Source organism: Callionymus lyra, chromosome 19 (assembly GCF_982586985.1).
Source record: "Callionymus lyra chromosome 19, fCalLyr1.hap1.1, whole genome shotgun sequence".
Lineage (NCBI taxonomy): Eukaryota > Metazoa > Chordata > Actinopteri > Syngnathiformes > Callionymidae > Callionymus > Callionymus lyra.
The window spans coordinates 18,239,765-18,383,943 of record NC_141836.1 but is presented as its reverse complement, the minus strand read 5'-3'; the positions used below and the strand labels follow the sequence as shown (position 1 = coordinate 18,383,943).

At 38.3% G+C, this 144,179-nt stretch overlaps 3 protein-coding genes and 1 pseudogene across 3 annotated transcripts; 2 read left to right on the top strand and 2 right to left on the bottom strand.

Moving 5' to 3' along the window:
• Positions 1-5,933: 5,933 nt before the first annotated feature.
• On the bottom strand, positions 5,934-8,442 carry LOC148059810 (uncharacterized; annotated as a pseudogene).
• A 25,336-nt stretch (positions 8,443-33,778) lies between these two features.
• Positions 33,779-35,071, top strand: LOC148059809 (neuropeptides B/W receptor type 1-like). The gene has a single exon (XM_087781424.1). It carries the CDS (start codon positions 34,034-34,036, stop codon positions 35,063-35,065), a length of 1,032 nt encoding a protein of 343 aa, XP_087637550.1. The 5' UTR covers positions 33,779-34,033; the 3' UTR covers positions 35,066-35,071.
• A 16,494-nt stretch (positions 35,072-51,565) lies between these two features.
• On the top strand, positions 51,566-140,700 carry cacna2d3a (calcium channel, voltage-dependent, alpha 2/delta subunit 3a). The gene is made up of 38 exons (XM_087780737.1): positions 51,566-52,020; positions 52,706-52,787; positions 67,296-67,412; positions 77,664-77,723; positions 88,145-88,307; positions 89,788-89,919; positions 91,047-91,258; positions 92,200-92,274; positions 94,860-94,949; positions 95,069-95,182; positions 99,688-99,766; positions 101,730-101,863; positions 102,889-102,903; positions 103,133-103,150; positions 105,231-105,302; positions 105,429-105,509; positions 105,732-105,806; positions 106,275-106,358; positions 106,431-106,502; positions 106,953-107,014; positions 107,085-107,152; positions 108,966-109,011; positions 109,213-109,310; positions 109,378-109,471; positions 110,704-110,799; positions 110,910-111,031; positions 111,328-111,405; positions 125,072-125,133; positions 125,792-125,836; positions 125,903-125,965; positions 126,737-126,807; positions 130,765-130,840; positions 131,754-131,806; positions 131,900-131,955; positions 133,428-133,542; positions 138,135-138,250; positions 139,750-139,829; positions 139,964-140,700. The coding sequence occupies exons 1-38, from the start codon at positions 51,821-51,823 to the stop codon at positions 140,054-140,056; spliced, it is 3,369 nt and encodes a 1,122-aa protein (XP_087636863.1). The 5' UTR covers positions 51,566-51,820; the 3' UTR covers positions 140,057-140,700.
• lrtm1 (leucine rich repeat transmembrane protein 1) lies at positions 115,170-121,805 on the bottom strand. Its single transcript, XM_087780738.1, has 4 exons — positions 121,590-121,805; positions 118,142-118,526; positions 117,867-118,072; positions 115,170-116,133 (listed from the first exon to the last, which is right to left on the bottom strand). Exons 1-4 carry the CDS (start codon positions 121,618-121,620, stop codon positions 115,625-115,627), a joined length of 1,131 nt encoding a protein of 376 aa, XP_087636864.1. The 5' UTR covers positions 121,621-121,805; the 3' UTR covers positions 115,170-115,624.
• Positions 140,701-144,179: the final 3,479 nt, after the last annotated feature.

Genomic DNA, 144,179 nt, shown 5'->3' with positions numbered 1-144,179 from the left:
TTGCCAGAGTTAGGAAAGTAATTAACCTCATGTATCAGTTGTTTTTTTTTTAGAATCAATTTCCATTCCTAATCATTTCCCAGCAATATGTGTAACAATTTTTTTTGCTATAAAAGCTACATTTTATCGTTCCAAAATGGTCAAACCTCAGTTGATTTGGTCTCACATGCTTATTTTGCTGGTTCATGAGCAGTTGGTTGGAATACTAGAAACCCCATTAGGAAATTAGAGATGAGATTGAAATGACAGGAAATACAGAGAGACAGTGATTATGAACATGAAAATCTGATTAGCTGTATCTCCGCTTTTATAATTAGTCTGCATTCACTCTCTGTTCTCTGGATCTTTTCACTGATCAGCTGCGGGAAGTCTAAAAGATGGAAAAAGGGAAAATCAGCTCAGACGCAGAATGTGCAGCAGATGACAAACACACCAGGTAACTGAGGATTATAATTTTATTATACAGCACAAATAGACTTCAGGCTTCTTTGGGGTTGATCATTTTTAGGGGATCATAGGGCGGACAGCAAATATGGCTCCTCAACAGATGTATACACAAAATGTAATTAAAAAAAAAAAAAGAGTGGCAGACCAGAGATAAGTCAATAAAATCTTCAAGTCAGACACAATCTCCACAGTTGGTCACCAATGAAATGTATTAAAAGCCCACTACAGAAGGTTACCCTAGCAAATGATTTACATGACTATCTGTGGCACCTACATTTTCATATTTTCTCCATTATTAAAAAAACTATTGCCCAGTACATGAATATCAAGTTTAGCAATATCATATTTTCCGTTTACACATAAAATGTCGACTGCTGTCAAAATTTATATTTTTTCATTTGAAGTTTTTCCTTGCCAACGCCACACTGTGATTTGCCCATTATTGAGTTGCTGGGATCTGTTTTTCCTTCCTCCACTATAGTCTTACATAAACTGTAAAGTGTCTTGAGATAACTTTGTTATGATAAGACATTTTAAATAAAATCGAATTGAATTGAATTGAATTAACTGATACATGATCCGCTGTGTAACCCCATCATTGCTAAATGAAAAGGTCAGGAAGGATCGCAGGCTCATCATGTTCCTTTAAGGTTAGATTTCAAAAGTCCTGGCAGTGAAAATGAAAAGATTTGGAAAACATGTAATGAAAGGAAGAAGATATGATGATATAAGATGGAAAAACGCAGGATGGTTATGCATTTTATATTCATAAAACTTATACCAACTTCACTCAAATAAAAAAAATATAACAAAAGCTTTTTAAGGTAATAAAAGAAAATTATCGCACTTGACAATGACTGTTCAAAAAAAAATTGTATTTCTATCAAGCCTTTTTTACTGCTACGTGTTTCCTTTTTCCAAGCAGTGCTTTCTAAGTGCCCACAGTAAACCAATGCAAATTATTGTATCTATGTTTTAGCATTTAAGAAATACTTTTAATTGCGAAGGGGAAATTGCTTTTTAGTTTCAGTTCTTTCAATCTAAGCGTTTTAGCCACTGTATTCTAAGAAAATGTGTTCAAGTAAATGAGACAGTAAAGCTATAAACAATGACACAACCTCCTTGGCTAAGTAGTTTAAAGCCGTTTGTGTGCTCGAAAGCCTTCTTGACGTTTGACTTGGTGCAACTAAACTTCACAGCAGAACCAAGGAATTAAAAAATAACATTTTCCCATCTCATTTACTTGCTCCTTATTGCCAACTTGTGTTTGAAGAGACTTCAAAACAGACATGATTGGCAGGAACTGAGTTGGGACCAAAGCAGGATCTTGGCTTTTTTTGTACCAATGGGAAAAAGTATATCTGACATTTCTGTGATCAAAAGTGGAAACAGAAATGCATGTCGGTGAATATTAAAAAGTCCACTATACATCTTTGCCTGCATTTTAATATTTGGTAATGATCCTGGTAATTGTAGAATAAATGTGTTATACATACATACATATAAGGGAAATTGTGAGAGTGGGCTGTGAACTTTGACCCTTGAAGAAAAAACTATGAAAGCTACAAAGAAGTAAAATCTCACGTTGATAATTTGGACTTTTATCTACATTATAAAGTGAATGCTGTTTCTACATTAACTTATGCAAGAGCAGGAGACGTTTAAAAACCATTGCATATTTGAAACTTTTTTGATCATGTTTCCCTGGTCATAATGCTTCAGTCTCTGGACATAATGTTTTAGTCTCCGGTCATAATGTGTCAGTCTCTGGACCTAATGTGTCAGTCTTTGTTCGAATGATTAAGTAACTGGTCATAATGTTTCAGTCTCTGGTCATAATGTTTCAGTCTCTGGTTAGAATGTGTCAGTCTTCGGTCATAATGTGTCAGTATTTTGTCATAATGTGACAGTCTCTAGTTAGAATGTGTCAGTCTCAGGTCATAATGTCTAATTCTCTGGTCATAATGTGTCATTCTCTGGTCATAATGTTTTAATCTCTGGTCATAATGATTTAGTCTCTGGTCATAATGTTTTACTCTCTGGTCATTATGTTTTAGTCTCTGGTCATAATGTGTCAATTCAATTCCAATTCAATTTTATTGAAGTATCTTTTCATAACAAATTTATCTCAAGACACTTTACAGTTGATTTAAGACTATAGTGGAGAAAAAAAAACAGATTCCAGCAGTAGTAGTAGCAGAGTAAAGCACATTGTGGTGTAAGCGAGGAAAAACTTCCTTTAAGAAGGCAGAAACCTCGAGCAGAACCAGACTTATTGTTGACAGCCTTCTGCTGTGATCAGCTGGGAGGAAGGATAGGGGGTAAGACAGATGGTTGTAGAGAATGAGAGTGAGGGAGGATACACTGATGGAAAAGAGGAAAGTATAGAAGAGTCCATGGAGGTGCTGGAGAAAACTCTGGGTCCGATGATATGGTGGAGGTCTTGGATCAGCAGCAGCTCTGGAGGTGGAACCCTGTGGCTCTGGGAGAGAAATAAAAGTGTGGGTTTAAACTGCTCAGGTGATTAATGCAATGGAGAAAAGGAAGGATATACAGAGCCTGGTGTCTAAAACTCCTCCAGCATTCTAAGCCTATAGCAGATAAGATAAACAAAAAGATTCAAGCAGAGCCCGAGTCCTAATAATAGGCTTTATCGAAATGTAAGGTTTTAAGATTTTTTTTAAACAAAGACAGGGTGTCTTGCCCTCCGGACTGAAGCCGGTAGCTGGTTGCATATTAAAAGGGCTAAAAACTGAAGGCCCTGGCCCCAAATCTACATTTGGAGATTTGTAGTATAACTAATAGATCTGAGTTTAAGGATCGTAAGGTCCTAGAGGGTTGATACGTTTTGATTAGATCTTGAATGTATGTTGGTGCTAGACCATTTAAAGCTTCTTAGGTTAAGAGAAGGTTTTTAAATTGTATTCTAAATTCTAATGGAAGCCTATGTAAAGAAGACAGCACAGGGGAAATGTGTTCGTGCCTCTTAGTCTTAGTCAGGACACGAGCTGCAGAGTTCTGAATGAGCTGAAGAGTTCTGAGAGACTTCTTAGAATATCCTGACAGAAGATAGTTACAACAGTCCAGCCTGGAGGTAACAAAAGCATGGATGAGTTTCTCAGCATGATACAAAGGAATGAAGTGCCTGATTTTTTAAATGTTACGAAGGTGGAAGTAGGCAGTCTGTGAGATTTGTTTTATGTGTGAGTTAAATGATAAGTCCAGGTCAAAGCATACACCCAAATTCTTTACAGTGGTGCTAGCAGCAGGAGCAAGTCCATTTTGGGAAACTAGATCATTAGCTAATGATTGTCTGAGATGTTGACGACCAACTAGTAGAACCTCAGTTTTGTCCGAGTTCAAAAGAAGGAAGTTTTTGGTCATCCAGGACTTGATATCTGTAAAACAGGACTGTAGTTGTGTTAGCTTATTTCTTTCATCTGGCTTCATGGACAAGTAGAGTTGAGTTTCATCAGCATAACAGTGAAAGTTTATAGAGTGTCTTCCATCAAGTCCCCTAGTGGGAGCATATAGATTGTGAATAGGATCGGACCAAGAACACAACCTTGTGGGACACCATAGCTGACCTTGTTGTGTGTCGATGAGAGGTGGTTGACATGTACATAGTGCGTTCTATCCAACAGGTATGATTTAAACCAGTTTAGAGCAGTTCCACGTATGCCTATATGGTTTTCTAGCCTCTGTAGAAGGATTTGGTGTCAACAGTGTCAAATGCAGCACTGAGATCTAGAAGAACAAGAACTGAAACACAGCCCTGATCAGAGGCGATAAGCAGGTCGTTACTAACTTTTACCAGAGCAGTCTCCGTGTTGTGGTGTTCCCTAAAATCAGACTGAAACACTTCAAATTGATCATTGTCATGGAGATATCACAGAGCTGACTTGTTACCACTTTCTCCGGAATCTTTGTGATGAAGACAAGATTAGAGATAGGCCTATAGTTAGTGAGAAACTCTGGATCAAGAGTGGGCAGAGGTTTAATTACTGCAACTTTAAAAATCTGTGGCACATAACGTGATGTCAAGCTGCACCAGTTGTATTAGAAGAATCTAGGAGGTCTTGAATCTTTCCTCTAATAGTTACGATTTTTTCATTAAAAAAGTTCATGAAATCACTGCTACTGAGATGAGGAGGGATGGACTGCTCAATGGACTGATGGCTCTGTGTCAGCCTGGCTACAGTGCTGAATAAGAACTTTGGGTTATTCTTATTTGCTTCTATAACTAATGAGTAATAGTTGACTCTGGCTTTCCGAAGAGCTTGTATATTTTTAACTTATCTTGCCAGACCTGGTAGAATTCATCATTTTTTGATGAACGCCATTTCTTCTCTAGACGTCTAGAATCCTGTTTTAATTGACGTGTTTCCTGAGTATACCAGGGAGCAAGACTACTTCTGTTAACAGTCTTTTGAGTTTTTGGTTCAAGTCAAGCGTGTTATGTAGCGAGTCTGTGAAGCTTTCCACAATATTATCAATGTCATGGTAATAATGGGTAGAGTTTCCTGACACACTGAGGCTAGACATTTTAATGAGCACAGAGGGAATTGTTTCCTTATTTGGTTATGGCACTTTCAGACAGACATCTTATGAGAGTGCTCCTGCTCAGTAGACTTGGGTCATTTAAGATCAAATAAAAATATATTAATCGATGGTCAGAAAGAAGTGAATTCTGAGGAGAGACAATAACATTTTTAATTTCAAGTCCGTATGCTAGGACAAGATCTAATGTGTGCTTAAAACAGTGAGTCAGTTCATGTACATACTGAGAGAAACCAAATGACTCCAGGATAGAATTGAACGTGTTAGCTAAGCTATCATGGACCATATCAACATGGATGTTCATGTCACCAACAATAATCACTTTATCTGATTCAAGCACCAGGCTGGTCAGGAGCTCTGGGAACTCACAAGAATTAAATAATTGAGAATATGGTCCAGGAGGACGATAGAGTACAGCAAAGAGAGGTGACTGACCTGATCTCAAGGTTGTATTAGATATGCTAAGTATAATACTTTCAAAAGAGTTGAAATGAGATTGTTGTCTAGTAAAGGTTGACAGATGAGTTGATGATGGCTGCGACTCCACCTCCTCGACCAGAGCGTCGAGGGGCATTAGAGTTAATGTGGCTGGGTGGTGTTGATTCATTTAAGGATACGTAATCATCTATAGACAGCCAATTTCGGTCAAGCAGAATAAGTCAATGGTTTAATCTGATATGAGTTCATTAATTATTTCAGCTTTTGAGGACAGGGATCAGATATTCAACATTCCACACTTAATTATCCTGTCATGTACAATAGTAGTGGAAGTATTTATTTGAATTAGATTTTCTTTAACAACTCTTCTACTGCTAACAGTTGTTCTTGGTTTTGTTAAAAGGTGCTGATTCAACCTCTCTATGTGGTTATAGTGCAGAAGAGTGTGTGATACTGCATTTCTGCCTCCTGGTCTGTGCTCTGAGTTGTCACGTTAAACTAATTAAACTGTCAACACTGCTGGACAAAAGAGACGCTCCTTCCAACGTGGGATGAATGCAATCTCTCAATATCAGACCACGTTTTCCCCAGAAAGTCTTCCATTTGTTTACAAAGCCAACACCTTTTGCGGGGCACCACGTTGACAGCCAGCGAATGAATGATGAATAGCGACTAAACATATCATCATTGACCTTTTGAGCAGGGGTCCAGAGAACACTACGGAGTCCGACATTGTTTGTGCGTATGAACACACCGACTGAACTTTAACCTTGGTAACCGCCGACCGGCGTACACGTATGTCATTGCTGTTGACATGAATAATTATCTTAATTGATTTATGTTTAGCTTCAGCCAGCAGCTTTAAATTGATTCAATGTCGCCCGCTCTGGCCCCAGGAATACAGACTACTGTGGCTGGCTTCACTAGTTTAACATTCCCAAGTATCGACTCGCCTATGAACAGAGCTGGTTCCTCGACCGGTGACTTGTCGACTCGGGAAATCTGTCCGAAACGCTACGGGGTGGGTGATGTTTCGTTGGCTTTGGTCTGGAACTATTCCTCCCACGAACAGTCACCCACCGACCCCGGTTTCACGATTGCTCGGGAATTGATGGAATACTGTCTGTTAAGCTATGTGGCTGCGCACTGTCTACCTGAAACTGTCTAGCTAGCGATACAAGCTTCGATAGTGCACAACCGGCTCTCTAGTTCAGTGAACTTCACCTCCAATCTAGCTAACAAGCTACACTTTACACAACTGCCGTTATCACCAAAGGAGGTCAAAGTGTAACTCAACATCTGACACACCAAGCAGGAAAGAACAGAGGACGTCTGTGCTGTGTCTCCCCCAGTTTGGAGTTGGCGTCCTAGTCGGTCCTAGTCGGACGACTAAAGAGGCAGGTTAATGCGTTGAGTCTTTTCCTCGCAGCCGGGCTTATTGGTCTAGCTTTAGCTAGCGAATCAGAGCAGGACATTGAAACGGAAGTGACTATTGTAAACACTAGATAAGCAGCGATGGATGAAACCACACTTTTATCAAAAACTTCACACCAATATAATCATGTGCCTGAAGCAGCTCAATGCCACTCAGTCGATCTGCCCAGGCCTTAACCCGCCTTAAGCTTGAAGCCAAGTAAAAGAAGGAAGCTCATGATCGACAACTGGAAATAAGAAAGCTTGAGATTGAAGCTGACAGGGCCATACGTTTGCATCAGCTTGAGTTACAATCTCAGGCTCAGGTGGCACCTCCACCTTATCCTCGATCACCCAGTGACAGCAACTTGACATCAACTTCAGAGCTTTCGTGCACAATTTCTTTGAATGACAGTGATGTCAGCTTTTTCAGGATGCATCAGGCGACCAGATGACTGAACGGGTAGCTGTTGACGCACCTCATGCACTGCAGGAGGAAGCGTTAAAGGCCCTCTGATATGGCCATGCTATGGCCATGCTATGGCCATGCTATAGCTATGCTATGTCTATGCTATTGCTATGATAATAGTTGGGTACCAGTGCTCGTGTGCGATTGGCTCCTGTTGTTCCTGGCTTCCCCAAAACCGATCCGCCAGCCTGAACAGTGATTGGGGGATCCTGTCAATCATCACTTGCACCAATCCTGGATCACCTTAGCTGTCATAAATTGCTAAAGATTATCATGGATGCTACTTTTAGGTGTGAGGTTATCTTTGGTTATTTTGGTCGAGTGTTTTTGAAAGTTAACTTTTTTGTTGCAACATTTGTAATGTTTTGCTTGGCCTGGTGCCTTTGATAAGCATTTTCCTTTTGTTGCACTATTTGACGACTGGGAGCCAGTATTTAAGTTTATTATTCCAAAGTTTTTCAAAAATAAGGGTTTATTGTTATTTGTATTGGGCTTTTTATTTTTATTTTGGGAATAAAATCCTTTTCCTCCAGTTGTTTCTTATTGTTTAATCCGGAATTGACCCTCCTTATGAAACAACATAAATAACCAGATGATGGTGGTTTTAAAGAAAATCAATTATTTCCCCTTAACCTTAACAGCTGGGGTCTTAACACAGAGGTACTAAAATATTGATGAATGCCACAATCCTGTTATATTCCGCTCCCAAACCTTCTATTTAAACAGTGGAGCAAAGAAATTGATGTGAAGGTGTCTGTAGGGCAATAAACATTTCATTTTATCTGCAATTTTTCAGTTTCAGTGTTCATTTTTTAAAAGTATTCCTCATTCAAATTACATTGTTTTTTTCATGTTTTGCCTTTGAACTTGTTTACATAAGTAACACCTATCTCTGTTCTCTACCTGGCTCTTCAATGTCACTTTGTCTGTGTCGTTAGTGATTTTTTTTTTATATATATCAATTCATCTTTCAGTTAAGGTTATGAAAGTGTTCAAAGTACTCCCAAAATGTGGTTTAGCTTCTTTTTTTTTGGAGAGACAACAGGCATGTCACTAATACCTTCCCTGTGCCGATTACTTCCTTTTGACGCATTGGGGTCATTTCCTGTCCGCATCAAGCGTTTAACATTTTTTATTTTATTTATATCAGTCCATCTTTGACAAAACTTTTGTATATGAAGGATGTTTATGAGCAAACTTTTGTGATCAGAGGGACCTGCGAGTAAATGTTGATTGTATTGTAGATGATAGTGAGTAAATGTATGGTCTGTCTTTTCAACTGTTGGGGCATTTGTAAATACATGTGTGGAACTGTTTTGTAAATTAAATGTATTGTTTCCTCAGTTGTGAATCTGAATTTTTAATTGCAAAAAAAAAATAAGGCAGTCACCGTAATTTCAAAAATAATTTTTTGTTACCAAAAAAGTTCAGTTATTACCAAAAAAAGAAAAAATAAGAGAACAGAAGCCATAAAAAAAATCTCTTTTAGTCCACAATATTTCCTGTTGACTTGTTTCTTGTGTTTAGTCAACTTAAGAAGAAGACATGGAAGTGCGTCCTCTTATAGTGACTGGAAACTGCGACCAAAGTGCTAAAGGTTCCACCTGCCGCACTTAATACCTTTACAAGATCGCGTTTACTTAACGCGAAAATATTAATATTAACAGGTTTTGGATTCACTGTTGCACCACAACAATATATAACAAGTATTGAAAATAGATTTTTTTTTGCATTTCTTTTTTTTAAAGAGAGTTCAAATAATAAACAGCAGTCAGTGTAGCTAAACTGATCTGTAAATTGATGACGTACTGCGTTCAGATATTAACCACAAATACTTGTACAACATGGCGATGAAATAAGTTTAGAATCTTGTGACCTAAAACTATGAAAAAAATAATTATTTTTTTTACACACACCTATCCGGATCAGAAAACATGATGCTAAAAGGCATTGAAACTCAGATTTTCCAGTGTCATTTGTACGGGCATCAGGAAAAAGATGCCTCGGATTACTGGCATTTCTTAAAGTGGTGTTGAAGTGAGGGTGCTGGTTTACTATTCTTTTATTTTCAGAGTCACTAATACATTTCTATCTCCTGCTAAGCAACCGTGTTGATGTTGAGTAGATATAACTTTCTCTGGTGAAGGCTAGATAAATGACTACTATAAGAGGTCATTTCAGGTGATCTGAGTGCTTGCCTGCTTTGTTTTATCTCCTCCAATAAACAATATGCTGCTTGATAGTACATAAGCTGGTGCAATGTCATTTGGTGGGTTTGGCAGCAGCACTGACCAGAAGCTCTATTTGTTTATTTTTTAAACATAAAAACGACACATATAGCATTCTAGCATATTCTTTCACTGGTCTGTACCAACACAACAACACATATTTGACATGTGAGCTAGAGCTGGCTTAGAAAGACAATAGAATAGAAAAGAATAGAATAGAAAAGCTTTATTCATCCCCAGAGGGGAAACACACTTTTACAACAGCGCAGTTTAAAAAAATAAAGTGCAAGGAAAAAAATAAAAATAAAAGAGATAATACAAAATAAAATAAAAAAGATCTTAAAAATATACAATTATTTACAAAATTAGAAATTTAACACTATTAACAAAATACAATAGAATCAAATAAAATAAAAATAAAAACAAAAAAAGTAAAAAATAAAATAAAACACACAAGAAGAAAAACACACTACGGATTAACATCAGGATATTTAAAGTAGAGAGTTAAATATCCTGATACCAGTTGGGATGAAGGACCTTCTATAACGCTCCGTCCTACACTGGGGGTGCCTGAGCCTGCCACTGAAGGAGCTGGCCAGCTCCTCCACGGTCAGGTGCAGTGGGTGGAGAGCGTTGTCCCTGATGGAGGATAGTCTGGAGAGTGTCCTCCTCTCTCCCACCTCCTCCACCGAGTCCAGCGAGCGGCCCAGGACAGAGCCGGCCCTCGTGACCAGCCTGTTCAGTCTCTTCCTGTCCCGGTCCGTGCTGCCTGCTCCCCAGCAGACCACAGTGTAGTGGATAGCAGAGGCTACCACGGAGTCATAAAAGGTCCTTAAAAGTGGTCTCCACACTCCGAAGGACCTCAGTCTCCCCAGGAGGTGGAGGCGACTTCGGCCCTTCTTGTTTCATAAACACACAGAAACTTGGAAGAGAAGATCGGATTAAAGAAATCACTGTGTATAGCAAGTGAATGATGAAAGCCATTCTTAATGAAAATGTAAACCTAAAATAATACATTTCATATTTTTTAGCTTATATATATTGTATCCGGAAACTTTGTAGCCACAGCCAAGCTGTGATAATAATAAGGAAATTAGTATCAAAACAGTCTTTTCATCCAGATGCCTGCTGCTTATATGGATTTGTATTAACAGCCGAAAGCAGTTTCTTTTTTCGCCCATCAGGTGGTATCAGCGGAAATAGTATCTATTCATTGTGTTCTTCAACTGCATAAATATATTTCAACTAGGAGAGACTTAGAGGGATGTTTAGAATTTATAATAAATATTTTAAGTTTGCTGCGTATTGGTAATCATTATGAGGTAACAAGAGTTTTAACATCACTAAAATAAGGAAAACATGTCCCAGCAAATCACAAGAACAGCAGTGGCGAGGAAACCTCAAACCGAACCGGATTCTTTGCCTACTGGGACAGAAGGAGAGCAAGGGGAAGGGGAAGGAGAGTAAAGGGAGACAAGGATATTTTGAGAACAGTGGGAGGAGAGTAGCAGTCTAGACGGTTAGAGGAGAGATCTTGCATATGGTGATCCTGTCAAGGTCCTTGAAGCTGACTGCAGAGATGAGGAACAGAGCTTGAACCGTGATGGCTGGAGGATGCAATGTAAGTCAGGGAGCAGGTGACACAGATTTCAACTTGACAGTCAGTGATGATTGGTCTATGGTGGAGCTGCTATCGTCCGTCCATTCGTCCATCTGAACGTCCTTCCGTCTGTCTGTCTGTGGCTTAATACGGCTAAACCTTTTTTAAATTTAAAGAATAGTTCCATCGAGGGGAATAAATTATATCTTAGCACCTAGTTTGATGCCACAGTCCGCAACACTGATAATACTTGTAAAATTCTACTTTTATTTAACTAATTCAAGCCAAATAGTACTTTAGATAAAGCAAAACAGTGTTCATTGTGGACAATATTTATATTTGAAACTAAAAATTTTGCCCCTTGGGTACTGCAAGGGTCTGTACTTAGTACATTATTATTCTGTCAGAGTCTGTTGGATTTGTCAACATCGAATAAACTGTTATTCAAAAGTATCTCATCATTGAATAGAAATTGTGAAAAAATAAATCAATTAGTGAAATCTGAACCACAATGGAAAGTGTCCATACCAAAAGCACATATTTAGAGAGAGCCACATGGCAGAGTGAGACAAAAAAATGTACAACCCCTCACTGTTGGATCTATTGGTAGCAGGACAGAGGCTGGAAAAGGTTTGACGAGGAAATTGGTTGTGAGGGAAAGGTCTGCAGGACAGCTGGAAACAGATAAGAGCAAAAGCAGACAAATGATGTTTGGTTTGAGCAAGCATATAAAGTGACGTAAAGTTCTTTGACTTGACAAGATTGATTAGATCGTGATCTATTGTATTGATCATTCGGTACAATGGTACAATGTTCTGGACAAGGAGGTGTTAAAATTACTGAATCAAATTTCGTTGTGATTAAAATACAAATTTTGTGGGAAAAAAAAAAAAAAAATCTTTGAGTGGCCCTAATATTGATCATACTATATAACATAATAAAATTATTAAAAACTTTATCTTAATCATTATAACACAACAGTTTAATGTTCCTGGATAATATACCACATTCAAATATTCATTTTATTTTCAGTTTTTCAGTAAAAAAAATTTGCAGCCATGTGAGGAAACTCAGAATTTTATTAAAATATAAAAAGGTTAAATTTAAATAAGTTTAGGCGAAAATGCTTGAGAAATAATGGTTAATCTAGATCAATATAAAGTGTATCCATAAAGCCGACATGGAAGACAGTAAATCATTGTTGGACCAAGAAAAGGAGAACTAAAATATAATTAATGAGTCATATATCAGACTGGTCTCAACAGCTCAAACAGTGAAGCTGCGTCATAAAGATAAAACCTGTGGGAAAGCAAATTCTAAAAAAAAAATACTATGCAAATCATTTAATTGTAGAGAGGTGTAGCGGTGACGCACATGCATGCAAACACACTGACACAAGGAAGATGGTGGCCCGAAGGAAGAAGCAAGTGAAAGAGATATTGCAATGTTTTTTCTTTTTTATTGCTTTCCTTTTTCCCGGGCTGTTTAGTGATACAACAACCTCAGGGCTTTTTCTCTCTCATGTATGCCCTAAGAAAAGAACTGACCATAGATAAAATAAAATGATAGGTCCCTGCAGGCCTATAATTTGATAAAGGCTGCCTTGTTCAGCCTTTATTTAAAAAATATATATCATATGGCTTTTTTTGTTTCTCAATGCCATGAATTATATATCTATAAAGCCTACATCTTCATTGATAACAGAGCCTTTCCTTTCAAGCTATAGTGCCTTGTAATCCAAATACAAAGCTGAGGATCTGCTCCTTCTCTCCTTCTGTGAAATGTTAGTTAAGTTATTTTTAGCTATCACTTGTTCAAGTGATCTTCTTTTACTTTGATCAAAGTTAAGCTCCAAGTCAGGAAATAAGAAGATTTCAATGGAAGTGGTAATGACACTACAATTGGGTCTGAGAGAGAAGAATCTAACCGTCAGTAGTCGTGACATTCAAAGAGATGGAAGAAGTTTTCACACGACACTTTTTAAGGGGAAATGAAATATGCACTCAGGTTCTAAATATTCAAAAAATGCTTTCCGGCCTTCTTTCATCATCTCAGATATTTCCTTTGCAGAATTCCAGATGTAAAATGAACATGTTCAAAAAAACTGTTGAAATGTTAATGCATCTCAAACTCAGCTTTTAAAAACAATTGAATTCTAGGTGTACATTAAACTGGAAACTACACCACCTATGATGTATATTCATTTTAGGGCCCATTCAACAAACTGCCATGTCTTGAGTCAGAACAAATTCATTTTTAATACATATTCTCATTTCTATGGCTAAGACATTTAATGATTGGATGAGAAGCCTTGTTTTGAGTTAAAACATCTTGGCCCCTTGCTTTATGAAGTTATACAACCAGGATCTGCCGCTTGAATAAATATCCTTGCTCACAAAGACTATACATTTAGCTATTTATTAGCAAGTGGAAAGTCAAATTAAAAAGTCCAAACACCATCAACAACAACCCTGACATGGATGATGACACACTGAATGTTTTGTCAATGAAGGCTGTAAAATATACATATAAGAGGAAACAAAGTTGCATCGTGAAAAAAATCATTGTGCAGCTTTTGAATTTTTGAGCGCTAGAATAAAAGTGTGTGACAATATTGTAGAGAAATATTCTGTTTATGTTTATGACTACATGAACAACTTAGGTGAGTTCAAGCTTAAAAAGAATATGGTTCAGTCCATGGAAAAGAAATTCAAGATATATCTCGGAAATTAAGATCTTCAATCTTTAATCTAAATCGTTGAAAAATACACATATTAAGGTATTAATTATATGTGGAATAAATAGCCTTTGAATCCATAATTTTTTATCACAACATATTCTTTTATCTGATCATAACTGGCACTATTGTCTGGTATTAAAAGTGAGACTTTAAATTTCGAATTTGGAAGCTGATTTTTTTCAAAAAGTAAAAAACTTGTCTGTTTACGGCAACGTTGTGCAGTAGAGGTTTAAAAGACTCTCTAATCCAACTCTCATTTAGATCTGACGGTTTAGAATGACCTTTGAAAAATATTTATTTGACAAAATGTGTGTTTATCTGAAGATAAAGTTATTTGCAACAATCCTTGCAGGTAGTTACAGGGACTCCTCAACAAGCAAGTGTTGTTTCATAATGTTATGAAGTCTGAGATGACTCAAGAGCACGGTGCTCGGTAAAGGTCATGCAAAATTGTAGTTGGCAACCACAAGCAGAGAGTATGTTTCCAACTGTCAGTCAATGGATGTCACACTGTGCGGGCGTCGGCGTGAGTCTACGAGAGCACCGTCGCCCTTTAACACCACAGCCTTGCAGGGACACAATAACTGGAAATAAATGTTTTTGTTGTTAAATCCGTCCGTGCACCAAAACAACAACTTAATTTTTTTTTTTCGGCCTGTGACATCAGCTGCTAGAATGCATTTCGACACACTGCAAACTCACTGTCATTTTTTTTGTTCAAATCTGAATTTGATACTTAATGAGCATCTACGTTTATTTGTTGGTGTCCTTACCAACATTCCAGACTTAAGAGCTTCCTTTAATAAGTGAATTTTTTGTACTTGCCCTTTGATATTCACAAGGCCAAAGGGCCTACCGGGTAGGCTGCAAGCAAGTCATTTTTATATGTAAAATGCAACATTGTGAAGGACGCCACATCCCATCACAAACAGTAAAAGAGTAACCCTCCAGGCCCCTTCAGCTGACCATGGTCCTTTCGAAGACTGACCAACCAGACTGGCATTGTTCGTCTCAGGGTGGACTGAGACAGTCCTTTTGCCAGGAAAGCCAGTGTGGTCAGTACCTGTACCCTCGGGAACCTGAAGCGACTGAGAAGCTAGGCATTGTTGTTTTCCAACAAATTCTTCTCCGACCCTGAAATTGCGCTCCCTGCGAATAACACAGTTAATATAGTCTTCTAACAAAGCTAATGCAGCCAATTTCTATAATATATCTTCACAACACTTTGCTGTGCTTTTATTGATTAACGTGGGAGTTTTAATTACTGATTAATGTTGACAGTTATTGTCTCTGCATTCTCAACATGCAATATGTTGGAATGAATTTTTCATTCTTGATACACATTAACTTTGCGGTGGAAAAGTGCGTGGTAAGATTTTTGTGTGCATGCACTGTTAGTACATGAACTTTGCAAAGAATAACTGACATTAATTAAAACTTCGATCTATAATCATCGTACATGAAACATCCAGGTGGTCATGTGTGCTCTTTCCCACTTCTGGTGGATCATCTTACAAGATCTTGACATTATCTTTTAATAGAAAAATCCATTACAGGTAAAATGATGAAAACTGAAATCTTTACTTTCTTAATCTTAATTTAATTTCCTTCTCTCCAGTATCTGGGTGTATTTAAAACACATCAACTAAAATTACATCTGGCAGACAATGTCGCTAAGGGCCCCGGAGATATAAAAAGGATGATCCACAGATGCATCACTCTCCCAAGAGGCAGACATTCACTCCAGCATCCAATGAGATTCTGAACATTGCTTCCTTTGTATTAAGTAAAACGAATCAGTGTCAGTGAAAAAATGTCAATGGTTTTCTGTGCAGACATTTAGTGATTTAATCATTATAAAAAGAAAAAGAAAAAGCGCCTTAAACACCATCCATCCCACTCTGCTGCAGACGATAGATTCATAAAACAAGAACAAAAATGTCAACTTAATCTAAATGTAAATTTAAATATTTAATGACGGGCAGTTAAAGCTCACATGGTTGAATGTGTATGGGTTACTACAAAAAATAATAGCAATAAAAATGTCTTGTTTGAGGATACACAAACACAAGATGACAAAAATCTTAGGCTGTTTTTTTCAGGTGTGCATGGAGCATTTTGACCTTTTTATCTCCACAGGGTCTGTCATGAAGCATCTACAAAGGTCATGTTGAAGAGTGAGTGTTGCCCATTTTCCCCTCAAAGTGAAAGAGTATAAAAGTGTAAAAGTATCAAACTCAATTGTTCGAGGGACCGTTCAAGTCTTAGTAAAATACATCCTTTGTGACATCCTTCGCTCTTTAGAATGTTAAATAGTTTTTTAACATTATATTACTACTACTCATTCGGTTCAGTAGAAGGTTGGATTTATATTCATTTGATAGTTTAGATATTTAAAGGTTTCATTTTCTTTTTTTTTGCATTTAAATACATAATGCTTTTTTCCTAACCATTAAAAAATAAGGTTCCAAATGTAAAGCCTTTTAAATTAAATATAATAATCTTGTATAATAGTGCAACCAGATACAGCCAAAAGAGCTACTTGATTGAAGTTACACATAAACCCATGATCAAGCCCCTTAATGCTCTTTTGCTATTGTCTGGTGAAACTTAGTACTTATTTGGTATAGTCTGTTAGCGTTATTATAGCGGCATTATTATATTGAATTATTATTGGAATTAGAATAACGCACATACAGAAAATAAATTCTAACTTTTAATACAGCAGTTTAATACAGCATTTTTTCAAAAATAATAATTACATCCTTAAAATATGAATATAGTATTTTCAGATTTGAAATGTAAAATTAATTTATTATTCTCATGTCACTTCCATATTCAATTATACTTTTAGGTTCTTGCTGTATGCATGTGATGACAATGGAAGTTAGATTTGGCCCGGGTCTTGCTTTAAAAACTTCTTCAATCAATCCTACTTGGTGTCAGATTTTCTATAAATATAATATAACAATGACTTATCAGTTCAGGTGGTTACTTTTTTGTATACTATATACTTTAAAATGTTCTTGGAAAAACTCCTGCTCTTCATTTCTCCCAACAGAGTTTTCAATTTTCTTCTTAAAAGAACTTAGATGCAGTCAGTCAAAGCTAAGAAACCAGTTGTTATGAATGAGATACAACACCACAGAGTAGCTTTAGTACTTGCTGCTTTCCACAAGAGTCCAACAGTTGAGCAGTATGCCCTCTGGCTCGCAGGCTTCCACATAAACACAAGTAATATCACAAATGCAATAGTGGAGAACAACAGAAAAAAAAATACCTTGACAAAGTTATCTTAAGACACTTTACAGTCAAAAGTCAGACTATATTGGAGAAAAGAAAAACAGATCCCAGCGAATCGACAGTGAGTGAATAACAGCATAACAGTGGCGAGTGGTAGTTGGTTCCACAGCAGAGGGGCTTGAAAACTGAAGGCCCTGGCTCCATAACGACATTTAGAGATTAGTGGTTTAACCAATAGATCCGAGTTGTCAATCTGTAACTGCTTCATACAAAGCACTTGCTTAGCAATGTGTCAATTTTCTGTGTCAATAGTTAATGAGAAGTCAGTTTAAAGTTGAATCATGTTGATAACTAGAAACACCAGAAACACAGAGGTTTTAAAGATGTGTCTTTTTGATAGAAGATAATTAGAAGTGAAAAATCAACTAATAGAGACGCATCATGGTTCATATGACACATGATGAGTGTTCTCTGTGATTTCCCAGCATGCCTAGGGCAAGCCAGGTGAAATGATTCCTCAACAAACTTATGCTAATGTGAGTCAAATTCTAATTATATAATTCAGCTCAAGGATTTTAATGCAGTTGTGAATTGTCAGACAGCTGCTGGAGGCAAGTTGAATAACTCAGTGGTGCTGAGAAGGTGTATCGTGTTCATTGGTTTCTGTTTTTGGTGAAATAAACTTCATTTTAACAACTTCACACACGCCTCTTAAGCCTTTTTCAGGGTTGTATGTGTGTTCCAAGTCGCTTAGTCACTGTTTATCATTTTGCAAATCAAAACTTACACTAATCTGACAGAAGACGTAGCATGTATGACACTCAGAGTTATGGAAAAAATTGGTGTTTGTGGTATCCTTTGTGTTGTCTCAATTTCAACGACCTACCTGGCCTCCATAAATATATGCATTGTTGGAGGTCGTTCTTGACCATGAGACAACACAAGGGTTAAAGAAAAACACCCTGTATTTTTAAGTACAGAATTATATTAAATATTATAAATGATAACATTTCTCAATGAATGTGCAAATAAATAACAGAACCAACAAATGCCATATAATAAAACTGGTAATGAGCAGCCTGCAAGTTAAATCAAACACCTTCCAACTCAGTGATGGAAAAAACTGTAACGCAACTCACTTGGCCCTTGTTCCATTTGGAAGTGATGATGGATACTCTCAATCCCTACAACACTCACAGACCCCTGCACGCAGTTCACGCTTTTCTATTCAAGGTGTTACAGGTTGATACAATTAAACTGGCTGTAACGGATATTACAGTAGACTAGGATTTGTGCAATTGATTTCTAGTATTTATGAATCACCTCTGTTGTAATTGTCTCCCTAGTAGGGATCAGACGTACTTCTTTTATTTGAATACTGAATCCAGAGTATGGTTTTACAGGGAGAGAAGATGTTGTGTTCTGTAATGTTGTTACACGCTAGGAGGCACTACTGAATAATACAGAACTCCATATGTATGTACGTGTGAAGAAGAGAAGCTGTGATCTTCAACTCCCTGTTGACAACTTTGAAATAGTAAAAGGTCCTGTGAGCTACAAAGTTGTTTCATTCTTCAATACACCAAAGACTGCAACCTACAAAGGCGCAGACCCAATTTGGCCAAATGGTGGGGTCTATTAGGTCTACCAGCCCATATCAGAAACTGTGACATCTCAGCATTGAAATTGTAATACACACCTTTTTTTTCTCCTTTTCTCTTGGGTTCCAAAGTTTTCAAAATCTTAACCTACATGTAACTTGTCTATGGTCTGTGTCAATGGTTTACCTGTAATGTATTATGTCCTTTCTTCATGTACTCTTCTGTATCATTTAACCTGCCTCAGCAATATTTTGCTATTGTGATAACTACTTACGTTGTTGCTCTATGCTGTAATGTTGATGAATATACATTCAAATAAATAGGTGTTGGTTCTTGTAAAAACATGAGCCTAGTCTGGGAAAAGTGGCTTGAATTTATAAAATGCTGATGGAAACCATAGAACAGAAACGACGCGATGGAGATTTTTCTACTGTCCCGACGATTATATGTCTTTATATCGCCCAACTCAGAGTCTCTGCGTAAATAGTCCTGAAGATCTGCATCGACGTTAACCAGCACACCATAAAATGAGAGTTAATGTTCCCCATTTATCCCGTATATTTTCTAAATGAGAGGGGGAAAGCCATAACACTATAATCTCTTTGTTTAGGCCTCAGGTCTGGAGCCATTATTGCTTGGTTAAGTCACCCAATTTATCGCACTGCCGATGTTTTCTTTCTCGTGTGAGGGTGTTATCATTTGTTGGATATTTTATTTCATCTTAGCAAGTTCCATAAAGTCTAAGGTATAATGTTTTTCTTTTCTTTTAGGGCTGTAAAATTGTGTTCCAAAGAGAAAAACAAATAATATACAGAATAATACATGTTGCTCATACATGAATTTAGGAGGTTTCGTAATCCTTTCTCACCAAGATAACACTTTAACTTTGAGAAATCCCAAATAAATGTTTTTTTTAATATTTGTAATGCATTGTTTTGTCAGATCCAATTGTTTAACATTTGTTTTGACAAAAATGCACTGAAATGTGTTGGTGTCACAGTTGGTTAGTAACAATGACAATGGGAAGATATCCAAGCGTATTTGAGGGATTTATGGATGGACGTTTATAAGGATTTTGAATTAATGATGGAGTGAGTGGCAATAAACCACATTTCTACATTGTCAGTTAAACTTCAGACTTGTACTGTGCTCCTGGTTTCACACTCTAAATAAGCAATCATCTACTTCGAGAATGATTAAAATCTACTTCATCAGTGAGTATCATTTTATTTATATTATTTAATTCAATATGTTCTCTTTAATTAGCAAGACTGCATTGATATAAAAAATGAAGTGTCTCTTCTTAAAATGGGTAATAAAGATTTTCGAAACTGAGAAGTTGATTGTGAAATGTACAATCTAATCTTGTTGCAAAAACAAGATGCTTGCAGCTCTAAAAATGCTGAATCAGAAAACATCTTCTGTTAGAGCATTACTTCACGTCAAAGTGTACACCCGACCTAAAAGAAGCATTTATCTATTTTATTTTGAAACAAACAAACTTAAGTGATGTGTACAGGAGGTCAGTTGATTCTGGACCATTGAGCATCAAGTGCATCGATATACTGACTAGATTTTCTGTTTTTAAATATCACCGATCTGTCCCAAGTAAGCTTAAATGGTACTTTTATTCCTGGGTAAGTAAGCACTAATTTACCTACAAAGCTTTACATAACGTTGGAATTACGAAGTTAAGGATCAGTGAAATATCACATGTGAATAATAAAGTTTTTAATATTTGTAGTGCATTATTTTCGGAGTCTGTTGATGTTTCAGAGGGGGGAAAATAGGCAGAGTGGGTGATATTGTTTATGTGGGATTGAAATAAAAGTGTACTGTCGAGCATGACACCCAGACTCTTGATTTCGTGTAGACATGAAGTGAGGCGAGGGGGTGTAAGTGACGAGTTGGGTTTGCATGAAAGGTGGAAAGAAGAGCTGATTGCTATTGGGCACACCTGCAGTGACTGAGGAGAGGGTGGATCTGAAGGATTTGTAGGAACTGGGTGCGGTCAGTGAGGTAGGAGTGGAACCATTTGAGGGGAGTTTGGGAGATGCCGAGGGAGACGAGTCTACTGAGGAATATGGAGTGTGAGAAGGTGTCAAAGGCAGCGGTGAGATAGAGGGGGATGAGGATGGAGAGTGAATCAGAATCAGCGGAAGTGAGGAGGTCATTGTTCATTTCTATCAAGGCTGTTTCTTACCGGACTGAATGGGCTCATACAGGGATGTAATTTTTGGGGTCTAGACCAGGTTTTTTCAAAATTGGGGTGACAGCTGCAGTTTTGAATGGTGAGGAGACATAACCGGAAAAGAGAGAGGAGTGAATGATGGTGGTTATGAGTGGAAGGAAAGAGGGGAGGCAGGATTTGATCAGGGTTGACCAGGGTTGTAGATTGAAATTATGAATTCATTGAGACCCATTTCATTTCATCATATTAACTTGTTAACCTTGCCTGTCTTGTTCTGGTGTGTTATTGGATACTATATAATACTATTATTCGTATAGGAAGTGATGTCATTTCTGATTGTGGTTCTCTTGTAAATACTTGGAAAATAGCATTTCTAAAAATGTTAAATTAGCTGGAGGTACAGGAGTCGTTTCTTTGAGAAACTCATCTCAAAAAAGAAACGAAAGCAAAATAAGGTCGGATATATATTTTCAATATGTTTCAAACTCATACTTGTCTCTCCTTTGATGCCGTGTCTGTTGGAATATTTCCATGATGCTTTGCAGTCAGATGTTCTCATCACATATGAGAGTGTTAATAAAATCGGCACAACACATTTGATGTGTCCCTCTTCAGCCTTTACGCCTTCTTCTTCAATATGCTTTCTCATCTCTGACTCCAGCAACCGTCAGAGAGGACACACTCGCGCTCCTCAGCAATATTCTCAAATAATGACCCTGGTTTCGGGAACGTCTTGAACCTTGCCCACACAAATGATTGTCTAAAACAATGATTGTATTCTAAGAGTCTTCAAAGTAATGACACAATTAATTGTAATTTGACAGCAACAAACAGTCAGGCTGATACTTTTCTCAATGATAGCAATTGTCAGAAGAAAAGCACATCTCTGAATGACAAGTTGGCACAAGCACAGTATTATTACGAAACGTATGCAGTAAATTGCTGCCTCTGAAAAATTCCGGTTTTGTTCTGACAATACTGGCACTAAAGATTAATCTGATTCTGATCACTGGGACATTAAAAGGTGAAATACATCTAATATATACAAGTTTATTTGTATATATATATATATATATATATATATATATATATATACAGTATATATATATATATATATATATATATATAATATATATATAATTTAATAATTTATTTGATCGCTGTCCCAGTGATCAGAATCTGAAAAATCTTTGCCAGTATTGTCATGTTATATATTTTTACATTTTTATCATTTGTTTTTGTTTTATAATTATCCTTTTTATTTTTATTTTTATTTTTGTTTCTATGTCTACTGTTTGTCCTAATATGTTTGTACTACTATGAAACAAAGTACCATTTCTAAGGTAAGGTAAGGTAAGGTAAGGTAAAACTTTATTGATCCCTCAGGAGGTTTTTAGCTGATTTAAAGAACACTCTTGAGTAATTACACCAGATTAAACATGGCTGTGATGTTGAAATATATCAGATCCCCTTGACTTTGAATTAGAAAGATGGAACAGGTTGTTACTTCTGCATCAAACAGTGTGTTCTTGTACACAGAGGTGTCTGTGCTGTTCGCAGCAACAGTGAGCTCCTCATTCCTTTCATCCCAGTTGCCGGAAGAGTGTGTCAAGCTCAAGGCAGATAAGACTTTGATCTAACACACAATACACCCAGATAAGATCTAATATATATTATAGTATGATTAATACGGATTAAAAGGAAATGATTCATTTTCATTTCTAAGCTCTTAATGAAACGTGCATGGATTTTTGACTCCACAGCAGATAGATGGATGAACGGCCAGAGGAAATCATACAATATATATATACTTTACACTAGCAGCTCTGTTTAAATATATATATCGTTCCTTATATAAAGTCATGGTTCAACTATAGAAGTATTGAAGTGGGAGAATCTGTCAAAATGCAATTTCATATTAAATGGAAAGTAAAGGAAATTAATTGTAAAACAATTTCCGTATGGTTTGGTCACAAGACATTATTTTGCACAACAAGATAAATGTGTTGCTGTGATGCAGCTTCTAGAGTTATTGCAAGAAGTTGCTGCTTGCTGCCTTATTCTAGATTTGAATCTTTGACACAGTTTCAGCCCACATCATGTGGAGAACTTAAAATAGCCGTCATGATTACTCTCAACTCTTGCTGCCTGTGATGCCAATTTACAGTCTGAAGTGTGAGCCTCCCATTGCGAGAGGTCAGTACAGCATGAAACTGAAAGACAGGGATCGAATTAGAGCAAGACAATGACTGGGAAACCAGCAAGCCTGGCACAGCCTGGGGCCAGGAGATTCGAGAAAGTCTAGGACGTGATTTATTTTGAGTGAGCCTCTGAAACAGATGAGCCCAGTCCAGACCTGGTGGAAATGTCCCCAATGTTTTCACATTAAAATTTACTTGTGAGTCATTTTGATTTAACTCTGGATTTCAGAAGGTGTTGAAAGATTATTGTCATTGATTTTTGCATTTATTTATATCATTAATATATTTAAAACTTTGAGGAAGACTGCAGAGAAATGGTCGATTATTATGAATGCAATTCTTTTGTTTGCGACTATTTCACTTTGATAAGGGACACTTTTTATACTTCTTAGTCCGAAAAGTTTGGATTGTCAAGGTTTGAGGAGATTTCATCAACAAGAAAGTCTCTGAGAAACTTATTGTGATTTGAACCCTGAATGTATCTAGAATGGATTTACCTACACATTATTCGAATTTGCATAATCTGGAGAAGGTTGTTGGAACTTTCTTCTTTCACTAAACAGTCCTAATCTTCAACTTTAACTACATTCTCTCTATAACTTACAATTTCTTTCACCCTTAACTTTATTTTCCCTGTGACTGACGGAGACAAAGGACAATGTGTAGATGTGTTCTTACAGAGTTTATCTGTGTATAAGAGTTTATAGTAATAACAAAACACAATAGTTATGATTTAAAGAGATAGCTGTCCGTGGTGCTGAATCAGCTGGTAGTTTAAACTTTACACTCCGATTAACAAGTTATAGTATTAAACATTTAGTTTCACTGGTATGCATTTGGCAACAAATTTGGGAGCAAAGCCTTTTCTGTTGCCGCCCCTACAATACGGAACTCACTCCCTCAACTTATGAGGAAGAAACCCACCGGTTTAAAATGTTAACTAAGGATTATCTTCTTTCTGCTGTAATCCTGTCTTCTTCCTTTGTTGTCAATCAGTTTGCGTGTCCCAAAAAGCGCTAAATAATTTGGATGTATTATTATTATTATTATTATTAGAAGCCCAATACTTTCTAGAGACTTATATATTTGAGTTTGTTTCCATTAAATAAAATACAAAAATAATCTTGGGCCAAAAAACTTTAAAAACTTTACTTTTACAGCAAGTGGTGGAATATCTATCATTATTCGACCAAAAGTTGGGTCGCTCCAACCTAGAATCATGAGGATATGAAGGGTTGTTTGAGGGCGAGAAGCAAGCCATGATTTTCCTTTTCTGGTACACCCAGCTACAGACGTCTGGTTGTGTAACCTAAATAAAGATAGCTCTTCATTTCCAGGAAATCATGTAACCTCTCAGAGGAAACACCATTTAGAGACAGTCCACTGTAAATGTCTTTAAAATATGACTGATGATTTGGTAGAGATGATGTTTGTCGGCATTGCTTATCAAACTTTGTGTGTTTAGAGAACTGTGACTTCTTCAATAAAAGACAAGTCATCCCGTTGACTCTGTGATCTCCTGTTCCTTTTGGCCAACCCTTCTTCAAAAACAACTAAAATAGATAAATCGTTCACCAGTGTGATTAAAAGAGGTCTCATGTTGACGCTCACTCTGTAAATCATAATTAACCTTCTGAGACTTATAAGATTTATACAATGTTCCTCGCCGGAGAGCTGGACTAGAGTGTTCAGCTGAATTAGTGAACCGTCATTAGCTTGGTCACCAGGCAACTGGATGAGATGAAGCTAATCGAGCTGACGGGAAGAAAGAAAATGAGGGGGAAAACCTGTCACAGAAAGCAGTCAATTTTAAGAGAAAGATGGGAAACAAGATGTTGTTAACAATAGTTCACGTTTTTTGTTAGAGATACATTCGAGTGAAATTTAAGTGAGAAATTGCATTAAATTATCTTATTTAAACAGGCGGGTACTTGGACACAGTTTAGCATTTTAATGTTGTGAGGCAGCAAAGTAAATTTAGTCAGACCTCAACATCAGGGTTTGATGAACGATAGTTAGAGATGTGAGAATGTTATATTCCCCCCTGATGGGGTCTTGAAACTGGTTCTGGTAAGTTTGCTGTCTTGGTTTTTCTATCATTATGAGTTAACAATTAATATATTAAATAAAAACTAATATAAGGTGAAGAATACACAAGTAACAGTTACAAAAACTTCTGAGGCAGTTACCTCTAACAGAAGTAAACTCTTTGAATGGTCTTCAGCTGTAACTACCTGAAACAGAGGGAGAGCAAGGGGAGGGAGAGGGAGAAAATTAGATTTCGAGAACAATAACGGCTCGCGGGGAATAATAGAAAATATGACATGTATAAACAGTAAACATTTTAATCTCAAACTTGTTTCATTTTCCATTCCCTCAAGGAACAGGTGACTTTACCACACTGATGCACTATATTTGCATTTAGTCACATCCTGTTTCTAATCTTGGTGTGTGTCGCCATTTGTCAGATCCTGTCTAGCTGGTAGCTAGGTTAGAACTCCAGATGCTGGAAAGAATGTCCTGTTCCTTCTGTCAATCCTCTGAAAGTTGTCTGTCCTTCCACCTGCCGGTGCGCAAGTGACGAATTTCGCTCCTTCTTCACATCCTCCTTATCTACAGTCGGGAATAAAGGGCCTCATGTCAACCACATTCACCCTTTTTCCGGTTGCGCACCACCAAAATTAATCTCTACCTTCACAGGCCCAGCCCATTTGAAAAATTTACAGAGGCTCTCGACAGCAGATGGGCCAGGACCCAGACCAAGTCTCCAACTACAAAGTGTACATCTTTGCGCCGTTTGTCACAATACTTGTCTGGCACGAGCCTTACCCACATGCCGGTTTACCTCATTTATAAAGTGTGTGTGTGCCTGCAACCTGTGATAAGAGAATGTGCCTGGCAAAGGAACTTTGTGCACAAGATGTTCAAGAGGAACTTTAAGATCTACCGCTACCCCTTCGTTGGAAACCACATGACATTCAAAGTTAAGTGAGCTTGGTGAAGCTTTTCAAACACTGTGTCCAAGTAGCGCACGTGGTCTTCCTTGGTCTTGGAAAAAATAATAATGTCATCGAAACAAACCATATTTTTCCTCTGAGCTCGGCTAATACGATCTTCATCAACCGGTGGAAGGTGGCGTTGCATGAGGCTTGACTTTGAACTGAAATAGGCCGAGGTGTGTCTGCATGGCTGGTTTGCCCCTTGCACTGATCATCTATCACCAACTGCAAATAGCCACCCTGGAGATCTAGCGAGCTGAAATATTGGGCTCCTTTAAGGTATTTCGGAAGGATTTCTCTCCTCTGGTTCGGAAGTGTGTACGGAAAAAACAGTACCTTTTGATCCGCAGACCTAAGAGCTTGTGATTGTAATCTCTGGTGTGTGGGGGTAGACTTTATGTTAGTCCAAGTGTGTGTGTTGAGTGGCATTTACATTTGTCACAGGGGAGTGGGGTATTTTTGATCTTGTTTTCTGCTGTATATGGAAGAGAGTTTACAATGAGCTCACATTTATTTGGAAAGAAAAAAACTAAAGAGAAGCCAATCACAGAGCTAACAAAAAATCCACAATTACAGGATTCTTGCTGCATCCACTGTGAAGGATAAGTCACCATCCAACCTTCAAGACCCCCCCTATATCTGAAGGCATTTCTGCAAGATATTGCTTTGAATAATAGCAAATGCATATAAAAGGTTTATGAGATGAATATCTTATGTTCCCTGAAAGTAATAGTTGGTCAATTATGTTACAAATACAAAATTATGGACAATTAAAAAGTATGGAAAGTGTCTCGACTAGAGCAGCTTTTATTGAGCCTGCATTCTAAATTAAAATGAGAGCGCTCTACACATGCTCATTTGAGCCTTGGACACGTGAACCAGGTTGAACAACATTGAAATACAGGTTGAACAATACTGAATACAAAGGTTATGTTAAATTTTAATGGGATTTTCAAGGAATGTCATATTGGGACAAGGATCAATTTGTTGGAGTTTCAAATGACTGTCTCTATAATTAACGAACCGTTTGAATTTGGAATTTGAGATGACTCGCTCTTATCTCCGCCTGCTATCTTGACAGTAAAAGCTTTGGATGCATAATGGATGATCTGATTTTTGGGCCACACTATATATGTGACAGTTGCAGAGAGAAGATCACTGTCACTGAACACTGTCATCAGTGAACAGAGAAGCAGAGGGAGTGTATGAATGCTCCTTCCAGATGCAACACTAATAGACTTAGGGCAGTGGTGTCCAAACTGGTCGTTTATTTTTCTTTTATCTATGTTCTTTATCTTTAGATTTGGATTGTGTCATCTTGCACTTTCTTTTTATTGAACTTTGTTCTTGTTCTTGTTTAATGAATCTATCTTTTGTATTGCTGTGTGCTGGAAAAACAATTTCCCAAAGGAGACCTCTAGAGGGATCAATAAAGTTTATCCATCTATCTCTATCTATCTATAAGCAGGCCGGGTTTGGACCTCTGACCTTGAGTTTGACTATATTTTACAAGATAGTGATTTGTAATGAATTCATGGGAGCTGAAATACAACCCCTGCAGTTATATGATACAATGGTTGGGCAGTACATTTTAAGATGTTTCACAGAGTGGTTGAATTATTTTTTAGAATTTAAACCATTGAAATTTGGATCAACTATGACTCAACCGTTGAGGGAAAACTGTTTTTTGGTAGCTAAAGGGGAAATTTTTCTACCAAGAAGTCAGGCCTTAACCAAGTACTGAATGAAAGCTTTAACTGTCAGGTAAAATGAATGACAGGCAGTCAGAGAAATCCTTTTTGCAGATCCCACCTGACAGCTTGGACGTGTACAGAAAACGATGAAGAATCCAGGTATTTTCACAAAGGTCTATGTGTTCTTTTTACATTCCACGTAACAGGTGTGACATTGAAAATTCTCCTCTTCAAAAGAAGACATTAAGGTAGCTTGCCCATTACTCTTCTTGTCAATGGTACTAAAAGTATGTGAAGTGGGGGATGGAAATAATCATGGAAGCTCATATCCAAGAGCAATTATGTTTAAGTGTAAAGCAGTTAAGTAATTGTATAACCTCATGTTATTCTGGAATTTAAGTAAGAAATCTGTGAATTATAGATGATCTTCAAATTGTTTTAAGTATAAAAGATAACCCCCTTCTGTTTAAAATGTAACCAGACGTTAGCTTCAAAAGCTGAGGCTCTTTCTCAGAGCACCAGGGTGAGTGCGGAGTGTGGGAAGAATGGCAATTGGGTATAATTTATACAAACATCCAATTATAAGGATGTTGGGCAATGTTTTATAGTACAGTACGTAACTGCAACAGAGGTGTGACGGAGATGTTAAGCAATATCAGAAAGAGTGAGAGGTCGACCGGCTTTAATGCTGCATTTATCATGTTCGAACTGTCAGAAATCCTGGGCCTAATCCATTCCTGATATTCCCTCAGAATATGTAGGTTTCAGTTTACAACACAATAAACACTTTCATGTGAACATTTAAATAAATGCATTTTACACTAATGAACTTCAGAAGAGACACTTTTTATTGACTTTTGGATTAGTTGTTTCTACATGATCAATTTTAGTCTTGTACCTTATGAGGACAGGAAAAGGTCTGCATGGGAAATGTGAGAAAGACTTTCCCCTAGTCTGCTCTCGATAGGTTGGGATGTACAAATATTTGAAGGAGCCCTACTAAATAAGATGGGTAACAGCTACAGAAAATGAAAAAAAAGATTTAAAAGGATTGTTTATTTAACTCAGTACAAACAGGGACAAATAATCAGAGGCCAAAGAAAATACACTCCATGGTAGCAACTTGGAATACAATACAAGCCTTTAGTCGTTAGGGTTACACCTCATATGTAATTATTTTTGCTTTTCATACATCATGAGTGAAACTGAGAACGATCTGTAGAGCTCTATAGAGTGAACTGTTGCAGTAATTCCGTCGATAAAGAACCTTGACATGTGTGACAGTGCTCACTATCAACAAATAATTAGAACCTTGAAATTTCGAGCAGAGCTGGGTTCGAGTAGGATTGTCAACAATGGAAAGATTAACAGAATCTCCTAAAACCTGACGATATAGTTTATGTTGTTTATGGAGGTGTATAACATTAAAATTAGCTTTAAATGAAAATAATTATCACTTAATTCTAATAATAATAATAATATTGTATTCTTAATATTTTACCAGCATCAGAGCGATAATGATCTTCTATGTTCCAGGTTCTATTAGTAGAGCTGACGGGAATGGACCAGGAAGAACAGAAAATAACACAAATACAAAAAAAAAAAAAAGTAAGATTGTGGAAGAAGAGGTAGGTATCAGCGTCGGGCACACAGCTTCCGTTTCATGTCGACATGGTAAAATGATCTCCAAACTCAACTACAATGACAGTTAAAACAAAATGGCCATCATCATAATGGGTTGAATCATACATTTGAACTGCTTGGATAATAAACATTACTAAAACCCATCTTGAAAACATTCTGTCCATTATTATACACAAAAGAATACAACCAATCCAAGAAAACAAAACCTATAAATACCTTTTAAATGTCCTCACAATTAATCATTGGTGGTGTGTAGGTAACCAGGAAAATAGATTTGACATTAAGACACAATATAGTCATTTTAAAATCTCTTTTAATGCATTATAATTATTGTGGAAGAATAATTATGCTTTCACGTTTCAATAGGTAGCGTAATATAACAAAACTAGGTCAAGCTTATAAGACACAAAATGACGAAAAATGATTTAAATTAAAAAGTACATGTATTTAATATAAATATTATTTTAATACTATAGGGAGTAGTTAGCACCTGACTGTTTTAAGCCTTTTTTTCTTTTTTTTTTACTTTTATGGACTAATAATGCCAAAAACAATATAGCTCTATAGGTCTCTTTTATAGATAGATGACGGTAGAAGACGGTAAATAGAAGAAAAATCATCTCTCATGCCAAGGACTATTGGTTTAAAATGACTTTATGAGTGCCAGACAGTTACTGTCATAGGGCTAAATGTGGACCCCAGGCCGTACTTTCTCCACTTCTAGCAGATTTTGTTGTGCCTTTTGATGTTATGGACTGCTACTGTAAAGAAATCCGACTTAACTGTTGGTTGCTTTTGATGTTTGCATCCAGGTCAGGATCAAACACAGTTCTGACCCAATTATGACACTTTTCCGTTTGACAAAGTTATCTTCAAGTGTAACTCTCTGCCCGGAGAAATTAATGTTGCCCACATGCATCGGCAAGCCTTACAAAAGGACTTTTTTGATCATTGTGCTGATAAGAGTATTTTTCAAAGCAGTGTTTGCTTTAATGTTTTCCACACTTGAGAGAATCGATTATTTAGAGGATCATGGAAGCAGATGGCGAGGGGAAAAAGAGAAGATGAACAAAAAAAGAACATGTTCAAAACCACTGGAACAAGAGAACCAAACCACAAGTCAATAATTTTCAAGCGCATCTGTTTGGAAATGTTTCAGTAATGTCCATCAATAAGTTTTGTGAAAGAAATGCTCAAACAGCCTTGATAACTTCTCTGCACATAGCATGAACCATTCAATGGGTGACTTTTGGCATGGTTGCTTCAAAGACACCTTGTTTTGAATGTCTTTTCCACAGAAAATTATATAAAACTCTTTGAAAGTCACATGCTAACAGGCAGAGTGGAGGCCATGTAGTTGTATATAAAAACACCATCATACAGATACATACAGTCAATTTATGTTGAAATATTTAAGTGCATCATTGGAGTCCACGGTCATCAATGGGTCCAGGTAGATATGGATCACAAAGAAGGTTGTAGATTATATCTACTATTTTATATTCATCTGTGTTAGGTAAGAAGGGATTTTTTTTAAAACATTATCCTAACTTAGAAACAGAAGAACAAAACCACGGTTTCCACCTGACATGCTCCTCATGTAGCTCCAGTTCCTCTTTGCACGGTATACATTTTTTATTCTATATTTTTTATCCGATTTTTGATGATGTAAATATATTTCAAAGGTGCTTATATTTCATGTGCCGATCATTCCTGGCCACAGAAAATATCCTTGCTGTAGGGGGCGAGGTTTGAGTACACCTGCCATTCAGGTACTGCCTGGCCCCGAAGACCTTCTCCAAGTGCTAGGAGACAGCCCTGGAGCCAATAAGGTTGACAATTTTGTAATCCTTACGTCCTTCAGGAGGAGTGGCTGGTCTTCCCAACTATAACGTCACAGATCTAGTGCGGTCTTGCAGACCAGTCTCAGACCTGTTTGCATCCAGGTTGAACACAAAGTACCTCCTGTGGTTTCCATGGAAGGCCATGGAACTGACACCATCTTCATGTCCAGTCTCTCTAGATCCTGCTTTTTTATGCAGGAGTTACTGGTAATGGGTCATGCTGCTTCTTCACTGGCTGATTTTTCTTCAGCCATGACAGTAGGATGACAGATTTGCTCGTTTAAGACCAGGTGTCACCCTTTGGTAAAGCACTTTCTTCTGAGTGCTCGTTGGATTAGACTACCCACTCTTCAGGTGTGACCTTCAAAAGGTTCTGTATTTTTTTTGATTGTTAAAGTGCTTTTTAACTCTGGTCTAGAAAGGAGCTTTACAAATAACTATTACTTGCTTACTTACTTACTTATTTACTTCAGGGCTTAGCTGGAGGTCCCTTCAAACCAATGGACAAATTGGCTTTAGAGTTATTTTGACTGAAGACTGCCTTCCTTTTGTCAATACTATTAGCAATAACGGTCAGTGACCCTTGTGCCCTTTATGTGGACCCCCCTGCCTCTCCTTGGCATAGATTCTGTAAGATTAAACCCTAATTCTTCCTTCTGTCCGAATGCTATCAGGTCAAGAATACATTTGTTTAAGGGCTTTTTAACCGCCGCCTCCTCAAGATGAGGTAAACGTAAATTCAATTAGCTCTTTGTCTTTAATGGGGCAAAGAATGCTGGAGTTGGAGTATCCTCTCAGCCTTTTTGCTCATTGGATTTGTAGTGCCATTCTCAAATCTTATGAGGCAGTGGGTCACCCTGCCCCTGTTGGTCTGAGAGCCCATTCAACCAGGGGCTTAGTGTCTTTGGCACTAGTGTCTCGACTCACAAAAAAAAGAAAAAAATCAAGGGACCTTATCAAAACTTTTTTTCATTACTATTTATGCTGAGGTGTCTATTTAAATACTGGGCAAGATGAAATACAATGCATTATTCTTTAAGTTATTCAATGATTTCCTGTCGCAGAAATGTCTAGCAGCTAGCACTGATAAGGTCCTGATAAGGTGTCTGCTCGGCTGCTAAAGACCTGCGCTACTGAACTAGCTGAGCCACTCCAGCATGTCTTCAACCTCAGTCCACAGCTGGGGAAAGTGTCAACCCTGTGGAAGACTTCCTGTGTCGTTCCAGACTCGAAAAAGATCCGGAAAGGTGAGCTGAATTATTACAGACCGGTTACACTGACTTCACAGCTGATGAAGACACTGGATCGGCTGGTCCTCGAACATCTCAGGCCACAAGTCTAGCACACACAAGACCCCCCGCAGTTTGCCTACCGGCCAGCGGTGTGGAAGATGCCATCCTTCACCTCCTGCATCAGACTTACTCCCACCTGGATAAAGGAAGTGGCTCAGTGAGGATCCTGTTCCTGGACTTTTCTAGTGCCTTTAACACCATCCAGTCTACTCTGCTGCAGGACAAACTGACACGGATGCATGTGGACCCTGGTCTGGTCTCCTGGATCTCGAACCATCTCCCTGATCGACCACAGTATGTCAGGCTGAAGGACATCTCGTCTGAGACTGTGGTGGGCAGGAGGGCCTCAGGAGACAGTACTGGCCCCTCTCCTCTTCACCATATATACTTCCTGACTTTGTGGACTGGAATGGACTGTAGTGAGAGGAACCACTTGCAGCTGAACACCTCAAAGACCAAGGAGGAATATCTATCTATCTATGGTATTAGTGGCATCATTTGGTTATTAAACAAATATAACATTTTAAGTAAAAAATAAATAAATACTAAATAAAACTAAAATAAAATTAAAAATATGAATGAATGAACGAAAATGTGTAACATCGATTATATATAGACAGCTTAGACAACTGGACCAGAAAATGGTTTTGTGGAATGACCCATATTCATTAGAATATAGTATTTAAATAACATATACTGGTGTACAGGCAAATCGTCATTTTTATGTGTGTAATAATTTGTTTGGGTAAAAGTATGGTGAATTAATATTTGATACTGCGGAATTGCCTTCTTCCTCACTAACTAAAAATGACATTGAAACAAGAATTTGGAAGAGCTCATGTAAATACGCATTTTGCAAGAGCTCATTAATATGCAACGAGCTGCAACAACGCGTCGTGGATGTAGATTTATTGGAGGCTTGGGTGACGTCAGCGATGAAGGGAGGGAGTGGAGAAGAGGCTCTGGACGCAGAGAGACATCATTGTACAGATGAAGATCGCGAGGGAAGAGGAATGGCTGAGACAGCAGACGGGTAAATCAATATTGTTTTGTTTTTTTAATATTATAAAGTAGCACGTACACTGATGATAGGTCCTTCGTTTATTAGTCAGGCATCGAGTGTGTAATATTCTCTCGTTTCTCTCTTGTTTAGATCTCCGCTGAAGCGCGTAAAAGTCTGGCAGCGTCTCCAATGCGCACGGGAAATATCCGCGTAAAGCCAGAAACTGACTCATTTGATCCCTTTTTTTTCAACTGATCAAACCTGTGAGGAGGATGAGCGGGATTTGACCACAGTATTTCCCCCGTGGATATAATTTAAGGAATGTATAATTGGAAATAGCACGGTGGAAGTTAGTTAAATTGTAAAAACTTTTAGTTAGTTTCATTCATATGTATACAAATTCGAATTGTTTGTCTTAAAGTGTACATGAGCCTCGACAAAATCATGGAGAACGTGTCCTTCACTGTCGGTGCTCTGCCTCCCTGCAATGACTCAGTGGAGTATTACGCTCTGGATCAAGGTAATCGTACTGACTTGAACTGCACTCCACCAAAGTACCGCTTCTACGCTGACCTCTACGTCCTCATCCCCATCATCTACTCCGTGATCTGCGCGGTGGGACTGACGGGCAACACGGCCGTCATCTACGTCATCCTCAAAGCCTCCAAGATGAAAACGGTCACCAACATGTTCATCCTGAACTTGGCCATCGCCGATGACCTGTTCACTTTGGTGTTGCCCATCAACATCGCCGAACACTTGCTTCACTACTGGCCGTTCGGTGAGGTACTGTGCAAGGTGATCCTGAGCATTGACCACTACAACATCTTCTCGAGCATCTACTTCCTGACGGTGATGAGCATTGACCGTTACCTGGTGGTCCTGGCAACCGTAAGCTCCAAACGGATGCCATACCGCACCTACAGAGCAGCCAAGATCATCTCGCTGTGCGTCTGGCTTCTGGTCTTTCTGATTGTGATGCCTTTCACCGTGTTCGCCAGCGTCTATGTGGACCCCAACGACGGGAAGAAAAGGTGTGTGCTCAGCTTCCCTGTGCCAGAGAGTTTATGGTTCAAAGCTAGTCGCATTTACACACTCATCTTGGGCTTCGCTATCCCAGTCTCCACCATATGCATCCTATACACCATGATGCTCTATAAACTCAGAAACATGCGACTCAACAGTAACGCCAAAGCTCTGGACAAGGCGAAGAAGAAGGTCACCATCATGGTTTTTATCGTCCTGGCCGTGTGCCTGTTCTGCTGGACCCCGTTTCACCTCAGCACCATCGTTGCCCTGACCACCGACCTCACCACAACACCTCTGCTCATCGGGATCTCCTACTTCATCACGAGCCTGAGCTACGCCAACTCCTGCCTTAACCCTTTCCTCTACGCCTTTTTGGACGACAGCTTCCAGAAAGCATACAAGAGGATACTGGAATGCAGATCATCATGAATGAAAGTAGGAAAAACATGGACAGACTAACCAAAAATGAGGTGAAACTGAAGAACTGTAGCATATGTTGGCACACAGTTATTTTTAAAGTGTTTGTAGGTGATGGGATGATCACTCAGATATCACTTCTGCTCTGTGTCAACTCTGTCAAAGACATCACAAGATAGTGTCAATCTAGTTATTGGTAAACAGGTTAAAGCTTTTTAATCAGAGCGACCTGCGTCAGAGAAATGTGCATGATACAACCAGACTGTCAACCCTTCATTTGAATATTAAAATCAGAGTGATGCATCTTTCTGCAGCAGCACCTGACAAGCATGTTAAAGCTGTTCACGACGCAAGTCAATCATAAAGACGACGTACAACTTATTGGCCCTTGTTCAAACAAGGCTTTGGGACTGCAGGGCTTTTCGCATGCCTTCTCATTTTTGTTTTTGATTTCCACTTTTGTCTACAGATGTGACCTGTTCTGTCAAGCAGCTTTTCATGAAGAATAAGCTGGGAAACGTGTAAATGTTTTTTGAAAAGTATGTTTAGAAGATATTTAAGGAACATTCAATAGTTTGCTTTAAACAGATGAACAGAAACAAAAGCATATCTCTTGTGTGTCTTTTTTTTTTTAAGTTGAACAATCTATACAAAACAGCACGAAAAACATTCAATAAATAAAGATGATATATATGGAACAAATCCACTGTATGTTTTTATTTCATTTTGTAAATAATATATTTTGTCCTGGTGGATCAACACACATCTGATATTTTTTAAATATGGCAATAAAATCACAAGCAAAAACAAATATTTAAGATTTTTTTTAATTGTATTAAATTTTAACAAGTGAGTTTGTTTATCCACATTTTCAACTATGCCATTATGTGATGCATAAATGGATACATGTTAACATGCAGCACTTTGACTTTACATAACTGTGAATAATATTTGTGTGGATTTTCTTCAGGTACTCCGTTTCCATCCACATTCCAAAAACATATGACAAATTTATCAGAGTCTGAGTGGTTCACGTCTTCTCTGCAAGAGTCACAGATGTTCTTGTGAAACTACGCACTAAGCCGTATATGTCTATAAAACGTATTGTCTAAGTTTAGAACAAATTCAGACCTTCTATAATGTGTCTATAATTTGGACTTAATTAAGTCGATAGAACTTAATCCATAACTATTATTTTAAAATAAAACCAAATACAGTATGTTGTGTAACTGAGAAGCCAAATGTTAAATTAAACTGTGGTCCAAATATTGGACTTGAAAGCTTGAATGGCCATTGAAGGACAGCAGCAGCAGGTTCGAATGAAAGCACAGCAATAACCGGTTTCTCCCATGTGATCACACGAGTGGAGATATCTCCTTGTAAATCACACAAGGAATTATTAATAATTTATTAACAGAACAAGCAGATGTGCCACAAATTCCAATTTACTTTTTTTTTCTCGTTGAACTACATCTTATGATGTTTCAAACAACCACCGAATGCCTTGTAAATACTGTAAGTATTTGTGTTAATAACCGTATATGTAAAATAAAAACATTTACAGAGGAGCTCGTCTGTAATAAACAACATCAGTATGGGATCCATGTCAGTAACGTTTAAACGTAACAAATGGAACGGTTCATCTTCTTTGAATTCATGCTATCATTTGTTTTTTTTCTGATCCCTCAGAGGAGAATCTCTATGGGATGGACACGTCTGCGCTGAATTCTACATTGATTTGGGTGAACAAAGGAAAACTGCTTTGATTTGTGTAACTCACAGAGTTGAAGAACCAAAATATTTTTGGGCATCATTTACTGGGTTTCAGTGTACCTCCGTTTTTAGTAGGAAATCCACGTACTTCTTAGTACATAAGGCCCATGAAGTTTTCTGCAGTAGAGCATGATATTTTGACACTACAGGCTGACAATGAGATCAATGCTAGGGCTCTGGACAATATATTTATATAAATATATATATCTCTCTCTCTCTATATATATATATATATATATATATATATATATACATAGACAGGATATGATGAGTGATTACGCAAACCAAGATTATAAGCAGAACGTGAATCAATGCAAATATAGTTTATCAGTGTGAATAATTCTACAAACATACAGACTGATCACTGTTGATGATTATTTTCAAACTGAAAAATAATAAATACTAATAAATAAAATAAAAATATAAAGCCAAATTGGCGGGAGGGCCCTCCGTGGGCCAGCAATTTATATTGAATAATAACAAATAAAGAATGAAAAAGATCAGTCTCACACATTTTGTATGATGTAAAAAAAATAATTTAGCCTGCTAATTTGCTGATGCTTATCCATTTGGCATCTCCTCACTAAGCTTATATTTATGCAGGGCTGCCAAGTGTCACGCTTATATTTCCCCATTCAATATTCTTTATTTTTTCATGATAATAAATGTTGCTCATTTTTGCGTGAATCTAGCCAATCACAGAAGGCACCAGCCAATATCAACCAATCAGAAGCAAGAAAGGCGGGTCTCTCTTCCCTCGCAGCACCACTACTCACACGGTTAGAGACAACAATTAAACTTAACGTTCAGCTGTCAATCATTCCAATAATTAATCCAAGTTTTTAAATATTCCTTTGACAGACAAATCTCACTTAACTCAGCCCTGTTGACGTCTCATCTAAGCTTTTACTTAACATTCGCTTTTGAAACTGAACCAATGCTCCCTCTAAGTGGACAGAAACGGTATTGCATGTTTAAAGAAAGTGCAACAGCTGACTTTGATCACTAGAGAGCGATAGTTCCACACGTTTAAATAACGACCCCAAGTTATTTTATTATTTAAAAAAATGTACAGTCGACCCCATAGATGACACTTAGAGAGCCCTGTTATTTGAAATAAATGTCTTTTGAAAACGTGATTCAAACACATGATTTTAAACATATTCGTTTATTGCAACAACAGCTACAGCAGAGAAGGGAAAAAAGAAGAGATGATGTAACAGAAGAGACACATTCTATTCATTTATTTATTTATTTTCTTTCTAGTCTGATGAAAGTCATGACAAGTGCCCAAAGAAAGAGTCAAGCTTTGTCCACACATGGTCATGTTTGCTGACATCATTTCGCTTATTTTTGGGCTGAACAGGGTTAATTCAGTTCTGATCTGCAGTTAAGGTCATCTACAGAGTATTGAGTTTTGAACGGGGAGGTGGGATGCAAGGTAAACCCTAGAAAAATATATATAGAGAGAGAGAGAGAGAGAGAGAGAGAGAGAGAGAGGAAGAGAGAGAGAGAAAGAGAGAGAGAGATTTTAATCTAGTTAAAGTTAAAACATTGACTTACTTACTTCCAAAGAAATTATAAATAACATTTTGCCCACTGAAACTGTGATATAAGAAAAGTAGAAGACACCAATGTATGTATTTTCCATCGTATTTATTTTCAAATAAAAGAATCATAAATATCAACGAGCAAAAAGAAAAAAATATATAAGTTGATTTATATAGCAAAAAAAGAAAATAAATTACACCACGATTACCATGGACATTTTTTAAGAACAGTGTGTTATGATTATTCTGAAACGCATTCTTACAAAAGAAAATTAATAATTTATTAATAAATTAAATAATTTACTGTCGGGAAGTGTGACCTAAGAAAAGTACCCTGGTCAAGAAATGTATAAGAAGCGAATTAATGTGTTTCTTTAATTTACTTATTTTAAAACTACTCTACCCACGTTGATTTATATAGCCAGAAAATAAATCATCATAACGGTTAAATAAACCCGCAAAACGTATACGAAGAACGTAGAAGGAAAGTCATGTAATACCAATGTCTGGTCAGCAGATGACAGTGTGCGCTTTCAGGTTAAACACAAACAACCTTTTTTCTTCCTAATTCAAATTGTAAATTGGTGACGTCATTGCAGAGCACTTCCGGGCAATTACGCGCACCTGCGATGTGTTTGGTCGAGTCAACAGGTAAAGATTCTTCATTGAAGAATCATTCCAAACACAAGATTTCCCCCTTTTTCATCATTTCTTTTCATTTTTTCCATCTTTTCTCCAACTACTCGATGAATTGTGGAAAAAAAGAAGTTTTTTGAGCAACACCTGTCCAGGTAAGATCTTCGACTCGATTCTTCGAGAAAGCATCGAGTCTTATCGTAGTAACAGAGAAGTTTGACCTTATTTATCCACATTTAAAGAATATAGCAATAATAATCGAGTTAACAGTTGTATTTGTTGGTTAGAAGAACGAAGCTCACCAAAATCCACTCAACATTTGAATATTGAATATTCTTCTTATGTATTGTGAAAACGAGCTTCAAATAATGAAATCTAATAGAACTTTTGCAAACAACTTTTAAAGGTAAACAAAACTTGTGACTTTAATGAAATGTATTTTATATATATATATTTATATATATATATATATCAATGTTACAGATAAGATAAATTATGTTACAACAATGGTTGAAATTGGAAAGGAAACTGTGCATTTACATCATGTAAAAATGACCAATAAATAAATGTATTAAATATAACACCGCTAGCAAAACATCTATACCTTTTGCAAAATGTCAAAGGTCTCAACCTTTATTTTGATCTGAAATGTTTATTGCACCGATCAGAGATTTCTATTCAATCCAAAAATATGTTTCAAACGTTTTAAAACAAGGGAATGTGAACACCTTTTTAAAGGATTGTTTATGAAATGGCAACAACTTTTGAGTTTGGAAGAGAGTTACAGTGATTCAGTATTCTACTGCGCTTAATAGAGAGATGTTTTCTTTGAATCAATGCAAAAGTAAATTATATTTGGTTCCTTTTGGAAGAAGAATTTCAGTGATACACATGATATTGATCTTTGGACAAAGACTTGTATAATTGTTGTTTGTTTGAATTGTGTCTTCTATCTGAAAATGCATGCATTGATAATCAAATAAATGTGGTTTTAGGTTGTCTTTGTTTAGCTTGTCTTTTCACAGATATAAGGAAGTTCGATTGAAATTTGTGGCTTTTTTTTGTTGCGTGCATAGCGGTTTAATCTCATTCTGAGTTTCTGAATAATCTTTTGTTCAAGTACGAGAAGTCGTTAAAGTTTTTAATTCCAATTTAATTTGTTTATCTGCCTTTGATTGTATAAATACTTAAATAATATGCTTGAATAAATGTCCATATATTTTTTAAATCCATTTTTTATCAACTGTTTATATTATTATCTCAATCCAGTTTTCATAATTGGGAAGATGTGATCATTCGACCACATCTTTTATAGTTATTCGTTAAAATAAAGGCTAAGTAGAATCTGTTTTTAGACATTTAGAGATGCACTAAGTTAATCTTGCATCATATGTTAGCCACTAGATGTCAGTCTTTACGCACACTAACAACTACCGCACATAAGGTTGTAGGTTTAAGTCGGAACTTCCTGTGTCTTCTCTGTGGTAATGTATTACATTGATGACTCTGGAAGTGTCTCTTCATGTGTGGTTGTCTTTCTTTGTTTTCTGAGACTAGAGTCCTGTCCAGAGTGTCCCCTCCCTCTGTCCCCAGCTGATGGAGGTAAGCTTCATCCCTCTAATACCTTTCATAAGAAATAAACACAAAATGGTGAATGGAAAATGACTGAAGCTCTAAATCTTTTTCGGTTTCTTTTGGTAGCAGAAACAAAGACTCCTTTGAGTATAAGCAACTCTGTGTGCCATTATTCCCTTTCATTTCTGCAACATAAATTGTGGAGTTATGTTTAGCGTTTGCTGTTAATCGCTTTCCATGCAGAAATCCTTGGAGTGTGTAAAGCTGGGGATTTTCGACTTGTGGACGCAGCATGTGCACGGACAGATAGGGCTGTGTTCATGTGTGCAGCTACTGGCCAGAGAGCGCAGGCCTGCAGAGAACAGCGCTCGGCTCTATTGTTGCAGCCGTGCTGTGGCAGAGTTCCACTGTCTAAGCTGCTTTGCATTCTGGGTGCAAAAGTAAGGGAGAGAGACTCTGATGTGGGTAGGTGGGGGAAGTTTAACCTCTTTAGTAATCCATGTTTACATGTTGCTGAATGCCAATAGGTTACAATCCACACATTCTTGTGTGAACAAACTAGTTCATCCTGAGGCAAGGGGTTCCAGACCCAATTATGTTTTTTCACACCATTTATTTCATTCACTAATTACTGAGACTCAGTGGAAACTTCTTGGTGTACTGTAACATTTTTACAAAATGCAAGTAATACAATGAAGTAAACCCAAGTAAAAAAAACTGTTTTTTAGTAATCAATGGAGGTTGACAACAAGTTCCAGTCCAAACATAAACTTTAGCCATTTCAAATTGTTTGTATGGTTTTCCACTAATGATTTTCATAGTATAGTTGAAACTGTTTTGGTGTTTTTTTTAATTCAACAATTGGGATGTGACTTTGACTTTTCAGATTGTGTTCCCTTAATTTATTTATAGGGATGTAAGAAAATATTGATATTTATCTAAATTCTTTAAGATGTATATTTTCAATATAACAATACATGCCGATACTTTTATTCCCAATTCTGTATTGATATTCAAAAGCACTATATTCATATTTAAAAAAAAAAAAACGCACACACCTGGACTACTGGACACTAACCTTTCTATCATGGGCAAGACCAAATTACGGTACAAAAACAAAATTAAAGTTATGTTATTTACAAAGCCGGCATAACGTATATCATATTTCATTATCCACAATCTGATTAATTACCTCATCAGTATCATCCTTCATTCAGGCAATGGAAGTCTGAAAACAGACAATTCGTCCAAGTGCTCATGGGATATGTGGTCTCCCATTGGGCAAAACACTACCACTTTAGTCCACTGGCGTCACTCGACTAAAAATCACATAGAGCTGCTTTAATACAAGTTTACAATATTTTTTTGAATATTTTGAAAGCACTTTTCTAAAAGCGCTTTCACATTTGATTAGATACAGTTTCTGGATTTTACAAAGTAAAATCCAACAAGGACATAAGAAACAATATCGTTCCTCCAGTATCGCAAAATATTCGCAATACTTCACGTTAACGTCACACATGTATCGTATCGCCAGATTCTTGCCAATACACAGCCCTATTGAGTTACAACGGCAAGATGGTTTAAGAATCTTTGTTGGTGAAATCTATTACATTGTGTTTAACAACGGAAAGATGACTTGAAACAAACCTTCAGCAGGGACAAAGTGATAGAAATAAATAAAAAAATAATAATCTGAGGATTCATGGTGTGTTATTTACATTGTTAGTTTAAACTTACATAGTCTATACTAACGGTGCAGCTCTAGTAATACTAGTCTGATGTCAATAATGGCCAAAAGTAACACATGGATAACCACAGCTTTGAAGATCACAAGATTGTATAGGATTTGGATCGGAATAAGTTTCATCTTTCAGCCCTATGGTCTTGTGTCGCGCTAATTGGGCTCTTCGCTAAAGTATGTGTTGTCTTAGAGCTTTTAGTTTTCTACTGCAGCAGGTAATTTGGTTCCTTTGATCCTTTTAGGCATAACTCTGGGTTTATGATGTGATTCATGGAGTGTCCTTCTACTGAAACTAGGACAGTCACCAGTAAAACTGAGGCCATCAGATAATGGATCTATTTTCCAAAGTTCAGTTCCCTGTCAGGTTATACTTGGTGTGCGCTGTAAAGCAGTACAATGCACACGATTGAAGACATGCATCATGAAATAAAAAAAGTGTGAGCAGCAAAACACAAAAGCCAAATCAAGGCATTGAAGCACTAGAACTACACACTACAGATGAGCAACTGTTTTTACTCCTGCTGCATCGTCAATGTGTGAGCTGACCGATGGAAATGCATGCGTTATCCAGAGGCTCCAGCTTTTACCTGGTGACAGCCCCAGTCACATTGATGGATCACTCCTCGAATCACATCATAAACACAGTTTTGCTAAAAATATAGCGGGAACCGACAAATGAAAACCATAGCTCACTATAGAAGCAACTGCAGTAGAAATCTAGTTAAGCACTGAAACGGTGCATTATAAATAATTACTGACCTCCATACTTCAAGAATTATTTAAAATATTGTTTCTCGCTCCCCCGTATGTAAGATTAGTGTAACTACAATGTTGCAATCACTTGTTTTTGGTTCTCACTAGCCAAATGTGTATTTGTTTACAAACTACCTTTCTAGTAACTTCAGAAACGCTCTCAGTACTTCATTTAAAAACGCATTCTCTGACCCACTTCTGCTAAAAAGTGTGGTGGTCGAGTGACACCCGGACTCTTCGGACAAAGCGAGATGACATATCGAAGTACCATTGAATGAATAGTGAGTTCAAAATTAAGGAATCATTACAATTTTTTTTTAAATATATTGCGCAATGCTGCTGTTTTAAAACTTGAGCTCTGATATATTTTCAGTTAGCAATTACTGCTTTACTGCTTCAGTGAATGACACGATGTAGCATTAAGGTTTTAGTCGATCTCCTATGTGACGTTTTTCTAGTGTTTATAAACCTGCAGTAAAGCCTTTGGAACAGTGAATATCACTTGTTCCATCAGTGCAGCAGCAATTACCGCTTTAATTCACTCTGGTTATCTTTGCACATTATTTGATTATTGCCAATTACAACTATAAACAGTCCGAGGGCAGATCAGTATTGAGCTCTTTGTAGTAATGTGTTCAGACTTGATGTTTATCCTTTTTTTTCTTCTGCATTCTAGTTGTAAGTTAAAATTGAACAAATCTTGGATAAAAAAGGGCTACATGAAAAAGTTTCAGGTTGAGTTGGATGAAAATCTTACCATGATAATGTTCGTGACAAATATGGTTTACCTGTCATGTCGCTGTTATATTTTTCTTTATTTTTACGTCTTTTGTAGCTTTTAAAAACCATCCACCCAAGCTTTAAATTCACTACCTAAAAAGTGTTTATGATTACCATTTAAAATGTAGCTTATTAAACTGTCAAACATTTGAGTGACTATTCTCATGGCTATATTTCCTTCATCAATGCAAAAGTAAGATCCCTTCAATTCTCCCAGAGCTTGCAAGACAACCCTCCAAATGATGTAGCTGTCTATCTGATTATACAGGCTGTAATTTCCTGTTTCAGTGGCCATGACTCCTGTTCTCCTTGGTGGCTGTTTATATCGGACGACTAATTCAAAAACATATTTTGATAAAGTCCTGCAGGACTTGTACAAAGAGACACCAGAGAAGAATAAAGAAAATTTGATTGCATATGAGAAAATTGGGGGGGGGAAGCTGGGAAAGTAACAAATTAATGAGTTTAAGAGAACGGCAAAGGTGTTTTTGCCTAGATTGGAGTGGCTCGGGATGTAAAACGAAATGGAACGCTTAAGGCAAACTCGATTAAGAAATGTTGCCAGTGTGGAGCACTTAGTGGCATTTTAATCTGCTGCACAATACAATGCAAATACCACGCTCTGAGACTATTTCCACACATAACGTACATTTGCTGCATTTCAAGTTTTTTTTTTTTTTTTTTTTTTCCCCATAGCTGCTTCAGTCATTTCACACTTGATTGAAAATAGAAAATTGACAAGTTTTACTACAACGACTTTCATAATACACATATCGGTATCACTATGAATTCCCTCAACATGTACTTTTAGTTCTGGTGTCTTAGCGTATTTTATAAGAGCAATATTTGGATTCATGTTGACTTCTTTTGTCCGCAATTCTAGTTCACCAACCTCAATTCTCTCTATAGTAACCTTTGCAAACCTTTTCCTTTTTCACCCACACTCCATCTGCGGGTTGTCCCACACCTAATGCTTCTCTTCTGGTTTCTTTCATCTCTTTCCCGACCATCTTCCTTTCCCTCCCTCACCCAGTCAATTCCTGGATTTGATGCTTGACCTAATTACTCGCTGAATTGATGTTCTCTTAAGCTTCCACGCAGTTTATTGGTGGGCTTCTCTGACTCTGCTTTGAAATGGAGGTCAGCAAGAAGGGCCTGATGGTTTGATTTTAAAAAGCTGCTTTTCTAAAACACTAGCAAACAGCCCCCTTAAATCACCATGTAAACCATAAATGGTCACTTGTTCTTGTAGGCTTACAATCCTACAGCTCATTTGTCTTGTATAAATAGCTCAGCTTTCCGAATCCTATCTGGTAATGACGGAAATGACTGGACCGTAATTACTTTTAAACACAATTACATCTGCCAATTTGCTTTCGAATTCGGTGGATTATATAATCATATTAATCTTTTATCTTCTAGAACAAAACCTCAAGTCATTCTGTGCTCTGAGATTGATCCACAACATCGTCGGGAATCTTTTCTATTTCTGTAATATTCTGTAAAAGTTTTTTGAAATATAAGTAGGATGACATGGAAATTATGAATATTTTTGCCTGCCTTCATATTACTGACTGGGAAGTCAAGGTGATGGCTGTGACTTAAAGCCAGTAGATGTTTGGAATTATTCAGCCTTTTTTTTTTTTAATGGTTAAATCCAGTGACGTGAGGTTCATGGTCGGTGAGGCACTGACTCCTTTAGTATCAGATTTACAAGTATATAAACACCAAAAGGGTATTGTGTCAGACCTTCCGTGATTGGCTAGATTTACACATACCTTAACAATTTTTATTATGTTGAAGATAAATATTGGGTCAATATAAGTGAGAAAAACAAAGAATATTTTATTCAAGGTCAAAATGTAGTTTTTAATTATCCTATTGTATTCTCTTTTTTCTACGATTAAAATTAAAACTGTTTTAAAAACAAAGTAACAGAGTTTTGTGTGTCAAAGTCCACCTATTTCCTTTAGTTTGAAGTATCTCCGCCCTAATGGAGATGTGACGTAGTTTGATGAGGCTCATTAGCGTGTGCCACCTTCTCGCTGCGGTTGTATTTCCGATCAGTGAGACCCAATAAAACCGTTACAAACATCAAACTTTGGTTAAAGACATCAGCCAGACTGTGGAAAATAAAGATATATAAACGTATCTTTTTTTTAATTATATTGACGACATTCAGAGATACGGCAACTGGCGCACGTTAATTGCATGTATCAACACAGTTTGTGATGGATTGCGCAGTGAGAGTTGAGGCACTGCCTCCCCTGACCGCATGGTTAAATCTATATTTTTCTTATAAATTGCGCAAGGTTAAACATGTTTCTGGCGACTCCGTGTGTGTCAGAAGAGTAACTGCAATCCTGTGAAATCTCTGCCACTGGCAACTGAAGCATAAGAATTTGTTTCCAAAACGAGAGAGGCTACCTTGCCGTAAACTTATTACAACTAATATGAAAATGTCAGATTGAAATGCACATTTTTTAAAATCTTTTTATATTACAAACGAGGTTAAAGCTTAATGACAACACCACAAGGGGAATCATTAAATATGGCCCTCTTCCAACAAGATTGGAATTGGCATTGAAATTGGTACATGTTTTGAATTGACAAACGTCTGAATCGCGCAGATAAGTGATATGGTCAAGTGCAAAAAAATGTACATTGGACTACCATGTTTAAAAATGTGCCACTATGGAATTCTTTGCATCCTCAGCAAGTTGTATTTTACTCTAACATCATGTGATGTATCCCTCACAAAACAATACATAAAACAAAACATTACGTGATTTCGTGACCATTGGAAACTAAGGAGGAAAAGTATCGATGTACATCGAAGGTTGGCTACACAACTTTCACTCTGCCTTGTTCAACTGCCGCGTTGGAGTTCTGCAAACCTTTTATCATTCTAAACAAAATGGGACTCTCGTTTAACTACATGTCTGATCATCTGACAAACTATTCAACCTTCTGCAGTGAATATTGGCAGCCACCAATTTTGTCCCAAAAGGTTTAATTAACCTTGTCACTGAAACACTAATACAGGGGCAGCTGGTTTAGCCCTTGCCAACATCCCAGATCAAATGCTGCGTTCAAGGACACACTTTCAAGTAGGAAAAGTGCAGAAATCGTGAATTTTCTTTTAATTCTAGACGTGCATGTGGAGGCTACCTCACCCCCTGCTGTTTGGCATCTCTCATCTGCCGCAGTTCGCCCTTGTTTTTCTCTAGGCATGAATCATGCATGTGGTGGATATTTTTATATTATCGTTCACTGTCCAGAAGTAGTTGTGCTTCATCACATTAAATGCAGACGTCTGCTACTGCCCCTATGCTGATGGAGGGAAATTTCTCTCACCTCATTACTAATTTACACAAAGGGGATATTTCTGGAACTGGGTGAAGTCCAAATCAGTTTCGGAAGGTGCTGTCAGAGTTTTTAATACTATTAATAAAGTGCAGTTGTTTCGTAGGTGGCATGGATAATTTAATAGAAGTACATCTTCAATAATGTTGTTATTGCACTAAATTATGTGTTACTTTTTACGCTTCATTTAATCAAATAATTGATATTATGAATACAGTTATTTACAACTAATATTAGCCCCTTTTTGTCAAAAATGTTGATTACTTAAACACTGTATCTGCATCGGATAGAGATTTTCAATGGTATCAATGCTACAGTGTATGGGGCCTCAGCGGGGGAAAACAAATTCTGCTGAAGCTCTTCAAATAAACGGAACTCAAATTTCGGCTAACATATTTTGTATTTGTTCGTAAACGAGATTGTTTGGTTTCAGATTTTTTTTTTTTTTGGAGTTCATTTAATGATGGGTTGATTTAATTGAATGCTTATCTTGAGTTATTTTTTAATATACTTCAATTCCTGTGTTTGCCATTTTCTATTGCAGTGGTGTTGAAAAGAATCCTCATCGACTTAAAACTTAAGTATAAATGGGCATAAAATAAAATTTTGGCTTTGGCTTTTTTTAAGGTAAATTTGACATGAATAAAAATTGACCCTCCTAAAGTACACCAGTCCGTAACGTTCACATACTATGACAAAGGGACAGTTGAAGTGACATCAGATAGCAGTGGACACATTTCTCAAACCAAGGAGCCAGGGTCTCAAGCACAAGAGCTCTCACATAATTTTACAAATCATTTAGTTTGTTTTATTGGAAGATGGAAGCATTTAGTGGTCCATGTGCTGAAATTGGTTATATTTCAAAATTTGTTTTGCTTCTGATTTCCTTCACTTGCGGTGTCCTTGAATAGTTTTTTTTCGGCCACCATTTCAAGATGAAAATTGATTCCAAACATCAAGAGGAACCACGTTTGTTGTACACCTAGACCCACTGCAGACTACTGAACTGTTGAAAGCACTTATAGGGATTCTGTTAATGCAGGTGTTATGTAAACTACTTTACCAATAATATTCACTTTATCGAACAAAAGGATGTCCAACTTTTGCAGGGGAACTTGAGACCAGTGCTGCAGCTGCCAACCTCAGCGAGAAGTGTGTGTGTGTGTGAGGCCTGTGCGAGGAGAGCATTAGCAGTGCTGCACAATTGTGTCATGACACCTACTGTTGTGTGCTGATCCCTTAATCTGTGCGGGTACACCGAGATGACTTTGGTGCTAATGAGGTGCTGTAGATGGACTAGCTTGTAGTTGGGAGGTCAAACACAGGACAACAACCAGGAGAGGGAAACTGCTGCCGTAGTATCAGACACTCAGAATTCCAATAGTTGAGCTGGTTTATTAAGCAATGGATGTGGTTTCTGAAACAACCACCAATTACGATTTACAACCATCTCAATAGGAAATAAAAATAATGTGTAACTGATGAGAGAACTAAAAAATATTCTCTTTTCTTCTTCTTCTGGCCAGAATAGAAATCAAAGGGTGCATTTGACCTGTCTTTGCTGCATTCAGGAGCAGCTCGGTACACTCTGCACTCTAAAATCGTGGGTGATTACAGCATTCACAACTGAGGAAATGGAGGGTTAGAGGACAAACATGAGGGCTTGTGGGCGTGAGAAGAGGGGAATGGCGAGATTGTTACTTTTTCTTTTTTTTTGAAGTTTGCTTCTCTCTCTGTGAGTTGAAATTCACATCCTGTATATGTTTAGTCCGATGGATTTATGGAAAAATGGGATATTAATCATATTTTCTGGCAGAGCTTTGTGCAAAATTATGATGTATATTTCGTATTAACTGAATCTGAAATCAGATCATCTTATAAGAAGAAAAAATTTCATTTTCTCATGTAAATATAGTGATTATAAGAATATTTTATTTTTTTACCTGCAGAAGCAGGTGTGGAGGGAGTAAAGTTCCTCTAGACGAACCACTGTAACTAAAGGGGGAGCTTTGAAGTTCAGTCTTCCCTGATCAGTGACTCACTTCATCTGACGAAGACTCTGACGTTGAAAATCTTCTCCGGAACTGGCAAACTAATATCACCGCCATCCTTTAATCTTGCCTCTATAGAACATGGAACCTATTCCACAATGAAGGAGTGCCCTCACCATCCAAAATATCACCTGCTGACAATCACTCATATCATTGAGGGACTGTTGTTTAACTCATAATCGTGATCAAAATCTGAATCTTAAACCTGCTAATTGTCAACTAACACGAAAATCTATTAACATGTACTTTTTATAAACGACAGTCTTGAATTGGGTCTGTTCTTGAATTTAGACCAGCTCTACACAGATGTGGATTTTGTTTGTAGCTACTAAGAGATTGGAGCTCGATGAATGCCTAAATCACGTTCATTTCCTGCTGCTCACGTTTTGCACACAAATGTGTTCTGCTCGCGTTTCATGCGTGAGACCCAAAGACCTTAAAACTATTTAATCTTCATAGCTCCCAGTATTTCGTGTTACAGTCAAGTAAATGAGTGTAGTTTGAGATGTACTTCAAGAACTTGTGCCAAAAAGTCATTGATTTTTTTTTTTTATTGAATTTTTTTTTTTTTCTTAACAAATTAAATCTAACACAAGGGTTAAATAAGAATATATATTTTTATCTCCCTTGTCTGAGTCTTTTACTTATTGAAATGGCTTCTTTGCAGTGATGTGATCATATTTGCACTATTAGGGGAATGCCTGAAATCAACACCCCTTCTACTCGTGGTGAAATGCTGTCTGTCAGTGTGCATCCTCTCTCAGTGCCTCGCCAGAATCCTTCCAGCTATATGTGAAACATAATCCATCACATGGGGTCTGTCGCCCCGGAGGCTCTCATCCTCTTTCACCAGCCATATGCCCACACACTTGCCAGTGCCACGCTGCTGCTGCAGAGTGCATTTAATTGACATGCTTTTATCCTCCATTACTGACCTATCAACTGGTATTTCTTTTCACTGACCAATCACTTGGACAACAATGTACCTTTTCACTATTTCATCAGCACTTTGCACAAATGCATGCTTCGCTGAATATATGTGGCTTGACTTGAGCTGACGTGAAAGCTTGTGCATGATGTGTAAGTTTAAAGTATTCATCAAAAAAGGCAACGTCGATCTCAAAGCATGATATGCATGTAAATTGAGCGTTATCTTAAAATACAAATAAAATTCATTAAAAAAAAAGAAGAATAAAATCGCCAAAAATAATATTGGGCTCTCCAAACCTTTTTGCATGAGTCAGTTTAACGTTGACATTATTTTTATGGAGCCACCTTTTGGATCTAGGCATTATAAATACAACTTAACATAATGCTGAATCTGCAGGAGTCCTGGGCTGCAACATTTTGTTCCCATATGGAGTTTGCTATTTTGCATGCTCTTTTTTTTAGGAAACTCTTGACAGCAGTCTTGTTTAAAAAAACAACAACACAATTTAGACGGCACTAATCATCAGAAAAAAACCTATACTTTTCTTTATGTTTGGTTACAAGTATGACTGTGTATTGGCAAGAATCAGAGGATACGATTCACATCACGATACAGGGGCAACGATACAATATATTGCGATACTGTAGGAACAAGGATACGTTTGTAGAACTCGACTCTGGTGTTGCAGAATTTACAGACCACATGACTCTTGATGAAGTAGTTACTGCTTTCATTAGTTTTGAAACCAAAATATGTACAAACTTGAGCTTTAAAAGCTGCTGGAGTCAACTGTATGCTCTCGTCCTCAGTCATTGCTAGGATTTCAATTTTCTTTTTTTCTGAGGACAGAATGACTAATTCTAGCGGCCATGGGGTTCTTGAACACGCTGTGGACTTTTGCTATGCTTTTGTCTTCGTTCAACTTTCTCAGAACTGTTTTGCTTAAGTCGGCTTCCTGGCTCAACGTCAATAAATTGTGAATTAGCTCCACTGTCTTTTATTAAAAAAAAAAACTTAATTTCTTGACTCAGCAGATTAAAAATAACATTGAAATATAATATTTATTTCCCTTTGTAAAGCAGAAATTAATGTATGGAATATTAACCATGTCAATGATGTTTAATCTTTTTCTTTTTTTTATTCAAAGTAAAACTCACTTATTTTTTAAATGGAATTTGACGGATGAGTCATTCAGTTATGTGTGTGTTGTAAAGGTGAACTCTGTCGCATTTCAACAACAATCATCTTCAGCCAATCCTCGGTCGCGGAGAGAAGAGTGAGCGGTGAAAGGAGGCAGGAGTCGCATCAGTCAAGAGGAGCCAGAGGTGCGCGAGGAGGGAGGTGCGCAGCATCGTTCCACGAGCATCCTCAGTTCCTGGACTTTTCACTTCGGTGTCTGGCCAGAAGGGTTCCAGGAGAACCACCCAGCGGGTGATAGAGAGGTCGAGATCTCCGTCGGTTTTTGTGCCGGACAGAAGAGGCGCATGACTTTTGGATAACTCAACTCCTCCAGCTGCGATCCTGCCGCTCGAACCTCCGAACACATGTCTTCTCCCCGGCTCGTCTGTTTATCCACCTTTCTCTCTCTCTTTTAACGCTTTTTTTTGGATGATTCCGCGCGATCTCTGGAGAAGCGACCCTGGCAGCGGCGCGAACGCAACTGTGCGTAAAGGAAGGATGTTTCCGCGCAACATGCACGTCTGTCGGAGCCGTGCGACGTTCAGCGCGATTGTGGTTTTACTTTGGTCAACTCTGATCGGCAGTGTCTCGGAGGTGGAAGGATATCACCAAACTATCCCTCCATCCGTGTGAGTAGACGCGGCTTTACGCACACGTGACGTCAACTGTTTTCTGAGACCTTATTTGGAGATTTGTTTGTCTTGTAACGAACAGATATCGAGGTTCATCTTTATTCTTAATTTTATCATTTTCTTAGGACTTTGTTATGCTGTGGGAATGTAGAATTATTGTTATATTAATTTTATACCTTGTATTATTTAACGTTGATTTAACCTCTTTCTGCTGCTTTAATTTATACTCGATGAAACTCAATTTAGTTCTACATTTTTAAATTTCTAACTTTTATATCTTAAACAATATCATGCACCGTTAACATATTCCACATATAAACCTATGCCAAAATGTCAGCAATTAACTTTTCTTGTTAAAACTGTAAATGTTTTTTACTTGTGAAATATCACAATAAAATAAAAAAAGGTAAAAATTAAAAAAAAACTAGATAAATCAAGACACTAATCTATATTAGCATAGACGGTCAAATAGTTTCAGTCTTTTTTAATTGTTGTAAATTGCACAAAAAGTAATCAAGCAAACATGTATATTACTGCTTGTACCTCATATTAAATATCTTTAAAGCATGAATAAATGCTTGTGTAACTTCAGAGCTATTGACAATTAATAATGCATCCAAGTTTTACAACAAAAGTCTGTCATATTTCTCAGAAATGTTTCTAAACTGTGTGTCATCTCCAGGGTGAAGCTCTGGGCTTCAGCATTCGGTGGAGAACTGAAGTCTATCTCTGCAAAATACTCCGGCTCACAGCTGTTGCAGAAGGTAAGTGAGTAAATGCATTAAGGTTAAGATATTTATTAAAAGTTTCATACCCTTACTAGCTGGTAACATTTTTTTCCTCCCAAAGAGGTTAACGCTCTTATGAAGTCGTACATCTGCCTTAAACTCAGGTGGCAATTTCAGTCTCTCTTTTTATGCAATCACTCATGTCGTTAAATAACTGGCTTGGAGTGTTAGTGCTCTTAACTTGAAAATCAAACTGCGGGACCAGTTGATTCAGGGCACTCGGGAGCAGGTAATGCATGTGGAGTAGGTAGGCAGAGATTTAAAGAGTGTAGCCACTCATGCAAGTATACTGTGTGGACCCATTTCTAAAAAGCTAAATAAAGTGCTTCACATAAAAATGTTACCCAAGCACACTTGTAATGACTTGCATAATATGTGCCCATTTCAGACACTTGAATCGAGTGCTTAATAAATAAGTAGTTGATGTTTTCTAGGTATGTTGGTTACTACCACAATTTTGTTAATGGTGGTGGCTTTGCTTGTCTTTGAGTCTGCACTCGCAATGAAGATGAAGTCAAACAAAAATCTATTAAATGTCGTGGGGTGATTTAAAAAAGTTAAAAATAAAACTTTCTTACTTGCGACATAATAACACGTCTTGGCTGCCGACATGATGCACAAGTTAAGACGCCGCGCACATGTCTGCACATTTTCATTTTCCTCATGAAACCAGCTGAGATGAGTGTGGATCTCATCATCCATTGATAAGACAGTTTTGTTATCTTCCTGACAGACTAGAAACTTCTCCCTCACATTATCTTTTTTTTTTTTTCTTCCTCTAAAAGAGATAACCCTCCCCACAGATTGACAAGCTCTTTATAAAATGCAAATGAAGGCCGTAGGGTTAATTGAGCGATGAAAAGTCTAACAACCTTTTTTTTTTTCCCTCTCACCGAAACGGTATCTCCTCACACAACTATAGGGCGCTGCACCTTGTAGAGAAGTTCAGACTTATCCACAGTTTGCACTTGCTGGATCATGGATGATGAACTGATGCACACAAGGTTGTACAGATGCGCACACAAGTCACACAACAACCTCTGTGTTGTGAACTATTATTTGTCCTCTGCAGTCTTGACGCTTCTGCCCAGGAACAATGAGGGGTCCCTGAGGGCACATATGCTTTTAGATTGCAGGGAGGCGAGAGGGACACACACACACACACACACACACACACACACTGTTGAACACAGAGATTGCTGGTAGAGTGAAAAGATGGACTTGTACGAGTGGACTGAGGGGGGAGATGGACTCTGCCTTTTTTCCTGTGTATCTTCATGACCCCAATTCATAAACATGCTAATATTAAAGAGTTAATAATAACTTATTTTTGTATTATTCAGTGTTGGAGGGTAAATCAAGATATCATCTATATGTTGAAATTTAAATTTGAGCTTCCAGCAAGCTTTATCTGAATTGATGATATAATTGGAAATCATTTCAAAAATAATCTACAAAAACTTATTTAAAAAACAGATTGGACTTCAGTGGTTATGCATTACCAGATAACAGATTGATCCAGTCCAACATTTGAAAGACTTCTCAGATGGAACCTTTCACCTTCCTCATGCCCTCGCTTCTCCGATTTCCTGTCTTGCCCTGATTTGTTCTCCTTTCCCTGCAACACCCAGCTTCCTGCATCCATTGGAAAAGGCTCTTGTTTCAAGGTTATATCAGTCAGGGTTTTGTCCGTGTTTATGTCTGCTCGAGGACAAAACCCAACCAATAAACCAGGTTATTATTTTGGTGGGGAAATATTCGCCAGTATTTCCTGTTGTGTACAAATGTTGGATCACGATCAATGCTGCTGGGTGTGCACATACTGTACATGCGACTTTATGACTTCTGTTTGATCATTAAACTTCCCCCTCTGATAGTTGTAATTGGCTCTGTGTTCTACTCTATTCAGCTCTAGCTTGTTGAAATCTTTAATTTCATGTGTCATTGAGCAACCTGTCTTTACGAGACAGTCTGGCTGTAGTGGATTCAGATTGCATAGACGTCTTTGCCATCAGTGTGCTTGAGAGATAGGGAAAACTTGACTGGTTTTGGTCAAAATCATAGGTATAACTTCAGAGAATGAAGGATAGTAGACAAATGGTCACTTCCTCCGTGGTGGCTGGAAAGCTATCGGTTGTGTTTTCTTTCTCGTTTTCCAACCTGAATATCCTATAAGAGCAAAAGCCTGTGTCCGTGTGTGAAGTTAGGCTACCTTTCTAAGCACGCTCAATCTTACACACCCTCACAAACACACTCTATACAGAAAGAAGGCGCGGAAGACGATGGGAAGGTGTAATGATGTGTGACGACTGTGCTGGAATCGATTCGACTGGATGGGGAAAAATGGAGTGTGTGTGTGCGTCTGGCTGTGTGACTCCAGTATGGTGCCGTAACATCAGTCTTTAATACCTCACAGCTTAGCATAGAGATCTACCTACATGTCCGTGGCCTCTAAGGAAGTTATGTATAAACATCTCAGGTCTTTGTGATGTCATTAAGTGTATACGGTAGTTATTATATCCTTATCAACAATAAAGATCTAATCTAAAGAGGACAAATCAAACAATAGAAAAATGCGAGTTGAGAATAAATGCATACATTCTAAGGAAATGTTTTAAATGTCTTTGTGACTGTCCCAATTTCAACAAATTTGCTTTCATAATTTCTAAGTTCCATGGTTCAACCGATTAGATTTGATCAATGGGCTATAGTGCGTATTACGTCGTACAGAATATAATAAAGTATCACAGATCACATCTATACTGTATAACTTTCAAATATATTTGGTTTATTTAGGGCTAAAAGTCAATAAAAAATACTATAAAAATAAATGAAAACGTGTCTACACTGTCTGGAATGCAGCACACAGACCTCAAAACAGCCTTTTATTTATACAAGTTCATAAATCTGTGGCGTTCAAAATATCATCTGACCTCAATGGGACAGCAGGAGGCAGTGTAGAGCTTGCTTGCAAAAAACTTCCATTAAATATTTACATTAGAAAATGTGCCTTAGCTCCACCAACTTAAAAAAAACTGTTTTTTCTGAAATCTCGTTTTCCATAACCACACCCACTCTGCTGTGATTGGTCAAGCATCAAGGTTTGTCACCGCGTGTCATCAATCCAAGAAGGCTCCCCTTCCAAGGGACTTGTTGTATAAACAAAGCGGGCGTGATTACAGATGGCTGGAGGAGTAAAGGCATTATTACGTCATATTGGACTCTGCTCTCGTAACCTCTCGTTCGATGAGATTTGTAGTAAGAACTGAAATGAGGACTTCAACATTTGAAACATCTAAGTCAGGAGAGTTGGGTTTTCACATTAGATACCGTTAAATGAAGCTCTACCAGAATGGCAAGATTGTCACTTCCAGGGATCGTGCCACTAAGAGGTTTTATTTGAAAATCTTTAAATATGCAAGTCCTCTCTATTTGACTTAATTTCCAAACAGGCACCTGCGGTGCAATAAAACTGTCACTGCTGTTTTTTTTGTTGTTTTTTTCTCAATCAAAACTGCACGAGTTGAATTAGCATTTTGACAATATGGAAAAATGGAATCGGAGGGTTTTGAGTAAGAATATGTTCATCGACTTGGTTCAGGAAGAATAACTTAAATTAACATGTGTAAATGGCTGCTCTGCTTATTTCAGAAATTGACAGTAAGCTCCACAAGAATAATTTTAATCATTTTCCGGCTTTTGGTCCCCGTTTACTTTTAGATAATCTTCTGCTTGAACACAATGATCAGCACGTTGATTTAATGCTTGTCAACTATAAGGTTATTAAATTATTGATATGGACTCTGTTGAAGAGTTTAAGAAACATGTATTTCTTTGGGCAAGTGGATTACTTGCTTCTTGAAGGTTTTCTGCTGGGACATGAAGGCTCCTGCTCAGGTGGTCGATGCATTTTCTGCCAAAAATAACACAAGTTGGAAATTTGAACCTCTTAAATAATAATTTAAGGTCTACTGAGGTCTGGGTTGGTGGCACCTTTTTAGATACTACACCGCTACGCTTCTTAATTTTGCTGTTTGCAGCACTTGGCATCAATGCTACCTGAGTATCAATTTTGATGTAGATACCAATACCTAAACTTACTGTAGATACAGGTTCCTTAATTTTAGTATTTTCCACACCAAATTTTCCAAAACAGAAGTTACAATACACAAATCCTGTACATTTTTTGGTTTCAGTGAATTTCAACTCTTGATGCCATTTTTCCATTCACAACTAAAAAATAAACCCTCATCAGTTTCATATTTATTTCAATCTACATACTATTGTCTCTAGTAGTATTATGAATTCATGATCACATGATTAACTTCTAGGTCCCGAAGGGCGCAAAGCATGCTTCGATATACTTTACAATGATCGATAGTATTTGGTCAGTTGGTGCCACAAAAGAACGGATATTTGGTACTCGACACTGCCCCTGCTTGTAATGCGATCCAAGTCAGAATTTAGGCTGGATGTTGCTGTTGAAACAAGAAAAGCACTGACGGCGTGCATACCTTTGCCAAGCAACTCTTTTCACATGGTTTTAAATGGAAAAATCTGTGTTTAAATTCGGTGTCGTAACCACTAGGAGGCAAATTACCTCACGTTCGCCATGAAGCAACTGATCAAATGGACTCCTATAAGATTTTTGTTGATGTTAAATGTTTGTTCATCCACGTTTGAACATGCGTGTGTGTGTGTAAATAACAGCTCCGAGAATGGTATAAATCACGCCGCCAGTCTGTTCCACGGGTGTGGGATGACGGAGAGGTTCTAATGTAACAGACTGTCAGTGAGGGGGAGACGGCAACAGATTGAATTTAGCTTTGGGAAAATTGAATAGCTGTCAGGTTCGGTCGAGTGTGGTTGGTGATGAGGTGCAGAAGGTGTGTGTGGAGGTGTGTACTGATGATTGTTCCTCGGGCTATAACGTCCCTGCAGCACTCCGTCTCTGCCGCCACTGGCCTCATTGACCAGGTGTCTTTAATGTTCCTTCAGGAGTAGTTTAACACAGGGTTCTGTTTGAAATTAGTGGTCACATGACACATTTTTTGGTGAATTGAGTGAATCGCAGTGTTTCGGCGAATTGACTTAAAATGAACTGACCGATTATTTTATAACTAACTAATTTGAACAGATTACAGGAAAGGTTTCTATTGGATCTAACGCTGGACACAAGCTCTAAATATCTAAACAAAATTCATAAGCAAGCATAAGTTTTTTTCATCTGTAATGTTGCAGTTATTACAGCTGCCAAAGATGTAATTTGATCGTTATTTGTCACTTAAATTAAAGTATTTCAAAGAAACTTGAACGGACAAGGATCGGTTGATTTTACTATCATGTTTTTCTCAACCTTTTTTTTATGAATATAGTTTATTATAATGATAGTAATGAGCACAATGGGACAGTGTTGTGTAGCTGCTACTTTTGCTTCATGGCACTCTGCATTTCCATCTGGATTCAGGAAGGTTTTAAAGGTTTTTTTCATTAAAAAAAAAAAAAAAAAGTCTTGACTTGATACAACACAATATTTAGTTGAATGTCTAAAATCAACATTTATGTGACTTTGCTAGAAGTTATGTTATTTTTCATTCAATGTATTTAACTAAAAGTAGATATAATTGTTTTGATTTTTTTATTCTGCTGGCACAAATGAAATCCTTTTTTGCCAAAACACGGTTCTTAACTGCTGGATTTTAATTTTCATGCAAATGTCAAGCATATCACTTATAGTTTGTCAAGGTTATGAAAGTGTTGAATAACTATTTCTATTGGTACATAAATATTTTGGGAATTGGTTAAAAGAAGGTTGTACAATAATGGAAATAGAAAAATAATGCTGCATAGTTAAAACTGGCTCCATTGTTGGTGCTTTTCTCCACAAGTGCTCGATGGCCGGCTTCAGCCAACACAGCCAGTCAATCTCACTGTAATTAGTGCTTTGTTGGCGAGAGACGTGTGTGAAAACCTATTGTGAATCAAACGCTCGCGTTTACTGGGGAGAGCTGGAGTGCCGGGAGCAAAGGCCCCTTTGCTACAGGATTAAAGAACTTAAAGCACAACTGCTGACGTTGTGTCTGTGCGGCTTAGCAAAATCAAGTGTCTTTGATGGCTTGTTTTGTGGCGCACTGCTTTGATTCGTCCCAGACTCTCCTAAAACGGTTCGATTTAGGTGTTAATTTGTAAGGACTGCAGTTTATTTATTTATTATTTTCAACGGCAGATGCACACATCAGCAGAAGCGATAACCTCTTTTTGCAGTGCTGACAGGTGATAAATGTGAACTCTGATGATAAACAATCTGCTGCAACATCAGACACAAACATGCTCTGGGCTGTGTCCTCTTAACTGATCGCTCACACGGTGCATCACATAGTCGACCGCAAACACTGGCTAACTTGGAGAAAGAGGCAGGGCCGGTGCTATTTAGCAAATTAGCATGTGCATCATTGTGTGAAGGACTATCTGATTAGCTGCTGCTCACATCCATCATGTTGTCACAGAGAACATGTGAGTGCTGTAAAAAATGATGGCTTTTCCAGAAGAAATCAAACGGGCTTGGCCAGCTTAAAGGAAAAAAAGGAAATCTTTAACAAGATGACCCTGTTTTCATTTAGTAATTTTTTTCTGCTCATTTAAAGACTTTTTTTTTTTTTTTTACCGTAATTATCAAATTTCAGGGCAACTCCTGTTTTCAAGAGTAAGGCTATTGTATACGAAAAAATCAATTTAATTCATAATTATTAGTTTTTTTCTGTGCAGCCTGGTAACTGATGCCTCAGACTGGTACAGGGCTACGGTCCAGTTGTTGGGGACCACTGGCATTAAGCATCCCTATGTTTGTGAAACAAACTACAATTAACCCACAAGTACTCACCCGTTTGTCAACTTCTCTTCTGTTTTTGCCATTTATTACATTTTTGCTTTGAAATGTTAGGGTCTTAAAACAAGAGTCAAGGTTATTTTATCTGCCATTTGGGTATAACCCACAGTCTGAAACATTATAGGAACTTTGCTTGCGCGAATGATCAAAAGGTAAGATTAAAATTTCTATACGGCTTAATAAGACAAAAAAAAACAAATGATAATAAAAAAAGGAGGTTTTTTTTTTACTCATGAGGACAAGGACCTGTATAAATATGTAGTATATTGCACATAAAATTGAAGTAATACTCACTGGTTAAAGGGATATATAAATATATATATATTTAAGTAGAGATGTACTTTTGGAGTTTGGAAGTCAAAGTTAAAAGTAGGATATCTGTGGACTCCACTGATTGGAACTTGTACTCCATGTCGAATACATTTCTTTATAAGTAACTGGCAGTTTGGACGAAGATGAAACCTACAATGTTTAAATAATACATATGATGCTGTCCAGGCGTTTAAGAATACATGACCAGGGACCTCAGGGAATAGGTTTGTGCTTAGTTAGAGATTTTCCTCCTTTAGTCAGTCCATGATTTGATGTCAACACATGCTCGCAATACAAACGCTGGTTCAGCTGCACTTTATAGATCGCTACCCACCCTCTCACACTTCACGTCTGTGAAAATGTTTCCAAATTTAGCTCGGCTGGAGAACTCTCGCTCTTGCCTTTGACCTTCACCTTGAACAACCTCTCGAGAAATCTCACACGAATCAGCACACACATGCACCGAAGCTGACCTCGACTTGTTTTTCTGAGCAACTGAAAGCAACTTCTGGTGGAAGGGGATTATAGGAGTTCTTGGCCACAGTGTTGTCTAATTCAGCGAGTTGTTGCAGGGTTTCAATTATGATCAGGGCGACGTAGAACAATATATTGATTAACTGTAAAAATCATGTTAAGAGACATTTGCTGTATCTAACGGCCCCGATAAGCATTATGATGACATCAAGATCGATCGTAAAGACTTAAAATAATAAATAAAAAAACACTTTGTAAATGAGCACAATATTACTGGTTCTTTAACTGTGATTTTTCCACAATTGTCTAGCATTTAAATTGTTTGATTTCTCTGGTTGCAGTTAAATTCTTTAGGATTGTAGGAAAGAAAAATTGTGTTTGATTTAAAAGTACAACATACAGATATACTGTAAACTGATTTAAAGGACATCATGAGATTGAAGAGTGAAAATTGAACAGATTTACTGGGAAATGCTTAACCATTTTGTATATATATTTTTATATACCGCTTTTAGTGTAATGTGTTATTTAATATTTAAAAAACTAAAATGTGTATTTCAGTTGCAACGGAGAAATGTGCATCTCACAAACTAGAGGTTTGCCTAAAATATGCGGTCCTGTCATAAAAAACAATCCAAGACGGCTGTATTTCTTTTCTATCCGCTGCTGCTGAACCACTGTGAAAATGCATGGAGAGCAATGGAAAAGCAGCGGGTCACTTTGTGCATGCTGCTGAGCCTGAAAAATGTTTTCCAGAACTGTACTGGAGCCAAGTGAATGCAGCCACATGGAGACAATAGACTATTAATCTGTTCCTTGTGAGCAGATTAGTTCACATAGAACTGAGTTACTGCTCTTGCTGCGAGTGCAATGATGATAGAAGACCTGCTTCTTTCTGTCTGCTTCAAAAAGTTAGTCATCGGTCATAATCCCACGCTGGTGTCGATAATGTATGCTGATGTTTGGGTCTTATAGTGGAGAACTGGATGTCTGCCTGGAGGCTATTAGAGAGGCTCTGCACAGGAGACATGAATGTGGCCCCATGGCATCTCTGGTAGTGCAAATCCTCTGGATGTTTCCTCCTGCGCTGCTCTGTTGGTGATGCACCATTGCCCCGATAAGTGGAAGCAAATCCCATTTTTCCTCTAACGGCTGCTGCCTTTTACTGTTGCACCACAGCGTCTACCCCAACACGCACCCTCAAATGTAAGATCCTGCTCAGATTCAGATGGAATCTGTAGAATAGGGTGGAGGCAAATTCTCTGTTCAAATGCACGTTAAGATGGATCACATCACCACCACCATTGTGAATTAAAAATGTTCTTTCTCTCTCTACCATTGGATACATTTTTTAGCATTTGAAATATTGTTGACCATAGTGTTTTAGTCCAAGAGATCAGTCCTAAACATTGAACTTATCAGCGATCACGTGTAGAACTCATGGCCCAGAGGCTAAATCTGGCCCACCAAGTAATTTTTGTGGCCTGCTGGATGGTTGGCAGAAAATCGAATGCCAGTGTTTAGTTTAAAAGATTATGGATGACAATTATAATATATAAGACAATTAAGGCATATTGAGCCTCAAACAATGAAGAAGGAAAAATCTCACTCTTTATATATATATATATATATATATATATATATATATATAAATATTTAACCCTTGTTATCACGGGGTCAAGGTGACCCAAAAGCCAGAATACAAATGTGCTTATGGTATCCCTTCTGTTGTCTCAGAGACAACACAACGGATATTTTCGGTTGTTACAATTACCCATATCTTATGTCTTGTCCGTGCCTTATTTTTAGGTATTTTACCTATTCACACTCATTTATAACATCCTTGTTGTCTTTATTATAGATGGTAATTTCATTTGCCTCTTATCTATTGATGTTGAAATACTTGTGGGATATGGCTCTTATATCTAAAGACACTTGAATAATTTTCAAGAACCATTGTCGTTTATTTTTTTATTTTCCCTATGGAGTCTTGCTCAAGAGAATTTGAGGGTGGAAGTCTCACTTCTTCGAGAGCAGGTTGTGTTCACGTCATGTGTTTGACGGTTGACCAGTCTTCTAAAGCTGCTCTAATGACACTTTTTTTTTCCTTCAGTTCTGTGGCATGATTGAGTGATCTAGGATCACTGGTGTGTGAGCGAGCGCGTTTTCACCCTCCGCCCATTCATTCACAGAGCATTGATCTGATGTAAGACGTCTCCCCCGCCATGTTTCACTGATAGATTATGTTTGTGTGGATCAGTGATGGGCGTGTGCGACCAGTCGGGCAGCAAGAATTTATGACTCACAAGATGTCTTGTTCTGATTTCTGAGTGAAGAGCTAAAATGTTGAGATTGTAGATTCTTTTTTCTTAACTATTTTTTATTTTTTTTATTGTGCCTGTCTGATATTGGATGGTTCACGATCCACAGGGAGTGTCTCTGTGCCACTAGATATGGGACTCAGACCAACATGCTTTTAAGGGAGGGAGGACAAGCGTGAAATTAATTGTTCCACTTCATCTCCAGCCAGTGCACTTCTTTTAGGGGAACAATTTTCTGGGCTGGCCTCAGAAGGGAAGGTATGAGCGGTGGAGACGTTGATTCTCGTTCCCGGGAGATCCTGAGATCAACCTATGATTTCATGCTGAGCAGTTGCTTCCTCGGTCCTGTTCGTCATCGGTCGAAGAGCATTTGTTTCAGTCCTCTGCTCATTCTTTTTCCATTTATTTCTTGAAATGCCTAAAATGAGCTTCACCCAGGTGAATCCTTCAGGTCTCACCCTTTCTTCTTTTTATCTCATAAGTCCTCTACTTGTGTTTTCTCCTCTGTTCTCCCCAGAAGCCATGTAGGATGTAATTACAAACGCAGCTTTGGGGAGTTTCTGTTGCTTTAAATAAAATGATGACATTGCAAGCTGTTTCCTCTGCTGAGGAGAACCAACACTGGAAGGAATACAAGGATTCTCTGAATATTAAAAACCTCTCAGCAAGGTGTCTGGATTCAAAACAATATTGTCAGGAAGAGTGTTGTATAATCTAGTAGATGATTGAACAACATTTTTGTGGAGTTGGTGAAGGAATGAATCTGCTGCCAAAATGATTCATTAACCCCATCACTGTTTTGTTGGTGCTGTTTATGCTGTTAATGAAGTGATTTTTTTCTCTTTTTTTTCCCCAGACAAAACTGTGACATTAAATTTTTTTTCTGATTTTTCTAGTTGAGCTCACGCTGTCAGCTCGTTCTGCACCACAGGAAGTGAAAAGTCTTTCAAAGATTCTTAGATCAAAATGGTTTAGTTTTGGTTGTTATATCAGCCATTGTCATTATCAACACTACCAATTTGACCATCAAAATTGTTGTTTTTTTTTTCGCCATTTTCTTTAACAGACTGGTTTATGTAACCTACGGTATGGTGTTGCCATATATGATGGATCAATATTTTTTAATCTAGACAACTATTGAAAATAATAATTTGAAATTTAAATATTTAAAAACAATAATCTTTGTGACCATTTACACAATATATAAATGTCAAGTCCTGTCGAAGAACTTACCCTAAAAATAACTAGCAAGGATTCTTGTCTAAGGAGTAATCCCCGGAATACTCCTTAGACAAGAATCCTTGCTAGTTATTTCTCTGCAATTTCTCTAGTTAGTTCTGTCCATTATTTGCTAATAGTTCTCTATCTCAGTGAGCAGATGTGTTGCTAGGCATGAGTCATCATTTAAAAAGCTGTGATTCACTGATCCTAAAATATATATAGAAATATAGTTTTGGTCAGAATGGGCAAAGAATAGACCCTTAAATCAATACATTTAACCATATAATCTTTAAATAGTAACTGTAATACAAAATGATCCTTTATCATTTGTTATAATATTGTGGTGTTGGGTTGGAGAAGCCTCCTGCCTATTTTGTCCTCTGCTTATGCATCTAAAATTCCTCTCAACAGACCAGGAGCTCTTTAATAGCTATGTTTTTTTAGGAATAACTTTTATATTCCCATAGGATAAAGTCTTCAGATGAAGGTAAAATGGGGAATACGGACCCAGATCTTTAGTCTTTAGCATGTTTTTTGTGGACTCTACCTAGTGCCGGAATGGTACATTTACAAAGTGTAACGGTGTAAGCCTAAGTAACATTTTGGTGCAACCTACTATTCCAATCACTTCCTTCGTGATGACGTCACACCCTTAAACTTTTGTTGAAGAAGTCTCTCAGTACTTCAGATGAAAACACTATTTTTGACCCACTAATATAAAGATGTTTGGAAGCCACATATAACTCCAGTTGGTTCGCCCAGTAGTAGTGTAGTGAAGAGCATCTTTAAAATAATAGCTAAGACAAAATCAGTTGTTTAAAACTACTGCTGTGGTAATACATTTTGTTATATATATTATTTTATAGTGTATGCATTATTGGCTAAAGATTAGTGCCTTAATACAGGACAAACACATTTTATTTTGTGGCAAGTTTGTTTATGGTTTTCCATCTTTCTTTAGACATGGAAATTGGACGCAAACCAAATGTTCTTTTTTTGTGTGTGAATGAGTATAAAGCAAGTATGAAACGATGATAGACCATGGTGTTCATAATCTCCTCCAGTTTGTGGCAGATGGGTTTTCTGCTTCATTTAGAAAACAAACGCATTAACTTCACACCACGATGGTGCTTTTGACTTGTAATGGTATTATACATGTTTGTTTTTTTAATTTACCTCCTAAGCATCCATGTCCAAGTAGAAGCACCAGCCTCTGCGTATAATGTTTCACAATGGATGATTAAATAACAAAGCTTCTATTTTAGAAATAAAAATGTCATAGTTCTATGTTACTTTAAAATGTCCAAGTTCCAGTCTTCACGGTTTATAAGATGGTAGCATGTGTTGTTGATAAAATGGTTCCCTCACTCATGATTAAGAAACTACTTGACTTCTGCTTTAGAAAAGGGTTTATTCCCTCAATATAGCATAGTCGTTATCACAGTTAAAGGTACAAATGTCATTCAATACCTTCATTTTAATTTCTTGAGAATTACTGGGAAGGGTTGACACCATTTTAGGTTTGAATCCAATCCCATGTGAAAATATTCATCCACCACTGCACACCATAAACACAAGGCTTCCTTGAAACTGAGTTTTCTGTCCATCCTCAACTCTACGGTTGTCAGTTAGCCAGTAGGATTATCCCTCTGATTTGTCATGGTTGGTGGTGCTGCGATTTCTTGCTTTGAAATAGTCAGCCAGTGACTCACATTTGTCACAGACGGTGTTACTTAAGGCAACAATTAAAAATGGACTGATGTTGCAAACAAGTGGGAATGTGATGCATGTCTGTGGAGCCATCAAAGCGATCTGAGTACTTCCATATATACCTTGAAGGAACGGTTCATCATTGGCTACTTTTTCGTCTATGAAATGCATAAATATGAATGCATGTCTGTGCAGAGGCTTTGCTTTAAATTAAGGAGCTGTTGAGAATTTTTATTTACCCATTTAAATGTGAGGCGTATCACAGGATTTGAAAAACATTTTAAGGCTGTTTTATTTAAAACTTTGTGATGTCTGTACAGTTGAAGGTGAACACCAGGGTGATATTAATATTATAAGAGATGGTTCACCCAAAATTCAAATTTGTGGACCAGGGATTGGGATTATTTTCAAAGTCTTTTTTGTTGTTGTAGGCAGAAATGTATGTTCATTTAAGGGTTGCGGACCGTGCTCACTTTTCTTCCTCCAACAAGACAAACTTGGCAGTATGACAGTATTATGAAGTTTTTAAATGTGTCTTTTATACGAAGAAAAGTCTTCGAGCGTCAAATGAACAAACATTTCTGGCTCTAGCTTTTAAGTCTGTTGGAAAGGACAATGGAAAGTTACTTGAAGACTCAAGTTTGTCCATTCATGAAGACTACAATGAAGACTTGGAAAGACCTTTTCATTTTAAGGGGTGTCAAAATTATTTCCCCTTATATTCAGTGAGTGAAGGCCACAAATGCCAATATCATATCAAGAGTTTGACATTCAGATGTTAAAAAAGAATGCGTCTATCTTGACAACGGCTCAAAATGTATGTTTTTCATAAATTTAAAAAACGTTTTCAGTATTCAGCAATTGGCATCAACACTTGGAAGCTTTACTTTCTGGTATTTTTAATGAACCTTTCAGCAATAAAAAAGCTTTTGTGTTCAAAATGTTTCCTTTAATATTTTTGAAGTGTGTATTTTACATTCTGTGGTTGAATAGAATGGTTTATAATGGAAACTGTCGGCTGCATAGATTCTACGCAAGGGCCGCAGCTGGGCCGAACATTCGTTTTCTGTTACATAGTTTAGATCAAGCAGTAGCTTCTTGTATAGACAACTTGCAAACTGGTAGATTGCCAGAAGAGTTGTCTCTTTTTACTTTTTTTACTTTTTATTATTGAGCTAATGCGTAAACGGAACCTGTCTGATTCCTCTCCTCCCACCCCGGCACCCTCTGCTCTCTCTCTGCTCACGTTCATGTTTGACTCGACTCAGACAGAGCTTGTGTGTCTGAGCAGGTTGGCATAACATTAGAGAGGGCAAACCATTTGATTTGACGGTAATCTTCTGCTTAATCCCCCAAGAGTGAAACAGCCGCCTGCAGCTTTGCACATATTTCAAACCTGGTTATCTGTAATTTTTCGTCGGCGTGTTCCCCCCCACACGTAGATAATCCCAGCATGTGTGCGTGACGGTGTGCAAATGTTCTAGATATTTATTGGTTGAGAAGATGTAAATAATCAAACATGTTTACTTTTCTTTAACGTTTGTTTCTGTTTCCATCCAGAAATATAAAGAGTTTGAGCGAGCGGTCCGGGTGGAGGAGATTGATGGGCTGAGGCTGGTGAAGAGGCTGGCAGAAGACATGGAGGAGATGTTCCACAAGAAGGCCCAGGCTATGAAGGTAATGACTGATTTTTAGTGACCAATTGAGCAGAGTCGTCTATCAATATGCAAACTTGAACGATGTGTGCTATAACTTTTCTACAGTTATTTTACATTAATCTGATTCTGTAAGGGTTTTTCCTCCCTTCACTTGAACAAATGGACTGGGCCAGAGCAGTCTTTTAGCTTCGCACTTTTTTTGCAAGTGTATCATGTTACCTTTGTTAATATAATATCTCTCAATTAAATAATCATCCAAATTAGTGTTCAATGGCCAAGTACAAGGATGATCACATAAGGTGACTTAAGCCAGTCCGTCAAACTTGGCCTGAGAAACCTGGGTGTTTTGTTTGACAACACAAAAAAACTGACCAAAAACTTTTTTTGTTTCTTTCCACTATGGAAAATCTTTAAACTTGGGAAAATGGTGTCACAGCACATCACTGGACATTTTAATCCATGTGTAGTCTTCTCGTTTAGACACAAAATTAAACTGTTTTAATAGTCCAAACAAGAAGGAGCTGTCTCGCCTGCAGTTTAGACAAAACTCTGCAGCAAGAATTCTGACCCGCTCTAGTAGAAGAACTCGCATTTCCCTGATCCTTGAAACTCTTCACTGGCTGCCAGTTTTCTTCAGTATCAACTTTAAAATTCTGGTTCTTACTTTCAGATCTATTCATGGTCAGGCTCCTCCTAACATCAGTGATCTGATCCAGCCTTACACCCCAGCTCGGGCTCTGAGGTCTGTGCATCCGAATACACAGATGGTTCCTGAACACGGTTCAGGACCAGAGGAGAGAAATCCTTCCAGGGTGTTGCTCCTAAGCTTTGGAACGATATTCCTCTCCCTCTGTGTTTGATGGATCTACTGACACTCAAGAAACATACCTAATTTTCATGGAGCAGTTGTGTTTGTCTCTGTTGTCTTGACCTTAACAAAGAGACTTCAAATTAGAGTTAAACCCACCGATGGAAAATAATAATTTGGTGAAGGAGGACAGTTATTATTAGATGATTGATAATATAATTATTTGTTTATTCTTGCAGGATCAATTTGACTCACACCTCCTGTCAAAGACAAAATAAGCATTCTGTTCCGCATGTGATCTTGACTCTTTTGACACGCCTGATTGCCCATTTTAATTTCATTAAAAAAATTGATTGATTAGCTTATTCAATATGAAGACTTTCTCAAATTTAAGCCCAATCACTGGGACAAGAACGTAGCATTATGTATAAATGTATCCATTTATATTTTCAGCATTTTCTTTTTTTAATAAAAACCTTGATCTAACTGGTCCTAGGGCATATGTGTGCGATGGAGTACATTGTACCAGGTGTAGTGCTCGATTATGGCTTTTGCTAGCTCTTTAGCTGCAGCTCCAGGCCACAGATCCCATCAGGACAACACTGTGTTGTTAATAGAAATTGGATTTCTCTCCATGAGTCTGGTCTAAGAATACAGGCTGAGGGACAGTGACGGAGCAGAACACAGATGGTGACAAATTATTAACATTCCTCGGAATGCCCGGGCTGTGTTATTACTATCTTTATGATACCTTCGCCATTATCTTCCTGAGGATTCACATTTGAAAACACCCACATCCCGGCAAAATGCACAAGTCCTTGCTCACAGTACCTGGAAAAATGGACGCATTTTTTCCTCTCTTCTTAGGAGTCATCTGACATTTTCAAAATTGCCTTCTATTTTTACACAATTGCCTCAACCATAACACAGGGAAAGTTTAATTGAATGTCTAGTACAAGCAGCTTTTTAGTTATTTTTTTAAATCTTGGTACCGTTATTCACGAGAAAAATCAATTTTACAATTATAAATGTATTGAACGAAGTAAGCATAACAATGAATTGTAACTGCTTTACAAGCTACTGTTTGATTTTTTTCCTCTTATTTACCGGAAGGTGAAAAAGGCTCTTAAAATGTCACACAGCCAGAGGCATAGTTGTTCGACCCATAATGCACTGCAGCAGTTGCACATTCTATAAAAGGCTTTGCTTCGCTGTGTCTTCCTATAAAAGCCAGTTTGTGTCGTACCAAGCCACTCTATGACCTACATTAAATGACACATAAACCTCGGCACATCTCGTGAGAATAGAACCCCTGACTTCATTTTTATTTAAAACTCCAAAGAAGATGCAATGGATTTATTTCAGTGGTCAGGTATCTTGAAACACACTCCCTCCACCATCTCCTAACCTCCCTCCACTTTGAGAAAAACAACTTGTGGCGCTTCAGCGATTCAATTTCCGTATTGGGGCGACGCCATGCCTGTCAAGCGCTGTTTTTTTTTAATCTCGACGTCTCCACATCAATTCCTGTCTTTATCGCGCCCTGCCACCTGCTGAGAAACTGTCAGACCTGTAGACGCGTGCCCTGCTCTTGAATCCAGTCGAGGTCAGAGAGTTTTGGACCCTTTCATGTTAGAAACACATTTATAAGAGTTGAGTTTCTATCGTAATTTAACAACTGGACAAATTTAAAAAAAAAAAAAAAAAATTAATTTACTCTAAGCTTATTTATCTTTTTTACCTGGACACGTTTTGTACAGTCCTACATGTCAAATCACAATTTTTGTATGTTTTTCGTAAGTATATTTACCCTTTATTTACCCTTTTTTAAGACTTTATTTAAACTTATTTTGTTTATTTGAAAATTGCTTCTTCGAACTCATTAAAATATAGTAGCCTGTTCATTAAAAAAGTTGTTCAGACTAGAGGTCTTAAAATCTTTGGTCCTTTATTTGATCAAGTGTGGGGAGATCCTTATTTGAAGAATATCAGATCACTTTACACCATGTTTTCCTTTTTATCGCTTTGATTTGATGCCCAAGAGTTGAGAGGTTTAAAAGAAATGTCAAAAATGTTAAGTCAAATTTCTGTGTACAATATTTGTAAATAAATAAAAAAAACACATAAGTACATTTCGATCAAGACTAAAGGGGACAACAGTGTAGAGTCACTCTCTCATTAAACTTAATCCAACTCCAGGGACTCTGTAGTGTTCCATAGCCAGATTGAATAGTACATTCTTGTCTGCCTGCAATATATTTAAGATGCTTGCAAAATAAAATGGGGGAAAATAATCCAATATGTCTTTAACTATTGCATCAATCTGAAGTTGATATAATACAATGTCCACCAACAATGTAAGGGTGTACTTGCATGTTTGCTATAATTGAGTCGGCACGGTTATTATGTGCGTACATCTTATTCCATTATTACTTTTAATTACTAGTGCAATCAGCATAATTATGATTAGCTTCATCCACACGTGGGTCAGTGGGATTTTATCTTCGACATGCACACTCGTCCCGTGTCCTCCTCCCATCAGAGCTCGCCGTTGGTTAAAGTAGCAGCCATGTTGTTATCATCGTTGTGGGGGGGGCAAGCGTTCCTCTGATGAAAAGCTCCCTTTGAAGTTGAGCATGACTGTGTTTCATGTGACAAGTGCACTTCAAAGCAGCGGTGGATGCTGTCGCTGCTTGGGAGGCTGTTTTTATTTGTTTATTTTTGTAATTGCATTCAGTGGCTGCGGTGCTCCTACAGAAATGGTTCACCTGTGGCAGCCACTTCATGTCTGACGTACACGTCCTTCAGTCCAGTTACTTAAAGAAAAATGAATTTAATAAATACATTATGAGGTTTCTTTTCAAAGCTATGACACCTCATAGCCCGTTTTTCATACAGTCTCTTCCAAGAAGCTAAAATATGAATGTGCAGCTAAAGTCCATCATAGGCTTCAAAACATTTTTCAAAATGGTTTTAAATTATTTTTAGAGACAATAGTTTGGCCTTTTGTAGAGCAGTTTTAGTGAGCAAAAGCAAGTAAGTGCTTGCAAAAATAAGAATGTCTTAAGATCTTTTTTTGAAGGAGTCAGTAGATCAAACACAGAGGGAGAGGAAGACTGTTCCAGAGCTTAGGAGCAACCATCGGTAGATTCTGATCCACAGACCCAAGTGCCCGACTTGGGGTGAAAGGCTCGATCAGATCAGTGATGTAAGGAAAAGCCTGACAAAGAATAGATCTGAAAGTAAGAACCAGAAATTAAAAATTGATCCTGAAATAAAAAACTGGCAGCCAATACAGAGTTTTAAGGATCGGGGAAATTTAAGTTCTTCTACTAGAGCTGGTCAGAATTCCTGCTGCAAAGTTTTGTATCAACTGCAGGCGAGACAGCTCCTTCTTGTTAAGACAGGAATATAAACTGTTTCAATAGTCTAAACGAGAAAACACAAATACATGGATTATAAGATCCAGATCATGTTGTGACACAAGTGCAGCCTATGGGCCACAGGTGCCTCTTATATTGTATTCATATGGCCCTTATGAGGTGTAGGAATGTTTTCAATAGATGTCTAACTATTTTGGTTCCAGTCTATTCTTATTGTTTATCACTAATTCACTTCAAAATAAATCCTTTGCTTATAGTACATTATGTTACTTTTATTTTGATCTTGCTTTTTTCAACAATTTGTATTGTTTTGCTTATTGATCTAGTTTAGTGAACAATTTATTTTCTCATATTAAGGCTCTTTTTATTTGTCTTTTTTTTTTGTTGGTTTGACCGCCGCAGTAACAGTCATCAGCTTTCATGTGGTCTGTCCAGAAATCAGAAAACTTTCATTGAATACTTTGTGGTTGCAACTGCTCACCTCATTAATGCATTTGCGTCATATATATATATATATATATATGAATATGAATGAAACGTTGCTCATTCTTCATTTCTGATCTTGTCTTTCCTGTTGTCAATGGAACATCAGTCCTCTTTGTTTAGGGAAATTATGTGATCAGTACAAACGGTGACTAGAAAAGCACCTGAAATATCACAGAACTCCACCAAGAAGCTCATTCACAACGATATTTTCTTGATTTATGCATTTGTTTTGCACAATATTATTTTCATTTGTTGATTATATTTTGTATATTCTATATATTATCTCTTACCATTTCAGCATTTTTAGCTGTAACAGTTACTTCCGGTTACTCGCTTGCACCACAAGAGCAAGAACACTTCTTTGGGAAATGCATCCGTTTCTGACTTTGAACTTTCTAGGCGGAGGTAATTGGGATGAGGATGTTTTCCAACGGTAAGAAATGGTCAGAAGTGGCAGATTCAAAGGTCAAAACACAAATTAAATGTGAGAAGAGTACAGAAAAAGGGGTGATGGGGTTTCTTCAACTCTAGCACTTTACATTCCCTCCGCGTCGGCAGAACTGCTGTTCCAGATCGATTATCGGAAGTGAACATGACGTGTCAAAGCTCACAACTTCTCCTCCTCCGTTTGTCTTTCTTTTTAACTTTGAATCAATTTATCTACGTCGCTCTGCTTCCCGCTTTCACACATTTGGACTGGGCAGAAGCCAGAGAGACGCAAAGTGTCATCGAGCACTTTTCCATTTTGTTGATGCTGCAACTCTCTTCTGGCTGGACGGACAATATTAATTGCTGTCCCCACTTCTATTGATAGGCTGCCGACAGCCAATCCCGCCCAGCTCCCGTCAGACCTCCAAGGATCAGGCCTCTGGCACGGGAAGAACATTTGACCTCTTCTGATCCACGAGGTCGGGGCTTGGGTTGCATTTGGTCTTGAAGTTTTTCAAAAAAGGCTCCAAATGCATTTTACTAACTCAAAATATTCGCACAAAATTAACAGTTGCCCTTATAGGCATGATTTTGACTTGAATCACATGGATCTTTGTGTAATGCCAGATTATGCAAGCTTTATATATTTTTTTTTAATTAAAGGTATACTTTTAATATATATATATATATATATATATATATATATATATAAAATGAATATTTGGTTTAAAAAAAGTGAATTTTAAATGTCGTCTTCTGCTTATCTGGGTCGGTGCAGCAGCTACAGCAGGGAGGCCAAGACTTTTAAAGCATGCATTTTAGCTTTATATATTTTGATTGTTTAAGCGCTTTGTGGCCCTGTAGTAAAAGTCCTTAAAAAAAAGGGCTTATTCTGTAATCTAAAATTAAATGAATAATTTACTCGAGGGGAAAAAAAAAATGGAGTTTTATTTTCTTTCGTCCACTCATGACATGGTCACATCCAGTGTTATTCTACAAAACTGCTGCTCTTTCTGTCCATCATTGGGAAAAAAAAAAACAACATGTATAGCAACAGGATGTCAAAGAATAATGGGCGGAGTTGAGTGCAGATGGGTGGTTTGAATGATGAGCATGAAACATGATTATATTGCAAAGTAAATGTGGAAATTAGATTCTTTTTTTTTCCTTCAAAGTAAGGGTTGTGAATGCATGTGATGATAATGATAGAATCAAACCTGATTGAAGCCGTCATGGTCACAATTACACATAATTATCTCATTGTTAAACTATATTTAAAGATCTCCTGTAAACCACTGAAATTATGTTGTTTTTTGAGATCAATCTGGTATTGCCGTCTCACTCTACTTGGTAATCAACCGTTTTTTTTTCACCATGATATTCTTGTTTTAACCGACTAAAATTATTTGATTTGAGGGAACATGACACATTCTAGAAGTGACCCGTAATTACAGTTATGTTGTAAATTCATTAAAAGTAACAACACAAATCGTAATCCATTTTATCGAGCAGGGTGCTTTTGGAAACTAGAAATATTTTTGTACCCTTAAACTACAAATGGGTCCATTCAAGTCTGTTGTAGAACAATATCTTGTTATCTTAAAATGGAAGAAGTGAAGGCATTTGTTAGTGTTGTGGGTCTTTTGGCTGTTTTTGTGTACTCTATCTTGTCTTTGTCAATTACATCTCATCAGGGGCCACATTATATAATGTGTCTGTTAAAGGGGGCTGTTAAGCTAATAGAACAGCCTAAATATTTTTAAAAAAAGTAAAATTCAAAAGTGTTATTATGCTGTGACATTTATTTTATATCCTCTTTATATTAAAGACAAATCTGGTATTATAAGACTTTTCCCAATTTTCTTTGTAAATATTCACTTAAAATATTATTCAGTGACAAGGTCCTAAAACAAATACTTTTAACTGATTACTAAAGAACTAGTAATGAATGATAAAATTGGAACCATTTTTATGATCAGTCTGTTCAATTCCACTCCAACTTCAGAGGCACCTTGTTCTATGGTCTTGGTCTCTGGTTCGACTCTGTATTGCTGTACCTCGAGCCGTAACATTGGTCTTGAAACATAATGGACTGATTCTTTTCCACTCCTCTATAGATACACTTGGCACAATGTCAATATTGAGCAGTTTTTAGTTGAATAGCCCTGCAGTAAAGATGCAAAAACCACTGTACTCTCAGTGTCCGTCCATTGTTTTTGTTCTTTTTAGGATGTTTTTCGTAGATGCAACTGGTGTCTTCAAGTGTGAGCAACATACTCTCATACATTTATATATATATATATATATATATATATATATATATATATATATATATATATATATATATATATATATATCTAGTTAACATTCTCCAAAGCATGCGTCAGAGATGATGGGGCCACGAGGCTAATTTCTCAACACATGAACTTTGGAAAACACTCCGGCATCCTGATGTCCAGAGACCCACACCATCTCACACGTGCACACAAATTGCTGGAGGTGTCTCTCTATCGACAACAACTTCACGGCGTTTGACATTTCGATGTTGAGTGTGAGGCTAAGCATTGCAACCTTTTGTGAATGTTATTTTCTTCTTCCATTCTCCACCACTCATCCCACCGTCCTTATCTCAGTTGGTCTCCAATTTAGTTTTTTTTTTTGTAAGGAGCCGAAAGAGAAGGTATTTGTCTGAGGATTCAAAGCGACTGCATCCAATCACACACCTCGTTCTGGGAAGAGTTAGAAAGAACTGTGTGTACCGTCCTCACGCCTGCTACCTTAGAAATCAATTTGCAGTCGACGGTGAACACTGGATATGAAGCGATATGCATGACCAGGTGTGTTGTGATGGTACAGAAATGGTTTGGCGGTTTTCGCACAGACACAGTCGCACACACTAGCTTAGATACACACACACACACACTTGTGGTATAACTGAAATAAGCTGCTAGATCTGGTGGAGTCATTTGGATGGAAATTTGAGATGGAAGTCATTATCAAAATGAAACGCTGGCCCAGCTGCGAAGATGCAAACACACCATTACAGAAACTTATTTTCAATGAAGCCTCAGTAATCATTACATTTGCATTTGTTCCCCATATTTCCTTTTTTTGTGCATTCAATCTTTGAAATAATGACTTTTCTTGCATTGTTTTCTTTTCACTACCACTTATTTTATGCCGAGCTTTTCATATTTCAATGATATTGCCGTTAAAGGGAAACTAATGTGTTGATTTGAGTGTGTCTTAAATAGATCTTGAACCTCTATTGTATCATCAGTATGTCTGTTTGTACAATCTACAAGCCCACTGAAAACATAATTTTTTCTGGAGATTAAATTGTTTACCAAAACCACACCCACTCTGCTGTGATTGGTCAAACATTAAAGTTTCCATGCGTCCTCAATTCTGTAAGTCTCCACCTCCAAGGAACTTGTTGTATAGACGAAGCAGGTGTGATTACAACTGGCTGGAGGAGGATAGAATCCATTATTACATCATGATTGACTCTGAAATCCCGGCGAACTAGAGGTTATGAGAGCAGACGGGGTAGTAACTTTGAATTAACTTCTTTAAATGCCTCATCGTGGATGCTATCTTTTACCCATGGTTCATGGCCTTTGTTTTGTTCAATAGCTGCTTTTTTCTTTGTTCTTCCCACTTTTATTGATCTTTTACACTCGTAACAAATGTTTTAATAGAAACGATCATTTATTTTTATATCATCTTTAGTTCAGCTTTTCCTCCAGTTCTTAAGCTTGTTTTAATACATGTGCTTAAATAAATTGAATGAGCAAAAGGGTTTTAGTCAATCCTCATTTTACAATACATGAAAATGTGTTATTTAGAAACGTTAAGTTACAGGAAGCATGGCAGACAATAAAGGGACACACGCTCCAGAGGCGACACTTGTTAAAGTTAAAGCAAAAACATGGCACTTTTAAACTTCAGACCTACGGAAAAAAACAAATATCTTTGTTGCCACTTTTTTGTGAACGTATTGTCAGTATTTGTTTTTGCAATTGCTTTGATATGTTGCAAGGTTTTGGTTTCCAAAAACTGCTACATTTTCTTTTAGCCCCAAGGGGGACCACGTTATAAACCATATAAGATATAAATATAACAACCTTTAGTTCAGAATATTTCTTTGAAAAACATATTTTATTTGAAATGGAAAAGAAATGTTCAAAAAGGAAAAAAGTCTGCTCTAAATCCACCTGAATTATATCCGTCTTTGTTTTCACTTTTTCATTTCTGGTGTGCGTATACACTGTGGTATATTTTTTAAAAATGTTTATTTTGTAATTTTTACATCATTTTTTTTTTTCCTAGTCCAAATTTCTGGATAAATGTATGAATGAGGACATGTGGTTAATGAGGATGATGAGCTAAGAATATACAAAAATAATGGTGTTGATGGTTTTATTGCAATTAAGGTTGTAATGGTATGTTTGTAAAGGAATAACGATAATGAATACATTTTTTCATATAGTATTTACTTATATGCATATGAGCTTGGTATAAGATTATAGATTATACCATATCACATTATATTGTGAATTATAGATCGTATGATTTCAGATATTACGATGAGTGTTTATATTTTAATTTAGTTTAAATTCTTCCTTGATTGAACCACAGTGTTTTGTTTTTATTTGGCTTTATTTTATTTTGTACAAAACATTATTTTTCTGATGCATAAGTTAATTTCTAACGCTTGCCTTAAATTAACTGACCTTTATCAGCCTGGTCAACAAAAATACATTTACTGACTCATCTCTTTTGGTGCAAGGAAGGTTCAAATAATTAAAACCGGGTTAGTGAAAAAGCGTTTCCCTGTGTTCAAATGTTGTTCGTGAGTCCCTCTCGCTCAAACATGCCTGAACTAAAGTGAGGTCTCATGCTTGAAGTGTTGATGGAGTTGCTGCGGTCGTGAGCACGAAACCTGAGGCAGTCATTACCACTATTGCTGGACCGTTTAGCCAAATTGTGTCTTTTCTCTGGATGGCCAAATGTCGTCGGCTACATCCTGAGGCCTTCCACTGTTGGGGGGATGCTTATAAAGTGAATAGAGAATGACTTGCCGAAGATGATTTCTCACGGGCACACCGGTTTCTTTTTTTTCTCCTCCTTAATCCTCCTTTTCCTTTTTTCTTCTCCCCAGAGACTGGTGGAGGCAGCAGAGGAAGCCCACCTCCAGCATGAAGAGGACCCAGAACTCCAGGTTTGACCTTTTTCTGAAAGTACTTTACTCGTAAAAAGATAATGGTCAACTCTTCAATGTAAATAGATGGAAGGTGATTTAACTGTAGCATGTGACCTGAGGCTGCTCTCTCATTGGTTAAACTCAGAGAAGAGTTCAATTAATCAAAGCTGATTTGCTAGAATTGAATCAGATCTGATAAAAAAAATCACACATACTTGACTTTTAACACCATTAGACTGACTAGACTTTAAAACCAAAAACGAAACTCACGGTTTTGATTAAACATTTGCATTTTAAATTGATATTAACATTTCATTAAACATGTTAAATGAATTGAACACTTAACGCTAATAAATAGGATTAAGTAAGTAGATCTATTTTCATGTTTTAACATTTTATTTGCACTATCCTTTTTAATCATCTACTTTTAATTTGGCAACTCAGAATGAAATATTGATTCAGCAAAAAACCCATTGAACACAAAATGTACTCAATGCTGCAATGTGTTTCTTAGTCTAGACAGAACTTAAACAGAAACTTGATCATACTAAACAGCTTTTCATACAGAATGAATAAAATATTTGGAGTGAACCTGTGACTGTCTTCTCTCTAAAGATTGTTTGCGTGAAAGGCTGAATCCCTCCATACCTCTACAGGTGCTCCAAAGTGACAATGATTGATTAGGTGACAGGTAGTCAGTTTCAGACCTAATCTCAGATTTAGCTCAACAACTACTATAGCTATATTATATAATATTTTGTTACCTGCACACATAAGAATGTTTGCTGTGTTTAAGGCCGACATCAACATAAGCGTGTTTGATTCATGTTCACTGATGATTCAAATGAATGTGGGAGGAAATGATCTGTTTTCTCAGAGGTGATGCAATTAATCCTGTCGCAGTACGTCAGAAATGTGATTATAAGTGACACATTAATTACACTTTAGTCTGTCTGCTTTTTTTTTTTCAGAATGATTCCAGACGTTTAATCATCTGTAATGTGTAATCCAACATTGTTTCCCTGATGAAACACAATCATACAAAGTTATGGTATTGCCTCCAAACTTTACATGGAAGTGTCGCCTCTTGCTGTTGACAAAGATTTATCTTTGAACATTATTTAAGAACCCCCCAAAACCTGCCTCTGCTCACATGGTTCTGCCTCAAATCCGTTTGAGCAGCTTAAATTTTTGGAGTGCAACTTTATATTGTGGGTACGAGTGTGTGCGTGTGTGCGCGTGTGCAAGATGGCTGAAGGGAACACACCAGCAGATAATCGGAGTGTGTGGTTTCATGCCTTTAATAGTATTTTTCCACAATTTTTGCTCTTCGTGCAGATCTCATTGGGAAGTTTTTTAGGAAAGGAGGAGCAACCGTACAGGCTTTAAATGTGATGCTAAGCTGACTTGGGAGTATTTTCTGCTCAAGTACTTATAAACCATGCTGTGTGCGTGCACATGCGTGTTTGAGCAAGTGTCTGTTTACTTTGTCAATCGCCAAAAGCGTTTCCCATGATGCCACCTGGTTTTCCGCACTCTGGTTGAAGCTGACTAAACGACAATCACAAGTTTCCCCACAGTCAGGACTTTATTCCAATTTTTTTTGTTCAGAAACTTAAAAGCTTGTAGAAGCTTGAACGTATAAACCTTGTCGTAATAAATCTAACTTGGAACAGAAGAACGACTGTTAAAAAGGACTCGATGAGTTTCTTAATAGTTAGTGACCTCTGTCGTTACTATAGACAGCATCTGAATATACACAAAACAAACTAAATTTAAATAAATAATTTGCATTGAATCTGTTATTTATGCTGCCGTCTCCAACGTCTCGACATTGATCCAATGATGGCAAGTTTATACACAGCGGTTTCATTCTTCAACAGTCAGATGTACAACTTTAAAGCTGCATTATATAAATGTATCCATTTGTTTTCCATTACAAATGTGTGAACATGTTGCCATTATTTTCAGAACAAAATCAAACTATCGTTTTGTTGGTTTTTCAAATCTTTTTACATACGTTTAGATTTGCAGATCACGGAAAAAAGAAGCTTCACACTATCTATTTTAGCATGAAAATGTTATTTTCTAAACCATCTTTCTGTGGACAGTTGTTCAAAACTTATAACACACACAAAATCGAGACAATTGGTGGACATTGAGACCTTCATTCCATGAAGAATGACAAATAACTTCACTCAAATTCAAATTTGGACCAATTATCAGATGATCGTTCCATCACTCTGTGGATACACTTACCTTAAATTACATTTCTCTCATTATATTTGGCTGAATCTTTTCATTTGGTATTCGTTTTATCTGTGCTCCCAATTTAAGAGCTTGATGGACAATGGTACCACATTTTAAAATAAATTACAATATTTTTGACTCGTAATTGATGGATTGTTTCATTTTAAAGACTGTTCAACATGCATTCAGCTCTTTCTTTTCTGAATTAATATTTTCCAATGTTTTGATGGGATCCGAAATCCTCTGTAGTTCTTTTTTATCCAGTGAATTTGTTTAAAAACAAGACTTGTGCTCGAGAACGTCTTAGCAGAGGCCAAGATGCTACAAAGACCAGAGAGTCCAAGAAAGACGGAGACTTTTCCAGATTGAGAACCAAAGCCAAAACCAAAAAAAATTAAGTAATTTACACATTAACTTGCTTAAGTTTTTCCTCTATTCTTTTAAATACTTATTGTGGCTCAAGGATAAAACTGAAGACCAAGACTGAGGATAAAAAACAGTCGCAAGACATAATGAACTGTTCAGATGATAGAGTTGGCTTGTGGCTATATAAGTTGTGTCAATCCCAGCTTTGAATGAGATTGTGATTTTTGTGAGTTATTAAGTAACTTGCTGTTAAGTTATTTGGGTGCTGAAAAATCACGTCCAGTGTTCATCAGAGGTGACGAGGTGGAGGTGGTTGACAAATATAAGTACCTTGGTGTGTGGCTGGACAGTAAACTGGACTGGTCCTGCAACACAGACCATGTATATAAGAAAGTTCAGAGTAGACTGTGCTTTCTGAGGAGGCTTCGATCATTTAACATCTGCAGGAAACTCCTCTGCATGTTCTACCAGTCTGTGGTGGCCAGTGTCCTGTTCTATGCTGTGGTGTGTTGGGGTGGAAATGTGTCCAAGAGAAGGTCAACAGGTTGGACAGATTGATCAGAAGGGCTGGCTCTGTGGTTGGAATGAAGCTGGACTCACTGGTGACAGTTAGTGAGAGGAGATCACTGAACGAACTACTGTCCATCATGTATGATGACACGAATGCTCCTTCCCAGATGCAACACTAATCGTCTCGAGGACTCATTCATTCCTTGGGCTGTTAAGTTGTACAATTCTGAGTTTGGGGGCAGGAGTGGAGTAAAAGTATCATGATGTTCTATTCTATATTAATCTTTGTATCCTTTTTCTTTGTTATTTTTCTTTGATCTATGTTCTTGTTCTTTATCTTTAGACTTAGATTGTATCATCTTGTTCTTTCTCTTTATTTCTCTTTGTTCTTGTTCTTATTTTTACGAATAATTGCTGTATTGCTGTGGCAATTGGGAAAAAAAAACAATTTCCCGAAGGAGACCTTCTCAGGGATCAATAAAGTTCTAACTAAAATCATAGAAAAGCACTAAATAAATACGAGCTATTTACCTAATATAAATATATATTTTTTTTAGCATTCCTTATTGTCATAAGTCAAAAGTTGCTGTCATATAAGACCTTCAAAACCAATTTTCCATGTTTGTAAATAAATACAGACCGTAGTGATTTGTGACCCAATTCCAGGCCATAATAACATATATTGGTTGATTATGTTGGTTTCCTGCTAACAGGAATTTTAATTGTACACCTTTCTACTCACGTTAGTTTTTCAGATGATGGCATCTGTAATTGGGTTTTTTCACAACTTGAAAACACGTAATTATTCCCAGTGGTGCTAAAAATACTTTGGGGTGAAACCTCCTCCATCACTATTTGGGGGTTATTATAAAATGTTTGTTTTCCTGCTGCTGGATACATATTTGGCTAGCAGCAGGAATTTCCTTATCTGTCTTTTCCAGAGCTCTTCTGCTTCCATGTGAAATTGGCATGGTAATCTGCTGAGATTTCCCTCCCTCGCTCTTTTACCCGCAATGCTCATGCCGTGTAAATAGGAAGAGTCCTCCTTGCCCCTCCGCAGCCAATGAAATCCCTCCTTGGAGGTTCCAGTCAGCCAGCCAATCGTAAAGCCTGACTGAAAGTGTTGCCCCCAGAACGTAGCGAGCATCAGGGGAGAGATGCTTAATCTGTTTGCTTCCCTCTTGTTCTGAAACCCTCCTGTTGATTGAGCTAACAGGGACGTCAGTTGGCCTTAAGATAACACTTTCAAAAAGTTTGTTGTGAATTCTTAGGTCAGGTTGCTCAACAGTTTCAAAGAAGTGGAACGACACGTTTTATACACATCTAGAGTCTCGCTAGGAAACCCTTGCTTTACTTTATTGGGTCCCAGAGCAATACTGTGGGTGTGTCCCAAATCGTGCACTTCTGCAATTACATTTAGCATTTTGAGTGCACAAGTGCGTCCCAATTAGCAGTGTGCGAGAATTTAGTGCGCAATGAGTACTCAAATGGCCAGAAGATTGAGTGTGGTTATATAGACGCACTTCCACCGTGACGTAGATGACGCTAAACGGACTCACTGACGATGCGTTTTCGGAGAAGATACCGATGTCAATGTCTCAAAAAAACACAATTTTTTACCACATAACACAACAAAAGTGATAACGTAATGAGACACAGCTAATCAACTTTTTTCAATTGTTGCGGTATGGTTTTTGCAATCAGCGTTAAAAAGTAGTAGTAGTAGAAAAAGAAGAAGAAGCTGTGTACTCTAAAGCAGTGCACTTAGAGAAGTGCGCAAATTTAAGACACTGCATGTGACTTGAGAAATCTTATGATTATGCTATTTGTTGACTGAAGAGTCATCTGGTTTAATGTGCAACATCCACTTAGGGTTGCTCTGCTGTCTTGGTAAACCCAGTTTGACATGGTGGGTTTGCAATCCCAGTTTTTTTGCTTTTATTTTTTATAAGTATTGACATTTGAGTCAGTGTAGCAATAATCTCATATGTAATTGTTGTAAAAAAGATTCTTACAGTTGTCAGGCAGTGTGATCCAACTAGCCTGTGATGGAGTCGTAAAAACTGAAACATGAGGCAACCCAATTGCAGAATTGTTTCACAGCCGTAAGATGTTTTGTTCTGGTTTCCTCGAGTGGGTGATGACGGCATGCAAGTACTGCATCTAGTATATTTTAGAACCTCCTTATCCCCCAAAGTAAGATGGGTGGACATTATTAATCTCCTTCAGAGATTAGGACAAATTGCTGTGGTTTGACGGATGTCTTGCTCACTACTCTACCTGTATCAGAGCCTTCATGTTGTGTTCTCATCACCTATTTCCCACCTGTGATGTTAAGGCTTGAACATTAATTCCAGAATATTGACAGGCAAAGTTGACTCAAACTCTCTTTAAATAAAGTAGAAGATTAAAAATGGTCCAATTATACTGTATCTCATATTCGCCTGACCTTAAACTTATTTCTAAATGATGATGAAAGTTCTGGCTTACTGAGCTACCCTTTATCTGCGCACACTTCAATAATCAAAGCATCAATTTGATCAACGTAATTGGGATTATGGCTCCTTCCCAAATCTTCAAATTACAAATGAAAGATTAATAATGAGTGAAGCCGTTCAGTTTGTATTAACCTTCAATCTAAATGGTGAATTAAAATGCTAATGGTAAAATAAAAAGTTCACTTTCCAAAAGGGATATTTTAGTATTGGACACGCATGACCAGAGAGAGATTTTTTTTTGTATCCTACTTGAGATATCAATGACTAAAGACAGCCCTTGTTTAGCATGGCATTTTAACTTTCCTTGAAAATATAAAGTTTTAACCAAAAAATGTCATATATGGGATAACAAAATATAGCAGTGTTGGAAGTCAAATACAACATCAGCCCCTCCTTAATGATGGATAGAAAAGGGCTCGAGCCTTTCCTGTTAAGGCAGTCAGAATGCACAGGTAAATGGAAAAATATGGCAGTCCAATGCAATGTTGCGTTTGTACATACCTGTTTAATTCGGAAGCCTTCCAAACGTTGGCTTAATATTGATAGGTTGCCAGTTTGTCCATCAGTATTTAAAAAGTTGAAAATAAAAGTTGTTTTAAATTAAATAGTTTTGACTAAAGTTGTCTTTTCAATATTAGTAATATTGTGAATTAGAAAAATGTCTAGTCAGGAAATGGAAAAAGTTCTGAACTTTGACAAGTACTAGGCACCTTCCAAAAAAAGGGTTCACTTTATTTTGGGCTTTTATTTGCAAATAACTAATTCTAGCTTTTCCTAGCTAACATTAGCTTCTTCAAAATATTTATTTTTATACTGAGATGCTCTACTCCACAGGAATGGCAACAGGAGTTTCTTAAAGTATCAAATACTTTAATTTTGCAGTGAAATAAAGTCGGACAAAATCACATCTAGGAGCTAATTCAGTCGTTTTCAAGGGGCCCTGTAAACATTTGTCAAGGTGCACTTTTGACAGACAGATCCAGAGAAGCAATGACGTCCGCCCACACTAGTCCTAAAGCTGAATTAGTTACTAGGATGTTTAAACTTAATCTCCCTTCCATCATCATGGATGGTTTGTGATGTGTTTTTTTGGGTCTCAAAAGCCGCTCAAATGTAGCTTCCCTTATTGTGTACAACAGACACTGTATTATTAGAACCTGCAATAGCTACGTGTTTGTTTGGCTTTTACAGGAATTGACATTACTGCGTCGTTCTCGTGACTGGTGTGTGCTCACTGGTGCAGTTGTTAATCCGCACTAACCCATCTTCCCTCTCGCGATGTCCCACCCCGAGTGGGCGTCGATGGTCCATGTGTGATGGTTTGCTTAATGCACTGTGGCGCTAAAGATCAGGTTAACGCCGCGATGAGGGACTGCATTAGTAGCACTGGCCACTCAGAAACACTGGAACGCCATAATTGACTTTCTCACCGAACACACAGTTTGCACTGACTGCATTCATACACCCACTCTTTCTACTTCGCTGCTCAAACTCAAATCTAAAGGGAGTATTTGGAGTCAAAATGAAAGTCCCCATGCTGAGAATTTTAATTGTACTGGCACCTGCCTCGTTTAATGTTATTTTTCTTCCTTTAGCTTTGCTTATATTTACGGTATGTTTCTTTGAAAGTGTGCACATAGGAGTGGATCAAACATGCCTGAAAGATATTCCCTTCGGTCGTCTGTGTTTGAACAGATAGAGCTACAGATGTTTGCGCTGAGCTTTAGTTAGGGGCCGAAATTAATCTAATCTATTTCAATTTGCACAGGCCGGGATGAAAAATGGAGGCAGGCCAGCAAAACTAGAGACACAAACAGACACAAATAAACACTAGACAGATGCAACCTGGCAACTGCAATAATGGTGGCACAGATGACGCTGATAGTCACCAAACCCTCCCAAATGAACTGCATAAAAGAGCAGGAGAGGAGTGGAATATGGAGAGCAGGGAGCCGTGAAGCGGATGATGGCTGGATACAGCTTGTGAACAATGCAGGGAAACATGAAGGAAGAGCCAAAAAAGGGGAAATAAAAGGCTTATTACTGTAAGAGGAGCCAGAATGTATAATAAAACTGGCTTTCTTTTTAAATTGGAAGGTCAGATGGAGGACATGGAGAACACAATAGGATTTTTCTGCAGGTGTAGTTGACTTTAATTTTGTGCAGAAAGGATGCTATTAGGGTTATGTGGAACAATGGATTTCAATTTTCAATGGATCCTAATTTATTTTTAGTCAGCATTACTATTTAAGGAAATATGTAGCCTATGTAAGTGCTTTTACTTCAGTCGAGTTGGTGGTTTAATTCCTAGTAAGGCTAAGTATTTCTTTATAAAGAAAAGGGATTTCCTTGGTAGAGGTATAAACTATACAGTGCTTCATTTATAATTTGTATTAAAGATATTTCATCCAACTTTACTAACAATAACATATCATCTATAGCAGTGGTCCCTACATGTTCAGTGGATATTTTTTTGATAGTATCTAAATAAGTCTAATAAGTTTTTTTTGTTATATTATACACCTACCTACATTTTTTTGCTCTCTATGGATTTCTTGTTTGAAAGATATCATTTTAGGGCCTAATATTATTGATGTATTATAAATTCCAGACATTTCTTTTCTGTGAAGAACATGGAAAGGGTTGTTTGGTTATATGTGGTTTTCAACAATACAGGCACCCCTGCCATCGTCAAACTTTGTTACAGACTGACCCTGGCCCCCCATCAGAAATTAATTTGGCCCTCACAGGAAAAGGTTTGGGGACCTAAAACGTGATTGTGTGCATACTTGTGTGTTTTCCACATGTGTTCATGCCTAAAACAACCTTTAACAGTAACGATGGTAGATTTTTGGACTTGATAAGTCTGTACTTTTATTTGCAAAAACTACGATAATGGTATAATTCTGCTAATTCAAGCTAAAATTGGCTCTTTTTACCGCTCAATTAGACAGACTTGGAGCAGTCAGATGAATATATTTGGCAAATCTCACAGCAATAGCAACAGGAGCTCTCATCACAGTTCCTGAACCATGATTATAAAAGCTCCTTGAAAGAGGTATGCACTGTATCGTGCTTAATTTCTTATTTGATTTTGATAAAGTATATATTCCAATGTATGTAACATTCATAGAAATGATCTTGTGTGTGTGTTGGTTGAGCAAATGATCAGGTCAAAGGTTTGGGACACAATGGGGGGCAGTAGACACCCCTGAAAATTACAAATGGGTCTATATTTAATACATACTAAACAAGGATGATTTCCATAATTCCAGCTCCACCTGACTTTATTCTCTCCTCTGCTCCGCCTTTCTATGATCTTTTTCACTATCTGTATTTATATATATTATTCGAATCTTTGTCATTTTCTGACTGGTTGTATACAGTATATACAAATTACAATGAAGATGAACGATATCTTTGCAGTTTAATCCTGGTTTAAATGAAGGCATCAATTTAGATTTAACATGACTTTGTCGGAAACAAAGCGGATTAAAGTGTTTTGATAAATGGACCTTCACAAATGATTGAAATTGTTCCACTTGGCAGCAGAGAAGCCTTAAACTGTGCAACCTCACCTTGAAATAACGATGTTCTCCTTGATATGTGGCTAATAAGCCTAATTAACGCTGATTAATTACCCCGACAAGAGCGAGTCTACCTGCGTAATTGATAGCTTTATTGTTTCTTAGCAAAGGTCTGGAGGGATGATGGCGGTCCCCCTGGAGGACGTGGCCAAAAAGAAAGCCATTAATGCATGAAATTAAGTTTGTTAGGAAAAAAAATTAAATGCTAAAAGAGTTGCACTTTTTCGACTTTGAAAAGTCTTTTGTGAGTGTTTTCTCTTCTAGATCTACATTTTCTTCAATATCACTTTACTGGCTATTTTAAGATGTATTTTCCAAACTGTTTTTCGACTGTGTCATAATTGGAAGACTTTGACCTTAAGCCTTGTAATCGCTGCCATTCACCAGTTTTGCTGGATAGTCGTTCACAGGTGCACTCCAGTCTGAAATCACCTTTTCACTTGTTCTGACAACATCCCAAAATTGAATTCTTCAAGTTTGTTGTGCACTTCTTAAACCAAATCTAAATTCACATTAATCCTAAGTATTTTTTCTTTAAAAATGAAATGCAAAATAAAACCATTTTCACAAAGGCTTAAGTGACTTTTGTAAGTTGACTCAAATCTAATCTAAGCGTTCCAAACGTCTCGGGTTCATTTTTTTAATCTTGTTTTTTAGTCACAGAATTCTTGCCCTTTTTTTGCAATTAACTATCTAAAATAATCCTGGATACGCCGTTAGAGACATCAAAGATGTTACCAGCGAAAAAAAAGGAATCGTTTTTTATTTTGATTCTTTCTTACCACACTATAAAGATCCACTTCACTTGAGACATTTATTTTGAAACATTTAAAGTTTTCCTTTCATATTGAATCACCTTCAAAATATGCCCAGGTAAGTGTTGTCGACACACTAAAGGCGCCTAGAAATCACTCGATATCACCAAAGTCTCGACCACTTGGCTTCTACGTTTACCTCCTTCTGTGGTTTGTTCAGACATAAGAGGGAGCGGGGAGCTCTGCGCTCTATATTGGTGTGGCTCTATGATTTATTAATGCCCCCCACCCCCCTCCCCCCTTTAGAATATGCAGGACTAAAAATACATTGGAGGCAGATCGGCGTGTGCAGCATCTGGTCCGAAGGATGACTGTGCAGAAGCGGAGATTCGTCAACTAAGCATCGCTCCCCGTAATGACGCAATGTTTAACACAATATTGTGAATGATCGATGAATGCCCTCGTGTTCCCAGTATGAATACTTCAATGCCGTGCTGATCAACGAAGTGAATGAGGAGGGGAACAGTGTGGAGCTCGGCGGGGAGTTTGTCCTACAACCCAATGACCATTTCAACAACCTGTCAGTCAACCTGAGCCTCAGCGTGGTCCAAGTGCCAACAAACATGTACAATAAAGGTAAGTCCTATGATGCCGCTGACATTCACTGCAAGTCATTATCTCTTCCGCAGTTTAATTTAAGCTGAAATTATGTTTTGTTTTTTTGCACAAAGCTCATTGGACGTAGATGTCAGATAAGCTTAACCAATCAACCGTCCTAAATGAGAGAGGGAGGAAGAAAATGAGGAAAAAAATTAGGCTACTATTGTCTTTGCTTTATTTTGTCATTATATCCTTCAAGATAAAAAGGTGATTCTGTGTTTAACATTAATCCCATTAAGTGGGTTAAGTCAGACTGACGGCGGGGCCGAGCAGCAGATTAATTATAGCGAGGTGGGAACAAAAGAAATTAAGAGTGACGGGGCGAGTGAGCGGAAATAAAAAATGTAATTGTATTGAAATAATTGGACTCATTGTAATTTCATTCAGACTCGGATATACTGGAGAAATGGAATGGTATCGTAAGGAAGCGATGGAGAAGTTTGGAAATAAACGTGTTTTATTGGGGAAAAAAATAGGGTTTTATGTGTCGGTACTGGACAGTTCATAAATTTTGCAGTGAGATCATGGATGATGAGGAACTGTGGTTCGTCTCTGATAGCGGACTGTAGCCGTCGCTGAAGACGAATGGTTCCATGACGCCATCGCATCCTTCATGCAGCTCCTAAACTCGCACTGAATTAAAAACACACAAGCCTGGCCGTCGTATTTCACGCCGCCGCCTGACAGAAACATTTGCCGTGGATGCTGTAAAGTCGGGCCCCGTACAGGAAGTCGATATCACGGAGAGAGTTGGTGCACATGAAGCACATTCGTCACGTTGCATCACCAGCGCTCATTGCTTTAACTTCTCCTCTCCAGTTTTGTTGATAAGTTTTAATCCGTCATATATATGTAAATGAATGTGCATTCCTAACAAACCGGAATCATGGATGTTCTTCCATCAAATTGAATTTCCAAAGAGATTATTTAACATTTTAGCAGGGAAGTTGGACTGAAATATTTGCTCTAATCGGGACCATTTCCGATTATAATGGGATTCGGAAGTGAGTGTATTGTGATGTAGATTGGTTTCCTGGATTAAATCCTAAATTCTCTCCTGCGTGGAGGTGTTTGGGTGTTTACCATGTGGAGCGTTTTCTGTGCCAGACTTCCAGAAGACTAATTCAATCACAGCTTATTGGCTTCACTGCTATGACTGTTGACAGCGAGACAATGATGCCAGATTAGACGACGATGGGAAATCTGTGATTTGCTTCTTTGTGTTTTTCGGTTTGCCTCACTGTTGTCCTCCCTCTCTCTCATTCCAATTTCCTAAAACGCATTTTTCTCTCGAATCTCTCTCTGGATCTGCTAATTATTATAATGTTTTTAAATTTTAGAAGTTTTTTTCACTTCAATATCTTCATGCTAGTTGACAAGGTTACATTCTTTTCTAATATTGCTGGTATTAAACCATTAAAATTGTGTTTAACCTTTTGAACTTTCTTATTCTCAGACTCAGCTATCGTGAATGGCGTCTACTGGTCCGAGGCCCTTAATAAAGTGTTTGTGGACAACTTCGAGAGGGACCCTTCACTCATATGGCAGTACTTTGGCAGCGCTAAAGGCTTCTTTAGGCAGTACCCGGGTAAGAGTTAAAAATCACTTGCTTAATTTGTCTTTTTTGTTTCTAGGTCTAGCAGTTGTCCTTATTACCTCAGAAATAAATCCTTGATAAAAAATTTTCTTATTTTAATGAGTAATTAGTTTTTAAAGAGCGCTTTTCAAAACCATGGTCACAAAGCGTTAAAACAATCAAAAATACCCAATAAAATTGTGCCCTAGGTGTCCTCAGTGATACTATGCACTCCATTTGAGATGCCACGCTACACTATGTCAGAAAATGTCCTCAATTCGATACTAGATGTAATTGGATTGTTGGATTTAATTTACGGAATTAAGTTCCAACACGGTGGATAATATGAGCTCCTGGAAGGTCGACGGGGGCGCACTCAGGAAGCACAAGTCGTGATTTCTATTTAAGAATTTATACTTTTCTTTTGGAAAAAAAAGGATGTAATGCATGTCAAAACTTAATTTCAGTGCAATTGTTATTTTGATTTATTCATGTTTTTATTTCATTTTTAGAATGGAATTTTTCGCTGAGACATTCCCAGGCCACACAAGAAATAAATGTCCACGTGTAGACCCATTCTTATGAGATTTTAAGCATGTTTTTTTAAACTTTGAAAAAGTAAAGAATAGTGTTTTGTTTTCATTCTTTGTGTCAGGCAGTGGAAGGGAATTGATCCTTTCTGCTGCTTCTTCCATTTGTACATGCACTTTTTGTGCACTTGTTTTTACGTCCATCTCGTTTCTTATTTGGGACTGTTTTTTTTTTTTAAAAACTACATTTTTCAACTACTTTTTTCTTGAACTACAACAATGTCTTTTCTTTTGTATATTTCTGGAATACCTCCAGAGGGAGGTTTTCAGTGTTGGTTCCACAAAGGGTTCCCGCAGCAACTTCAACTGACTTATCTGGATCCAGTTAACAATAACCTGTTTAAATCCTTTCTTTTTATTGAGTTGATTGTAATGTTTTTGATGGCCCGGGACACAAAATGCTCGGTTTTTGTAAAATACACAGTACAAAAGACTGAATACAATTAAATCATTGAGTTATACACAAAGTGAATAATCTTTCATGAAGTGAAAATGTTGACATTTTTGACATCATATCCTGACGTGCGCTCTTGTATGAGTGTCTTCCAGGGATCAAGTGGAAACCCGATGAACACGGGGTCATAGCGTTCGACTGTCGTAACCGGAAGTGGTACATTCAAGCCGCTACCTCTCCCAAGGATGTGGTGATCCTGGTCGATGTCAGCGGCAGCATGAAAGGCCTGAGACTCACCATCGCCCGTCAGACTGTCTCCTCGATACTTGATACTCTGGGAGATGACGACTTCTTCAACATCATCGCTGTAAGGCCGTCGGTGATCCATGATTGTTGTGATATGAATGGAAAAAGCTCCACACACGAGCAGATCGGGGGCTTTTTTCCTTCATCTTCAGAGGATGCTTTGTATCGAATCAGCTTTCTGCCTTGTCACGCTGACAAACCATTAGCAGTCCGCTGAATGAAGATTGTAACTGAATGAGTGTTGTGATTGGATCCTCCCTCGAGCACTGGAACTATTGTTATCACATGTCGGTCTGATGGAACTCTAGAACGGTGTGTGTCTTTGGATTCGTGCATGTGTGTGTGAGAACTTGCAAGTGTGTGATCTCGTGCAATGTCTGATGCGATTTCACGTCCAATCATAACTCGTCACTTCGCCAGCCGGCATTATCTCCCCCCGCAGAACAAAGTCTTCATTATCATGTGATATCCTAATCCTGTTGTTTTGAAAATGATTCTTTAAAACGAGTGACGAAAAGGAGGCTTTAGAAACTCAGGCGGGGAACATTTGTTTTTACTGAGCTCCTTTAAAAAAGACGCACCAATTTCCTGATAATCTCTCCTTTGTTCTCCTCATTGTTGGACTTATTGTCTCACCTAAATGCAAAGTTTGAACAACTCTCCCTGTGGAAGTGTGACACACAATTACTGTGGGAGCGAGAGTAAATAATGTGGAGAAAATCGTTTGTACACTTCAAAAGTCTTTCAAGCAGGAAGTTTTGTTTTCTCAGTGCAAAATAAACGCAGAAAGATTAGGAAATTTTGAACTTCTGACAAACGGACTTCTTTTCTCTTCATGGAATTGAAGCTTAATTTATACTAGTGTGTTATCAAAGAGTGGCAGGCAGTTTGTGGATGTGTGTTATCAAGTCGACTGACGTCTACAGCGTCTTTTTTTTCCCCTCTGTTTTCTCTGATTGAAACATTTATTTGACATAATTGATGACCTTTGTTTTATTCCAGTACAACGAGGAACTGCACTACGTGGAGCCATGCTTGAATGGAACGCTGGTGCAAGCAGATGTCACCAACAAAGACGTGAGACGATACTTTTTTTTTTAAGTTCTAATGTAAAGAAGAATCAAATACTAACTAATTACGCCCTCAGACAATTGCCAAAAAAGCTTAAATTATGGAAAACTCTCTTTACTTAAACTATTTTTCACAGTTTAAATTAAATTCTACTTTAAAAAATCGAATCAAATTTTGACTAATTTGAATTTCCATGGAGACCTTCTGCCCTCTAACTCCTTCTTCATGGAACTGAACCCATACTGTTTCTATATTTGACAGCACTGTATTAGTTTTTAATTCATTTATTTATTTAATTGAAGAACAGTTAATAATATTAGTTTTTGGGGGGCTTACAAATCATTAATTTTAGTTTACCATATTTCTTTTGTGTTTCAGTTTCAGTTTAATTATTTATTCTTAAATACTTCATCAGATTTTTTATTTACAATTAAAATATAAATTCTCGTTTTAGTGTTGTAATTAAACGTACGGTCTCCAGAGGGCAGCAATTATCACCTACCTGCAGGAACAATGCATTCTTCCCGGAGATGACTGAGGACTAGAGGATACATTCAACTCCAGCAGCTTTTAAAGCTGATTTATTTAACATGTTTTGGTTTTAAAACGAATGAAAGTAATAAGGACTTTAACTGTAAATTACAGTAATGACAACGGCAGAGTCAACTACAGTGAATATGTTGTTACTACAGTCAAAATACATCATATTGTTGTCCCTGTATCGTGATACGCATCATTTATTAGATTTTTGAATTACACTAAAATCACTACAACAATATTCATGTAGAAATTGTATACATTTTGAGTTTCTCTTAGGAAACCAGGCTTCATTCGGTATTTATTTCAATCTTTATTTCGGTTTTGTAATTTATAGGTGGAACACAATCAAGGCATAGGAACACAACAATCACACAAAAACAAACAAGAACGCCTTTTCCTACTTACTCCCCAGGACCAAAGCCAATTTAAAAAATACAAATGCTAATAAAAGATCCAAAACAAGTTCTAAAGGTGTCAGTGATCGAGAGCTGAGGGTTTAGAATTTCAAAGTCGTTACTTGGTCTATTAACTCTAATGAAATTCTGATGTGTTCCATTCAGTCTGAGGCTCATTTTATCCAGTTGTAGCAGAGTGAGCACTTCATGTACCTCTTGAAGGTGGTAGCTTGTCCGATTTCCAAGTCATTGGAAAGAAAGGACGTGCGAGAAGACTCTTGAATGCTATCGCTCACTTTTGACCATTTGACGGTTTCCATTTCACTTGGTACAATTCCAAACACGGCTGTTAAATTGTTGGGTTTTTAGTTGAGTGGGACCAAGTTTAAGGTAATTCAAGACAGACAACGATACGTTGGTCAAGCCTGGACCGTAAAACCAGGAGATTGAGGGTTGATACATTTTTGCTAATCTACGGGTCCTATTTTAGGTACTGTTGAGGTACATAAGGGCAACATTAAACATGACAAAAACAACATTTTAAACACAAATGAAAACCCAGGTCTAAAACAAACAGATGAGCGGATGGCTGAAAGACATGTTGTGTTCTGATATTTTAATGTTTAGGTCGATCCCACGTTTTTTACTTGGTGTACTTCTGAATTGTCAGTGTTGTAAATAATGTACGTTCTGGAGGTATGTTCAAGTCAAATGAAAATGTGTTTTCACCTTCAGTAGAGGAGCTGCATCAACCCTCCATTTGTTTTCAGGCAATGCTTTCAGTTGATTAACCAGGTGCACATGCAGAACAAATTCAAATTCCATTCAAAAATGTTAATATTGTTTTAAAAGTCACTGGTTTAAACACAGCAACTTAAAATGAATTGTGATCAGAATAACAATGTCAGCTCTTCCTTAAGGCTTTAAAGAACTTGAATGTGATGCCCTATGTTGGATCCATTAGCGCGTCTAAATATCTATATGCATCTATATACCAGGGTGGAGGGATTTGTCTTAATTATACATGTGATACACACTCACTGCTGAGATTAACTTCAGTCTGAATATGCAACTTTAATTCCAACCTCTACAGCCATTCTTTTTTATTCTATTTTTTGTAATTTTTTATATGTATTTTTATTAAATTCTTTATTATTGGATGATAACGTTTGTGTAACACTTTCAACAAGTTTTCTGTAATCAAACCATTTTTGACTGTAAACAATCTGTTTTCGAATGTGATCGAACCGTTTTCAACTGTTAACAACCGGTTTTCGACTGTAAACAAACCGTTTTGGACTGTAAACAACCCGTTTTACTACTTTAAACTAACCGTTTTCAACTGTAGTCGAGCCGTTTGAGTGTCATCGAACCGCTTGCGAAGTTTTCAACTATTTAAAATTTAAAGGAAAATGGTTGTCCATAGAAAGTAAAGAAGAACATTGTCTGACTTTCTCATTTTGCTTTCCCTTGAAAAAAAAAACAACCTCTTTATCAAAATTAAAATCTCTTGTGTGCTTATCAGATGAGGCAGCAGACACTGATGGCAGGAAACGTCAACAATATAGTACAATAAGCACTATAAATTAGAGACAGTGACTATAATTTGTCAACATGCCTGTCATTTCCCATTCAATGTTGTTTTTCTTTTTCCAGCACTTCCGAGAACATCTAGACAAGTTGTTTGCCCAAGGCATCGGCATGTTGGACGTCGCTCTCACAGAAGCCTTTAACCTGCTGAGTGATGTAAGTCATCAACCACTGCCCATCTCACGCACTAGACATCTTAAACCGTCACCATCACATAAACACGCTCCTCAATAAGTCAGGTTAGCTGATTCCATATCCTTTCTCTCTCTTTGCAGTTCAATGAGACCGGGAGGGGCAGCGAGTGCAGTCAGGCCATCATGTTGGTGACGGACGGAGCAGTGGACACTTATGATGCCATCTTCGCCAAGTACAACTGGCCAGAGAGAAAGGTACAGTCACAGATACAACATGATTCTGTCTCTGGATACTTATGTTGTGAGGGCAACAAATCAAACGTTCCATCTTTTCCCCTCTTTTTCTTGAACTGGCTGAGCACAAAGACTTGACATTTTCCTGACCACCTGTGGCTCCTCCTCCGTTCCCTTCTTGTTCTGATTGTGTTTCGATTGTTACCTGCCAGTTGAAAATCTTTTTAAGTGCTCGAAGTATAATTGCTGCTCATACTCGTACTGCGCGAAGGGTAGTGAATAGAAGAGGGAAAAATGAATTCACACATGGCAGAATTAATTATAAAGATTACACTTTTTCTTTGTTCTTTTGAGCAGCAGTGGTGAGAAGCCATACAAGTGAATGATGAAACCCTTAGAATGAACAGCTAGAGCTCCAGACCACCAAAAATATCTATTGATTATATCTATATTTCCAAGTATGTCATTCTGTAATCCGGTTTTATTAAAATACACTAAGAATTCATCATCTTTGACGGGTGATAATTATGCGTGTCCGTTTTTAATGAGAGAAAATGGTGGAAAACATGAGTTTTTTTTTTACTAGTAGAGGTGAGTAAGTAATTTATTTCAGTTTATAGATTACTAAAAAAAACACTTATTTCACCTTCCTCCCTACCTTCACATCTAGAATGAAAGCAGGAAACATAAATTCTTACTTTTAACCACATGATTCAATTGGATGGCTCATTAAAAGGCAACTAATGTGTCTCTGATATTGATCTTGGACCTCTATCATCAGTATGTGTCTATTTGTACTAAATTCTCTTTTTATTGACTTCAACATTTGAAACGGCTCAGACAGGAGAGTTGGGTTTTCACGTTTGTTGCCTTGAATTAAACTCCTGTGTGTTTTGTTTATCTGTTGGACCCAAGTGAAACTGATAATCCATTCCTCCTAGTTGAGGGACAAGACCGCAAGATAGTTCGATCTAAAACAAGCCCCTTTGATAATAGAAGTCTTCATTCACTGTCACTCCTGGCCTGCTGCTCTGATCTTTTTTAATGGCTTCTATCTACCCAGCCACACATTGTAGGTCCAACAGCACAACGGAAATATCTGATGACTTTGTAATTATTAAAAACAAGCGCTGGAATTTTTTTTTTTTTTTAAACTTGCAGATACTGTACATATTAATCCAATAAATATTGGTGAATTTCAATTTTTGTTATTACCCATATACTTGTCGTTCAATAGAAATAAAATGTATCTCAACATTGCATCATATATAAAGCCCAGATCTCCAGAGCGGCATAAAAAATATTAAACCTTCCTGTTTCAGACGTGATCTAGATCATCACTAAAGTCTTACCACTTATGCGTTGCTCAACTTCAACTTACGTTGCTCAACTCCACTTAAAACAAGGCTATTTAAAAACAAATAAACCATTTTTTTTATTGTATTCTGCACCATGTTAATAGGTAAATCTTAAAACTATTTATATACTGTATACATACAATGTGAAATTGCTAACTATGTCCATTTTTTCATTACTTTTTCTGACCTGCATTTAATGGATTTTTCAAATGGTTCTGCGATCTTTAAAACGCCAATGCAAAAGTCAATGCAAGTCAAGGGGAAACAGAAAATAAAGTATTATAATAATATTTTATATATAATATAAGTTTAAGGATTTACTCAGCAATTTATAGGTAAGATTAAAACATTGATTAATTACATTTTCATTAAATGTTATGTAATAAATGTCTTAATTATAATTGCTCTTTTCATTTGACCTCTGACCTTCTTGGTATTTAGAGGACCTCTCAAGCAGCAACTTAAAGTCAACGTGTGATGAAGGTTTCACTAAATGAATCATCAAACTGCAAAATGGGACGTGAAAAGCTCACAAACAACATCTTTCTCAAGGAGGGTCACACAAAGTTTGCTGCTGGCTTTAGGCAAATGTATTGTAATAGACACTGTTCACTCATGGTTGCACAATTCGCACTGAGTAAATCCCGGCTGTATTCCATGTAGACATTGCACCTGTCTCCCCCCTCCTTTAGGGCGCACACCCTGTTCCCACCAGCTGCTGCCCTCTCCTCCGCCTGCTGTGATTCACTGAGCTGCAGTGAAAGTATTTTGCTAATGCGCAGCTCTGATTTCTTAAAAAAAAGACGCTAACACAAGGCATTACATGACTATAACATGTTAATATGATCTGTTTATTTCCCCCCCCTGCATGTTTAACTCATCTACGACTCACTTTTCCATTTAATTGCGTGCTCAGTTTTGACCGTCCCCGGCAGAAACGCATCTCTTCACGACAGTTACTGAACTGTTTTTGTTTCTCTCTCATTAAACTAAGTGAGTTTGTGTGAATAGATGGTGATTATATCATCACAATAGTAGCTGACAGCTATTCAAACAGTAAAACTCATTACGGTTAACAATGGGCACACATCGTCTGATCGGCAATTAGAGATTCGGGATATTGTTTGCATCCAAATTGTTTAGTATAAAGTCGTCTAATTGGCTTGAATTGAAGATGGTTTTGGAAAATTCAACATAATATTTGTGTGCGGTGCTTTAGGAACCTTCTGTTACACGAAGACGGGCAGGAAAAGAACGCTGCATAGTGCAGATGTGTCCTGAACGGCCTGCATATGTCTGGCAGTCATTTGTTGACGCTCTGCTCACCTGCTGCTCTGGCCAAAGAGCAGGAGGTTTGGAATGCATTTTTTGATGAAGCTCATTGGTTGATAATTTAATAAAACTCTGGTGTGTGCTCTATAATGTTTTTTGTTTTGTTTTTTTATTCAAAACAACCACCTTGATATTTTGAAAATTGTTGCAATAAAACTACAATTTATATAAGTCATTATTTATTTGTGTCACACCTTATTGTAGAGTTATTCCAAAGATACCTTTTATTTCAGTTACATCACAAAGCACAGATAACATCACTCAAACCCTTGGCAGGAGCCTAGGCAAGTTCCCATACAATTTGATGATTCATTTGAGGTTTTAAGAGTAAAACAGCATATCAAATATGTTTTGATACTTTTCTTGTATGTAATTGATTAAAGTGATGGTTCACCCTAAATTCAAACTTTGCTCATTTTCTACTCAACCTTATGTTGACAAGGGTTGGGATTATTATCCCATATTATTATCAGAGTAATCTGTTCCTTTTTAGAGTTATAGACAAAAATGTTTGTTCATTTTAATGTAGCCAACGGAGCTCGGTTGTCTTAATCTTAGTCCAAAATGATGCCCTTAAAAGTAACCAAATACCTCAATGCTGCTCGTCTGTAACGTCCCTCTTGTATTGAAGCCTCGATGAGAAGAATTGTTTTGAGTTAAATATATATAATTTAAGTTTGTCCATAGCAGAAGGTATCCATCTCTCAGCTCCTGTCTGACGCCTTTCCTCATTGAAACATATTACAAGTTTAGGTTTGCAAGGTTTAGGCTGCTAGCCGAGCAGCATACACTAAAAACAAATTTAAATTTGAGTTGTCCTGTAACAATTTCTCTGGTCGAGGCTTCAATAAAAGATGGACATTACAGGCGAGCATACATTTTTGAACAATTAATCTCAACCCTTAGTCAACATAAGGGTGAGTAGAAAATTAGTTGTTTTAAATTTGGATGAATAAACCCTGTAAATGGAAAGATTAAAGGCATCCATGGTGATGGGAATATTAACTAAAAGGCACTTGAGAAGGAAAGCTGAAGGCAACAGTAGTACAGGTGGTCATTGTAACACTCGGAGCAAGTACAGGCAACAGCCAAGACACAGTCTGTTCCCAAGACCCTCAAGCTTGCAGGCATCTTGTAAAGAGCTGAAGAGGATGAAATGCCACCCAGCCCACCTGAGAAGAGGTGCTGGGTCTATCTGTATAGTTTGATATAAGCGAAGGATGGATGGATTTAGATGTATAATCATACAAATTACCTTTATGACATTAATTATTGATAAAAGCCTAAAACGTAAGATTTAAAACGGTGTTTCTGGTTCCCTCTAGTGTCATAATAGAGTAACTGCAATGTGCCAGAATTTGTTTACAAAACAAGATAAAGGCACTTTTTGAATCATTTTATGGTTTCATCTTCCTGCTAATGTCTCTCAGTACTTCATATGAAAAAACTGTCTAACCCTCTTCTGTAAAGCAGTTTAGTGGTCACGATAAACAATAGAGCAAATCAAATTAATCATTACAAAACATGTTGTTGCTTTATCATGCTTTAAAATAAATGGTAAAAATATTGAGAGGATTTAGGAATTGAACCTCTGATTTCCTAAAGCGTTGAATGATTTAAATAGTTATTTGTCGATGAATAATTCTGATCAAGTTGACCGTAAATAAATGCTTCTAAAGGTTGAGGTGTCGAGTTAACATTCTCAACCGTCCACTAATCACTCTGATAACAAACGCGTCTCCTGCCCAACATTTTCTCCGCTATCTCTCTTCGACTGGCCTGCTATCAAAATGTGATTAAAATGATTGACAGACGCTATCTTTCTTGCCTGCGCAGGTTCGCATATTCCCCTACCTGATTGGTCGGGAGTCGGCCTTTGCAGATAATCTGAAATGGATGGCGTGTGCCAACAAAGGTGAGTCTCCCCACAGACCTCGTGTGTTGTGCTGCGATGGGTTTTGTTTGGCATGTTGAACGTAATCAAACATGGACACCCACTTCCAACGGAGACGTGTTTGTCAGTGTTCATCCCTTCTAGCATTTGTTTATGACAGCAAGCGGTAGGTTTCAGCGCCGTCATGTCACGTTACATCATCCTCGTCCAGCCTTCGGTCAGAACTATCTCAACAACACAGCACTTTGCAGCTGCTTTGTGTGTGGTCATGGCTGTCCAGCACTTTACTTCAGGTTCCTATTTTTAGCCGTGTGACGAGTGACAGACTGACTGGCTCCGACTCCTCAAGCGCTTGTAGATAAGACAGGCTACAGACCACATGGGGTTTTGTGTGTGTAGGCTGATGTGATTAAGTGCAAGTCTGGTGCTTCTTTCAAAAGTTTTAACCTCAACTTCCCTTTAGTTTAAAGTGATGATTGTTACTTACTGTACAGGCTGGTTCTCCTTATAAAGTATTATGACCAGTGGCCGCTTTATTGATGTACCCCACAACTTTGGTTTTTTTTGGGCCCATTAACCAGTTTAAAGGGGCTCATAAATCCCAAAAAACAAGTATGAATGAATGTCGGAAAAAAGGCTTGTTGCAACAAAACCGTCCCATCTTGTTTGTTTTCCCCAAACTTTTGCAAGATTGTTTAGTTTTAGAAAATATCTGTTGTAAATATCAGGTATGTTGGTTTTCTTAAAGGTCGACTAATGTGTTTATTCAAGTGTGTCTTAAATAGATCTTGGACCTCTATTGTACTCATCAGTGTGTTTCTGTTTTCATTGAAATATTTACATTAGATAATTTGCTGAAGCCCCGCCCACTGAAAACAGTTCTCTTTTTTTCAAGCTAAATTGTTGTTTACCACAACCACTATGCTGTGATTGGTCAAGCATTGAGGTTTGTCACCGCGTGTCATCATTAATGAAAGTCTCCACCTCCAAGGGCGTGTTTACAGCTGGCTGGAGGAGGAGTGAAGCCATTATTGCGTCATAATGGGCTCCGCTCTCAGACAATGAAGAACTTGATCTTCAAAACTTGGTCATGATGAGTGACTTGCATCTTTCAAATGTTGAATTCTTCCTCTCCAAGATGCAGTGAGTGAGTGAGTCAGGAGAGTTTTGTTTTTTTTTGCAATACAGACTGGTTTAATGTTAACATTATATGCATTATATCCTTGACTGAGATAAATCAAGGGTTAAGTGATTTTCAGAGTCTGTAAGACATACTAAGACATAATAGCATAGATACATGTTATTCATTTATAACATATAGATAGATAGATATAAAGGTGGATCAAATGACCAAGACAAGCATCTCGATGTGATATTCTTTTCAAAATAAAACACTGTTAAGACTGGCCATGGCTACCTTTCTCTCCTAGCTCTGCTGGCATCAATGAACATGACGATTACTTTTCTCAAGTTCAGCTCAACAGCTACACTTTTGTCTCGTGTGCGACGACTAAAGGTCACCGCCGGCATCAGCGAGCCTACGTTTTCCTCGTGGTCTGATTTTCTCCTCCATCGCCCCACGATGATGGAAGCCGTCTCCGGTCTTTCCGGATGGCTTGCATTACAGAGCTCCCTCGTCAACTTCTCCCCCCCAGTAGCGTCTGCGCCACTGCTCGTCATTTGTCTGCCTCGCTGTTTTACCGCTGTCCCCGTTCGCTCCTTCGCCTCCTGCTGAGATAACCGTATATTTCCGTCAGCACATTCTCATTAGCATCATAATGGCAGTATTATCATCATCGGAATAGCATCCTATTCCGTACAACCGCCATAGTCTGTCCATAACATTTACATACTCTTTAGTTCAGACCCATGCTGGTTCCCTTTCACTGTCGCCAGGTCCTGCATCGCTGTGATCCTCGTTTGATCATCCCAAGTTATTGTCTATTCTCTCTAAACATGTTTTTTCCCCCCATACTCGTCACAGGCTATTTCACCCAAATTTCCACCCTGGCGGACGTGCAAGAGAACGTGATGGAATATCTGCACGTGTTGAGTCGACCCAAGGTGATTGACCGGGAGCATGACACGGTGTGGACCGAGGCCTACATCGACAACACCGTGAGTACACCACGCAACACATTTCCATTAAGTATATTTACATTTTTCTAAGCTGCACCAACAATTAAAAAGTATTTTCCATCATTACTAAACATTTTCTATTAATTCTGCTTTCATGTAGACATTAAAATATCAAGGTCAAAGGACCACATCCACCACACAAAACTTCTAATCTTTAGCGACATTTTTCAAGATCAATTTTAGGGTTTAATTATTTATATCTTCATTCTACTTAAAGTATGAAGCTGATGACAAAATAAACATGTAAAATAACCAAATAAATGTCCATTTTCCCTTCACTATGGCCATTCCAAATGTAAAAACAAGAACTCAAAATACTCGATTTGAGCATGTAATTTCATGCAGTATGAGGAAAGGGTTTATAAAAGTCCATTAATGGACTAACCTTGTCGTTCAGTTTATTCAGCGGGAAGATAATTGGCCATGAAGTAATCATCCATTAGGAAGCTAAAAAGCACTTCCGCCGTTCACACCGCAATGCACTGCAACAGTTGGTGCATTTCTGGAAATTTTTTTACTTGATTTGGACTATGTTTTTTTTATATATATATTTACTCCTTATGTGTAGAGAAATGTACAATTATTCTGGTTACACTTAACAATTTAACCAACTTTAATAAAAAGTAATAAAAATTGAAAAACTTATGTAGGATGGATTTAGTTATTCTGACTTAAATCATGCTAAATTGGTAAATAATCATTATCTTGAACTAAAATATATGAAATATGTTTTATTTTAGGAGCCAAAGCTTGTAAGCATTTATTTGACCTTTTTTTTTAGTTTTTAATATAGAGGTGGAAGATGCTATAGAAACACGCTATAAACAAACACTCATCTAAAAATGAAGCATTTTCTTTTCATTTATGTTCCTTCTCATGCACATTGTTGCCAATTACTGACAAAGTTCAGCCTCTTGTCAGAAATGTCCTCTTCTTCTTCTTCCTCCTCTGTCCCCTTTCTTCCTCTTATTTCCTCCCTTTCCCCTCATTATCTACTTTCAAAGTACATGCACTCAGCGGTGAGTGTTTTTTTTTTCTTGTTATGAACCTTTTAGCTGTGAAGCTCTGCACTCCAAAAGAATGAACTTCAATAAGTCTGCACTCGAAACAGTGTCAGTAAATTTGACTCCATTGAATGAAAGCTGCTTTGAATATTTTCCCCCGACACAATAAATAAAATATTCACTTCTCCCCCGTCTCCCCCTTCCCTCCCCCCTCTCTTGGTGCTTTTTCATGTTCTCTCTTGAGCTCCCCCAAGCACAACAGGTAAAACTGAGTGAGGTCATTGCTGTGTTGTTCTGCGTCCAGGCCTGTGGTGTGAGTGCGGCTACTTTATGTGCATGTTCCAGGTTGTTCGCCATTGTTGGATTCTTGTTTTTCAGCTCTTTGTGTTTGTGTTTGACTCAATTGTCGCTGATGGTGTTTGTCGTTCGCATGCACACGTCTGTGCACGGAGATTTCGGGCTGCGGTTTTTGGCTTCTCCAGTGAACTTGTTTTCCATGTCTATAAATTGTTGCCTTGAGAATGTTTTGTCGTGAAATCCATCAGGTTATTTGTCTCTTGTTTATTGACGTTTGTCATTTTCTTGGTGAGAACAAGCAGCTTCACAAGTCAGAGTAGCCACCGGGAGAAGTCATTGTTTTGTCCAGAGAATTTCTGATGTTTTTTTTTTGTTGTTTTTTTACATTAGCCGCAATAAAGATTCACTCCTTTCTGGCATTTGTTCATACAATACACAGAACTCTACTTCTAAATCTAGAATTATTAAAAAATGTTCAACTTAAATACCTTTATGGAATTATTATTTAGGGGAAAACTGCTGTTGTGCAGGGCGCGACAGATTAAGATCAGACGGAGTCGAATGTATCTCAACCTGCATTCCAGGTTTGCATGATAAGAAGTTTCTAAAGATCATCGTGATGGATGCATGTTGTTGTTCCTAATGCTCCTCCTACTTTATCTCCCCAACCCTGTTCAGCTCAACCTAGAAAATCCTCCTGGCCTCTCTTTTCTTTAGCTCTTTTGTCCACCTGCTCCCCCCAGCTTCATCCATCATTCCCACATGAACGAGCTTCATCCATCATTGGCAGCCTTATCTGACTTGGTTTCCCACTTTGCTGGATGATCTGACATTGGAGCTCAGGGATGATGAGAGGGAGGTTCAAGTGACAGCCGTGCCTCAGGGGTTTATTTAAGGACAAGACGCTGTGCGGAAAAGTGCATAAAACTATCTGTGGAACAGAATTAATGGATTTAAGATTAGATAAAAATGAAAAATAAGCTTACTTTGAAACTAGTTTAGGAACTTACTGTGTGGAGTTTGGTCCATTTCTTCCCTCCTTGTGAAGATTCCAAAGCTGAATACACTAAATATCAGATATAAATAAATATAGTTTTCATTCCCGTTAAAATAAAAAATATATATTTTAAGTTCTAGCAGCGCGAAAACGGCTCTTGTGTTTCTCTCCAGGAGGTTCGACTTGTTCCACTCTTTGATTGAAGCAAGAAGATTGAAAGCATTGTAATAGCTATAGAACATTAGTGATTCATCCTTCTTCGATTTGGGTTTGTCAAACGGTTAAAGATTTAGTCGCTGTTTCCCAGCCTATCTTGAGGCCGACAGGTTTGAGAAGTCACATGTTGTTCTTTTAGAGGAAAGGGAAGTCTTCCATTTGTTCCTGGATTGAACTTGATGGTTCAAGTTTCAAATTGAAGCCTAATTTGATGCCAACTCACAGACTCATTTCACCCCTAAAATTATATCTCATTAATCCACCTTCTCCAGCGGAAAAAGATATCAGTTTTAAAGCAAGTGTATCCCAGGGAAAGGCGTTATTTTTTTTAGGATAAAAGCAGTTTGGGAATAATGTTCCCTCTTAGTTTTAGGCCAATTGACATGAACGAAATGTGTTTAAAGCCCCACAAGAAGATGGATCTGCTGCAGGAATACAATCATGACCAATATGAGATTGTTCTGGTATATTGATGAACGTGACCAGGAACAAGAGTGAACAGTTTATGCCAAAACAAATAATTTCTGTCTTTGTAAACACTTTGTTGGACAAACTGTAAACCATATGAGTTAAATACACATTAATTTCCAAATACAATTTGATGGACTGTTCGCACCATTTCAAATGTTTTTTTGTTTACTTTCTGGTTTTACACATCATCCAAATTATTGGAGGACATTTTTTGCCTCCATTAGCTTCTAGCCGCATAATGTTAGCAGTTTTTTCTGGGTCAAAACTAAAAATGTAGTGGAGCTCCATTCTGTTTTAAAAAGGCATCATCATTAATGTTTTGCTTTTCCTTCTCATTGTACTTGGCTCCCGTCTGTTTTAGATGGATGATGGTCAGGGTCCGGTTCTGATGACCACCGTCGCAATGCCCGTTTTCAGCACCAAGAATGAGACTGTAGGTCTAAATTTTGCTTGTTGTTGTCTTCATTTAATTTCATATGATTATTACTATTTTTGTGAAAAAAAAAGTTACTTGATGCAAGTAACCTATTCTCTGTGTCATAATTGATGCTGCTCTTAGAGGAACCGTGGGATTCTGCTGGGGGTGGTCGGGACTGATGTCCCCGTGTCTGAGCTTCTGAAGGCCATCCCTAAAGATAAGGTACCCTGTCTACAAGTTGATGATTAATGTCTTCACGTCAATCTTTGAAATGTATAATAAATGTTTTTGTTTTTTTTTCAAACATTGATTCTAACACGGCAGTAAAACGGGTAGATAAAAGAAACGGCCCACCATTTCCACCTCCTGTCCTTATTGCAGAATAAATGATCACATTTTAATTTACACTTGGTTGTTTTTTGCAACTCTGTTTTCAATCTGTAGTTGGGGATCCACGGATATGCTTTCGCCATCACCAACAATGGCTACATACTCACCCACCCTGATCTACGGCCCCTAGTGAGTACTTCTCTGCAAATCTTTTATTTTCTCGTGTACCAGTCTGAACTTATTTCAATGACATTCTGAGATGAAAAGGCAGTTGTATATTTTCCTACTAATCTGCACACACTAAACCTAGAAAAATCTTATTTGAAAGTGCATTCAAAAATTATGTGACCTAGTTTTAGTAAGAAGCGACAATTAAGCTTTTTGCGAATGACTTTGATTATTATTGTCTGACTTGAGGCGTGAAGATGCAATTGCGATGGAGGGATTAATGAGCATGTGAAGAGGGTTGGGGGACAGACGATGAGATGACCAGATGGTCATTGATGGTCCAATAATACATTTTAATGGACTGTCTAATGAGAGGTTGGGATGTGGACGCTCAACAGCTGAAAGGACTGCAGGTCTTTTCCTTCAAGCTATGCTAACATGTCTTTGTTTTGCTAAATGTTCTGGCTTTAAAAACTTCTATTCCTCCAGTATGGTGACGGCAAGAAGCGGAAGAAGCCAAACTACAGCAGCGTGGATCTGTCTGAGGTGGAATGGGAAGATAAGGATGACACGGTGAAACTTAACTTTGCAATAATGTGCTTAACTTTAATACGAGATATTTAGGAAAGACATTTATTTTTGTAGCTGAGGAACGCCATGGTGAACCGGAAGACGGGTACCTTCTCTATGGAGGTGAAGAAGAGTGTGGACAAAGGGGTAAGCCTGATGAAATGTCCTCGAAATGGTCAATTATAGCTCGCACGAGAAATCTGTTGGTCACAGCTTTTGTCCAACCTGGTAAAAAGTGATGTAGAGGAATGACTCAGATTTTCTCTTTTTCTTTTTTTAACTGAATAGCTTTGCTCTGCGTGCACGACAGTGTGTCTGTCAGTCTTTGTGTGAGCCCCTTATCTTCTCCGTGCACATGTTTCCGAATACAACAAGACAGCGGCCCAGTGATTCTTCTTTGCTGTCTGAGAGACATCAGGGTGTGTTCTCGTGTCGTGTGTGTGTGTGTGTGTGTTCACTTAAAGTTCATATCAGACTTATACTTGAAAAAAAAAAATCTATTTAACCTGCAAAAACGATGGTGCTCTTTTTAAACACTAGATGGCAGCAGTAGGCAACGAATCCTTTGAGTTTAAACTGATTTTTCTTCTGCTTCAGAAACGCGTCCTGGTGCTTCATAATGACTACTTCTACACTGACATCAAAGGCACACCTTTCAGGTAAGAGGCGAACCTGTCGCAGTTCAAATTAAAACATGTTTAATAATCTGATCCATTTGCGTTTGTTCAGTCTAGGGGTGGCTCTTTCAAGGGGCCACGGCAGGTTCTTCTTCAGAGGAGACGTCACTGTGGATGAAGGTATTTTATTTGTTGCATCATGCCTGTAAAACCTTTTAATTCTCATTATAAAAACGACAAACGGCTAATTTATTTGCATGACAATCAAACAAGGCAGAGTTAAATATAATAATAATAATATTTAGTATTTAAATTATAACTATTAGCCATTAGCTACACATTAACACTTAATATCTCTTCCCATATTTGTTCTGTGTCATCACATTTATCTGGGTCTGAATTTTAAGAAATACTATTTTCAATAAACAGTTTTGCTAGGAAGGAAGTTCAAAATGTTTTTGTAAATAAGAATGTATTGGCTGTTGTTTATTGTAGTTTGAAATCCGTCAGTGTGCCATGGACCACATGAACCACGCATCCTTGATGGTTTCAAGTTTGACCCGGAGCTTGATTTAGTATTTTTGTCTCGATCCACAATATTTCTTTTTTTTTTTCCATGTCACAGAGGCAGCAGCAGCATCAGTCGTGATACACTTATCCCAGCTTAAGCCCACTGAACTCAAACATAAGTCCATTGTGTAGACACACTGTTTCTGTAAGTCCCCATGTGGACGAACAAATGTCTTTATTTCTGTGGATTCTGCTATTTCTGTCCATTTAAAACTTGTTCTGAATCGACAAAACTCTTTCCATTCAACGAGCCTAGAGTCACAATTATTACTTGCTCTAGTTGATAAAATAAACATTAATGTTCAATTGTATCCAACTTATTATAAACCAGAATTTTTTTTATTTTTTTTTTGTGTTATCATTTGTAAATTAAAATTAGTTTTGATTCAGGGTTTATGATGTTCACATTATCTTTAGATCTGGAAAGTTTTGTCAAAAAAGCGACCAAAAAAATTAAGAAAACTTACAAGAATTTAATGAACATTTTCAAGACAATAATCCACACCTGAGTGTAAGTCATACCAGCTAAATGTATAAAAAAAAAAGCAGCATGTTTTTTTACCAAAATTGAAGAAATTTGTGAAAATAGGAAAATGTTTTTTAAAATATTGCGTGTAACACAGCAATAAGTAAAACAGTCAGATAAGAAAAGCCGTCCAAAACGGTCACTATCGAGTTCAGGCGTCATTTCCCATTAAAGCTTTTGTAGTCTTTTTGCATCAAGTAAGTTTACGCTGCAGTCTCCAACATCTCAACATAGATTCATTGATGTCAAGCTTACGCACATTAACTCTTTTTTCTTCCTTAACTGCCAGTTCAATCACCTGAGTTTTATTTTTTTCTTCTAAATTATTAGGGAGTGTTTATGAAATTAAACTGGGAATGTAGAAATGAACAGTCTGGGAATGATGGGAGTATTGTTATTCTACTAACATTTTTGTATTTAATGTTTGAGTTTTATAAAAGATTATAATTAATGTCATAACATTTAAGGTTTAATGTTGGAACCAAGTTAGTTCCAGTTCTTTACTTCGCCCTCTGCTCACACATGCATGTCTTAATAACATCAACAAAAATCTAGGTTTATTCTGGAAGACAAATATTTCTTCAGCGGCCCGTCGGTGTGTTTTACACGTCCATATCTGCTCAGCAGTCAAGCGGCCGTGTGTTTCTGTGTGTGTCTATTTTCATTTGCGGCCTCATGCATGTTAATATTCATGTTGTGGCTGCTCGTGTGCGTCTGCGTGTCTCTCCAAACACGTCCATCACACGGAGACTCCTGAGCATGACTTGGCTCTTCCTGGTCTAATTAAACCTGTCGCTACCACCGGAGAAACACATTCTTCATCTCTGCTGTATGTGCGGAACATGCGTCCGCTCCATTATGACCGGCTCGGATGATTCTCTTCTCTTTATGGTGCAGGTCTTCACGACCTGGAGCATCCTGATGTCGCTCTGGCAGATGAATGGTGAGAGTCCGAGTCGATTGAAAAAGGAAAAATATAATTTAAGACAGATCAATAAATGAAGTGATTAGTTGACTGAAATAACTGCTGCTAGCTACTCCAGTTAGCATCCGAACAACAGTCTTAATATCATTGTAGAAAGTAGTTTTTAATAATGATAATAATAATTATTGAGTATTGATCGAACCCACTCTCTGACCACAGGACCTACTGCAACACGGACGAGCACCCGGAGCATCGCTACCTGAGCCAGATCGAAGCCATCAAGCTGTACCTGGGTGGACACGAGCCACACTTGCACTGTCGGTCCACATTCCACCACAGCGGCTCTTTGTCGCCACTTGACGGTTTATTTTTCTGCCTGATTAGGTGACAAGGAGCTGGTTCAAGAGGTCCTCTTCGACGCCGTGGTAACCGCTCCACTGGAGGCCTACTGGACCAGTCTGGTGCTCAATAAGTCCGAGTGAGTCAATATTAGTTCTCCTGGTCACAGACCTTAACTGATCCTTCAATGGGGAAAAAACGTTGTCTTGTTTGTTTTGAAATTAGATCATTTAACTCCATTTGTTACATGAATGTCTTTTAGTACAAAATATTATGAAATCAAGAAAGTGGATTTTTTTTGTTCCTTTAAAAAAAAAGAAATGAAAATGTTGTTGCAGCAGCAGATGGCAGCAGTGCTCTGAAACTGTGCTCTGTGACTCTTAAACATAAGAAAGAAGCAGCATCAACTGACAATTTTAGTATTTGATTCGTGGATGCAGAATGAAATCAGTCTTTTAGAATCTGTTCTGAATTCCATCCTCAACAAATCATATTTAATACATTTAACTATAGAAATGATAATTTGTACGCCTATTAATTATGAATCATTACTAGCTGCTCTACAATTATAGATAGTTCAAATGTATCCTAAATGAACAACTTTCTTCATTGTCGTTTTGTATTTGTTATACCTTGTATTTAATAAATATTATTCTTTCTTGTATAAATAATTACACGTGATTGATCAGTTCATAAATGTTGCCCCTCACTCGTATTGATATGAACAATAGTTTTTTTTATTTATTAAGAACTGCATTTAATATTCAGTATATATTTTCACTGTTTTTCATTATTGTATTTTAATAATAACCATGCTTATTGTTTATTAAATTTATATTTATATAATTTATATTTCAAAATTATTAATTTTTATATTGGGAATCAAATCAAATTTTATTTATATCAATCTGTTTTGGTTGTATAATATTATTTCCTCCCCATTTCCTCCCGATTATTAGAGTATTTGAATAATTATTATTTTCGATATTTATATATTTTTAAATTTAAATTTTTTTTTTTATATTAGGATTCAAATCAAATTGTTATGGATCTTCATGTTTTTTCTTGGTTGTATATAATTTCCCCCGATTATTTAAGTATTATCTGAAGAATTATAATTAATAATTCGAATTTCTTTCTTATGTTATCTGGACACATACCTGTATTTATTGCTTTATATTAGGAAATGTGTAATCAAATATATTTTAGTATTTTGTCTTTATTTATAATCCTTCCCTCATTTTTCCTTATATTGGGATATTATCAGAAGACTTGTAATGAATTATTTAATTTTTACTTGTCTTTTTAAATGGATGGCACCTCACTGCCCTGTCATTATTAAATGTGGTCTAATGTTCTGTTGGTCTTCAGGAACTCTGACAAAGGCGTTGAGATCGCCTATTTGGGCACAAGAACGGGCTTGTCCAGAATTAACCTGTTTGTGGTGCCGGATGAGCTCACGTACCAGTAAGTGGGTTTGTGTGTTGGAGAGGCTCAAGAGTGTGTACACATGCCACATCAAGTGTCTGTCTGTGAGGATTTGGAACATTGGTATCATGTCTCCGCTCTGTTTCAAGTGACTTCCTGACAGCCGAAGACAAAGAGGGCGTGTTCAACGCCGACCACTTTCCCCTCTGGTACAAGAGAGCTGCAGAGCAAGTTCCCGGGACGTTCGTCTACTCGCTGCCATTTAACACAGGTTTGTGCTGAAGACCTTTGGATACTTGGAAGATATGGTGTGTATGTAAAAGGCTAGTAGCGCCACCATGTGCCTAAAGTTGGAACAGCCCGATTTAAAATGGTTTGAAATCTACTAGCTGTATTTTTGACTTACCATAATAATGATCATCATCTCAGATTGAGACTATAAAGACATATTTCAACACACAATTACAGTCAGAATTGTGTTACTTTATCTAGGACAAATGATTTGAACTTGTTCTTTGTGGTTAATTCTCAAGACTAAATCTGGAGCTCTTTGTGTCTCTGACTCAGGGTCTGAGAACAAGAGCGTTGTCTTGGCCAGCACAGCCATTCATCTTCTGGATGAGAGGAAATCTCCCATCGCTGCGGGTACGTGGAAACTCCATTTCACTTTAACAAACACACGCGCGCACACACACACACACACACACACACACACACACACACACACACACACACACACACACACACACACACACACACACACGCGGGCTGCAGTAGTGTCTTACAGTTCCGTGAACATTTCTTGGTCTGTAATTGTCTGCTCATGCTTCATTTGACGTCCCACTAGTACAGTGGATTTTCATCTCACATCCATGTTCATCAACTCTAGTTTTTGTTCAAGCATTTCTGGGCTGTGACTTAGATTAAAGAGATCATACAAACCCTGCTGACAGAGGAGCCATTGAACAGGACATATAATACAAATCTAATGAAAGTTTTTTATTTGTGCACCATTTAAGACATTTAACTTAGAATGAGAATTTATTTGTTTAAATGTATAAATAGCCACTTTTATTTCTGTTTATATTTGCACATTTCTTAACAAATTATTAAAGGATTAGTATTCCAAGTATTGATCTTTAAATAAAAACACTAGAAATGCCTTAATATAACTTTTTCTTTAGAAAACCTCTTTATAAATTTCATTTTAAAGGAATGTTATTTATTTATATATGCGTTACTTTACTTGCATCAAACGAGGGATTTCATACCTTCGTTATTGACCGTTTGATATTATTTTGAATCAGATTATTGCAACTGAATGATTATAATGACTTCTGTTATTGTCATTTTGTAGTAGTGTAGTTACATAAAACCTAGTGATGTCAAGACAGTTTATTTTTTTAATTTATTAATTTTATTAATCTATATTTTAATATCACATACAATAGCTGAAAAGATACATCAACTTATCTAAATGCATGACAAAAATTGTATTTTTAAACAAAATGTGTCTTCATGAAGTTATTTGTTATTTTGAACAGGACCAGTTCTAGTTACACCAGCAGGGATTAATACTGCTGTGTTCTTGCAGCTAATTAATTAGAAAATATGCATAAAATAAGTTTTTTCCTAATAATTAGAATATTATCTGAATTATATTTAAAAAATATTTTTTTTCTCATCTTTTCTGCATTTATTGATTTACATTAGGAAGCATATAATCAAATATTATTGATATTCATATTTTTTCTTGGTTTTAAATTATCATTTCACCCCCATTTTATCCAATCCAATTTTATAAAAACAAAACAGTATAATCGGAGATTAAAAACTAGATTAATGTAATAAAAATAGTCATTATTATAATGACTAACTAATGGCAATGAATCAATCAATTGTAAGTGAAATGGAGTAAAAAAAAAGAAACCCTAGTGGATGTTTGTGTGTGGATGAAATCAGCATAAGATTATCACCTGCCTCCGTATATCGACACAAATCTATACAATTAAATGAATGATCAGCATTACAATTTAATTAACAGACGTTTTCATCATTTGGTCGGCTCTGGGACCTACTGAGGCGCTTGTGTGGCTGGAGGGCGACAGTCGGACTCGGATGAATATCGTAGTCTGATTTGTCGGCAGATAAAGCGTCTCTCTCAGGAATCCTGAGTAAGTGCGAGATGAAGAGGCGGTGACGAAAAAACAAAAGGCAGAAATAGGAAAAATATTGTGATTTCACAGTCTGCCTGTGTTGACACGAGAGCGGTGCATTGTGGGAACACTCGGCCTGGGGGGGGGGGGACCACTGTAGCAGAAGGACAGAGATGCAAAAGTCTGTGTGGTGCCACACACTCGCACAGTAACGCACATTTATTCCACAGCAGTACACAAGCAGCCAACAGTGTGACAAACGCTCTATTATCTCACCTTGTTGACCTGATCCTTGGTGTTCTGGATGAGCTTCTTATTTGTGTCGGCCCACATGACTAATGGTCCTCATGCACTCCGTGTTGTTACAGTGGGTGCCGCTGACGTACAGTAATAATGATCACGCGTGTCAGTTTTATATAAGCCAGTCAGATGGGAGGAGAGATGTAGGCTTCCATGCTAATGTAGCGTGGGCCGGTTATGGCCAGTTTTTCACCTCCCTACGCTCCACCGAGCCGTGGACTCGTGAGTACATGCGAGTATACTAACCTAACGGGACAAGCCGATGACATCACAGGGGCCCCGCAGACATCGTCCGAGTCACAACGTTAGCGATCGTGCACGCGTGTGAATGCCAACATGGCCGTGTGCCTGCGTGAGGTCACATCCTGGGACACGTGCAGCCAGTTTTCTGGAATTATACACACAGCAGTAAAAGTCAGGTCAGTCGTGAAGGCGGATGCATCTGTGTGCATCTGCCTTCCCGGCTTCCTCGTGGAAGCAGAAACTGCTGAAGGCTTGGATTCCAATGCTGTTGCTGAACAGAATTCTCTGTAGCCTGAGTGGGAGAAAACATTTATTCGTTGGATAATTAAATAAATAGGTTTATAAAGTTAACATTTCTGCAATAAGGAATATTTGTGAGACTTTTTTCTTTTTTGTCCTTCACACTCAATTTTCTTCCTCGATAAGATGCTATGATTTCCCAAACCCCGGGATGTTCTTCCAGCTCATATCAAGGTCACAGCAGGACAATGGTGGCAGATAATCTCTCCACTGTGTCATCTCGTGTCCTCCCGAAAAAACCCAAGAGACTTCCTTGCCAACAAAATCTGGCTTCTCTACTTGACAGCCAAATGCATCCATACTTATATTTATATATGTGTATATATACTGTATCTCTACTTCTTATTTATGCCTGTACCAACCATATATGAGGTGATTATGATTTAATGAATCTGTATGTGATCAAAGACCCCGCATTTAAGTTAATTGAAAAATAAATGAGCTCTTAACATGGATCCTTATTTCCCAGTTTACTGTAATTGAAATGAATAAAACATCACATTTTTGAATAATCATTTAGCATTATGTGAGTAAAATCGTACCTTTAAGACATTAATATAGTCTTATAAACTCGAAAGGCATTTTAATTTATATACTTGTTCTTTCATTGTATTTCAAGGGTCCCCAACACAATGTTGGAACTATGCATTGATATTCTGTATAACATTGTTTTATATTATCCGCAAAGTTCAAACTTTTGAAAACAAATGCTTAAAACTTGCAAAAAACAGGGTGAGAATAATCCACTTCCATATTCTGAGCTTCCCTTATGATGCACTGTTCAGAAGATCAACCAATTTTCAAGGTGAACAAGTAGTTAAGAAAAGACATGACAATATATTTATAACAGCTGGTCGTTACAGTTGCTCCCGTGAACATTTAAGCCTGTTCTCTTTCCCAAAAGATTGTTTTTTTTTTTAAATGTATTTAAGTCTCTTTTAGACCCTTAACTTTGAGTTTGACACTACACACAGTTTGAGTTTCTATCATCATAGAATATTTAAGGCATTTTAATTCAAGATTAAGTATGTTAGACATGATGAAGAAGACAATTAAAACATATTTTATTCATTCTTCCAATATATATTTGTATTCTTTTGTATTCAAATGAACGTCAAATATACACACGGTAGAGAAGAACCTCCCTTGATTTTATATAATACATACTGAGACGTTATGCAACGGCCATTGACTCATATCCAAGACTCCGCTGAGGTCACAGTTCGCTGGATCTGCGTGGATGCGCTTCGTCGTCAGCCTCGCTAACCCGTAAAGTGGAAAACAACATGGCTCAGGTTCAAGTTCTGTCGTCGTTTTTTTTTTTTGCTTCAGTGTGTCATTATTGCTGCAGCGAATCCCCCCCACCCTCGATCACAACCCCCACCCAACCCTCAGTTTAGCGCCGCGTCAGATCCCAGGAAAACATTTAGATTTATACCACACAGTTAGGCACAGACTCTCTCTGAATATGTACTCAGTTGAGGACACGAAACACCCGTTTAGTTGTCGGACAAATGTAGAACATGTAGCACACGGCAGCGGTTCTTCTTTTTTTCTTTTAGAAAGGTAGACACGGCTGAGGAACCCAACCTGAAAAAGGACAATAAATACCAAGAAAATACCTACAAATACACGACTATAAATATAGTTTCTTTCTCTCTATGATATGCTTTTCTCCGCTTCATGGAAATGTTCGTTTTAGATTTTTTTTTTTGGCCTGCGCCACAAACCTGGATGTCTTCTTTAGTGCATAGTTTAGTACCGAGCTACCCAGAAGTCAGCGGTAACATGGACGAACACAGACGGACACATCTTCACACGACCCTGAAGAACTTAAAGGGTTCAGGAGGAAGTTCCAAGAGTTCTTAGGCGATGGCGTTCTCCAGAGGGTCCTTCTCATCCGCCGAGGCGTGAGCTGCAGCTTTGGCCGCCGCCATCTCCTCGTTCTTCTTCAGCTCCCGCTGGTACTTGGCCATGATGGCGGCGTAGGCGCAGCCGTACACGGCCGCCGCCAGCATCATCAGACACACGATCCCGCACACCACGCCGGTGATGATCACCGTGGCGATGGCGTGACGCAGGTTCACGGGCCGCTGCCTCTGCTTTGGTTCACACTGGGGGAGACACCCTCTCCCCTCGCCCAGACCCTCACCCATGGACATGGGCACGTGGAGGGTGTGACCGGAGGGGTGGGCGTGGTTGCCGTGCATGTGACCTCGGAGTAGCCTCTCCGACTCCAGGTGATGGATGTTGGCGAACAGGTAGTGGTAGCTGGTGGCCATGCAGGTGTGGAAGAGCTGGTACGGAACCTTCTGTAGATCCTTGTCTTTCATTTCCTCCGGGTGGCTGCAGATCACTTCATCTATCGCTCCACCTACACAGCAACGAAGCCGTTAGTGACAAGAGCGACTATTTAATTCCATACAGCAGTGCAACATTCAGTTTAAGAGTCTATAGCTTTTCAGCCAAGGCAAGAAATAAATAATATCATATATCTAATATATCTGGTTGCTAATGGGATTGTCAATATTATTTTGAACAGTGGGCAAAAAAATATATATAAATATTTTATACAAGCCTTTCAAATTGTTACTAAAAATAGTTAATATAACTATTAACCTTTTTGTTTAATCTTGCTTAAGCAGTGGAGGAAGGTGAAATGCAAAGTAAAGTTTCAGGTACTAGTAGAATAGATCTAAAATATTAATGTAAATAAAAGTACTTGCTCACTATTAAAAACAACCAACACAATTGCCATATTTCCTTAACCATTGTGTTATCTCTTTGTCAAGGTGAACGACATCCCTGGATTCCATAAATACATGTACAGTTGTGGAGGTTGTTCACCTTGACCATATGACAACACAAGGGATACCACAAACACATTTGTTTTCAGGCCTTTGGGTCACCTTGACCCTGAGATATCACAAGGGTTAAAGGGCATGTTTAAAATGTTAGTCTTCCTCTCCAGGATAAAGTAAGTCCCTCATCATGACCATGTTTTGAACTTATTACTTTATAAAGTTCTCCCCCCCCATCTGAAATCTTGGCAAACGAGAGGTTATGAGAGCAGAGTCCATTATGACGTAATAATGGTCTTCACTCCTCATCAGCCAGCTGTAATCACGCCCCACTTTTTTTATTCAACAAGTCACTTTGAGGTGAAGTCTGTTGGGATTCATGACGCACAGTGACAAACCTTGAAACTTGACCAATTACAGCAGACTGATGTGGTTATGGTGAATGTGATTTTTAGCTCCAAAATAAGAGTTTCCAGTGGGCGGGGCTTAAGCATATTTTATGATGTCAATATTTCAATGAAAGAGTTTTGTACAAACGGACACATATTGATGAATTCAATAAAGGACCAAGATATTTATAAGACACACTTGAATCAACAGCTGCCCTTTTAAAAGTACAAACAAAAAGGCAAAAAAAATCTTATTCGACACAACTTTTTGCAGCAACTCTAATTACATAGCTTCACGATGTAGCTCCTCTTTCGCCTCGGCAAACCCTTCCTCCATCGGTGAACTTTCTTAAACATTCCTCCTCTTTGTTCTTTTCAGTAATTAGAATTTTTCAACCTTTTTAGACAAAAGCTCTGGCAGGGTAACATCAGCATGTAGGCGGACCGACTCATAGCGTTCCCTGTACAGTGCTTATTTTGTTATCTAATGCCTGCCACACTTGATCTTGCATGAACAATAATCTTCTTGGTCTTTTTAACTCTTAATCCCCCCACACAGCCTCTCCATGGCTGCTTGGAGAGAGCGGCTTGGTCGCCAAAGCTGCTACATACATTTTAATTTTCATTGTTTCGCTTTGTTTTGTGAATATTTTATCCAACTGACTCGGTGTTCTGTTAAAAACGCAAGCAAAACTTTCTGTACTCAGATGCTGCTATTTGTGCCATAAGTTTAGGATGTTTCAATTATTTTTGTAAAAATTTTTTTTAAACATTGACCTAATTGGATTGAAATAGGTCTTCTTTTTTATTGCAAAAGACTTTGCAGAAAGAAATGGTCTTGATAATAGTTTAGTTAGCTGTCATAAGTGCTTGAGTTGTTGCAGTGCATTATGGGATGTGCAGTTTTGTTGCCTCACCTTTAAAGCTGTACGTCTCCAGCCAGAGTTTGAGGCCAATGAGCTGACAGTCGCACCTCCAGGGGTTGTTTCGTAGCGTGAGGCTATCCAAGCGTGCTAAAGCCTCCAGCAAAGATCGGTCCAATCGCGTTATCCTGTTGTTGGCGAGATCCAAATGGCTGAGGTTCTTCAGACTGTCCCCCATGGCTATAGGCAAACCCCACAAGCTGAGGGATCATAGGAAAAACAGACTGGGTTCAGAGCAGCCAGAAAGAAAACAATGGTTGTTGGCTCACCTGTTGTGTGTGAGGTCCAGGTGCGAGAGCGAGCGGATGTGTCCGAACCACCGCTTGTCCAGGTCCTTCAGGCTGTTGTGGGCCAGGCCGAGGCGCAGCAGAGTCCGCAGCCCCAGAAAAGAAGTCGGCGAAATGGACGCGATGGAGTTGTTGGACAGGTCGAGAACTCTGAGGTGGGGAATGTCACGGAAAGCCATGGATCCCAGGCCACGGATCCGGTTGTCCTGCAGATACAGTTCCTGCGTGTCCGGGTGTAACCGGCGCGGGATGTCGTACAGTCCTCGACCCCGGCAGTCCACGGCTTTGGTGTTCATGTTGCAGCTACACTCTTTTGGGCAGGTGTGAGACGCTGATGCCAGGGTGAGCAGGGCACACACCAGCACGGCTGCGGAGGCAGAAGTCAGACTTTTGTTCATCCCAATGAACAGCCAGGATGTTCCAGGCTACTCTAGAATATAACATTCCTCTTTCAAATGTGGGTTAACCCTTTCATGGTTTTGATGTCATTGCTGTTAGTTTTTTTTTTTTTTTTCCCCAAGTTGCTTTCAACATCACTTTGACTAAAAGAAGAACTTTTAACTAGTTGCGGTACATTTACTTAAAGTCCTGCCAGGTCATTTTATGTGGCCCTCAAGAGCTTTTTACACTTAAATTGAATCTCGCCCACCTGTGATTCATGCCAATATTACAAGTTACAACCTATAATGTCATTAATTTGTCAACACTTTAAAATGAATGACACCTCTCTTGATGGAGTTAAACCAAAAGAAATATGTGAAATAAAATATGCTGAATTAGTAATCGCATAACAGCATTACATATCATCTGTATTAAACTGTAATTAGGTTTTTAAAATGCAGTTTTGTTTTTTATTAAGTTTTATATTCATAGAAATATAAATGACTATATTTTTAAAGGCTAAAAATATTCACCAAAGGGACTTATAAAAGGAGAAATTGTGTCCTAAAACAAGAAGTTTCAGGAGTATATATTAATCTATCGAATTATTTTGACGTATTCTGTGCTTTATTAAGATTTTCATATACTCTGAACACACACGGCACGTTTTATTATTGGCCGCATTTGGTCTTGGACAGCACACCTTTTCCATGTCTTTATTGGTGCAACTTGAAGGTTTTTTCAAAGAGTGTGGTAGGACTTTCTTCAACTCCCTCTTTATCTCACTCCCTCTCAGTGAACTCATCACCAAAGCTATTTGAATATTGTTTATTCGCACAATAGTTCAGGAGCTGCTCACATGTGTAGATGAACATAGTCTTGGTTTGAGCCACTGTTATGACTGTCGAATATTGAAGCTCCAGCTGTTTGCTTTCTGAAGGTGTTTAGTATTAATTTATCTGATTTGAATTGACCTTGAAGCCAACATTTTGAAACGGATTATCCACTTTATTTTAAATGTTATATAAAATAGATGCTGGATTTGATAACAATTTTCCCAGCAGGAACGAAAAGTCGATCTCTGGGAACTAAACATTTCAAGGTCAATATGTGACCTTTTCTAAATAATGACCCGTTTTTGGTCAGATCATCTGTCAAGTGTAACAACTCGAGGTGACTGCCCTGAGGTCAGTGGCGTGAACCGAAAGGTGTTCACTGGCTTTTATCGCGCCACATTTATTGCTGAGTAGAATTGAGCACATGTGTTTGCAAGAGGCATCATGTTCTCAGTCCAAAGAAGAAGAAAGTAAACTAGCTCCGGTTTCCTCCCTCCCGCCTCTCAATCCCCTCCGACAGCAGCCCTCAGTGATTTCATCAAAGCCTCGTAACCCCTCACCCACTCGCCGCCCTCGCACAAATCCATACACAGCAGATATTGGGTGTCTGATTCCCTTTGAGATCGCTTCACATAACCGTTCCTCCCGGAACATCGCAGCAGTATTTATAGCCGTGACTGGACCAGCTCGAGGCGCTCGGAAATGAAGCTCAGACCTCTGCGAGAGAGACTCCAGTCTTATGGTGCTGGGCGGACAGAAACGCTTTAATTACCTCTTTCCACGTGTCTAGTTTCGCCAATACAGACGCCCTGAAATGATTCTTTAGGAATCGCCTTTCAGTGGCTCTAATCACAGGAGGCGAGCTAGAGGTTGATGGACAGCGACTGACAGTGGGGAAGCCTTCCAGGCTCGTGTTTCATTGTAGCTTTGGAAGAGTGTGCGACTAAAATTAGCGAAGCATTGTCATTCCGGCTGTTGACGACCGAGCAACAACTGCACGTTTAATCACCGGGAACAATAAATAGAGTAACTTGAGATGTCCTTTGTCAAGAGGCACTGAGAGGGGGCATACATCAGCCAAGGAGTTCATATCACATGACTATCAAAAACGGCATGAAGTGCTTGATTGAAATGGAGCTGGGGGCGTGAGCAGCAGCAGTGAGAAGCCATTCAAGTGACAAAGATTCTTCACAGACACAGATCCAAAAATCGAATTATTTAATCTTTTTCTTACCTGAAGTTTTCATTGAGAAACATTGATCTTTTATTTTTTTTGCAAAAAGACATATACTTATAATTTGCATTCTTTTTTAATGTGATTCAATTAAACAACGCATAGTAAACGCTCCTAGTGAAATCATAAATATTTGACACATATTTTTTATTTTGGTAGTTATTTACCAATAATTGTATTCATATTATTCTCATACAACACTAAGGAAATGTTTTTTTTGTTTTTTTTCATTAAAATCTGCACCAAATCTTTTTATATTGGCTAGATTCTTTTTTAAAGCTAGCCTGACAAGTATAATTACTCAAATATTGTAATGAAAAAGACCGCATTAGAAAACAATTATCATTAAATTCTATATTTTAGTACCTAATCGTAACATTTTAATATTCTATTTAATAATATACACATTTTTTAATTCCAAATTGTCTTAAAAATAATCATGTCATATTTGGTCATTTAATTAATTTATATATATTTTTAATAATATCTTGTTATTGTTGTCGCACATTCAAAAAAAAATTGTAACACCTTAAGTTAATATTTAAATGGTCGACGTCTATATACATATTCATCATTTATTCTCTCGCCTATTAAATGTTGTGTCTGCAAGTCGTTGCTCTAGGTTTGCTACCTTTCCTTCTTGCACAACATCGTTGTTTTTTCCCCCTAAAATCCTCGTCTTCAACACATTGTTGCTTGTGCGTTTTCTCGCCGTCTTCCCGTGAGCAGGAGCGCGGTCATGTGCTCGCACATGTGATTGCCGTGTAATTGCTCGACGGACATGTAAACAGAGCTCAGTGTAGCGTTGCAACAGCAGCTCTAGAATGAGGTCAACCTGCAGGGACATCACCGCGATCGGAGGTGCATGTAGACCCTCGCCGAGCGTCGATCAAACCTGACGTTGCCCATTGTTTTTCCAGTCTTCAGTGAGGATTGAAGGAAAAGAAAACGCGCGCTCGGTTCATCTCCAGCTCCTCACCTCTCATATCTGCTCCTCCAGCTGCCTTCATTGAGGTTCTTCTTAGCTCCTTCTATAGATCCGGTTCCCCGTCGCTGTTCCAGGATCCATCAGACTGTCGTCCGTTCAGGCCGCGCTGAAAATGAGCGGATCCCCAACACTGCCAGCGCAGGCATGAAACCCCATTAAAGAGAGCAGATCAGAGCGGAGAGCTTACTGCCAGCCTGCCAGTGTGGGAATCAGAAGCTCTCTCGCTCCGTCTCTCCTCCCTCCCTCCCTCTTTCTCTCTCCCCCTCACACAATTCTGACTCAATATCTTCTGTTGTGAATCCAGTGACCTTCTGCTTTTTTACTTTCTCGCACCCCGAGCGGATCGGGAATGTCTGCTGCAAGCGGACAGCTGTGCCTCCTAAATCGTGCACGCCGACGTCCATGTCACCTCACATTTGCTTTGTGGAGGGGTTGAGGGTTGGATCACGAGTGCGGCGACACGAATGCTGTGACACAGAGCGAGCATGTTTGTTGATGTGGCATGGACTGATGCTGATGATGATCGTGGTGATGTCTGCTCCACAGCATGGAGCGCCGTGGAGATGCTGCAGGGAATTAAGCTGCTGCTGCTGCAGGTTTTCTGCTCTTGTTTCGACATTTAATTTAAAAAATAAATTAAGCCCTTTTGTTGTTGTGGGAAGAACAAAAGGAAGATGAGTTTACCATTAGAAATCATTCAATGACCTGATCTTGAATCGTCATGGTGATGGGATTTCGCCCTTCATTGGGACCGCGGTTCCGTCCTGGACTCTGCCCGCCGGCTGACCAATTATCCTAATTGGACGGAACATGCATGAAACACGTGTGACTTCACGAGTCTCCTCATGGAACGAGGCATGTTGACATCTTTAACGCGCAGGAATCGAGATTCTAGAATCGTTTTAAAGAAGCGTAACGGCCTCAAGGGTGTTGGTGATTAATTGAATCTGAGGTCACATTCAGAGACGGTGTCCTCTGTATAAATCTTTTTTTTTTTTTAATAACTGAGACCTGTTCCTAAGGGGTTGCTGATGTTGTGGCGTCAACATCCTCTTTATTGTTTTGTTTTGTCATAGAGTTCCTTAAGCGTCCTTAAAGTGTGATTTAGTAGCTGTATGTGTGTCAATCTCAGCGAGAAGAGACTTTAAATGCAGCAGTGATGCGTCTATACATTCATATAATCCCTGTTAGATCCTTCTGCTGCCGTCTTCTGCTGCTGGAGATTGCTCTGATGTGGGATTGGTGGTGATGGGATGGATTTGTAGTGGATTGTACCATTCCTTATAAACCCCCCCAGTCTCTAAAATGTTCCTCTGGAAATTAAATATATTTCCTGCTCGAGGGATTTCCAAAAGCATTAGTGAGCAAGATTAGTGCTTTTGTCTTTTCGTTTCTGGGTCAACATCGACGCAGTCGTTTACAGTCGAAACAAAATGAATACACAACAACAGTCTTTACCGGTTGTTGTTTTTTTAAACAAATGTACAAGCAGAAAAGAGCAACAGTGAAACTGAGAATTTGAAGACATTGCAGCTACACTGTTGCCACACTAGGGGGAGCCAAAAATACTGTTTTCATTCGGTCTTATTGGAGCTTTAATCCTTTAATGCAGGGGTCCAAAAAACTGTTCTCTGATGGGGGCAGGAATTATTGCTATATCTTTCAAACTAGAAGTTGTATGTGTCGAATATAGCAAACAAACAACAAAAAAGACAGTGTTGATTTTTATTTAGCTACTCTAAAAATGGATGAAATTGAAAAAAAAGTGGGCTGGTCTGATATTTTTGTTAAGTACTGTAAATGCTTGTATTGGGAGGGCTGGGCTTAATGTTAAGGGCCGTCGTCTGGGGACCACTGCTTTAATGAGTTACCAGTGGTTTTCTTAACTGGCTACAAACCTCATATCATTGTGATTTAAAGTTTTGAATTAATGTTCAACCTGTATTTGTCAGACCTTTAGATGGAATTTAACCAAAAAACACTTTATTTTAATGTGTTTTCCTTGACACTTGGCACAGTACAGATCTAAGAGAATATAAAAATATATTGCAGTAGACCACATAATTACAGTATAAATGAGGTACGTGGGAAAGAAGAGAATTCTTTAGAATACAAAAGATATTCTACAATATTTATTCATTTACATAAGGAAACACAATAATTTAGCTAATAGAAACTGTATCTTAAAGATCGAGGGTAAATTGTTTCCAAACCCACAAATATATTTCTGTAAAATATCTGGTAATAAAACCAAATGAACCAATACACCTGTACCATACACAGCTAGTTTACTAGGTGAGGATCCGCATACATTTTTTCCAGCATTACATTTTTTAAAAACCTTTTTACGTTTTTGGTTTTAACAGAGAATACCAAATAAAGCAACAAAAAACAAACCGTTCTCTATAAGTATCTACTTTGCACATTGAGGTTGAACGTGTATGACGTACTTTATTTAGTTTGGCTCGATGACTAATGCTATGCTTCCATTCCTGGTGCCCAGTTTCTTAATTTAGACTCATCATTAGACTGCCACGTGGGTGTAGAAAGTGTTGGCCGCTGAAAGGTTCTGGCGAAGCCTATGATAGCATAACCTGCACCTGTTCCTCCAGGAAAGAGCTAAAAGAGCAACACGCTTCACTAAACAATCACATCAACGCACAACAGGAAAAGTGCACAGCAGTGCAATTTCCCCTGAGTGCGAACGTTCAGGCTTTAATATGTTATCGCTTTAGTTGCAAAGTCTTGGACCAAGTTTAGTCAAATATGCAGCAAATTACCTTTTTATTACCTCAGTTGACCTTGTTTTTTTAAGCACATGATCTTCAAAATATATGGTTAATGTTAAATATGGCAACAACATTTTAAGGTTTGATGCATAAAAGTACATATTTGAGTTTGACATTCTTTTTTTTTTTTTTTTTAAATGAGTCAATTTCGATTATAATAAGTTAATATAGTATATAGTTTTTAGTTTCAAATTTTGCTGTTTTCCGTCAATATTCTGTCCTGCTGGTGGAAACTAAAGGTTCGGTCAGAATAAATGACTAGAACTGCATCTGTTAAAGTTAAAATCAATTATTTCATGAAAGGCTTTTTTTCAACTAACATTTAACCTTTTTGAAATATTTTAAGATATTCTTAGCAGTTTTTAATTGAAATTAAAATGTATTAATCACAGATCATGGTTAATTCATCTCATAATTAAATGCATGCAAATATTTGTTGGCAAAATACAAGCAAAACGATATATGTGAAGTAAATATTTCATAAAAACCTCAAAGATATTTGGGACACTGTCCATATGTTTCTGCTGCTAGAAGCATTTGACAGTTTTTACGATATCGACGCAGTAATGGACTCACATCATCATCAGCCCTCAGGTCAGGGCTCACAGTGACCAGAATCATATTCATCGATGTCACAGCGGCTCTCATGTGGTTTAATAACCAAGTGCCTCGTTTGTTCTCCAGCTGTGGGGATCCAGATGAAACTGGATTTCTTTCAGAGGAAGTTCTGGACTGCAAGCAAACAGGTAACATTTAAAAGTAAATTACCAGCCTGGAATCTACACAAGTAAAATAATAAAGATATTTCTAAAATGTACTTAAATATGACGAATTGAAACATTTCCATAAATGACTTATAAGTCTTTTAGGGTGAAAAAGGTCTCCATCGTTGACTTTAGTTTTTTGTTATTTCTCAGTTACAGATTAAATTAAACTGTACTTTTTTTTTTTAAACATGCTATTTTAGTTTTCAATACATTAAATTATACGAAAACTGAGTTACAGTAGTGGGTCAGAATTTGTTTTAGTGTTTTCCATATGAAGTGCTGAGACTTTTTGAATAATAAAGACATTTTATCCTTTAGATAAGATCCCAGTTTTATAAGCAAAATGTTCATGCAGAAAACTGGCAAAAGCGTGAAATACAACACTGTAGCTGAAATATTATTAATTCTGACACAAGAGGGAGCCAGAAAAACATTTCCAATCTTGGTTATTGATTTTCTTTTTACTTTTTAATAGCACACTTGGTAAATGTATTTGTTTTAGTTCAACGTCCTGCTGGACTAGAAACACAATAGTAAATATTTAGGTAAAGAAATAATTCCTCTCAATATCTAGACATGTGAGAGCATGTAACAGTTGATCATTGATTTAAATGATTCCGCAACTCTTCTTTTTCAGTGTGCGTCTCTGGATGGAAAATGTTCGATAAGTTGTGACGACGAGGTTTGTTGTTTTACTCAGCAATATTTGTGTATTCTTTGACATTGTTTCACACTTTCTGACGGACAGAACATCAACTGCTACCTGATTGACAACAACGGCTTCATTCTCGTGGCCGAAGACTATTCTCTGGTAAGACAAGACACAAATGTGTCCATTATTTTAGAAAAACTGATTCACTGACATCTCTTTGTTTTTTAAAAGGATTTCACCACCTACTTAAATTGTGGTCACTTGCATGCAAAAGGCATATAAACCTTCATGAACCAAAATAAAAATAAACTACATAAATTATAGCCTTCTTTTAAAATAATGTTGGGGTTGAAATAATTAACATTTAAAAAAATATTTTTACTTTAAATGTAAGAGAGAAATCGATTGTCTGTTCCTATTTGAACTAAATAAAGAATATATAATAAATGCATATTTATAAGTCATCAGATGTTTGAAACTATAATGTCCTTGAACGCACCAGTAGTTCTGTGCTATAATAACTGTTCTTCACAAGCAGAAATGTTAAATTTAAATTAAAGAGAAAAAAACATCCCTCAACAATATATACTTTTTTGGTAAGAGAACAAAATTATCGGGAATTCCCAGGGGTCAACTAAACTGAACTTTTGTTTTGTTTGTTTAAAGTTTCCACTGTGAATTTAACTTTTTTTATATAAATATGTAGAGGGTTTTTTCCCCAGAAATCTTAAGCTGGTCGTCTTCTTTTTTATATAGCTTTTTTTATGGAGTCAGATGTTGCTCAGGTGGAGAGTGGTTGCTTTAATAATAAGATGATCAAGTGACCAGAACTTAACAAAAAAAGTCTGTGGATGGTTCGTCCCACTCACTGATGTTCAGCTTCTGGGACACGTTCATTGTAAAGTTCACTCGTTTCCCTCTCTATCGTAGACGGGGAATTTTTTCGGCGAGGCCGAGGGAGCAGTCATGAGTAAGCTCCTGCAGATGGGCTCTTTCAAGAGGTAAGCGCTTCAACATGATTGTGGGTGCGAGTGTGTTTTGTGTAGTTCTCAGGCTCGGAATGAGAACACGTCTGCAGTGCTGCTGACAGCTCTTAACTCGGCCAATCACTGAGGGCTATTATGAGCTGAACTCCGACCTCTCACTCAGCAGACTTCTCCAATAGGGGATTACGGCAAATCTTGTTCCTGAAATGAAGTTAGGAGGAGAAAAGTTAAATCACAGGCTCATGTACGGCTTGCAGTTTGTCATTTATTGCTACTTCGGATCAATTTACTGAAATGGTAATGAAATTCAAATCGATAATTCACTTCAAACTTTGCATGAAACTTTCTTTGGTCTTTTCTTTGGGCTCACTTTGGTGCAGGTTTCAGATCGACTCTCACAAACATGACATGTATTGTTTTTATTATATTTAATGTTGTGTCAAATAAAACTTTGTCTTTTTTTTTTTCCTGCATGAATATTAACTAGGCAGGTGCATGCTAATCAATTAAAAGGTTATATCTTGATATCTTCATAGTAGTATATTTGAGTTTTTTAATTTATAAAGCAATAAATATAAATATCTATGGCAAGTTCTTAAGATAAGGTTTGGGGATTATGGTTAACAATTATACACAGACTTGGTTCAAGTTCCTTTACTTCATCTGGTTAACTTGTATTGGGATTGTTGGTAAAGGAGAAACAATGGTTAGTTTATCACATTTACTGTCATCCTTTGTTATTTTGGTAAATATACATATATACACCTTAAACTTAACTGCAGGGCTGTGAAACTCAGCAAGTGGCCAACATCTGTAAGCAGTCTACCACAAATATCAGGCGCCAGATAATCCACGTACTTGTGGATATAATGGGTGCTTTGTTGGAATATAGACAAATGATATCGGTTGAATTAGTTTAATCATACAATGAGACCTAAACGATAACCCTTTAGCACAAAAATGAAGTATTTCTAACAAACTTGAAGATCAAGGATGTCTCCGTGCTCAAGTTTGAAGGGATTATAGAGATCAAGACTTATTTTCTCGCATGTATTCAAAAACCACTCTCCCTTTTTCTTTATTTTATCTACAAATGAATACTAAATATTTGAGCATATTTAGTGGAAGAGAGAGAAGAAATGTTTGTCCCAGTAAATTCTCTAGAGTTGATGCTCAATTTGTAGGATACATGCACCCAGAGCCTAAGCCTTAATGGGACTTAATTGTGTTTTAGTGGTGCACTAGACAGATTTGCAAACACTTCAAAGAATCAAGCCAGTTCAAGGCTCCCCTTTTGGAATGTTACATATCTAAAAAGTTTTTCCTAGTGTCTGTCCTCAACGTAAATCATAAATGCACCCAGAGCACCACTCCAAATGTAAAAGGTTCTGTGGTGGAGTGACTAGAGCAAGTGTCTCTGAAACCCTTTCGGTTTGTTTAGTCGTGGGTTCGATTCCCACTCCATCACTAACTGAAACAAACTGTGTGGGACATGGAGAGCCCAGTGATGTGTGAAGCCCCTGGAATAATTGATCTGGTGGAGTGGGTGGAGCTTGTGTCTTCAAAGGCCTTCGGTCGTGGTCAGTGTGGGTTCGGTTCTCACTACTCCCTCCACTGGAACAAACTGTGTGCGACATGGAGAGCCCAGTAGTAAAGTTTTTAAAGTGTCTTTCCTCAATATGTATGCTAAATACGCCCGGAGCATAGGTTCAAATGTGAAAGTTCTGTGGTGGAGTGAACAGAGCAAGTGCCTCTGAAACCCTTTCGGTTGGGTTAGTCGTGGGTTCGATTCCCACTCCCTCCATCACTAACTGGAACGAACTGTGTGGGACATGGAGAGCCCAGTGATGCGTGAAGGCCCAGGAATAAATTACCTGGTGGAGTGGGTGGAGCTTGTGGTTCCAAGGGCCTTCGGTCGTGGTCAGCGTGGGTTCGGTTCCCACTACTCCCTCCACTGGAACGAACTGTGTGGGACATGGAGAGCCCAGTGATGCGTGAAGCCCCCGGAATAATTGACCTGGTGGAGTGGGTGGAGCTTGTGGCTCCAAGGGCCTTCGGTCGTGGTCAGCGTGGGTTCAGTTCCCACTACTCCACTGGAACGAACTGTGTGGGACACCCTCCAAAATCAATGGGTAGTCTGTGGCTCTCAAGACCTTTGGCAGTGGAATAAGTGGAGTTGTGGGTTTCTGCATGCGGCAAAACTTATAGTGCTCCACACATACAAAGACCCTTTCATGTCCGCTCTTCATATTCATTTTGTTCCAGTAGTGGACCTATTTTGGGGGTTCACGAGACTGACTTCACGAGACTGACTTCACGAGACTACCCAATCCAGTTCCACCCACTACCTAGTGCCGAACCCACGCTGACCACAACCGAAGGCCCTTGGAACCACAAGCTCCACCCACTCCAGCAGGTCAATTATTCCGGGGGCTTCACGCATCACTGGGCTCTCCATGTCTCACACAGTTCGTTCCAGTTAGTGATGGAGGGAGTGGGAATCGAACCCACAACTAACCCAACCTAAGGGTTTCAGTGTCACTTGCTCTGTTCTCTCCTCCACAGAACTTCCACATTTGGATCTGTGCTCCGGGCGTATTTAGCATACGCATTTAGGACTAACGCTCAAAATGTTATTGCTAATGAGTGACTTGAGCTCAGCCACTTGACTGGATGCTTCACATGTCACTGGTCTCTACATATCCCATTCAATTTGATCCACTTTTGTGATGGAGGGAGTGGGAATCGAACCCAAACTCAACCCAACCAAAGGGTTTGAGAGCCACTTGCTCTATCCACTCAACCACAGAACCTTCACATTTGGTGTGGTGCTCTGGGACCATTTATCATAAAACTTAATCAACATTTGAAAACGTCATTGCACATAAAAGATTTCAGGGGGGACATGGGATTTCACATCGTTCTCTAAAAGGCTTCTGCCAATCTGTCAAGTGTACCACTACACTATGACCATATCACATTAAGTGTGCAGGTGCTTCTATCATACAGGCTGAGGATCAAGATGTAAAAATTCAAAAAATGTACAATTTTACAGCAGTGGGATTCGATCCGACTTAGGCGTTTTTACTCCATGTGTTGGTGTAGTGATAAAGTTGCCCGTCCCACTAAGAGCATGACGGGCAAATCCATGTTCAAAGCTCTGGTATTTGAAGGCATGAATGTAACCATGGACATAGACATGCCAGCTTTAAGCCAGAACAAAATAAAAATGCTGAACAAACTGACCTCAGCCATCATTTACGTCCTTGTCAGTTTTGTCAAACTTATTACTTACATTATGGTCTTGTGTAATAAACAGATTTTAATTTAGTTTAATCGAGTTAGCATTGCACCAAGTTATGTTAAACTTTTTCATACAAATGCATTCATTTTTAAGGCGAACACACCACAAACGAGATTGCTGTGCAATACTTCACGCATCAAGAAACAGAGCCACCAAAGTCTTTGCAGACAGTTGCAAAAAGTAAAATATAATTCCAAATTGGATACCAACAAGGGCCCATGCGTGTGCTACCAAATATGCATTCTACAGACCAAACAAATGTACCAGAGCTCCAAAGCCTTATAATCCTTTAGTATCCCTAAATCACCTGCACACAGTTTCCTGCCACCTTGAGGCTGTTATCTGGAAGCTCTCTGAGATTCCACTTCTGTGTTCCATTTAGAGACGCACAGGAATGCAGTTAGAGTTGAGGTAGGATCCGTTTTCCTCCTCAATACTCCAGCTTAAACAGCACCTTATGATGGCCCAGTCAAGTAGAACTCCCAGAGTTGAATGCAAATGCAGAAGCATAGACTTGAGTCAGATGCCCGACTCTGGCATCAATCTAACAGGAAGAAGAGTTAAATACATTGACTTGCAGTGAAGGTCAACAGGTAAACACAAGAGATATATCATTGTGTCGTCTTTGCAGCTCCTCAATTTGTTTTTCCAAATATTTGTCTCCTTAGGGTGACGTTGTACGACTACCAGGCTCTGTGTTGGGTGTTTTCAGAGAGCAGCGACAGTGGACACACACTTCTAGATGTAAGTACTGTTAGAAACATTTGTGATGAAAACAGTCCAGGATGTAAAAGAAAATACATTAAGAACACAGACTGTGTCTGTTCTTGAGGAGAAGATGCATGTTAGTTGAGGGAGCTCCAGGGCAGCATGTCGGTGAGCTTTGTGAACACAAGAGTCTTCTTCCAGGTCACAAACGTCTAACACACCGACAGAGGAGGAACTGGATCGTGTTGCACATTATTTACAGAATGCTGTTGCTGGGCAGTTCAAACAGTTATCTGTACACAAGGGTTTCAAGCAACAATATTCATTAAAGTGAGGCTTAAAAACTTGAAATTAAGTATAAACACAAAATATTACATTTATAAAATTTGAAAATTGAGGAAAAAAATAAAATATTTTATATAAATAAACAAGGTGTCAAATACTTTGATACATTGAAAGATGCTTTCATTACAAAGCAATAAACAAAAAGTTAAACAATAAATGAAAAACACTCGACAGCAATTTAACATGTCATTAACAATGCATGGCAGTAAATATTTATAAACTTTCAACTTCACAACATGTTTGTGTCAACAAATTTACAAAGTAAACCCTCAGAATAGCTGCATCTCTCAATAAAGTTTGTCGCTTGCGGGTCATTCCTTTTTTCCCATTTTTTTATATACAATTCTTCCATTTTATCAAAACTTTTTCAGAACTTTCCTTTTAAATTGTTGTCTTTAGAGAAAAAAAAAAAGTTTTAAAATGTATACATGATTTTATAATTATTAAACATCTGTAAAAAAAATAATTAAATGGAGTCCCCAACTGAAAAATTGGAAATAAATTGAATACTAAGCTTTTAGAAAATCACTAACTTCTATAAATGTAAATTAACAGCTTTATCCTTCAAGTGTGACATAATATTTGATGGCGTTTGTCTCTGCAGCCATACTTCGCCTTCTTCTGTGCCATGAAGTGGATCCTCACCGAGCTCGTCATGTAAGACCACAGAGACCTTCAACCTTGACATGAATTCTCATGACATGACGCCATTAAATGTTGACGTTTTTTTGGCACCTCATTGTCATCTAGATTCCTGGTGGAGTTCAACTTGTACAGCTGGTGGCACTCTGACCTCACCGCTAAAGGTAGGAAACAACCTTAAAAATTAATTGCCCGTTCATAACTAATGTATTCATCGTTGCCTGATGATATTTTAGATGTACACAAAAATATCAAAGAGCCCTCGAGTTTCTCTTGGACATCTGACAAGAGGCTCAAAACCCGGCGTGAGCAGAGAGCTGTCGGCAGGAAAATTAATTGCCCGGTGAATGTAAGGGCCCTTTAGGGAGCGCTGACCTCTGCCAAGTGCAACACTTTTGCTTATGCAAAGAAATATTTCTAAAATCGTATTTGAGGAACTCGCAACACATTTCACCTGTAGCACTTCCTCCCTTTCAAGTCCCGCAAAAATCCATTTGCTCCACTTGTGAGCGCCACTTGGCTTCGACCGAAACAGACATTTCTGCTCTAATCCTTCTTACAGTCAAGCTAATTAACAAATGGCAATAACCTCAGCGTCTGGCCACGACTACAAACAACCAGCGTTTGATTCCCCCCACAGTTCTCTCTCTGAGCCAGTTCAACCGCTGGAATAAACAGTCATAATCCAAAACTAAAAAAAAGTTACAAAAAAAGTCAAAACAGGAGATTACCTCGAGTGACCTCAGCCAGACTGAGCGTGGGTTTGTGACCAGAAAGGATTACACTCCGTGATCTGCGAGGATGTGTGTCATATTTGGTTGACGGAGGGAGAAGAAGGCCCATTTTGTTTTCACACTTCGTCTCAGTTTCTTCTCAAGCGTGCTTTTCGGCTTAAAGCGGTGTCGAGCAGTGCGTGCGTGTCACAAAGCCGCTCTAATCAGCGCCGTATTAATTCCACCCAAAACTAATTTGAAAATATTTTGTATTAAAGTCTCGAGTATGAACAAACAAAAAACGCTGTGTGTGCAAGATCCAGGCAGACGAACGCCAAGTCGTCGGGACAATTTCACAGCCGGATAGTCTCAGGGCTTAAAGCCGACATTCTGTGTCGAAGCACAATAGAGATGTGCGTCTGTTACACACACCAAGCGAGCAGGCGGTCCGGCCCGACAGTCGAAGCCCAACTAATCCACACCGACTCATTAAACTCTCTATTCCTCAACAGCAGTCCACCGACGGAAGAACACCAACGACACGCTCACAAAAAACCACACGTCTTTAAATGTTTAATATGCAAATTAGCATGATGTTAGTGGCTGCTTTAACGAGTCTGACTCACAAATATTGACCCAGAGGGCTTGTTACGACTCGCAGTACCGCGTCCGGCCTCCGGGCGGCGCAAGTGTTCAAGTAATCCTGTGTGGTCCGACTCGACTGTTTTCTCTCAGGTCCGCGTGTTTGCGAGGATGTGGTGCGTTTGAATGTTTGCTCGCGCACTATTTGCACAACTATTTTAAATAGAAATTCGACTTTGAAACAAACTCTTCCAGGAACTTCTCACCAGCTCCGACGCATGCACTCGTTCTTCTCCCCCTCTCTCGCTCTCTCTCACTCCTTCTCCCTCTCTCTGGTCCAGCTCAGAGGTTCGGTCGGTCCATGCAGGTACCGTGTGACACCGAGTACCCGGCCTTCGTCTCCGAGAGGACCATCAAGGAGAACACGGGACACGTCGACTGTGACGGCTGCGTCAAGTATGTGGAGACACTTCAACGATGTTGTCAAGCTGCCACACTGTACATCCAAATATCTACTTTTAATTATTATCACTGGAGGTTGATAAAAGTTTGACCATTTTCTGATTGGAAAAAAATATATAATAGTTTCAGCGCTTAACTTGACTAGTAGAAAAAATTGATCAAAATTCATTTTTGGTTTTACATTGCCAAAAAATCATTTTTTTTCTTCATAATTGTTCGAGCTGGCACATGATACCAAAATGATTATAGTCTTCCATTTTTATCTTTAGAGATATTTTAAACTCAATCATATAAGGGGCCAAAACTGTTACTAGTAAAAAAATATATTTTTTAACCAAAATCTCTGCATGCAAGTCTCTGTATAATTGTCGAAAAACGATTATCTTATCTTCATAGGTCAACATGGAATATTCAACTTAGATTTTGGGCCAAATAATTGAGTCTGAGGGCTGGAGTTTGACACATGTGCTTTAGAGAGTCGTCTGCTTCTTAAGAGAGGCAGAAATCCTTTAATAATTAAATGTGCTTTCGGTGCATCAATTTATCAAACCATTACAATCTGAGCGTTTTGTTTTTCTTTTATCCGATCAGTGATCTCAACGACTCGACTCTAGAGACCATTTGTCCTCGCACGTTTCCTTCCTCCGCTTCATCCTCGCAATCCCTGCCTGAAAATGAAAATCACATTCGAGTCACACGTCTATTGAAAACACAGCCGATCCATCAAAGGCCGGCAGAGACACCGACTCTCTCCTCTGGCAGTTTGAAATACGAGGCTTTCAGTGATGAGGGACAGAGGTGGAAAAAAAAGAGCTTCCTTTCAAAAGATGGGGAAATGAGTGTGGTCCCCATTAACAATTTGGGCTTTTCTGTCAGGCAATTGTGGGGTGTTCTCTAGATCCCTCAGATGGGCCCTTCATTGCTCCCAGCTGTGGAGATGCGAGGGAAGCTCAGTGCTCTGTTTGTGCGGGCACATGTGTGTGTGTGTGAGTGTGTGTGTGAGTCGTTGGTGCTGCCCCCACAAGGTCAGCGGGGTAACCACGGCGCTGGCTGGCAGCAGCATAATGTGGTTCAAGACGTCGGTAACACACATGCGTACTTCCTGGGTTTTTCTGGGGGTTTTTTCGTAAGAAAGATCGACCACTGGAGTAGTCGTGGATCCAGAGAAACTGGTACATTTTGTCAGATCTCAATCTAAAGCACATGCGTTAAACTTGAGTCATTTTATGCTGGAAACTAGATAAATGTAGATAATTTCATGACTCAAATAATACATTTAAAAAAAATTAAATAAAATAAAAAATCAATGCTTGAGCTAAAAAATTTAACGTCAAAAATTATACAGAGACTCACTATAACAGAAAAACTGAAGAAATACAAAAACTTTTCTTTTTAATCCTTGAGATGAACTGTCGTAAATATAAGAGTTTGGTAGATTTACAACTGTTCAGCTTGTGACCTAGACTGCTAAATAATTGTTGGCCCTGATTTATGTATGTATCTTACTAAATTCATCTTTTTAAATGCCACTTAAGATTTTTTTTAGGTGCTTTTATTTTGAACAACTGAATGAGAAACTTACATTTGGCCCTCGCTCACTTTCACTTCAACAAAAGTGGTGGAACACTTCTGTATGTAGATGAATGTGTGGTGATGATAGCATCAAAAAACCCTGAGACCATCTATCTATGCATCCATCTTCTAACTGAAGCCCAGCAAGCACCAGGATACGGCTCAGAACTAGAGTCAAACCTAGACTTTTAGATGCATAACAACCGTGAAGGAAACAGCAGCGTCGAGGAAGCAACACAAAATATTGCGCCTTTCCGTCATCAACATGTGGTCAACGTTAAGCTGACGAAAGCGTTGCTTTACATTTCCCTCAATGTGTGGAAGTTCGAGGAAATCCATGTCCGGCTCTCGCCTGCTGAACCTCCATGAACTGTTTTCACTGAGCAGGAACAAAAGACAGAATTTTCCCTTTTCCTTTTTTTCTTTTCCACCCTGATGACGGAGCACTGCAAACATTGAAATCTTGTCGTTGCTATAAGGAGTTAAGTGGCCACACGAGACGATTTGACCACTTTTAAAGCTTCGCCAGACTCCGAGGAAGGATTAAGGACAGACTATGTCATTTCTGTAGGTCTTTAAGGAGACTTTTGGTAACAATAGTCAAAGCCATATATCAGTCTGCTGCATTTGTCTCCCACTGTCTGAGCTCAGAGCGTCGCTTCTGAAGACACATGGCTTCATGTAAAAATATGATTTCAACATCACTTTATGCACAGTTCACTCATAAAAAACACATTTTGACAATCCTCTCAAGTCTAGTTTGAACAAATGAGTGATGCTGAAGCCGTTACTTTAACGGGATAAATAAAAAGTTACATGTATAAATAAACATTTACTTTGCACCGTTATTTTTATTTGATTATTTGGGCTTAAAGTGTAAAGAATTTGAACGCTCGTATCTCATCTTCGATCTTAAGGGCAAACTAGAATAATTTATTTTAAGTGTTTAAATATTCCTTTAAAAAGGACGGGTATCATATCACCTCCAGATATCATATACATATGAAGTCGTATTTTTAACATGCGATCCATTAAAAATACGTACATGTGTTTACATAAAGGATCAAAACAATAAGTGCACTCGACGTGCACGTGTGTTACCTCAGATGTATGTTGCAGAAATGCGTACAAGGCCAGCTGCTGCCGTGCTGTCCGCTCGTGTTAGGCTCCCCTGTACGACTGCACTTGCTCTAGGCTGGACATACAGAGGTGATCGTGGTTATCCTCAACGTATTCGTACTTGACCCGCTCAGACCCCGACCCACCACGGTTGCATCAGCACAACAGTGATGCTGTTCTCAGGAACATCTGTGGCATCGGTGTAGATTCATGGAGCCACTAGAAAGCATGTACATCACTGAACACAGAAAGTTAGTTAGTTAAAACCCACGTGCAAGTTTGAAATACACATGTTGAAAATGTTTATAAGTTAAATTAATAAAATTGTCCAAAGTTCTAATATTCGTCACATCTTTGGTTCATCTCTCTGACTTGATAAGACATATTAAAAGCATGACACCAGAGGTAAAGTTCAACGGAGACAAACCCAGAGACCGAAACAAGACAGTTGATGCAACAGAAATGGGAAAATTGGGGAACAAGAAGCAGCGTGTGATAGTGAGAGCAGAGATGACGCAGGAGCAGGCAAAGCAAACCAGCAGTAGTTAAGAGATGGGCAAGGCAGTGGGCAAAGGTGCCAAGCAGGCAGACTAAGAATACCAGCAAGCAAAAGTAACCAGTGGGCGGGAGCAGAAAACCAGTGGACAAAGGAGAAAGCGATAGGTACGAGCGTGCGAGGCGACCAGCGGGCGACGTGCGGGCGACCAGCGTGCGAGGGCGACGGGCGAGGGCGACGTGTGGGCAAAGCCACAAGTTTGTGGGCGAGGAAGGTTGACAAGCAGAACAATGCAGTGAGCGGAAGGCATGCAAGAGGGGCAAAGGTGACAAAAGGGTGAAAAAAGCCAAAGCAGTAGCAAAGGAGCAAAAAGGGAAAACGGTAAAGGAACAACCAAAGAAAATGCAGGCGACAGAACAAGAGCTACCGTGAGAGCAAAAGGGACATGAAACAGGTGAGGGGAGGGAAGAGAAATGAGTGAAGCAGATATTCAAAGAGACTGGTTGAGCTGCAAAGACATTAAAACCAAAATGGAGGGCAATAAAGAGCAGGGAAAAGACACTGAGCACAAGAATGCAGTGTGAGCAAAACTGTTTTTGAACAACTTCAACAGTGTTTAACCACATTACCTGCTCTCGTAAACCTTTACTGCAGTTTAAATGTCAGGATTTCAACTCACCACACTTCACCGTGGAAGCATCTTTTCCCATCACTAACCTTAAATGTACACAAAAGAATTTCAGAGTTTGTTAAATATTACCTTTAGGTTCGGGTCAGAGAAAGCAGCAACAAGACATTGTCACCAATGTGAGGGAAAGGTGTTAAAGGTCACAGAGGTCATACTAGAATGTCTCAAAGCACCGTTGACCCCGAGAGAGGTCAAAGTCAAGAACTAGCAGGTGAAACCGAGGATAATGCTGCTGGGGAAAAAAAAAGGAAATTCCTCAAAGTGCCGCAGATACATCTAAGAGCTGAGAGAAAGGGAAGAGGAGGAGTGCAGCAGGAGATAAGGGAAGAGAAGGTGACAGAAAACATTTCTAATTCTGAGACTTTATCTTCCCTCGTTAAAATGAAAGCCAAACATGTTGAGGCCTGATCTCGCACTGAAGCGAAACAGCTTTGAGCGTGAAACTCATTTGTCTCTGGTTGGAGTGTTTAATATTAAGAAACACTTCATCGGTGATTTCCTTGGATGCCATTTCAAGAAAATAGAAAAAATAATACAATGGAGAGAAGGAAACAAAGGAGGGATGGAGTGAATTATAGCAGCATGTGTGCAGTTAGTCCAGGGTCTCCGAGCGTTTATGACAGCAGGCAGAGACACGTCATCATCCTGATCCAGTCGAGCCATGTTTCTCATCCACTCACTTTAGTCGTTTCTTCTTCTTGTGCGTCGCAGGTCCTTCGTGATCCAGCAGATTCCCAGCAGCAACCTCTTCATGGTGGTGACGGACAACAAGTGTGACTGCAACATGTTCGAGCCCATCACCATGGACCCTGTTGAAATCATGTATATCCTTTTAGAAACAGGGATTCATTTTAATCACCACTTCAGACGACTGGATTAAACAATAGCGTCATCTTTATTTACTTTAAAATGAAGCACACATCTAAAAAAAAAATGTGACTATAATTTTAATCAGTTTCAATAAATCAGATTTTTCTTTGGACACGCTTTTCATCTTCGACAGCAATAGTTGCAATATGTTTGCATCTTCACGTTTCTGACTTCTTAAGAAGATGAAAGCCAAGAGCCGAAGATGAAAGGATAAGCTTGAAGACAGATCATTCCGATGTAGTTGGTTCCACTCAGTGCCGTCTTTTTTCCTTGATTGGAACGACTCATAACGGCGTCTGCTCTTGATCAGTACGAGTGCATCACCTCTTTACCCCAAATCACATAGAACTGTAATAACCTCCAGAACCACATACAGACCTGGACTTCGTGCCATCAGGTGTCTCTTTGTAGTTTGGATCTGGTCACCACTAGATGGTACAGTCTGGTTTCCCATCAGCTGTGGATGGTTAGATCCAGGAGCAAATTCTAGGACATATTGAACCACATTAATTAACATTTTTATCCAGTATAAAGAAGCAAAACATTTTTTTGGCATAAATATTTTCAATTTTAAACAATATGAAGTACAAAATATTTTCCTACTTCAGGCAGAATTTCCAATTAATATAATTTCCATGGTGACACAAATGTCATTTTTTTAAATTTCCGAACAAAGAATTTACTCATTAAATATGATAGTAAATATAATAGTTATTAGTTTGTTGTTTAGAGATTTACAGAATTACCAACAAGCTAAGCTAACGAGTATAGCATTCACATAGCACACGACAGATTGTGGTGGTCAAGTTAACCAGACGCATTTAATGAAAAAATTGTGGAAGTTTGCTTGCTTGTGACCTTGGCTCCTGCACAGATTTGTTTGAGGTCATCGGTCCCTTGTATTGGCCAGAACATGCAAGTGTTACATGGGTGTCATGTTAAATTGTGGGACAAGCATACTTTTTAAATAAATTATTTCCTTATACCAACATGAGAATAAAGGGAATCATTTCATAGTTTAATTAATGTAATGTTAGTTTAACTGATACAGAAGGTGTCCGTGACCATGGTGTCAAATTATGACCGTTTTATCTTAACGGTATTTGAAGAGGATTTATGTTTCTCATAATACTTAAACAGTTTTTATACGTTTTGAAAAATAAAATTCAAACTACATTTGGCCGCTGTTGCCTGGTAGGCTCTGCCATCCCTGTCATGCTTAATTTAAGCCAGTTCGAGCTGCGCTATCACGTTGACGGAGCGGCTTCATAACTATAAATTTAGGAGATTTGGTGAAGCTGAACTCTGTGATCACACAAAGCTGTCTGATCAAATATCCCTCTGTGCGCCGCTAAAGCACGCACACATTTCTTCCTCTTTAAAAACATGCCGGCAGGAAAAGGGCCTGCTGTGGACACACATGTTTCTTTTATTGCCTTAACTTCATCTGCACATAATGAATCTCTCAAGTGTGAGAGATTGAAGATGCAGAAGGACAGGAGGCGCCCAGATACCTGTCATCCTTTTCACCCAGAGGTATTTGCACACCAGAAACACGTCGTAAAAGCCGTTTTATAATCGGATTCTGCTTTTGATTAGTGACGCGCTGCCTCGGCAGAATTACACAGAGGTTGTTGTTTTTTTTTCCATTCGTCTCAATCTGTTCGCAGGAGAACTCTATGGAATGCGGTGGAGCTCTGAACGTAAAGCCTTCGTTTGCCGCGACCCTGTTCTGCACCGTCTTGGCGCTGTTGCCCAGGTGACCGGACTACAGCGCTCAGTCCAGAAGAAGGCTTGGATCGGGTCGGCATGCAAAAGAAAAGCGACGAGGCCTCAGAAGAGAACGCTCCCCTCAATCCAACTTGTGCCCAATTTCAAGTCGTCTAGTCTGGCGCGTCCCGAGCCCTGAGGTGCCTACTGACTAAGCACTTGTAAGAAAGAGGTGCTTAACACGGTGCTCTGACAACATCACATGCAGAAACAATCAGGTTTCATCCTGTAGATAAACCACCTAAACAGCATGAGGCACAAACATGGTTCCCGATGGATCGGTCCCTCCTGGCAGCTGAGGGCTTGGGCCGCTGGGCCTCAAACTGGACATTGGAGTCAGGAGACGGAAGGACGGTCGAACTCTCTCAGCCCAGTTTGACGTCAAGTGGAATCTAGAGATTAAAAAAAAAATAAAAATACCATGAAGATCTGTGGTAGAAATGTTTGGACTTATTTTCTTCATGTGAGTGTAGATGTATAAATGTAAAAAAGGAATTAGTTTTATCATTTGCAAGTGGTTCCCTAAAACTGTGAGATTCTACGTCCTCTTATGTGAGTGGTCGTCAATGTTTAAGCTTTGCCTTACTGAATGACATCAGTCCTGTTTGTGTACTTTTGAAATAAAAAAAAGGGAGAAAAATTATTTTGGTTATGACTGAATTAATGTTGCCAGATCATACAAATAAACGGGTTGTAAATTCAATTATTTTTATTATAAGTTTAGTCCACTTTTTTTCCTTTATTAACCCGTCTTTACTCTTGGTATTGAAGTTTCTTTGTACAGTCATGTCATCATTATCATAGGGAGTTTGCATATGTATCAGGATACATTGCTGTGTCATGATCTATTGCGATGCAGTTGACAGACACTTGGTTGTATTGACACTGTAGATATTCAACCAGATGCTGAACTTCTGACAAATTCAGTGGAAGTCACCTCATAACCAGGCCATTAAGCTTGCTAACGTTAAAGTGAAACACCAGCCGTAACTTACGTTGACACTAGATATTATTTTCGGCTACGAGAGAGACAGCTGGGTCATCCTATATAAATGTGGTTGCAAACATTTCAATTAGGCTGTATCTTGATAAAAAAAAAAATTCTCCACACAGAAATATTTTGAAGTGAAACTCTAGCTTGTCCACAATGGGCTAAAGATCTTCAAATAAAAATAAATGTCAAGCAAACCAGACTAAAACAGTCTATTAAAATACTCACCTATGGGTTTTTTTGTGGGAACTTGACAGACTTGAACTGAACGACCAAGTAAATCAACCAAATTAATCTGAAAGTAATATTTCCAGGTAGACGAGGTTTGATAGTGTTGGCCGTCATGGCAGCAGCTAGAGGACTTTTCTTCACCAAATTTGTGGTCAGGAAGAATTCAGGAAAGGAAGATTGACTGCTGGGTTATTTTGTAGGTCACAGTGACTTTAAGGGCTACGACGATCCATTGTTTTAGCGTTCCAGTATCCAATCATTTATTCTTTTGACGTCATGTGGTTTCATAATTTTTCCATCTCTATTAACAAAGAAAATACTTACCTTTGCAGCTTTGCAGTCATTTGTGGCCATCATTTTTCGTGTTAATGTATAAGGCAAACCCTTGCCCTCTTGGATACGACTTAACTACCAAGAAACATAGAAAAGGAGCTCTTACTATTGAGGGCGATACAGCCCTTAGACTCTCCCCTTAACCCTCTTTGAGTATTGGGTGGACACTAGCACTTTGCAGGAGCACAGATTTTGAGGGTTAATGGGATTGGGGGCGTAAATCGGTCCAATCTTTCTTCTAAAAATACAAAAAAATACAAAGCATTAACAATAAATATATTGGAGGTCAAAGTATAGACACATTGCAGTATCTAGCATCTATTATTGTGCTGAACAGTGAAACCTTCGACTTACGGTGCTAATTTTGGTCAAGTAACTTTCAAAGGACAAAAGAAACACAACAGGAAATACCCAATTAAGCAAAGTGTGATTGAAAGCTGCATTCATCTTGACACCTAGTCAACAGCCAGCTCCCCCTACCCCGATCCCCGACAGTACGTCCCCTCACTCGCGCTGTAATCTAGTCTGTTTGCTTGATTTCGTCCCCTGAGCTGAACTGTGACTCTAATTATTCCCAGTTCATCCTGTTCCTACGGCCTTAAACACAGCCCCTCTCCTCACCAGTGGGCCATTCATCACCCCATAATGGGCTTGGAACTGTTTTGGGTCAACACGCATTGAATCCGGTCTCTGATTCCTTCCTGTTTGCTGGATGAGTTATGGGAAAGTGCATCCAAAGTGTGTACAAAAGGCAATCCACATTCTGGAGAGGTGCCACAGTGAAAGCCTTCTTGCCACCTGCAAGTGATAAATGGTCATCTAAGTTTTCTGGAAGCCGTTTCCACACACAGCGAGCAAGACTGATCCACACGGAAACTCATCCGGAGCGATGTGGATGTTTTGACCTGTTTCGAATGAACCAGAAATTGTACGGCCAAAACAAGGCGTCTAGATTAACGAAGACTTGTGATTGAATTTCAATGTGTCGTCCAGCAGAAGGGTTTTTTTGTGGGAACTTTACCGACTTGAACTGACCGGCCAAATAAATCAATCGAGTTAATCTCAAAGCAATCTTTCCAGGTAGACGAGGTTTGGATAACGTTGGCCGTCATGGCAGCGGCTAGAGGACTTCTTCACCAAATTTGTGGTCAGGAGAGAAGCAAGAAAGGAAGATTGACTGCTGGGTTTCTTTCCATGTCACAGTGACTTTAAGTGTTGCAACGATTCATTATATTAGCCTTCCTAGTATCCAATCCACCATATCACCAAGTCATCATCTGGCCTGCATGAACTTGAAACTGAATTTGTTAAAGGCAAATATAGGTTTGTGCCTTCAACCGATGGTGAAAAGAACCATCGTTTGAACTGTTGCATTATAATAAGAAGCTAAATTTGCCTCTTGTAAAAGTGACTTGCCTGCAGTAGGCCCTGTTTTTATACCGTTCGGAGCCAATTTAGCAACGTTAACAGAGACGACGACTCATTCCCAAGCCAGGGCGAGAGCGAAAACACCCAACAAGGGTCATCACTGAAACAACTCAAAGACACATGACCGCATTCCTACTCAATGATCCAACGACTGTTTGTGGTCAGACCAAGCACCCAGAGGGGGGTTCACCGAGACAAAGCCTGAAGCCACTAGCAGTTAAAAACACCCATCTATCAGCAGCTTGTTAGCCTGCCATCATCTCACCTCCATGACAGAGTATTTCTTGCCAATACGGCAGAACACGATACACGGCGAGGCGAGCCTCGACACCGTCGGTCATGCGGAGGACAAAGCGTTTGCTGTTGCTTCCGATGGGGAGCACAACACTACGGTGGTTCGCTTTAATGACCGCAGATATGTTTAAATGGAAATTATTCTCAGCAGCTGAACCACACCAGGACCTCACACAGGCCCGCTGACCACAACACGCCAGAGCCCAGACAAGCTGGGAAAACACACATGATTCGGTACACATTCCACATGCAGAATCCCTCACAACTTTCGCCGAGCATGTTTCCCTATGTTTGCTTAGAGGGAAGGCATGCGACGGTGAATCTCTAATTTTAGCTGAAGGAATTTTGTTGTTGCAGAATGAGCTCCAACACGATTTAGTGCCTTCATTACTCGGTTTGTTGACATCACACCGGCGTTGGCATCGAGCGCGGCGGCTTCGCAAACATGGGAGTTGTTGTTTTCATCACCGCAATTAACTTGTTCACCGTCATGTCCTCGTTCACCTCCGGTCTCCGCGCTGCCACTCTGTCCACACTTGCTCCGCGGTGATAATGACCAGACCTCAAGACTACATGTACACACATGGTACGAAGACGAAAACCGAATCCCGAAAACAAATTTGTTCCTGTGGCTGCCAGGAGACGGACGGCTGCCAAGGTTGAAAGGTGCCAGCTGAAAACCCAACACACCCTCCCCCCTGGTGTGTGCGTGTACCGTGACCCCATGCTGTTAGAGGAAGACAAGCCTTCAGTTCTTACGGACCCCCATGAGGGCTTGAGGACCGATCAGCCAGCTGCTGCACTGATACTGTCGGTGCGACTGAAGCGCGGAAGAGAAA

Coding starts and splice junctions, on each gene's coding strand:
- LOC148059809 (XM_087781424.1), top strand. CDS start 34,034: ATGAGCCTCGACAAAATCATGGAGAACGTGTCCTTCACTGTCGGTGCT.
- cacna2d3a (XM_087780737.1), top strand. CDS start 51,821: ATGATTCCGCGCGATCTCTGGAGAAGCGACCCTGGCAGCGGCGCGAAC. Junction 77,724..88,144: donor AAGAGGACCCAGAACTCCAG/GTTTGACCTTTT, acceptor TCGTGTTCCCAG/TATGAATACTTCAATGCCGT. Junction 107,153..108,965: donor AGACGTCACTGTGGATGAAG/GTATTTTATTTG, acceptor TTTATGGTGCAG/GTCTTCACGACCTGGAGCAT.
- lrtm1 (XM_087780738.1), bottom strand. CDS start 121,620: ATGAAGGCAGCTGGAGGAGCAGATATGAGAG. Junction 118,527..121,589: donor TGGAGGAGCAGATATGAGAG/GTGAGGAGCTGG, acceptor CTGCCTCCGCAG/CCGTGCTGGTGTGTGCCCTG. Junction 116,134..117,866: donor GGAGACGTACAGCTTTAAAG/GTGAGGCAACAA, acceptor GTTGCTGTGTAG/GTGGAGCGATAGATGAAGTG.